Source organism: Leuresthes tenuis, unplaced genomic scaffold (genome assembly GCF_036924035.1).
Source record: "Leuresthes tenuis unplaced genomic scaffold, fLeuTen1.0.hap1 SCAF_7, whole genome shotgun sequence".
In the NCBI taxonomy this organism is placed as follows: Eukaryota; Metazoa; Chordata; class Actinopteri; order Atheriniformes; family Atherinopsidae; genus Leuresthes; species Leuresthes tenuis.
The window spans coordinates 35,761,571-35,894,507 of record NW_027325361.1 but is presented as its reverse complement, the minus strand read 5'-3'; the positions used below and the strand labels follow the sequence as shown (position 1 = coordinate 35,894,507).

The 132,937-nt window shown below is 40.9% G+C and overlaps 4 protein-coding genes across 4 annotated transcripts; 2 read left to right on the top strand and 2 right to left on the bottom strand.

Annotated features, from left to right (window-relative positions):
- Positions 1 to 18,940: 18,940 nt before the first annotated feature.
- Positions 18,941 to 20,379, top strand: mrpl55 (mitochondrial ribosomal protein L55). Its single transcript, XM_072388761.1, has 3 exons — positions 18,941 to 19,051; positions 19,398 to 19,608; positions 19,990 to 20,379. Exons 1-3 carry the CDS (start codon positions 19,005 to 19,007, stop codon positions 20,137 to 20,139), a joined length of 408 nt encoding a protein of 135 aa, XP_072244862.1. The 5' UTR covers positions 18,941 to 19,004; the 3' UTR covers positions 20,140 to 20,379.
- A 975-nt stretch (positions 20,380 to 21,354) lies between these two features.
- Positions 21,355 to 28,321, top strand: ndufa11 (NADH:ubiquinone oxidoreductase subunit A11). Its single transcript, XM_072390237.1, has 4 exons — positions 21,355 to 21,538; positions 24,588 to 24,680; positions 26,154 to 26,276; positions 28,144 to 28,321. Exons 1-4 carry the CDS (start codon positions 21,370 to 21,372, stop codon positions 28,254 to 28,256), a joined length of 498 nt encoding a protein of 165 aa, XP_072246338.1. The 5' UTR covers positions 21,355 to 21,369; the 3' UTR covers positions 28,257 to 28,321.
- Positions 28,322 to 38,156: 9,835 nt separating this feature from the next.
- On the bottom strand, positions 38,157 to 47,804 carry commd2 (COMM domain containing 2). Its single transcript, XM_072390267.1, has 6 exons — positions 47,629 to 47,804; positions 40,541 to 40,618; positions 40,125 to 40,207; positions 39,823 to 39,897; positions 39,640 to 39,738; positions 38,157 to 39,373 (listed from the first exon to the last, which is right to left on the bottom strand). The coding sequence occupies exons 1-6, from the start codon at positions 47,693 to 47,695 to the stop codon at positions 39,152 to 39,154; spliced, it is 624 nt and encodes a 207-aa protein (XP_072246368.1). The 5' UTR covers positions 47,696 to 47,804; the 3' UTR covers positions 38,157 to 39,151.
- Positions 47,805 to 65,582: 17,778 nt separating this feature from the next.
- On the bottom strand, positions 65,583 to 131,553 carry lmnb2 (lamin B2). Its single transcript, XM_072390259.1, has 13 exons — positions 131,131 to 131,553; positions 127,992 to 128,128; positions 93,409 to 93,565; positions 90,892 to 91,017; positions 90,620 to 90,718; positions 86,818 to 86,889; positions 86,614 to 86,739; positions 86,253 to 86,473; positions 73,524 to 73,761; positions 73,024 to 73,131; positions 71,942 to 72,061; positions 71,763 to 71,843; positions 65,583 to 65,929 (listed from the first exon to the last, which is right to left on the bottom strand). The coding sequence occupies exons 1-13, from the start codon at positions 131,347 to 131,349 to the stop codon at positions 65,894 to 65,896; spliced, it is 1,740 nt and encodes a 579-aa protein (XP_072246360.1). The 5' UTR covers positions 131,350 to 131,553; the 3' UTR covers positions 65,583 to 65,893.
- Positions 131,554 to 132,937: the final 1,384 nt, after the last annotated feature.

Here is a 132,937-nt window from a genome sequence, read left to right as displayed (position 1 = left end):
CACTAGCCTCTCTAAACGGGCTGTAAGACAGCTGCAGTACAGCTCAGGTCTCTTCACTAGCTTCCTGTTGCTCAGAGAATAGACTTTAAAACAACTCTAGTTGTGTACAAGTTTCTTCATGGTCTAGCGCCAAAGTACATTTCTGATATGTTAGAGCGATATAAACCAACTCGGACTCTGAGAACCTCAGGGAGGGATCATCTGTCAGGTACCAGGGACTCAGGGTCTTTTCGGATTCACAAGGGGTTTTATTTTCAACAAAGCACACAGAGCAAATCAAGGCAGGGCAATCTCCAGGCAGAGCAAAGTAATGGGCTGTGAAAACCTAAGCGCTCTCCTCAGTAACTATGGCAGAGGACAAGCTATGAAAGTTAAAACAAAGCTCTCCACGCAGGGAGGAAAACAGAAATGCTATGAACAGTTTTAAAAAAAAAACAAAGACACGCTCTCCTAACGAGACGGATTTAAACAAAGGACGTACTCGAAAAACAGAGGCACTATAAGACTTTAACTATAAACTTAAAGCTCTCCTTTAACGGAGGCGACTTTGAAAAGTTACAACGAAAAATATCTCCTTGAAAACAGAGGAACAAACAAGGCTATGAAACTTACCGTATTGAAATAAACTAAGGGTATGAATAAGAATAAATTACAAAACAAGACAGCACTGCAGGAGGATCGCTCACTGCAGGCTCGTGGAACTATGGGTTAAAGTAAGGCTGGTAATGATGCTCATGGGGAGAGGCAACATACTGGCACAAGACAAGGAAAACGCAGACTATTTGAACATGAGGGACCAAGGGGAACAGGTGGAAACACTTGGGAATCAGGGAAGACAATCAGACGCCTGACACGGGAGGAAGGGCAAGATACCTGAAACGAGAGGGGAAGGTCAGTGATTTTTCAAAGTAAAACAGGAAATGACGAGACAAGACATGAAACAGAACGTAAATCGTGACATCCCCTGCTGGTGCCCAGAGTTAGGCCTAATAACAGTCTTCCAGAAGATGTGAGACAGGCCTCAACTCTGACAACATTCAAATCCAGGCTGAAAGCAGTTCTATTTAGCTGTGCATATGACAACTGAAAGTATTTTATCTGCACTCTTCACTTTTAATTAAATTAATTAACAATTATTTTTACGTTTTATTGGTTTATTCTATTTGCCTTTTTGTGATGTTATGTAGCTGTAAAGCACTTTGAATTGCCTTGTGTACAAATTGTGCTCTACAAATAAACTTGCCTTGCAATTTCACTCTGTACTAGCAGCCTTGGTTGACTAAACCTCTCTTGAAGTGCTAGAAGAGCAGTGGAATATGGTGCTGCATCATCCATGCTCGATCTGGCTAGTTTGTGAACTCCTGGGTGTTGGAGATGTTCCAAGAGCATCTGATATTTATAATGCTCAGTATGATGAGGATGATTGTCAAGGAGGTTAGCCAGAGACATTTTCAGGAAGGCGAAGTTACTCTCCTGTCCACTCTTGAACACAGAAAGTGAGGGTTTTGGCATATCATAAGCAGAAGCGATGATCAGATCCATAGCAGATCCATTGTAAGATTGAACCTGTGGATGAACTGCTTGTGACTGCAAGGCTTGCATGGCTTGTATTGAAGGTGCAGGTACAGGATGACAAGAAAGAGAAGGGGGTATCACTTTGGCAGATACATGATGGCCAGAAAGGGTAAGGTGGGCACGCATTGAGGCATTGAGGTAGCTTGAGCGGTAGACACTGCAGGAAACGAGGGAACTGGAACAGAGGCTAAAGCTTGGCTGCCTTTCTTGATATATATATATATATATATATATTATATATTATATATACATATATTTTTTTATATATTATATTATAAAAAGAAATGGTGGCTACCTCAACATGGGACAAGGGAGTAGGAGCTCCAAGATGTTCATCTTCAGACAGATTCTGCCTGATGAAACTGGTTACAAGCTCAGCTGATTGCAGCTCATGTTCCTTTATACGGATTTGTCTGTTAATGTCAACCTGTCTTTTTTATTTTTTTTATTTTTATTTTTTCCCCTTGTCCTGTCCAGCATTATGGCAGCAGGATTGTAATCTGAATATCTTTTATGCCAAACAGATTTGCTTTGCCAAGGGAAGCTTTATGAATGTAAAGCTCCCCTTGATGTCTATCAACTGCTTATTTATTTATTTTTGTTACAATATTTAACATGTAATAGTGTCGAACTGGACCGGGGGACAGGGAAAGAGGAAGAGCAAAGAAGAAGAAAGAGAACAAAAATAGAAAGAAAAAACAAACTTTTGAGGTTGCTATAATTAAACCTTTACTAAAAAAAACTACTTGAGATTCAGAAGTGTTACCTAATTATCGACCTATGTCCTATATTCTAAAGTTCTTGAAAAAATTGTTGCAGCTAAACTTTGTGATCATTTACACAAAAAATAGTTTGAATAGTTTCAGTCAGGATTCAGAGTGCATCATAGCATAGAAACAGCACTGGTGAAAGTTACCAATGATCTCCTCTTAGCCTCTGATAGCGGACTTGTGTCTGTTCTTGTCCTGTTGGATCTCAGTGCTGCATTTGATACGGTCAATCACAGCATTCTCGTACATTCCTACTGTGAGTAAAGGAATTTAACTTTTCAGCACTTCTTGACCTAGGAATGGGGAAAAAAGTCTTTCTTCAGGATCTCAGAGCCAGTTTTCCTTCTCAGAATATCAAAAGACCTTATGTGGATAATGATCCTCAAGCCATCTGAATGTGTAGACAGAATGGTCAGCAAGATATCTATCAGTTCCCTGACTGATGAATCAGAAAAAGTTATATTTTCTGTCTTTGTCATTCTGACAAGCTGTGTTACAGAGTCCCCAATCAGAATGTTATCTATTCCATTTTTTGTGGTGTCAATTGCTTCTGTAGTCCTCACCTTTGTTGTGGCATTTGGGCTTCTCCTAATATTCTGGTTAGCCCTTGGCTGAGTTTTGGGGCCATTTCTCTTGTTTTTATTAATTTTTGTATTACATTCATCATCGCACATTGTATTTGGAATTAACAAATTGTATCTATTACGCAATGGTACTTCAGTTGGTGGAGTGAGTGCTAGAGGTTTAGGTTTCATGCTGGGTTTACCTCTGCGACGGACAACATGAGACCAGGTCCTGGCTGGGGATTACGATTTTGGTTTGGCACCAACACTGTTCCCGTAAGAGATATCAGTCGGGCCGGCTCGTTTGGGAGCTTCACCAGACATTCCAGTGTCATTTGGACACATCCAGGGAAGTGTGTCAGCCAGGTCTGCAGTGTGAGGCTCCACATCAGCTGTTATTCCGTGTAGAAAAATCTGAGTTAGTCCTTTGGCACATGAAGGCTCCACAGTCTGCACAGGAGCTATGATAGAGCCAATAAATTCCTCACTGGCACGAATTTCTTGCAGCGTATCAAACCTCTTCTCGAGCTGTGTTATCTTTACAGAGAGTCGCTCACACTCCATGCAGCTCACTGATAATGCAGGGTTAGAAGACATTGTTCTGTCCGATTCTCTTTACAAACAAGATGGCTAATACTGTTTACAAATATACACTTAAAAGAAAAAGAATAAAATAATAAAATTATCTTCAAGAGTAGTGGAAAGAAGTAGAATGATTTAAAAGCAAATAAAGCAGTAAACAGCAGGAGGAAACAGAGACGTGTCTGCACTCTTCAGAAGCAGGAAGAAAGAAAAGCATGGGTGTAAATGAAGAATCTCCCTCACACACCAGAGTAAGTCGAGGAGTTCATCAGGGTTCTGCGCTTGGACCTATTCTTTCTACTTTATAGATGCTTCCATGAGGTAACATTATTAGACAGCATGGCATAATTCCCATTGCTATGCTGATGATATTCAGCTGTACTTATCCATAAAACCAGATGAACACAATAGGTTGGTCAGACTACAAGCACGTCCTAAAGACAAAGAGACTTGGATGACTCAGAATTGTCTGCTTCTAAATTCTGAGCACTTCAGGGAGAAATTGTCTAGCTATATAATTACTCTAGGTGGTATTTCCTTGGCTTCTAGTACTACAATGAGGAACCATGGAGTTATTTTTAACCAGGATCTTCCCTTTGACTCACATATAAAATAGGTTTCTAAGATTACTAAGTAGAATCGGAGGCAGAGCCTTCAATTATCAGGCCCCTCTTTATGGAACCAGCTGCCAGTATATGTCCAGAAAGTAAAAACCCTCTCTACCTTTAAGACTAGGTTTAAAACTTTCTTTTTTGATAAAGCTTTCAGTTAGGGATGACTCAGGTGATCCTGAAACATCCCATAGTTAAGATACTATAGGCCTAGACTGCTGGGGGGCCTCTTATGTCATACCTTTTCTTACTTTGCTCTCTTTTTACCTCCGTTTAATTTCTCAAATGATATTATATAAATAGGCTACACGATGGTGTGGTGGTTAGCACTGTTGCTTCACAGCAAGAGGGTTCCAGGTTCAATTCTCAGCTGGGGGCTTTATGTGTGGCATTGCATATTCACCTCGTGTAGGCATGGGTTCTCTCTGTGTACTCAAGCTTCCCCCTACTGTCCAAAAGCATGCATGTCAGGTTAATTGGTGTCTCTAAATTGTCCCTAGGTGTGAGTGTGGTTGTTTTTGTTTGTCTCTGTGTGGCCCTGTGATGGACTGGCAAACTGTCCAGGGTGTACCCTGCCTCTCACCTAATGATGGCTGGGATAGGCTCCAGCCCCCCTGGGACCCAACAGTTGGTTTAAGTGGGAATAAATGGATGGATATTATGTACATTTGGCATTATTGTTGTCATTAACTTGTATCTCCCTGTCTCAACAGGTATCCTTTGAATGGTGTTTGTTGTCCCCTCTTTTCTGTCTTCTCAAACCCCAGCTGCTCGAGGCGGTTGGCCACCCTTCCTGAGTCTGGTTTTGCCAGAGATTTCTTCCTGTTAAAAGGGAGTCGTTCCTCCCCACAGCTGCCTCATGCATGCTCAGGACGGGAGATTGGACTGAAGAGACGTTTCGGTGCAATCTGTTGGTTTCCTTAGGAAATTGTTTTTTAATTGGCTCTGTATGAATCACATGGATTAGTTTCTAATTTAATCAATTGGATCTGATTTGATTATGATTACAATGAATATAACTCCAATAGGCTTGAATTGGACTATATTATTGACATTTGTTGTAATTTGGCTCTATATAAATAAAACTTAATTGAATTTAATTGAATTACAAGCCACCTTTTATCAAACAAAATTTCATATCTGTCTTTTGGGTGATACTGATCAAAGTTGTGTCTTTATAAGTCCAGGCAGATGTTTCACTTGTGTGTCAGTGACTGTAAGTGAGTGTAACACAGAGGGGGACATCCAGTCGCTTGAGTTTGGACTTCTTATTTGTACAAGACTTTTGGCCCCCATGTCAGCATGCAGATGATCAAAAAGCCTGTTCACAAAGTTTACAACAAGAATTACTTCTTTAAGGGTTTTGTCAAGATTGGGGGGTATTCCTTTGCAAGCCAACAGCTGGTGATGAATGAAACACAGATTCCACATGATGTCTTTGCCTCCTTGATCCTTTACACAACTTTGCTGTTTCTGCCCTTCATATTTGTGGCCCCATCACTCGTTATGCCTTTACAGTTGGCCCAGTCCAACCTGCACTTTGTCAGCACATAGTTGTTCAGTGCAGAAAATATTTGTTCACCTGTTGTTCTGGTAGGAATACTCAAGCAACATAAGTCCTCCACAAATTATTATTCCCACATGTAGGGGAGAATGAAGTAGGTTGTCACACTTTTACTTTAATTTAAATTCCAAAACAATGCTATGCTTAGTCAATCCCATACTAATATGTAATGGAAGCCTAAAGTGGTCGGAATAGAGTAACCTTATCCTGCTCAAGAGAAATTTGTTCAAAAGGTACACACTGTCAAATACAACTTGTGCATTTGTGGGGTTGGTTGTCACACACTACAGGGTTGGCTGTCCCAATTATATTTCAATGAGTAAAGATTTCAGAAAGGAGGCTTCTGACAAATATTATTTTTAATAAAATCTGTCATTTTTACAAAACATGCATGTTTTTGGACAATTGGTGTCTCTAAAATTGTCCTTAGGAGTGAGTGCGTGTGGCTGTGATGGACTGGCGACCTGTCTAGGGTGTACCACGCCTCTTGTCCGATGACTGCTGGGATAGGTTCATAAAGTGTGTAGAAAAAGGAAGATGCAATAATGTATTTTTGAGACTTCATAATTAATGTTCAAAAAGAAAAACTTTACGGGCTCTGAGATTAAAGTGGCAATGGACATATGTATGATTGGGTATGAATGGTGAATTTAAAATGATTCAGCAACAATCAAATAAAAGAGGAATTATCAAAATGATAACCAATACATAATAAACAATCTAACAGCACTCAGAACCTTGAGGAACGTCACAAAACAATACATAACATTTAACCATGACATGTCAGTTTGAACATATGACCCTGTTGAGAAATAATGATGAGTAATGATACAATTTTATAATAACCATGTGCAGAGTCATGTAGTGCAGCTCAATCTCTTCTGATACAATCCTGTCACTGCTTAATTCTCCTTCTGGCTGAACATCAGTTCAGCAGTCTGATCCGGAGCTACCTTGGAAGAAGAGGTTGCCAGCACTTCACTTCCATGAAGGGGTCTTTACCACTCCTTTTCCCTAACTAATCTTCTCTTTGGACAATTCAGGAGAGAATTCAGATTATTTTTGTTGACAGTGGTTGAAGATTGTGTGATTGTTCAACCATCATGCCAAGATGATGGCCTTCCAGAATTTCAGATGGACACCTTGTAGTGGTTATCCTGCTGATGCAGTTAATTTAACCTGTGGATGAATGTCAGCAGGAGAAAGAACCGAGCAGCATAACAATGCAACATGTCATTTTCACAGTGTTTTACATTCAGGAATTACCTTTTAAGAAGTCCAATCCCAGTATTCATTGGTTGACTAATTAAGTTCATATGAACCCCCCCCCCCCCCCCCCCCCCCCCCCCCCAAAAAAAAAAATAAAACAACAGTTTATATAAACCATGTTTTAGGACAATACCAAAATACTCACCAACCTGCTGTAAAGCACTATTAGAAATGCAATAACATCAACTTATATTGCTGTGAAACAAACTTCACAGAGACCAACACAGAGACAAAACAGAACAAAGACAAAAGAAGACAAAAGACAGAATTTTTGGTAAAACTTGAGAAGTCTTTTAGTAAACCATGATTAATTGTTGTATCATCCACCTCCCTTGACGAGACTTAGTCTCACCCGTATGTTAATTCTGCCAAACTCTTCCACTGCAATTTCTCCTCTTGTGTTGCCGTCTGCTGCAGGACAGAAATGTTTGTGGTTTGATTTTATTTTGGGAGCAGCCCAGCAACAAGAGAGCAGCCATTTACTCTCAGTGAGTAACTGAGTAACCTGTTTAGGCTAAATATTGCCCGTCCTCTCTTAAGTCAGCTCAGAGAGTTTAGACAAAACTTCAGCAAACTTAATTCTCACATGTTACTTAATAATAAATTCTCTGCAATTCTTACTAGTGGTTGTGTTTCGTGCTGCTGAGCCATCCACAGGCAGTTCAGGATCAGCATTAAGTTTTTTTGGCTCCATTTGAATCAGAAACACTTCATGTGGTACCAACAGTGTGACATCAGAGCTGCTTCCAACATCACGTGATGCAACAACATCTTTCCATACAAATTAGAATTTAAACCAAAGGTTTCTTTTATTTGTTTATTTATCTTTGAGACGAGCCTTGTGGCCTTGTGCTGCTAACTTTCCCTTTAGCAGTGCCACAGCATCATGCTTGTGTTGTCCAGACATCAGATCTTTGGTTGGAGATTGATCACTGTTACCTTGCATGAATGCTTTGACCTAAGGGCCCAGATCAGGTATACTATTCTCACTTTTCTTCTTAATATTGTTTGGTAATAATTTTCTTTGCTCTTAGTAGTTTGTGAATGTTAGCTAAATCGTTCAGGATCCTTCTTGTTTTTCCTTTGACATAAATTAGGCCTTTAATCGTGTAGTTTAAAGCTTTGTGCTTTACCTTACTTAGAGCAACCCTGCCTTCAGGATAACCTGTTTTACTTAACAACTTGGGTCATCTCCCCAATGAACCAAAACACATGATTAAAACTGTTCTCACAGAACATTTCAGTCATCCCATTCATATCCTTGTTCGTTCGACCCACATGTTATGACTGAGCACCGATCGAATTGTACCATACCATATCTTGTTTCTCAATAAATTGCCATTGAAATGAGTTGTTGCCATTTTCCAGAGATCTTTTAGCCACCTGGTGTGGAGTAGTGGGAAGAGAGGGTGTGTCAAGATTACTGTTGTAGTTCTTTGTCTATTGAGCGTTTAATGTTTGACTCACACACCACTGGAGAGGTATGAAAATGAGCAGAGTTATTGTAACCATTATTGTTACTGCTACTGCGGTACCATAGTCTAGTCTCCAAAGTTGTGTTTTTCTTACTAGTTTTATCGTCAGTGGTCCGTTCAGTCTCTGATAGAGTTTTAGTCCCCGTTATCCAGTCTTTGTCAGCGGGTGAGGTTCCTAAGTCAGTCTGAACCTCAGTCAGTGTTCTTTCGATAGGGTCTTGAGCATGAGTGCAGTGAGTCTTGTGGATCCAGTTGCTGAGTCTGGCTTCTGTCAACCATACCTTTACACAATGTGATGTAGCTTCTGGTACCTTGTATGGTCCCGTCCACAGAGGAGAGGACCAGTTAAGTTTGTTGACTTTCCTTAGGACCCAGTTTCCTACTTATCAAGTATCGTGGTTCTGTTCTCCGGTGAGTATTTCTGTAACCTGTTGAGATATACTCATCACCGTGTTATTCAGTTGTTTCACATAGTCACATAAGTTTTCATACTGTAGTAAAACAGGGGGGGAGTCTGTTGGTGCAGTTGTAAATGGATAGGGCAATTTCTCCTTGTCATGGCCTCATGTGAGACAACATGACAACATTCATGGTGGCATTTGGAGTAAATCTTAGGTTAAATAACACAATAGGGAGAGCTTCAACCTAAGTTAACTGTGTGTCTGCACAGACTTTTGCTAGGCCTTTTTTGATGGCTCTGTTTGTACTTTCCACTTGTCCTTGTGAAGTTGGGTGATAGACTGCACCAAACATCTTTTCCACTTTTCTTAGTTCTTCATGAGAGAAGTGAGTACCATTGTCTGATCTTATCACTTCTGGTACCCCAAATCTTGGAATAATTTCTCTTGTAAGCCATTTAATGACTTCTTTTCCTTTTCATTGATCTAGTCTTGTCTTGTGGGTCCTTTCTCTTTCCATGTTTGTTTCTCAGATGGAGCAGCTGCTTCTTGAGTTGATTTAGGTGTTTAACAGGGTGCCAGCTAAGGTCACAAAGTCTTTTCTTATAAATTGATTAATCTACCTTTTCCAATCAGAGCAGCTCAGACCTCTAACTATTTTAAATGTTCTAAAATTCACTCCTTTTCTCAGTTTGTTAATCTGGTTGAGTGGCACCGGATTAACTGTAAACTGTGTTTTTATTTCTCTTTCACTCATTCTATCCAATATTATACCATTTAATTCAAGTAATATTTATCTGCAGGGTTAGAAACTGCTAATCATACTGATTTATTGTTTTGCTTGTACAACTCTCTGGTCACTGTGGCTGTTTTTAAATGTGCCATAAAAATAAACCTTGACTTGACTTGTTATGACTTATACTCACTGTAGCTGTCATTAAATTTCTCTTTAAGAAAGCCATTGGCGATATTCCACTCCCGTAGCACATTTTATTGTGGTATTTCTGTTTATATCCTAATAATCTAACTCACTTTAAACCTTTCTACAAAGCACTTTGCTGCTTTGTTAAGAGGACATATTAATTGTGTCATAGATCCGCTACAGTTAAATCGTTAAATGATTTAGTTGAATAATTAAATGGTTTAATGAGATCAAATATAAATACTGATGATAAAAATATTAACTAAGAATTAATGAAAAGAAGCAGAGGAGAAGAATTTTTAAAGTTAATATTGTCACAGTTTATGTTTTGATTATTGTTATGTTTTAGGTTCTGTCAGGTTTTATGCTTGATCTTCATGTTTTCAGGTTCTTTGCTATGTTTCAGGTCATGTTTTTTCCCCTGTCACGTTAGGTTCACTCATGTCACCTGTTTTCCGTTTCACAGCTGCACCTCATCATGAATCACCTCCCCAGAGTATATAGTTTCCTGGTTTCCCCTCACTCATTGCAGAATCCTCACTAACCTTTCATGATCTTCACGAAATGCTAATTCTGCTTTTGCACCATAGATTCATTCATTCATTCATTCATTCATTCATTCATTCATTCATAGTCTTGTTAAATCATAGTCTTGTTTTGTTTTTCATAGTCTTGCTTTGTTCTTTCATAGTTAAGTATGTTTGATTATCCGGCTCAGCTGCGCCTTTTGTTTGTGCCTTAAATTTGGAATAAACCTTTTGATTTTGAAATACTGCATCTGGGTCCTACCTTCACCATGGTTCCTGACAGAAGGATTCTGCCAGCATGGACCGAGAAGTTCTCCTGGTCCGGCTCGCGGCTCTGCACAGGTGCATGGCCGAGGGGGCCGACAGTCTCGCCCAGTGGAAGGTGTCCGGAGACTTCCTGGAGGAGTTCCAGAGGGGGCTAGTTCTGTAAACTGCAAAAAGTTCTGCAAAAAGATCCCCAAACTCCAGGAGGCTTGGGATGTCACAAGAAACATTTATTGCACGGTTGCGATGGACATGTTCGGGCCGCACTCGACCTGGATCCACCAACTTTATCCCTCTCCCTTTGCCTCCCAAGTGTCTGCTCCCATTTTTCTGCCTCCATAGCCCGCTGAGGCCGCCAAGCTACAGGCAAGGATAGCCACGGCATGGCTGACTCTGCCAAGGAGTCAGAAGACTCCGCCTTCTTCCAGCCGGTCTTAACTACAAGGCCAGACAGTCAGATGTCAAACAGTTTCTTATCATCTTAAAGCAGTAAAGATTAGCCTTTTATTGTTTTAGAAAAGTCAGAAAATGGTGGTGAAGGTAGGACCCAGATTCGTCCGAGCCGGCCTTCCCGCCGGTCTCCTCCACGTCCGAGCCGGCCTTCCCGCCGGGCTGCTCCACATCCAAGCCGGCCGCTTCCACGTCCAAGACGGCCTCTTGGACCTTCACCACCGTTTCCTCTCTAAAACAAAGGCTAATCTTTACTGCTTTAAGATGATAAGAAACTGTTTGACATCTGACTGTCTGGTCTTGTGGTTAAATCCTGATATTTTCACACATGTCATGTGGTGTTAGAAAAATCACGGAGTTATACTATGAGAAAAGCTGCAAGAACAAATGTTTATGTGAAAGGGGGAGGCTTACTCCTACCTTTTGGTTCTCATAACACTGTGTAGCTAGTGAAATTGTTTTTGACTGTCTGAACTCAATGTCTCATAACCTGACTGTTTGACTGAATGTTTTCCCATAACATTGTGAGGCCAGTAAAAATAGATAATATAAATAGCAATGGTACCATTTTGTATCAGACAACTCTGAGCCAGCTTCCTGATAGGTTGTGCGGACTTGTCTCTTTCTTGCAAGAAATAAATGTTTTGTGTTAATCGTATCCAGCGACTCTGAGCCTAATTTTGTGAGAATTTTTCAGACAACTTGGTCCTCCGAGTCAGATCCCAACATCCTTTCCACCATCCAGGATCGGAGCTGAAACCGTGCACTTAACTCAAGTCCTCTCAGCTGAGTTACTGAAAGAGGCTGGCTTCCACTGGCCGGAGGAAAGGTGACGGTTATCTTATTTTTGAATCAGTGGACAGACTCGCCAGATTTCTTGGACTTACCAGTGGATTTATAAAAAGGAACCCTTTGTGTTACTATAGTTGGCGAGAAATAGTGTGATTATCAAGGCAAAAACAAATTAGGCGAAAAATTATGGATTATTCAACTAACAACTGTTAAACAAATGAGGTTAAAGTTAATTTAAGTAAGACGTTTGCAAATAATAGTGAGTTTTAAACAGTGAAGTGAGTATGGAACAGTATTATGTTCAACTGTAACCCACTCTTCCAGTGAAGTCCAGTATTAAAGTTAATACTCAGCTAATATCTGCAAGACCAGTTAATTTTAATTAATAAATGTGTAATACTTAACTAAGAGCTGTAAAAAAAAACATTGCTATTCTTTTTGCAAGTGCAGCTAAGTACCGGAAAGCAGTCTTTAAAAACTGTATAAGATCGCGATGAGGAACCCGTGATATGACAATACATGTAAGTAGAGGCATAGAAAAAACGTTGCTATTTCAAGGGCAGCTAAGTACCAAAGGAGATAGCCTTTAACCAAAGACTGTATAATGTTTCAAATTAACCCATGATAAGCAACATAAAACCAGTTAAGTAAAAGTGATGTCCATAGTCTGTGTGACTACAGGAATAAATAACTCCGCGTCGCACGTAAACTAAAGCTTTCTTGAGAAAGTTTGCGATGAGGGAACGCAATAAATTCATCTTTGTTTGTTTGCTGCAGTGTTGTTGTTATGTTTGCTATGTATGTATGAAATTGAGTTAAAGTGTGGTGAAACAGTTGCTGAAGGTGAAGCAAACCTTGCGGTCTACCTGTGCTACTTGTTTGCAAGGCCGCCTCTACGAAGGGGCAAGAGGGGGCATTGCCCACTCAAATAAATGTCTTGCCCACTCAAATAAAAATTTTTGGAAGTTGAGAAAGCACATGTTAATATAACAACAAAATGAATATATTACAAATTGACAGTTGTCAGTCAGTGGGTTGATTACCTGCTGCTGATGTCGCTGGGCCGCTTCCACTGGCAGCTCTCGTTTTTAAGTTTGTTTTTTTGCATATGAACAAAGACATATGAACAAAGCCAGCTTACTTATTTTCCACTGCAGCTCCCAGCAGCTCACAAAGATAAAGTTAATGCTGTGTGATGCATCCGTTATTCAGAGCTTTTAAGAAATGTAGTGCTGCTCCTGCCTGTACTAATAGTAGTTGCAATGATGCTGCTGCTTGTTCTTCAGAGACAGCAGCTAGCTTAACTACACCTTTACTATCAGCAAGCACTGCTTCTGTACCTCCCCCAGCAAGTGCTGCCTGCTCAGCTACCCAGTGACTTCAGTGGCAATGCACCATCTCAGCCAATACTGGGTAGCTAAAAAACAAACCAAATAAAAAGAAAGAAAATAGTTATAAAATATTCTGCTCTATATCTGTTGTGTTTTATAAATTAGTTTGAGAAGTGATTTTGAATTATTTATAAGACTACCTTTCAGTTTTGTAAATACTGACTATAGTGTGTAAAGTCTGATTCTAGATTCTAGGCCATCCAGTTAAGATAAAGGTTATGTTGTTGGTTGTTAAAAAGGAGCTTAGTTTTTATATGCTCAAGTTGGACAGGTCTGAAGGTAGAGGCCTGACAAAGTGCATTCCACTTGTCCAGGTTGGGGTTGGACACATAGCTAACAACCTTATTCCATGAAGAAAACACTGTTATTAAAAGCACCGAAAAAACAGTGCTGGAGTCTAATGTTTACGCATGACTGCCCCCTCACATATACCTGCTTAGAACCGGCCCTGCTTGTTTGTCATTTCTGATCAAGTTGTCGGTGAAACGACAAAATGTATTCTGTTTAGGTTGTTATTTTATCTTTGAACATGCAGTTTTTAACACAGTTTGGTGGGGGTTTTTTATGCCGAGAGAGCCATAGTCTTTTCCAGTTTGAGTCGTGTTCACTTGAACGATACTTTAACAGATAACACAGTCAGTCACCCAAACACTGTGTATTCCCACACATCGTGTTGATTTATTCTTATTGCTGATATAAAAGGCTGGACGCTCGGTCTGCTGGACATGAAAAATAAAACTTACTAGAAGTTTTCCACCTTATTCCTGTAAATCACGTTTTCACAGTGTAACACATTGCTGAATAAATTGAAGAGCTTTCTAGTAGCTACCATGACTTTTAACCATTAATGTCAGTTAATGTGCTTTGTCTGAAAATAATCTGCTCTAGCAGATGTAGTGTTGAAATAACTTACTGCATGTATTCCTTTCCTCAAACACACTTTCCCTGGTGACATATTTGGACATAATTGGTCTTTCTTTAAAATAAATAAAAGCAAATGTGTGTTTAAAAACATTAAAAGGGGAACAGATTATTTCAGCCAGCCTGTTTTTCTCCCTCTAAAATATCTTGGGCAAGGAGTATCCCATCATCTCAGGTTTTTGGTCATTTATTCCACTCATCATACTCAACTATTCCTGTGAATTTGAACACATTTGCTCCTTTCTTACCAAAGTTATGTGGGAGAACAGATTATTTCAGCCTTTTGATTTTTCTTCTTCATAATTACTTCAGACTCAGAGTTTAGTTGATATTATTGTAGCACCTGGAAATAAAACTTTAAAAAGTAAGTTTGTTGATTAAAAAATAACGTGTTTGCCTTAAATGTTGACAGCCACTTCTGTTAATGCTGTTTTCTGGAATGTGATGTTACTACTTCAATCAATTATGCAAATGTTTAAGGCTGTTTAAGGCTGCTTGGTGTTAAGCGTATCGGTTATCAATAGACCGAAGTGACCCAAGGAGAATCTTTTTATCCAGTGGACACTTTACAGAAATATGGACAGTGTGGAATATGCAACGCTCCTAAACTATAAAGTTAAAGCATTCTTATGCCTATATTTACAGGGCATTCATGAGGAAAAAGGGATGCAGTGTCAAGATTGAGTTGTGATACTAATGTCAAACACCCCAAACAACAGGACAGTAGGTCATGTGGAGTATTTGCATTGTAGGTACATATTTTTACACTTTGTATGTGTGTCTATTCTATGTTTTGCAACACATGTACTTTGTTATTTGTGTAAATTTAAAGCCGTTTTGTTTTAATTAAAGCTGCACATGTCAGTTTGCAGAAAGACTCCTTGCTAAAGAGCCTGTGGATTTCCCAGTTTCCAGAGAAGCAGTCACCAGCCTCAGGTTGGACATCGCTACAAATCTCCTCTTAAAAAGTGGTGAGAAATCTGACATTGTTCTACCCCATTTATATATTTTTAGGTTAGTGTAGATTGTTATCAAAATTACTGTTATTAGATATTGCTAAAAAGGACAAAAGTACTCAGCCATAACTGAGCACTATGACAACATGGACTACAATAACAAAGTATAGAAATGCGTTTAGTTTAAAACAGTATTTCTTTGTCCACCAACACATAAATACAATATTTCATTTTGTATTTTCAGAAATGTCTACATTATTTCTATTACTTAAGTTCACAATGCTACTTTTACCACTTCATTATGTTCCCATCAAAGTGATACATTCTTACAGAAGCCTCCTGAATAAATTGGGCTGGTGCTTACCAAATCCTGTTTAATAGTCAGAACCCTATACCAGAAGTGGTACACAATCACACATTCAGACAACAGTTGCCAGATTTACAGCAACCCTAACCCTAATCCTAACCCTAGTCACCGAGCTCTTCAGACAGACCCACTTTGAGTCACAAATGTTTGCACAGTAAATTTCTAAAAACATGAAAAACTAACCAGGTATGTTTTTATACTTCAATTCGATTTTAAACAGATCTCTTATTTAAGAGGGAGAAAAACAGGCTGGATGAAATAATCTGTTCGCCTTTTAATGTTTTTAAATACACGTTCCATTAATCCGTTTGAAGTTGGACTCTGAAGGTTTTCTTATTTTCCACAAGTATGGAAACGGTTCGACCAAGTCTGCTTCTGGTCAGTCTGGTAGGTGTCCTGTCTGATTTACAAGTCTTTAGCTAAAATTGGGATGTCCTTTCTTGGTGCAAATTCCTTTCTCCCCGCTTGGTATCAAAGGGTGAGTCTTTGTGTATTCAAACCCAGCTCTGGCTGGCAGACAGATGTTACAACAGTGATGAATGACAGTATGGACAGATGGCCCCCCAGAAGTCAAATATCAAGTGAATTAAATCACATCTGTAACAAAATGGGAATAATAGATATCTGGAGGTGCAAACATTGACATTAAAATATTTATACATGGAGCAATATGGACAGAACCCAACAATCCTGGATAGATTTTTGGCTAATTCAGATACTGAAGATAAAGTAGTGGATATTTCAATAGAGCCAACCATCCTGACAGACCATAAAGCTGTCATAATTAAAATTTATTTTAAACAACGCAATTTGGTATTCGCGAACATTGCAAAATGGCTCTGAAGCGCCACCTACAATGGGGTCATCTTGTCGTACGCTGACGAAACTCGGTACACGCCTATGGACACCATGGTGCCAGGTCCACAGGAAGTCGGCCATTTTGAGTGGAATATACGTTTTGGTGCCATTTTTGCCCCGTTTCCACACCTAGCATTTGAGCCAACTCCTCCTACACATTTCATGCTACTGGCTTCTAACTTGGTGTGCTTACTCTTCAGTTATGGGGGATTAAAAGTTGTGATCAGATTGTCCAAATTCTAAAAGGTGTGTCCGTGGCAGACCCTCAAACTTTGACGACTCTTTGAAGTCACTCATAACTTTTGCATACATTGTATGATCTTCACCAGACTCTGCCCTGAGTGCATACATATGCACATACTGTAACTCACCTATAGCTCCACCTGCTGGTGGTTGGAAATGTCACTGTGTTTCCACACCTCACATATGATATAAGTAGCAAAAATGCATTTTTGTTCATAACTTGGTCCAAATTTCACAAATGAGGTACCCCTGGAATCCCTGGATGTAGACGAGGTCATCGCACCCTTTAACGTCATTTTCGCCAAATTGGATTGTCCGCTATTTTGAATTTTATCAAAAACCTTCAAAAAGCATTTTAGGTCACGCAGATTGTGTGGTGATTATGACCTTTTGTTGCCGTTTAGTTTAGTTATGTTTGTACCTGGGTGCTGGCTGGTTGTCTCCTGTTGTTTTTTTCAGGCTGGGCTGGACGGCTGGGAGGAGCGCTCTCACATTCACACCTGTGCCCCATTACCAATCTGGCACCTGTTAAAGCCTGCTCCCTCCTGGCCTGCGGTGTTGGAATATTGCCTCACTACGGACGAACACGCATGACTGCTGGATACACCTGTCGGAGATCGGTACCCAGCCCAGCCTGCCACCGAGCCCACCCGCAGCCTGTATCTGAGACTCACTACACGAGTACACACGAGATCTTCGGAACACTGGAACCACTCATCTCCCGAGCCTTGCACGGAGTCACCAGGACACGGAGCCTTCTTCCACCTCACCTAATAAATACCTTTTTGACTTAACCTTCTGTCTCATGTTCACTTTTGGATCCAGTCCTCCCCAGCACCTAACAGATTGTCTGATTTCCATGGCACTTGACACAGAATCTTCAGACCAAGCGTCACAAAAGTTATCATTTGGATTTTTTAATTTCGCTTCCGTTTGCTAGTAGCAGCCAATCAAACTCAGCGCCGACACGCCAAACAGGAAGTGAGGCCGTATCTCTGCAATGCATTGATATGTCGATGCCAAACTTGGTGTATGGACTAATGATGCCTTCCTGAGCAGCCATAGCTTTGCCTGCTATGCTGCTAGGCCCCCCCATCACTGTATTAGCTATATTTAGATTACTCGTTACTGAAAAATATAATGCCATTAGTAACGCCGTTATTACCAACATTGTTTATAAGAAGTCACTTTATTTTAAAAACTGGGTGGAAAATTGTATCATACTTGTCAAAAAGCTTTTGAATTTTGATGGAAATCTTTTGACATATACTAAATTTTGATCCAAGTTTAACTTCCCTGTAACTCCAAAGGAATATGCAATGTTTTTTAATGCCTTGCCATGTGGTGTGCTGCAACCTCTCCAGGGAACGACTGCTGATACTCCTATTAGTGACCCGCTTCATCCAGCTGGGATGAAGTATATGTATATATGTATAAAGGATGAATTTTCCTAGGAAAATTTCATATTCACAAGGGACGATGGACAGACTCCAGGCCGAACATGGAACACTTCTGCCAAGAATTCTACCAATATATCAGCACAATCAAAGAACTGGAGACTGAAAAGGCAATTAAAACAAAGTTTGTTTTTGACAAACTAAACATGACTCTTAGGTAATATATATATGGATTTTTTTCCTTTATTTTATTTTTTTGCACACTATGTATACCCCTGGCATTTAGAGGTTTTGTATATAATGTAATTGTTTGAGGTTCAATAAAAAAAATTAAAAAAAATGTTAATTATTAGTGGTCACATGTAAAGTATGGCAGCGGACTCAGAGTGACAGAACTCTCGCAGGAAATCCGTCAGCCCAAGCCCCGATATCCAGAAATATTTCATAATATATTCTTCACGTTTCTTACCAAGTATAATTGGCCAGTTATTAGTGACATGAGCAGGCCAACCACCGTCTTCGTCATGCACTTTGGATGTGATAAACAACGTGTGTGTCGGATTGTTGTTTTTGGCGTGTATCTAATAAGTCAGATAGGTCTGTACCAGATAGACCTATCTGACTCACTTATTTAGTCCCGTTATGCCATCTTAAAGTCTTGGAGCATTCAAGGACATACATTGCGTGATGTGAGCAGAGTGGAAAAGTACAAGATAAGAACATGGCTTATTTAAAAAATACAAAATATGAATACATAATGTCTAAGAACAAAGCCGATTATAACAGTATTTTAAATCATCCATTTGTACCTTTTTACTGTTACAGTAAAGACACAGTTTGACCGTGAAAACCTGTCGGAACCATTTTAGAGCTTTCACTGTTTCAGGTGGACAGGAATTGGTGAACTCCACGTGTGACCTTGTGTTTCAACAGCTTCTGTTAGCGTATGTGGCTAAGTGGGTTGGTCCCTGGTGTGACAGAGCCAACCTACCCTAATCCTAACCACCTATCCCTGACCGGCTGTAACCCTAACCACCAATCAGTAGAGAGTCTTCCCACATCGACTATCGGTCAGCACCGGCCTGAGAAACGGCCAAACTTGATTCAGAATGGCGAACATATTTCTGAGGACTGTTCCTCACGGCGTGATTACACGGTAAGACCCGCAGCTTTATGTTAGGAGATTCCTTCTCCGCGAGCAGCGTTCCTGCGCCTTCCGCAGTGGTGTGTTGCTGTTGAGTATTGTGTAATTGTTGTGATGGTTTTGTGTCACATTGTTATGATTTGGCGCTAAATAAAGAAAAGTGAATCATTGAATTGAGAGTAAGATTGACACACAGAAGATACAAGTTAGCTAATTCACGATATATTTATGGCAAATGTACTAATTTTACGAAATTTTAAGTTAAAGTTTCGCTTTAACTTAAGTAATCAACAACACATTCAACAAAATTAAGTATTGTGCTCGTGTTTTATTCTTGATGGTGTGTATATTTGGGCAGGTATCTTTGGCCCTTGTCGTCCCGAACAGGTTTCCAGTCACTCAGCCAGGCTTCCCTCCTCCACTGTCAGACCGCTAAACTCAACTCCAACAGGACGTCAGTGGTCCGCTGTGGTCGGCAGAGATACGAGCGACTATACCCCATAATGCTAGTCCGTCCTGACGGCTCCACAATCAACATCAGATACAGGGAGCCCAGACGCATCCTCCTGGTTAGTACAGTAACACTGGAGTTCATGCAACTTTCTAGATTGAAGGAAGTTTTAGTATAAATCCTTGTTATAACTATTCAGTTCCTGTCAAGTGTTCCTCTTTACACGTTGGTGGAGGTGAGTACTCCATTCTGACTTTTTGCAAAGTGTCAGTTATTTCCCACGAGACAGTGTCCCTGTCCCATGTTACTGTGTGTTACTGTTTGAAATTAATGTGCAACCTAAAGCTGTCTTTCGCTCCATGCCAACCTCCTGCACAGGATATATTATATCATAATTTCCTTACTCCAAACTATAGATTGTCAACGTTCTATAACAGGAGTCAGTGTGCGTGTTTGATGTTTGTGAGCTGATGTGTGCTGGCTTTGTGTGTTTTGACAGATGCCAGTAAATCTGTCCACCCTGTCTGAAGAGGAACGTCGAGCTCGGCAGAAAAAGAGAGTAGTGAAGAAGACCAAAACACAGACAACAGACCACTATGAAAACGACTTCAGAGTGGACAACTACAGTCACTTGTGGAAGAAGAAATAACTTCTTTATAAGTAAAATATGAATGTGGCAACATGGTTAAAAATGAGGCTTTAAACATGTGTTTGTCCATATTCAGAATGTTAAATGTAATATTTCTAAAACGTGAAGTGGTGAACTGAAAGCTAAAGTAAAGGACATTTTTATTGTTTGGATGACAGACTGCCAGGTGAAACAGAGTTTTGCATTGAAGTTACTTTCCTAGAAATGTAAAGATACTATTAAACTTTAAATCGCATGTCACTACATGCATGAGTCGTGGATCTGTTTATGACGACTGTGCTGCCTCAAAGTTCTCTGGTGAAGTCATTATTCATGTGAGCTAAATATCATGCTCCCCACGAGTTGTCTTTTATAAAAGCTTCGGCAACATGAATGCAGTACTGAACTGCCTGTCGACTGCTGCTTATGGAAATGCATGTATGCTGGTTACCAAAATGAAGCATCATTTAGGCTGCATAGATCCACATTTCATATATGAGCAACAAGCAAAACAGAGACTGAAAACTGAATGACTCGTAGCCATTAGTGAGCACAGAAGAAAATCTAGTTGTTACATTTACCTTTCACAAAAGAAGGGAGAAAGTGAAGTTCTTAATAAAGACTCTTAAATATGTCCCGCGTATACATAGACCCTAAATTCTAATGTCATTATTACTATGTTTAAACTGTAGGAACAACCTCTCTTGGTCTCTTTTGGGATGGCTGAACTGGACTCTTATTAAGGATTTTCATTTAATTCAAGATGAAAACACATCTTCACTATCAGTAATAGTGACTGATCAAATTCACTTAACACGACTCCATCTGATGAACACATCCCTGAATGTGTTTTAATTCAGTTACTGCATATAAGGTCTGCCTTTTTCTTAATCTCTTAATTTATTAATTAGATTTGACCATTTTAAGCCCAACTAAACTAAATGGACCAGGCTGCCCCAAGGTTCAACACGACGTGACATATCTTCCTCGTAAATTCATCGTTATTCCCACTCACCACTAAAATGTTGCCAAGCCACAAAAACACCCCAGCCCATTGACGGTGATTTCTACCACACCTTCCTCTTTGGTACACGTTAACTTTCTACATGTTTGTCAGTTGATTTACATTTCATTCGTTCACCAATCTATAGCATATCTTTGATAACAATTGGTATAGCTGCAATATAATCTCCCTCCGGGGAGTGACTATTGAATTGAAATATTCTCACTCCAGTTCAGCAGGTGGCGGTCATGCGCCATAAACCAGTTCACAGACCGGCGAAAGCGCTACAGTTTCACGCGAGATTTTCTGTGGTGACCTTGCACACTACACCGACCGAAATGGGGTATTGGGATGTACCGGACGGTACAGATTGTGTGGAGAAAACATGGATCACCACCAAACTGGGCACGGCTTTGGGTATGTAGTATGAGCAGATTGTGAGGATTACTGCAGATAAATGCTAGGCTGTCGAGGCTAACCAACCCAACTAGCGTTGTAGCCAATGCTAGCGGATTTCCTAAAGACTAGTATTAAGTAAAGTGCGTTCAGATTTAAACATAATTAAGTACACGCTATAAGCTAACATTCATTTGCTTTAACTTTGCTGGAGGTGTTTGTTGTGTTTTCGAAGAAACGAGCATCCAGTATTTGATTATCATCTTCAGTTGCTGGCCTTAGAGATTAGCAACATGCTAACTGGTTGTGTCTCAGTTACGTCATAGTTTGTAGGCTCATATTTAACGTTATCTGACTACTCTAATTAAATTAAGTGTTTCCGAATGCACCAAAAGTCAAGAAAATATCTTGTTGTAATTATGAAGAATACAATATTTGATTTAGTATTGAATGTGATTATCATTCATAAATGTGTAAAAAAAAATTATACATAAAAGTCGAAGATTTGTTGTTACTTTTCTTTTTTTAAAGTAATGGAGAAGATTGTCTTGATGCTTGGTGACATATTTGATGAGTATTATTGACAATCCCTACAGCCCTCCCCCTCTTTTTTTTTAAAATTTGAATTAATTATTTTTAATGTTATTGATTTATTTATTTGTCTTTTGTTTATATTGACATACCAAGTCTGCTAATGGAGAGATGATCTTCTTTACCATACCATTATTGTATGTTCATATGTTGTAAATAAAAGGAAAAGGTTGGGGCTTTATTCCCCTGAATCACGCTGACTCTCTGTGATAACTTAAGAAATAAGCTTTTGAATGCTGCTTCATCAGGCTGTTGAAGTGAAGACATTCTGTAATTCAAGTATTTCTCTGGTCATGGCTGTGAGGCGACGGTGCTAACCACCACGCAGGACCACAAAAATCTTGCATAAAAATATGATAGAATATATGTTTGAATGAGATCCTTCCCCAAGTGGAGGAGTTAAAGTATCTCTGGGTCTTGTTCACGAGTGAAGGACGAATGGAGCGTGAGTTTGACGGACGGTTCGGTGCAGCGTCTGCAGTGTTGCTCTGCACCGACCCGTCGTTGTGAAGAGGGAGCTGAGCCAGAAGGCGAAGCTCTCTATTTACTGGTCAATATACGTTCCTCCCCTCACCTATGGTCACGAGTTGTGGGTAGTGACCAAAAGAATGAGATCGCGAATACAGGCGGCTGAAATGGGTTTCCTCCGCAGGGTGTCTGGGCTCTCCCTTAGAGATAGGGTGAGAAGCTCAGTCATCTGGGAGGGGCTCGGAGTAGAACCGCTGCTCCTCCGCATTGACAGGAGTCAGATGAGGTGACTCAGGCATCTGGTTAGGATGCCCCCTGGACGCCTCCCTGGTGAGGTGTTCTGGGCACGTCCCACTGGGAGGAGACCCCGGGGGAGACCCAGGACACGTTGGAGAGACTATGTCTCTCGGCTGGCCTGGGAACGCCTCGGGGTCCCCCCGGAAGAGCTGGAGGAAGTGGCCGGGGACAGGGACGTCTGGGCTTCTCTGCTCAAGCTGCTGCCCCCGCGACCCGACCCCCGGAGAAGCGGTAGATAATGGATGGGATGGAATATATGTTTGTACACAATCTTTATCTCTTTTAAATTGGTAGGACGGTAGCTTATTACATTTCTGTCTAGAGGATGTGTGATTGATGAGTTTATAGTTCAGCCTTCATCTGTGTGTTTTCTAATGTGAAGCAGCTTCTTGTCAGTTTGCAAATCTATTGTAACCAGCAGGGCCAAACTATAAAAACCCATCAATAGACTGAGATGCAAGTACTTAAATAAGATGGAAGTTTCATTGCTGCTGTGTCAGCAATCGTGAAGCATCTCATTGTAAGAACTGTGACATCCCACTGACCAGATGTTATTATCATGACAGACCCTGTTTTAGAGTGTATTTCTTAAAATTGGCTCTGCTTTCACAAGCACACATGAATTCATTCATTGGTTCACATATTTAGCCCATAAACTTCTGTGTAAAATGCTGCACTTTTACATCTTTGCAGCACAGTTACAAAATTGCAACTCGTGTTATTTTACATGAGGATGCTCCATTTATGCAAACAGTGCATTTGTCATCATGCTTGTATCATTTTAAAGAGGAAGCAAATGGTTGTAAATGTACACATGTAGCAAATGGTACATTAATAATCAGCCTGTTTAACTATTAAATCATTACAGGTCTCAAAGTTTCAAGCTGCACTTCAGATGAGTAGTCACCTGTTGGAGCTGCATCTGGTGTTCATGAAAAATTCTTTATTGAGCAGGAGGCTACTTACCACACTTGGTGCCTTTCTCCCCTAAAAAACTCTTTAGTCTTTTAGTGGCATGACATTTTTTTTTTTAACTACTGGCTGAGGTCAAACTATTATTAACAAGTAGAAATGCTGCAAGAAAACACTTCTTATTTGGTGTTTGTGTGGGTGTTAAATGACGCAGTCATGCAGCTGGCATTTACCAGTACTTTCTAGGTTGATTTTTAAGGCCACCAATGCTCCAGCTGTAGGGATGGATGGAAACCATAACATCATCCCTGAAAGAATGGGCACCGTATCCCTGCAAAACATGGGAAGGATCATATGGTCGGGTATAGTGGGAGGTATTGGAATTGGACCAAACTACCTGCAGTAGAAAACTAAAAGAAACCGTGTTAACTTAAGACATGTTCCACCATTTGATGGAAAAAGAGTCATTTATGAAACAAAACAACTGCCAAAGAAGTCACCACTTAAAGATATGCACGCCAAATTTACTCTGCTCACTGTTACAAGGACAGCTTCAGCAAGAATGAAATGTTGAAATATGCTAAACATCACTGTAGAATAATGTTTCAAAGTATAAGTCCAATTCCAATTCCAATGTGGACACCACTTCAAAAGTTCAGGTTATCTTAGCCATACCTACAGTTGCTCTGTTTCTTTGTTGACCGCTATTTTTCGTTAGTTGGCTCTAAAATAAGTATTGTGGGTTGTTTTAGTTTGTTTTGTTTTCCTTTGTTTCTACCACGTATGTTTGTGTGGGTTTCAGGCCTCGTTGGGTCAGCCTATCACATAGTGGCATTCCAGCCGGACTCTGCATTGGCAGCACTACAGAGGGCTACCAACGCCACAGTGACAATGGGTAAATATACTAACACTCTGATATTCACATTTCCATGAATGTCTGGGCCTGTTCTTCATTCCCAGGATCTGTTCCTGGTTGGGTTTTTTGAGTTCCTGTTTTTTTTTTTTTTTTTTTTTTGGTGCTTCAAAATGAGAATTTGATTTCAACAGCTGGCCAATCATATGAGATGATGGACATTTGTGAGGTTCTTCCTCCTAAGGGCAGAACACACCACCACTGAACTCTGCACCCCCAAAACCTCCAGCGGCTTGCTGTGTAACGACGCTCTGTGACACAGCACGCTGTCCTCCTGTCCTGTCTTAGCTCTTCTTCTATGGTGCCCTAGGAGGTCTCACCGTGATTCTTACCTGCTTTTATGGCAGAGATGTCTTGATTCAAACAGATTTGTAAAATGAATGAGAAGAGATTGTTGAGGTTGAGAAATAACTGGAGATGCACAAGCCTGTAGTTAAATCCCAGTTATTGAAAGAATTATTGATCTTCAGGTAAGAAACCAAGTTTAATTAGTGTCTTTCCTTATATAATTTTCTACAAACACCTGAATGTGACTGAAAGCATTTCAACAGAAATGTTTTGTCATTTTAGTAATGTAATAGTAATTATGTGTTTACAGTTGAAGTTCATGTTAAATCCCACAAAATCATAAAACTCTGCCACTTGCTGACATAAACGGGTACATACTTAGTCCTTTTGCTAGTAATATATAAACTGCAGGAATATTAGCTTAAGTTTAGTGAATGGTAATAATAAGAATATTATCATAGGACATACTGTGATTACAATTACCATTTGGAACTTAAAGTCACGACAGTCCACAGTTTGTGTGGTTTGGAGTATAGGGCCTTCTGTTGGTGCTAATAACAGCAGTTGATGAATATCATATTACGCTCTGCAGTTGTACTCAAAACCTGTGTGGTTTTGGCTTTTACAACATGTGGAGCGTCGTCCAATTGTGTTTACATTAAATAAGCTGACTGCTGAGGAGGTTTAACCTTTGGGAGATATTTTGTGAGCATAATTATTTTTTCATAGAATGGAGAACTCCACCATCACCTCAGATCATCAAGAGTTGAATCCAGATTAAACATGGGTCTGAATATGAAAAACTGCCTCATGAGCCACATTTTTTGCATTTAGATAATACTGTTTGTCCCAAATCCTGCAAATCCCCAAGATGATGGCAGATGTTCCTGCTAATTCTCATTACCATAACTATTTAGCTTAAAGCTATGAAGTCCTTGGTTGCTTTGACTTTATCTTTAACATTATTTACTGCAGTATTCTATAATGAAAGTTTTAAGCAGACATCAATGAAAACAAATCCAGACCACAAATTAATATTACTCTCCAAATTTTGGTGATGTGATGCATCACTTTGGTGTCACAGGGCCTCTTGTTAGAACTCCGTAAGTGCTGAATATAATTGTGTAAAATTATGACATTTTTAAATGGGTTGCTGTGTCTTGGCAGCCTCCATGGGAGCAATCTTTGGAATGGCAACGTGTCTCAGTGCTCAGGCTCGTGAAGTCCCAGATGACCCTCTGAATTATTTTATTGGGGGCTGTGCCTCGGGGATCTTCCTTGGAGCCAGAAGTAAGTACCAGTCCTGACTGTGTTAAACATTATGAAAGGATACAAAAAGTGGGATGGTCTAATCCCTGGATTCCGCTGTATTCCAGAACACCACAGTAATCTTTTCAAATTAAACACCCTGTACAAACTACACGACCGCATCCATATCACACATGACGTGACGACCAGAAATCACACAGTCATGGGATTGTAAGAAGATTTTATTGGACACACACACACACACACACACGTCTGTAAACAATATTTGAATAAATTAATCAAACCACACACCCTCCTTCCCAATGATGTGACTTATATCTAGATTCTTTTCAAGGTTGTGCGGATGCAAAAATCCACGGATCAGTGTTGTATTTTCATATCTGATTTTGTCCACTTGGTGTCACTCAACTTTGTATCTACATCAGATATTAAGCTCTGGAAAAAATTAAAAAGACCACAGCAAAAAAAAAATGTTTAAATCGGCATCTCTAAGATTAAGATTACTTTATTGTCATGTTAGTCAGGTGCCTCACACAAAATTATTCTCCGCATTTGACCCATCCAGGTTGGCACCTGATCATACACATACACATGCAGATGCACAAAGTCACACATGGAGAGAGATGCCATACACTGGAGCGGTGGGCAGCCCTTGGAGCATGGGCGTATGGTGCCTTGCTCAAGGGCACCTCGTCCGTGGAGGTGGACTGACAGCTGAAGGGGTGGCATTTTATTTATTTTATCAAAAATAGATTGTATCAAAATTTCAGACCGCCTACCTTCCAGTTATTGGACAACCCACTGTAACCACTGATCCACAGTACATGGATGACAGCCATTCTATTCCAGTGTCTGTTGATTTCCAACACAAGTACCCCCATTCTACTTAATGTGGTACCGATTAGGTGATCACCTGAACATAATCTTATTCAACGAGGAAAAGTATTTAAAAAAAAAAAAAACCACTGCTGTGCTCATCTTGCAATAGGTCCACCTGGACAGCAAAAACAGTAGTAGTGGGACCTCAAAAGTAACTAGAATTTAAAAAAAAACACACAACAACTATTGACTATGCCAAAAGAGTTTAAAAGAAAACATTTTGAGTGACAAAAAGAAGTGTTCAATTCTGGCTTTACTGGCAGAGGGATACAGTGAGCGCCGGGTTTCTTCCATCCTTGAAATGTCTAACACAGCTGTTCATGAGAACAAGGTCAAGCCACAGACATTGGGGACATCAAAGCGACAGACTGGCAGAGGGCAAAAAAACGACTCTCTACTGACATGAGGCATGTCAAATCATTCAAATGTCACTCAGCAACTGTAGGATGACATGAAGTGACCTACAAAAAGAATAGCAAATGGCAGCTGGGGTGAAGTTTAAAATTAATTTACAGTATTTAGTCATTACCCAGTATTTGCTTCCCTCAGATGTTGTAGCAGATAAGGTCTTGATATACTGGTATAGATCATTCTCTGCTGGGTTACAGACAGATAGATGTGTAACCCAAAGGAAAAACAGGAAGTGTCTGGTGTTGTGGCAGAAGATAAGCTTCTGCGCTCTTTTGCAAGTCATGTATTAAAATGTATCTGTCAGTGTCCACACAGCTGTGAGTGGTTCAGACAAACACAGACCACCAGCCCTCTCAGAACTTCTGTGGCTTCAATCAGACAAAATCAATCTCATCAGAGCTGCACTGATTACAGTCTAGAGAGAGAGATCTACGTTATTGTGTATGTTTAGCTTTGTGGTGTATTTTTCAGCATTCCTTTTACATATCTGTTGTATCCATGTTATCCAATACCCTAAAAAAATCCAAGTAGATAAACCTGATCAAATTATCCATTATCTCAGAATTACAATAAATGTTCTGTGTTTGTTTATCCCCAGCCCACAGTGCTATGACTGGTACGTCGGCTTGTCTGGGACTGGGAACACTGGCCTTTTTCACAAAAGTTGGCAAAATGGAGGGATGGAAAATAGCCGGGCCTCCGAAACTATAGGAGGAGGGTGACTAAGATTAAATGTATGTTGTAAAAAGACTTAATGTAATAAAGTTCAAAACAAACTCTTGTCTGTAAGCTTTATTTGATCTTGGTCTTTGAAAATAACTGTGAAGGTGGAATAAAATTTAATTGTGTATGTGACGTGATCCTGTGACATTTTTCACTTTTGTGTTTTTCTTTCTGAATTACAAAACCTTGATAGCAAATAGATACTTTACTACTTGCAATTCTAGTACATGATTGGATTTATGACCGCCGCACTTTGTTGGACATCAAAGTGTCTATGGAAAGGCTCTTTGACAGCTTGGAAAGTTACAAACTTTTCCACCCCCATTTGACCATCCTCCTTTCTCACCTGAGTATCTGAAGCTCTGATGTTCACAAGAGGAAATCGAGGAGAAGGGGCTGTAGGGTTGGAGTGCAGGTTAAACTGCGGAGATCCGATGCGGAGATGCTGTTCGTGGCATAGTGATAGCCTGCAATGTCTGCGGCTAGTATCTCTCCAGGATGTGAACGTCATCCCCTTTCGGGTGTAGCAGAGCCTCATCCATGGGGTGTATCCGAAGTTTTTGTGGATCTGGAACCTTCCGGCGGAGCTGCGACCGGCTACTCGGCACAGCTCGAGATCACACGACCACAACAGGTACAGAAAATCTGGATTTCAACGACGTCTCTTTATCCTCCTACCTAACTGGCTTTGTACAGTATGTGGACTGTGGACACGTGGAGAAAAGACATTAGATCTGTCTTATGCTAATGTTTTTTTTTTTTTTAACTGCAAGTATGTGTAAGGTGTCACTGCACATACAAGATGGCGGAAATCACCTGGACAACGTAATTTTGCTTTGAGAAAAAGTCATTTTTCATTTTCATCTTTCATTTAATTTTACGTCGTAGCCTGACTTGCACCTCCAAAAAATCCAATCCAAACTACACATCGCTTAGCCGTAAGGGCTGTGATTGGTCTGCTCAGAACGTAATTTCCGGCAGTTGCTTTTTGGGACTTAATGGCTGTGTACCGCGAAGAAGCTCGTTGACATTTGAAATTATCGAAAGTGCATTTGTTCATCCAACCTCGGCCGGTCGTACAGACCACCCCCGCAAATGTCTTCTCTGTCGCCTGCACCTTCAACATTTGCAATATAAGCATTTGTTCTTCAATGTTGATGAGCTCCAACTGCAAATACAGCTGCTCCACCTTGGTTGCCATTGTTTACTCTTGTTAACTGTGACCGGAAGAAAAAGCAAGGATTCGGTTATAACCCCTGAAACCACATAAACATACAGCCACACCTCCCTACCGGCATGGTCAATTGCAGAGCAACGTGTTCCCTCGACGCAGAACTTTGAATACTCAATGACGACGTCAACGTTATGAAGGAGTATAAACTTGGACTTACTTTCACCCCTGCCTGTCATTGGTTTTAATGTTATAATGTCATATTTTAATGTTACTTGTCAAAAAAATCTCAGTCGGTATGAAATTGCACACATATACAAAAGGCTGTTTTTATACTCCCCTTAAGTAATTAAAGGGTGAAGACACTAACTGGACCACTGTGGAGTGGAGGAGTTCATGGTGGACACTATGGGCCTCATTCTGGAACATTTACGTATTCTTATTCTAAATTTCTCTCACTTTTTTCATATGAAGGTCTCGTACGAACAGGCCACGTCAGATTCAACAAACGTTCTTCGGAAAAGTATGGAAACGACATGCGTAAACATGGTAAATGCCATCCACGTGTATTTAAGTGCACGTGGATGAAGATAGTAAATTTGCATACTCCACACACAAAAAAATACCATATAAGGCTACGCTTCCTCTCTCTTGTGCCAGAAAGTGTTGAGTCATGAGAACGGCATCAAGGTGCAAAAATTACAACTTTACGGGCTCTGAGATTGAAGTTCTGCTTTCAGAGATCCAAAAAGGAAAATCTACCATTTTTAGCAGTGTCAGCAGTGGAATTACGGGACTTGCTAAAGCGAAGAAATGGGAAGCAATTACAAGTGCTGTTAATTCCATGTCACCTATAGTTTATAGTGTCACGAAATAATGAAGAAATGGTTTGATATGAAAAGGGCTAAAAAAAAAAAAAACTTTTGCCATGTCCAGGCGCTTAAATGACTGTTCAATCACTTGAAGAGGAAGCATCCCAAACAGTATGCTGAGAGCCAAACAGAGAGAGACCCGGCGGCGGAGGCAGCAGCTAGCGTAAGACCAAAACAGACAATATTGACACAGGCATTTGACAAGTCAAGCAAGTGATAGAAAGAGGTAACAGAAGCAGTTACCTTTTATCTTGCAAAAGATATGGCACCGTTCAAGACAGTAGAAAGGGATGGGTTTGAACGTCTGTTTCAAGTAGTTGACCCACGGTATGAGCTGCCCGCTGAAAATACTTCTGCAACACTGTCTGTTTTTCACTTTTCAATTTAAGATTGTGATAAAATCGAAACCGTGATTTTATTTTTAAAAAATCGTGATATGATATTTTTGAAATATCGCCCACCCCTAGGATGAAGTCGTAATTATCCCCTAATAAACCCCCCGTAATTCGCACTATGGTTCATATGTAGCACATTATAGCGACAGGTAACCTGTTTAGCATTGGCAGGCTAGTTAACTTACATTGCTGTAAGTGCCTTTTACCAACACTCCATTTGAATGGTATAAAAATACCATTGAATTGCTCATAATACATCTCAGTTGTAGTTACAAAATATGCCTTACTCCCATGTTCACAAAAAGGCAACCATAACAACAGCTTGTGATACAATCTAGTGCTGCACCAACCCACCTACCTCGGGCATGTCTGTCTCATCACTGGCAAAGACCTGTCACAGACATTGGTGTTTACTTACCAGGGCTGAGAGAGGGAGCCCGAGAGCCAATATGTTACATGAATAATAATTGTACCAGTTCTAGTGGCGAGTGGAATAATACCACATTAGTCCGTTACATAAAGCATTAACGCCTTGATGCCAACTAAGTTGAACAAAACCCCTTTTAGAAGACGACTGGAGAATCACTAGACCAACTGTGCTACCTGTGCTACCTTCTTTATCTGGACAAAGTAAATCAAAGGTGACATCTGCTTTGATCCAGCCAGATGAGAGACAGACATCTCAAAATCATCAGACGTCTCACAGAAATCTCAAAATACCTTCCTCAGATCCACTTTCAGTTGAATTTTAAAACAGTAGTAAATGTGCTTTATATATTTGTACATTTTCTTTAAGGTTCTCAGTGAAATCACAAAAAAGAAATCATTAATTAGGAAAATGACTAACTTTGCTATGGAGCCACATTGCCCCCAAGTGGTCTGTAGTATTGGATTGTTAAATCTAAATTAATTCAATAACTAGACATTTATATAAAGTAATGCAACTGTTAACTGATGTTTCCTGCTGTTTCTTTTTGTATTCCATGATTGACACAGAAAAATAACATTGTTTGGTTCTCTCATATATTCATGTCAAAACTTTACAGATATCCATCTGAATTTGAGCATAACCATTATCTATGTTATTGTATATTATTACCTGAATGTATTTTTATTGTCATACGTTTATTTCATATCTTTAATTTTGTATCTGTCAGTTACCAGGGGACTCAGGACACAGATGCAGGGTCTTTTCGGATTCACAGAGGTGTTTATTTAACAAAGCACACAGAGCACAGCAAGGCAGGGCGATCTCCACGCAGAGCAAAGTAATGGGCTGTGGAAACCTAAGCGCTCTCCTCAGTAACTTTGGCAGAGGATAAGCGCGGTTATGAAAGTTACAAATCCTAAATCTCTCCACGCTGGGAGGAAAACAGAAATGCTATGAACACTTTAACAAAACAAAGACAGGCTCTCCTAACGCGGCGGATTTAAACAAAGGACGTACTCGAAAAACAGAGGCACTATGAAACTTTACCGATAAACTTAAAACTCTCCTTAAACAGAGGCGACAATGAAAGGTTGCAACAACAAAAAAAATCACTCCTTGAACGTATGAAGAAACAAGACTACGAAAACTTACCGGATTAATAAATAAACTATGACTAGGAAAATTACAAATAAAGATAGCTCTGCAGGAGGATTGCTCACTGCAGGCTCGTGGAACTATGGATCGAAGTAAACTATGGCTCAAGACAAAAGGCTGGTAATGTAGCTAAAACGGAGACAACATACTGGCACAAGACGAGGGAAACGCAGACTATTTGAACATGAGGGACCAAGGGGAACAGGTGGAAACACTTGGGAATCGGGGAAGACAATGAGACGCTTGACACGGGAGGAAGGGCAAGATACCTGAAACGAGAGGAGACAGTTAGTGCTTTCAAAATAAAACAGGAAATGACGAGACAAGACATGAAACAAAACGTAAACCGTGACAGTATCTTAACAAGGTGCGGTGTTTTCAGAATCCTCTGGACAAATGTGTGTTAAGACAAAAGAATGGAGAAATTGAGTTTTCTTTGTTTTATCAAACTGTGAAGAATAGAGTTAAATCTTGTACTTTCCACACCCAGGCAAACACCATAACAATTTCAGGGATATCATTGGCTGAAAGTGGAGGGTAAGCCTGTGTCATGCCCCGCCTCCGGGAATCAAACTCAGGAGCCATGTGAGAAGAAAATGGAAAGATGAGGAAGTTAGAAAGGAAGTCAGAAGCAAAGAAAGATGAAAGGATAGAGAAATGAGGAAGACGAAAAAGCTCTGAGAAAAGAATTTTAAAAAATGAAGTAATAGAAAGATACACGTTTTTTTGTTTTTCGGTTGTCCATCTAAAAAAAAATTAAGACAATTTTAGCAATACCGGTACATTTCTCTATTCGTTTGCCCCTTTCCAAATCACTAATTGTTCCCTTAATATCCAGTCCTAGTCGCATTTCTCCTGTTTGTCCCTTAAGTTTCATGTTTTTGATTACATCTTTCAATAAATAGTTCATATCTATATATTTAACAAGTCGTTGTTGAATGTTTCTTTACATAATTTCGGCCAATTTAAGCAATAACTCATGGAGTAACACTGTTGAGACTGATTAACATCAATTTAGCAGAATCGTAAAATTCTGTTAAATCATAAAACTGTCTTTTTTCTTCTTTTGAAGGTGGTGCCCACATATACGAGGTAATTAAGGTTTATTTAGATAGTGAGAACACTATTTGTCAACCCTTTACACATCAGTGTAAAGAGATTATAACCTCTAAACTCTTAAAACACAAGATAAACAAATACTGCATAGATGATCTGTAATAGGGGATGCCAAATCTGACCAGTGATGACATGTTTAGCCGCATGTCCTCATTCAATCGCTGGTTGTCTAGATGGTGTCCAGCAAACAATGTGGGCTACATAGATAATTGGCAATCTTTCTGGAGAAAACCTGGTCTGATGAGGAGAGACGGCATCCATCCCACTTTGGAAGGAGCGGCTCTCATTTAAAAAATATGGACGAATTTATTAGTCATCCAAAAACATGACAACCCAGGGTTGAGACCAGGATGCAGAGTTGTAGTCTTACACACTTCTCTGCGGCTTTCCACCTGATGCTGCCCCCCCAATCAATAAACACAAAAGGAGCAAATCCTCTTGTGCAAAAAAATTTAAAATAAAAACTTTAACTGAACAAAAACATCAAACTATTAAATGTGGTTTGCTGAATATTAGATCTCTCCCTTTGAAGTCTCTGTTAGTGAATGATTTGATCTGTGATCATCATATTGATATATTTTGTCTTACAGAAACCTGGCTGCAGCAGGAGGATCATGTTAGCATTAATGAATCAACTCCCTCTGACTATTTAAATGTTCACGTTCCTCCAACCACAGGCAGAGGAGGAGGAGTGGCAGCTATCTTCAGATCAGGGTTACTAATCAGTCCTAGACCCAAGATTAGTTTTAGCTCTTTTGAATCTCTGATTCTCAGTTTTTCCCAAAGTGGAAATCACAAAAACCTCTTGGGTTTGTTGTTGTGTATCGTCCACCTGGCCCTTATTCTGAGTTTCTGTCTGAATTCTCAGTTTTTATCCCAGTTAGTGCTGAGTACAGATAAAGTCATTGTAGTGGGTGACTTTAATATTCATGTAGATGTTGAAAATGACAGCCTAAATATTAACTTTAATTCTATATTAGACTCTATTGGATTTTCTCAAAGTGTTCACAGACCTACTCACTGCCTTAATCATACCCTTGACCTTGTGCTGACTTATGGCATTGAGAGTGAACAGTTAACAGTGTTCCCTCATAACCCTGTCTTGTCTGACCATTTTTTAATAACTTTTGAATTTACATTACTTGACTACACGGCTTCTGAGAAGAATTTTACATATAGAAGGTGTCTGTCAGAGAATGCTGTAACCAGATTTAAAGAGTTGATTTCATCATCCTTTTCTTCACTGCCATGTGCTGATATGACAGAGGACGGCTGCCTAAATTTTACTCCAGTAGAACTTGACTCTCTTGTTGACAGCACTATAGCTTCAATGCGTACAACACTGGACAATGTTGCCCCTCTGAAAAGGAAGGTAATCAGTCAGAAGAGGTTGGCTCCTTGGTATAATTCACAGCTGCGTGCGTTAAAGCAGACTGCAAGAAAGCTGGAGAGACAGTGGCGTTCCTCTAATTTAGAAGAGTCTCAATTAGTCTGGAAAGATAGTTTAATAACGTATCAGAAAGGCCTTCATAAAGCTAGAACTGCTTATTATTCATCATTGATAGAAGAGATTAAGAATAATCCCAGGTTTCTTTTCAGCACTGTTGCCAGGCTGACAAAGAGTCCGAGCTCTGTTGAGCCATGTATTCCTTTAACTCTCAGCAGTGATGATTTCATGAGATTCTTCATCAATAAAATTGTTTCTATCAGAGAGAAGATTAATGGAATCCTTCCCATTATTATCACTGATGTATCATCAAGTAGAGCAGCTTTAGAAGTATCTTTAGAACCTGAATTGTATTTAGACAGCTTCTGCCCAGTTGATCTCTCTGAGCTAACAACAGCAATAGTCTCTTCTAAACCATCAACTTGTATGTTAGACCCAATCCCAACCAGACTGTTCAAGGAGGTTTTCCCCTTAATTGACACTTCCATATTGGATTTGATCAATCGGTCTTTGTTGACAGGATATGTACCTCAGACTTTTAAGGTTGCTGTAATTAAGCATTTACTTAAAAAACCTACTCTTGATTCAGAAGTGTTGGCTAATTATCGACCTATATCCAATCTCCCTTTTTTGTCCAAAGTTCTTGAAAAAATAGTTGCAGTTCAACTTAGTGATCATTTACATAGAAATAATCTGTTTGAAGAGTTTCAGTCAGGATTCAGAGTGCATCATAGCACAGAAACGGCACTGGTGAAAGTTACCAATGATCTCCTGTTAGCCTCTGATAGCAGACTTGTTTCTGTGCTTGTCCTGTTGGATCTCAGTGCTGCATTTGATACGATCGATCACAGCATTCTGTTACAGAGACTTGAACATGTTGTTGGGATTAAAGGAACTGCATTAGGCTGGTTTAAGTCATATTTATCTGATAGATTCCAGTTTGTTCTTGTAAATGAAGAATCTTCCTCACACGTTGGAGTAAGTCATGGAGTTCCTCAGGGTTCTGTGCTTGGACCGATTCTTTTTACTTTATACATGCTTCCATTAGGTAACATTATCAGACAGCATGGCATAAATTTCCATTGTTATGCTGATGATACTCAGCTGTACTTATCTATGAAACCAGATGAAACCAACAGGTTGGTCAGACTACAAGCCTGTCTTAAAGACATAAAGACCTGGATGACTCAGAACTGTCTGCTTCTAAATTCAGACAAAACTGAAGTTGTTCTCTTTGGACCTGAGCGCTTCAGGGAGAAATTGTCTAGTTATATAGTTACTCTAGATGGTATTTCCTTGGCTTCTAGTTCTACAGTGAGGAACCTTGGAGTTATTTTTGACCAGAATTTATCATTTGACGCACATATAAAACTGGTTTCTAGGACTGCCTTCTTTCACCTTCGTAATATTGCTAAAATCAGGAACATCCTGTCTCAGGGTGATGCAGAGAAACTAGTTCATGCATTTGTTACTTCAAGATTGGACTTCTGTAATTCCTTATTATTGGGCTGTCCCACATATTCTCTGAAAAGCCTCCAGCTGATCCAAAATGCTGCAGCCAGAGTTCTGATGAGAACTAACAGGAGAGATCATGTTTCTCCAGTTTTAGCTTCTCTTCATTGGCTCCCTGTTAAATTTATAATAGAATTTAAGATTCTTCTTCTCACATATAAAGTTCTTAATGACCGAGCTCCATCATATCTTAAAGATTTAATTGTAAGATATTTTCCTAACAGAGCACTTCGCTCCCAAACTGCAGGTTTACTTGTTGTTCCCAGAGTTTCTAAAAGTAGAATGGGAGGCAGAGCCTTCCGTTATCAGGCCCCTCTCTTGTGGAATAAGCTGCCAGTAAATGTCCGGGAAGCAGACACCCTTTCCACTTTTAAGATTAGGCTTAAAACTTTCCTTTTTGATAAAGCTTATAGTTAGGGATGGCTCAGGTAATCCTGAAACATCCCATAGTTAAGCTGCTATAGGCTTAGACTGCTGGGGGACCTCATCTGTCACACCTTTCCTCACTTTGCTCTCTTTTTCCCCCTGTTTAATTTCAAAATTGATTTTATGTACATGTGACATTATTGTGGTTATTAACTTGTGTTTCCCTGTTCCAACAGATATCCTTTGAATGGTATTATGGTGTTTTTCCCCCCTCTTTTCCATCTTTTATGTCTTCTCAAACCCCAGCTGGTCGAGGCGGATGGCCACCCTTCCTGAGTCTGGTTCTGCCAGAGGTTTCTTCCTGGTTCTGGTTCTGCCAGAGGTTTCTTCCTGGTTCTGGTTCTGCCAGAGGTTTCTTCCTGGTTCTGGTTCTGCCAGAGGTTTCTTCCTGGTTCTGGTTCTGCCAGAGGTTTCTTCCTGTTAAAGGGAGTCGTTCCTTTCCACAGTCCCTCAGGCTCAGGACGGGAGATTGGACTGAAGACAAGTTTCGGTGCAATCTGTTGGTTTCCTTAGCTAGGATATTATTTTTGAATTGGCTCTATATGAATTAATTGGATTATGATTACAATGAATTGAATTCCAATTGGCTTGAATTGGACTATATTACTTAAGTGCCTTGAGATGGCAATTGTTGTAATCTGGCGCTATATAAATAAAATTGAATTGAAATTAATTGAATTGAAATATTATAGATAAGGTGTAATATAGAAATTTCTTGATTTCTTGGCATGTAACCAAGAAATCTCTCAAAGGCCTCAGTATTTTACTTGCAAGGGGAAAACAACACACAAGCTTTCTCTCTGCAGATTCACTAGAGTTCTCCAGCGAGTGGTTGCCTCCCCTTTCCTTTTATTTGGTGACACACACACACATACATACAATCTTCTACTTGCTTTCATGTGCCGAGACCTGGTATATCTCCTGAGTCGACTTATTTGGGCAGCGTAAAGATAACGATCAGAGTGGAGACAACATTCCTCTTTAAAACACAGCTCTCATTGTCTCCCCTCTTCTCCTTGGGAAGTTTTGATATGAAATGGCCTCTCTGGTCGTGACATTAATATACTGATAATAAGCAAACTTTTCAGACACCATTGTATCATAATCCAAGTTTACAATAAAGAAAAGTCCTCACATGAGCAAATACAGAAAGGTTCATCACAAGCTGTGAACAATTATAAATCAGAAAGGCTAAATTAGACAAACTCTAAACACAGATTTATTCTGGAACAGTATTCTTTCGAATGATGATCTAAGCTTGGTCCGTATCAGAATGACGGAAGAAAAAAAGTCTGGAGAAGGCGAGAATAGCTAGAAAACCAGAAGCTACAACGTCAACTGGGAAACACCTGGAGGCAGTGTAATGGCACTGGGTCTCTTGTGTTTACTGATAATGTAAAGACTAAAGTAGCACTGGAACTGGAACGTACATCCGTATACACTGACTGTCTAAGCTGATTGTACGCTGCCACACAGTACAGATGGACTATGACCCAAAACTGGAACTATAAACAAGGAATGCAACCCAGATGGTTAATTTCCAGACATCAAGCACTATTTGCCAGCAAAGCACTTTTAACAAAGAAATGGGGAAAAAACTTAACGTTTGGACATAAACACTCTCATATTAAAGCTAAGTCTGCGCTTGAAGCCTTTATTCATAAGTAGAAATGTTTTTGTGAACAGTCCATCACTGCATGACATCATATTTTCTCTTACTGTAAAATTAAATAAAATAAATTCTTCAGGACGTTCAGAGAGGCTGAAACTGCTTGTTGAACTTAATCATGATCATTGAGGATAGTTCTTATAAAAAGGCAATAATGCATTACAGCATATGGACAAAAAGGTTGAAATCCACTACAGGACGGGGGCAATTTATTCAACTCTAATGATCGTTGACCATCTGAATGTAGATCCAGCCAAGACACCAGCTCTGGGCATACACTTAACGCCCCTGACTGGGTTAGCTGGAAAGCTGAGGGAGTTAGGGAAAAGGATTGATTCTGTTCATGATGCTGGATGTTACACAACAACACAGAATACACCATTTTCTGTATTCAGTGTCAGGGCCTCTGCTCCTCTGCATGACTTTGATAAACTACAAACAGCACTTCATCTGATGCTCTCCCTTTAATGCAATCAGCAACACTGGAGAAATTTAACACAACACAACATTATTTCTATATTTTAACACATCCTGACTCAAAGGTAATAAATCAATGAACCAAAAAAAGAAAACACTCTTGCTCATTCCTGAAAGCTGCAGACACTGCTTAACAATTTCACCCACAAGAGCAGCAATGAGGCGGCTTGAAGGCAGCATGAGATATACATGACACAAAGTATTCCGAGGGAATTATTTGATATTACGTAAAATGCGCCGAGAATGACTGGTTTTCATAGCAGCCAAAGCGGTCTCCAGTGTGGAGATCAGGTATAGGAGGGTGCTGGGATCAGTCTGGAGAACCCTGCTGTTGTAGTCGGTGCTGGTGCTGCTGCTGCTGTCGCAGCTTTGCGTCAGGAGCAAACGCATGCTCACCATGGGAATGACCTGCTGTCGGACTGACCGGCTCGCCAACTGGCAGGAAAAAAATGAGCAAAGTAACAGAGAAACGCAGGTGAAAAAAATATTACAATTCCAACACTGAGGAATGAAACCTTTACAGCAGAGCGCAGCTCATCAATGTTAACCAGTCTGCTGTGTGAAACTCTCCGTGTTCCTCCAAACTCATTAGAGCCCAGATGCTGTCTAATATGAGTCTTTACAAAAACAGGTCTGACAGTAGAAAGTCAATTCAGTGGTTAATTCAAATGATCAACACACTAACATACAACCCTCCTAACCTGTACATCCAGTCTCCACTCGAGATTGTGGTATGTCGGCTGAGGGGGCAGCAGCTGGCTCAGGGTGCTGCGAATCTGAGTGTGGTGCTGCAGGTAGAGCTGCAGCAGAGGAGCAGAATGAGGCGTCCAACATAAGCACAAAGTTTATACTGTCTCCTAATGTTAGAACACGTTAAAAGTCACCTGCAACAGGGTGTGATTAAGCTCTTCCTCAAAGCCCAAAACCAACACGGAGTCCATGAAGTCCACCTCAGAGATCTACACACACACACGCACATGCGCACACACATAGGTGAACCTGTCCATCTCAGATAATAGGGATTCACTTTGAGTTCAGCTTAATTTGTTTTAGACTAAAAGTTCTGGATATTTAAAGCCTCCTTCATGCCACACGTCTCACAACATGGCACAATGTCGAGCGTGTACAGTCAAACTGGCACTGATGTATGGAATCAATGACAATTATCAGGCGGTGTTGTACTCACCTTGTGTCTGGAGCTCTCTGTCATGAGGAACATCAGCCCTTCCACTCCACACTGTACCATTTCCACAGGAAAAGACAGCTTCCCTGTAAGCAGTGATGCCCAATGAACCTACTGTCCTGCTAGGAGGCAGGTGAGTGTGTCAGAGCTTCAGGAGGGACAAAGTGTCCTTATAACTGACTCAGGTGTATACACTCGGTGTCCATTTTATTATGTCTACTGGTTGAAGCTGACTAACAGCCACACTTGCCTTTACAAAATGTTTAAGTTTGAATTGAATGAGATATGATTCAACTTTCTAATCATTGTGGGTAAATGAATATACTCTACATAGCTGCAACACAAGACTGATGTTCCCTTGTGACATTTGGAACCAGACACAGCAGTCAACTGTTTGGAAAGATGAAACAGAGTCTTACTAGCTGCGCCTTCATAGATCTTGGGACTAGTTCCTTTCCTCAGGAATTCCAGCGCTATGTGACCAAACTCTGCAACCACTGAGGGAAAAAAGAAGAAAGGAAAAAGGCCTTGTCATACTGAGCTAAGCTTTTCAGAAGAGCAGATACCACAATTTTCCTGTCCAAAATATATCTAACCTAAAACAAAGGAAAATTGAGATAGCACAAAATACATGTTTTTTTGCAGAGAAGCAAGAAGTTTATTGTTGGCTGCAGCTGAAGCAGACGCAGTCTTACCGAACCGAGACCAGCCCTGCTGTCACGTCATCACTTAAATATAATAAAACAAAGTGACCTTTGGGTGTCTCATCCTTTTCTTTCCTTCCCTGACCCCCAGGACCCCATCTTCATTTAAAAGGAAACACTACAAGCTGTCTTTGGAAAGAACACAAATAACACACTTCCACACACCACTCATGTCTTCATTTGGATTTCTTTGTTACAAGACTTATCTGAAAGAAGTCCTGTTCGCAGTTAAATGAGGATGAGATGAGCCTGGGGCTGCATGGCTCTATCTGTAGCATCAGGGTTGATTACCGTTGAGTGCTTCTGCTGATTTGAATTGGGAGGCAGGGGGTGTTTCTACACTTGTCCTTCCTGAGCATGTGGCTGTGTGCAGGGACAGCAGGTGATCATGCAGATACAGTGAGAGAGAGCGAGATAACTCCTTTATGAACTCCTGAAGATAATCTCTCTTTTTTGTTTTAAAGTGAGATGAACTTTAATTTGTGTATGAAATTTTGAAGACAAAAACACTTTTAGAGGAATTAGCTTCCTGAAAGAAGAAGAACAGAAAAAAAACTTCGAGAAATCCATCTGAACAGAAGAGTCCAGCAGAAAAGTCCAGCCAACTGAAAAACTGACTGTTTGTCAAACTGTCCTGAGGACAACAAACACAGCCAGAGAATGAAGTGAGTGAGAACATCAGAGGCAACACAACCTGTACAAGGGCTTATAAAAACTAAATAATCTGCAAACTAATTTAAGTTAAAGCTAACAGCTAACCAACAAGATTGTAAACCTTAACAACGGTTACAAAGGAGGTGGAACAACAACCATGCAGCCTCAGCAAAGCCCTGGAACCTCAGATACAGCACATACAGAAGCTGTTCCTCTCTTATACACACAGGATCTGAAAAATTAAAGTGCCTGGGAGGCATACAAACAGAAAGTGTTGAAGGAAAAAGCAGAGACACTCTTCTCTGACTCCAATAAAAATGGAGACATCAGCAACCTGATCTTCTTCACAGAGCAGCCCACTAGCATGGCACTATGCCATAAAGACGCACGACCCCTCTGTGAAGAAAGAGGGGACCTGTAATGGCTGGAAACTGAAAGTCAAAGAGGAAGAAGACACAGACTCCCCCATGACATCAGTCAACATATATAAAAACGGGACTGTCATGGTGCAGGGGAACCTCAGGCAGTTTGAGCTGGACTTTCCCCTCATAAAAGGAAAAGCCCAACTGGAGAAGTGCCCCCCCCGCCTGATGAGACCCACACCCTGCCAGACACAATCACCACCTCAATCCCCACCTGTCCCCCTGCTGACCAGCCCTCTGAGAAGAGTGAGCCCCCCTGCTCTGAACAGGCCCATCACATCATCACCAACATGAAGTTGAAGTTCAGTGAGCTGGAGAGAGAGCTGGGTACAGCTTAGAGAGCTGATCAGCCATCAGCCAAGCCAGGAGGAGACCTGGAGCCTCAGCACGAAGCTGAGCAGACTGAGAGCTGCAGTAGCACAAGGAGAGTCACGTGGCAGCGCTGAAGGACCTGAAAGAGGAGGTGAATGAGCTGAGAGAGGAGAGAGAGCTGGCCTCTCTGTCACAGAAGCTCCAGGAGAGAGACAGAGTCAACCCAGGCCTGACAAGACAGGTGAACTCACACCTAGACCACAACCAGGATCCTGGGAGCCCCACACAGAAGCACCAGGACCAAGAGGTTCCACCCACCCAGAGCCACCAGAACCGAGAGGCTCCACCCACCCAGAGCCACCAGAACCGAGAGGCTCTACCCACCCAGAGCCACCAGAACCGAGAGAGTTCACCCACCCAGCAGCTCCCCTCCAGACACCAAACCAACACCACATCCACACACCCATTGATCGACTCCACCCCTCCTCCATCCAGACTGACACAGCAACCAGACATTGTCATCCTCATCGACTCCAATGGAAAGTTCTCAAATGAAAAGAAACTGTTCCCCTACCACAAAGTGGCCAAACTCTGGTGTCCAAACAGCCAACATGCCATGGAGCTGCTATCAGAGGAGCGTCTTGGTTCTCCGAGCCACATCATCATTCACACTGGCACCAACGAGCTGAGCAGGAAAGAACATCAGAGTCACTCAGACGAATGATAGAAAAAGCCTCCAGCACCTTCCCCAACAGTAAAGTAGTTATATCAACCCTGCTACCCAGGAAAGACAATTCACAGGATTGCCCAGACACCATTCACAGGATGAACAGCAGCGACTCCAGAGACTGCGTCCTGAAGCCTTACGTCCACCTGGCCCACCACCTCACCCTGGACATCAGCTGCCTCAACGACCATGTCCATCCATTTAAAAATACCATCCCCATCTTCGCCCAGACACTGAAGAACGTTGCTCTCAACTGAGACCAGTCCACCCCCCGCAGAAGGAGCAGGTCGGCCGGCAGCCCCCCCAGACCGCCATCCAGGCCCGACCAGAGCCCCTCCCGCCCCCAGGAGCCCCACCCCAGCGCCATCACCAAGAGCCACGCCCCGGCCCACTGAGCTACGCTCGGGTGGTGAGGAGAGCAGCAGACCCCCCCCCTTACCCCTCAAACCTCCAACCCCACCCCTACACCCCCACACAGCCAGCTGAGAGACATCCAGCACATGCTCATCCTGCTCTGCTCCCACCTGATAGGTCAAGTACAGTTTTAACACTGGATGCAACATTTTGAATATTAAATCTAAATAATTTATTATCTCATGTTGGAACATCTAGGGTCTGAGGTCCTCTGCTTTTGGCCTTAAGAGCAGGACCCCAGATTTCACCACAGAGTTAGGGGATGCAGATATATTTGTTTTACAAGAAACTTGGTACAGAGGAGACATTTCCACTGGTTGTCCCGCAGGCTACAGAGAGCTGGTGTTCCCATCCACCAAACTGAAAGGAATAAGACAGGGCAGAGATCCAGGTGGAATGCTGATTTGGTACAAAGCAAACCTTGAACACTCAATCGAATTGATAAAAAAGGCAGATCTTCAATTTTGCTCAAAATAAAAAGAGAAATTGTTGCCACAGATAAAGATATATTCATGTGTGCAGTGTATCTCCCCCCATCAGAATCCCCGTATCAGAATGAAAATGTCTTTTCCAATCTTGAAAATGAGATCAGTCACTACCAGGCCCAGGGGAGCATACTGATCTGTGGAGACCTTAATGCCAGAGCAGATGTAGAACCAGACTCTATCAATCCACATGGAGACAGACATATACTTGGCCAAATCAGCATTCCTGTACCTTCATATCCCCACAGAAACTATTTTTACAAAACTATCAACAAAAGTGGGCACCAATTCCTACAGCTCTGTCGAACACTGGGTCTGTGCATAGTCAACGGCCGACTTCGAGGGGACTCCTTTGGTCTCTACACAAAGCAATAGCACAGTAGACTACAACGTAACAGACCTAGACCCCTTCTACCTGAGAGCATGTACAGTCAGCCCCCTCACACCCTTATCTGACCACAGTAAAATTACACTGTACATTAGAAAGACAGTAACCCTCACGCAGCGGAGCCCATCAAACTGAACTATACAAAATAAGCTGTACAGGATATCAACAACATATTTGACAGTGCAGCAGAGTTATTCAATCTGAAACAGTATCAACATCACAAATTAAAAAATTTTAAAAAATCAGCCAATGAAAAGTGGTTTGATACAGATTGCAAGAAAAACAATGAGAAATTTATCAAATCAAAAACACAGACAACCTGACAACTCTGAGCTTCGCATCCAATATTGGGAAACATTGAAAATATACAGAAGAACACTCAGAACTAAAAGGGTGCAGCATGTGCAACACCAACTGAATGAAACTGAAGAGTCCATTGACTCTAATGATTTCTGGAAAAAATGGCAAACAATCAGCAAACCACACAAAGAAGAATTGGCTATTCAAAATGGTGCAATTTGGAAACAACACTTTGAAAATCTGTATAGTACTATTACACTGAATTTGACCCAGAATGAGCTCCTCAACAAATTACAAACTCTAGAATCAGTCCTTAAAGACAACCAGAACCCTTTAGATTATCAAATTACTGAAAATAAGCTAAAATCCAGGCCCTACAATCAAGGAAGGCCAGTGGCCCCGATGGCATTTTAACAGCAAGAAATTCAACATTGCCATATTGAAATTATTCAACCTTGTCCTCAACATTGGACATTTCCCTGACATGTGGAGCAAAGGAATCATAACACCAATCTTTAAAAATGGAAATAAATTTGACCCAAACAATTACAGAGGCATATGTGTCAGCAGCAACCTGGGGAAGGTATTCTGCAGCATCCTAAACAGAGCTGTTCAAAATGTTCTGAGCAAGAGTCAAGTTGGATTTACACCACAACACCGAACTACTGACCACATCTGCACCCTTCACACTCTCATTAACAAACATGTTCACCAAAACAACAACAACATCTCTTGTTTTGTAGATTTCAAAAAAGCATTTGACTCAATCTGACAAAGTGGTCTGTTCCTAAAATTAATTGAAAGAGGTATCTATGACATAATTAAAACAATGTACACAAATAATAAATGTGCTGTGAAGATCAACAACATGGAAACAGATTTTTTCCTCCAAAGTAGAGGGTGAAACAGGGCTGCAGTCTCAGGGCAACACTGTTTAACATTTATATTGATAAATTGGCTAAATCACTTGAACAATCGGATATCTCTGGCCTCAATCTCTCCGACACAAATATTAAATGTCTACTTTTTGCAGATGATACTGTTAGCTCCATCTAAAGAGGCATTACAACAGCAACTAGATCGTCTGCAAACCTTCTGTGAGACCTGGGCCCTGACAGTTAATCGAAAAAGGACGAGAATTATGGTCTTCCAGAAACGACCAAGAAGTCAGGGAAACCCAAACAAGTTCTTACTGGGCTCCACTGACATTGAACACACACATAACTACACATATTTAGGACTCAAAATTAGCTCTACAGTAAATTTTAATCTGGCCGTTAATGATCTCAAAGACAAGGGAAGAACGTTTTTTTACGCCTTAAAAAAGTCTTCGATAATTGACATTCTACTCTATAATTTAACCTGTTTTACTGTATGGTAGTGAAGTATGGGGCCCTCTTACAAATCAAGACTTTGAAAAATGGGACAAACACCCAATCAAATGCATGCATACTGAGATCTGTAGGAGCATTCTCAGAGTCCAAAGAAACACCCCCAACAATGGATGTCGAGTTGAATTAGGACAATTTCCCCTTTTAATTCGAATACAAAAAAGAGCCATAAAATTCTACCAGCACCTCAAAGCCAGCGAGCCCAGCTCCTACCACTACAAAGCCCTGCAATGCCAAGAGGAGAGCAAAGAAAGGAGTTCCCTCAGCCAGCTGGTCCACCGGCTCAGCTCCAACAACACAGGGTACAGAGACAGCCCTCACACAATCCAGCCCCACCAAATTATAACTAAAGAAAAAGACAATTACATCAACTATTGGACACCTGCAACCAAAACCCAAAGCAAACTCCAATGCTATTTGGCCCTAAACAGACAATACTCTATGGCAGATTATCTGAGCTCTGTAAGCGACCCCAGACTGAGGAAAACGTTGACTATGTACAGACTCAGGAACCACAGCCCGGCCTTAGAGAGAGGCCGACACAGACAGATGTGGCTGCCCAGGGAGGAGCGGCTGTGTCAGCTCTGTCCACACAGACAGGTAGAGACAGAGCAACACTTCCTATTACACTGCGACGCATATGAAGAAATTGGAACTAAATTATTTAAAAAATGAAAGATAAACAACAAGATTTTGATACCCTTTCTGATCAGGAGAAAATTAAACATCTGCTTGGAGAAAACAGCGTCAGTGTCATAGAGGCAGCAAAATATATCAGTACATGTCACAGCCTGAGAGAGACACAACAACAAAACACAGTCTCCTAATACCACTCTGCCTGTTTGGTGTAGAACGTGCAAATATGTAATATAAAATAGTTCATGTATTTCTATCTACCTATTGTAAATAATATGTAATTGTATTAATATATAATGTAAAATTGTATCATAATTGAATTGTAGGTCTAAGTATATGTTTCAGCTTTCGGCAACAATGGTTACCGTTCATGCCAATAAAGCAAATTTGAATTTGAAAAAAAAATTGAGAGAGAGAGACAGACAGACAGACACTTTATTAATCCTGAGTGAAATTCAAAAGCTTCTGAAAGCTTCTGTGTTTATTGCTTTACCAGCAACATTTGATGTCACAACCTCTGACAGAACCTCTCATCTATAAAACTTATTCTGTACCAACTCATGATGAATGATCACATCATCATTCAATTCAACCAGAAATAAAATTGTTGAGTTTTTTTTCCTTCAACATAAATTGAAAAAAAGAATGCTTTACTGCTTCTTGTTATATTGATTAAACAATAAACTCATCAAAATAAAAACTTGAATAAAAACAATCTGACATATTCTGTCCTATTTTTAAGGCAGTATAAAGTATTAACAGATTATACAATATTTTGCTATAGTACTGATCCAGCCCTCGTTTCTTTCTATATTTCATGAAAACAAATTGTTTCAGTGATTTATTGAAACAACATAAATATAAATACAGAATATAAGGCTGAAACAGAGTTTGTACAATTCTAAGGAACTTGAAAGTCTATACTTGAGCTATCTTAGTCTCCAACACAGCCTAAAACCTCTTAGACAAGCTTTCTGTCCTTTCTTTCTGTAGGAGGTGATGTGTCCCGTGTTCCTAATCAGCTGACAGCCCCACAGAGGAGGACACTGATCCTCCCTGAGACCGCTCACTCACCGGAAGCATCGACCTTCTGCAGGAAGGAAAGGTGTTCTTTATGGTCTTCAGACAACACCAACAGCATCTTCAGCAACAACGTCCAGAACCACCAAAGTGCTCAAACAGTCAAGTTGAAACATCCATCAAACCCGGAAAGCAAGCCGAGTTGTCCTTCTTCTTTGGTACTGTACAGCGATCTCCTTCGGAATTACTGCATACCGCCCCTTGTGGACAATATTGTGAACTACCTGCCTCTTTTCTCTGGAGAGTCCTGGGGATTACAAAAATTCTTAGTGGCGATGGTCTTGGTAGTAAAATTATGATAAAATTTAAAAAAGATTATTGGGCGTTTCCCATGAAAATTAAAGAATAGATCATTGGAAAGATTAAAGTTATTTATGACGCATCTTAGTCCCACAAACAGCTCCATCCATCCATTTTCTACACCTGCTTCATCCAACGCAGGGTCCAGGGGTTGAAGTCTGTTCCAGCTTCCATTGGATGAGAGGCAGGTTGCTGGACAACCCTGGACAGGTTGCCAATTTGAAAGTGCTCCTTAAGAGAAAAACTGTAGGAGGAGGCAGGGGGACTTTTAAGAGGTCGAGGAATTCATCAACTGGAGAAGAAAAAATGGATGAAAAGCAAAATGTGCTTCAGACAATGGATGACAGTGAGTTCTTAAAATGCTACAGAATGGACTGTGCATAGATTGTATCTGTCAATAATCTTATACAGCACATTTCAGGCAATATAAGCACTTTCAAAAAAGGAAGTTTTGAGCTTGATAAGAACGAAGAGGCCATCGGTGTTTGTTGGTAATGGATTTTATTACAGATGTGCTGACTGAGATCAGAGTTTTTGTCTTTTCCAGGTCAGTGTTGCTCTGAGATTGGTCCTGAATCATTTCAAAGGTCAGACTCCTATGCCTTGGCTGTCCAATCCCTGCTGCTGAAACTGGCTATTCAGACGTGGAGCATCACTTCACAGGTGATTGTGAGGGAAGTTCAGAGATATCAGCTAGGCTCTGACTGTTTTATGCGCTCATGCACCTGATATTAGTTCAGACTACCAAGTTTTCTTGGAGTCTCTGGGTTTGGTGCTGGAAAGTGAAATTCCTGGTGACTCTGTTGTCCTACTGGGGTACTTCAAAGCTCACGTGGGCAAAGACAATGAAACCTGGAGGGGTGTGATTGGGAGGAACAGTCTGCCTGATCCGAACTAGAATGGTGTATTGTTGTTAGACTTCTGTTTGTCATGCTTCTCTGCAGCTTCCCACCTGCCTCTACCCCCCCAAAACCCATAATCACTGTCTGCTCCCTGACCACTCAAATAAAAAAATAAATCAATAAACACACACAGTAAACTGGAAACCCTATAAAAATGAAGGCAAAAAAGATTTACCTGAACACAAACGTAAAACCCATTAAATGTGGTTTGCTGAATATTAGATCTCTCCTTTCCAAGTCTCTGTTAGTGAATGACTTGATCTGTGATCATCATATTGATATATTTTGTCTTACAGAAACCTGGCTGCAGCAGGAGGATCATGTTAGCATTAATGAATCAACTCCCTCTGACTATTTAAATGTTCATGTTCCTCGAATCACAGGCAGAGGAGGAGGAGTGGCAGCTATCTTCAGATCAGGGTTACTAATCAGTCCTAGACCTAAGACTAGTTTTAGCTGTTTTGAATCTCTGATTCTCAGTTTTTCCCACCCAAAGTGGAAATCACAAAAACCTCTTCTAATTGTTGTGTATCGTACACCTGGCCCTTATTCTGAGTTTCTGTCTGAATTCTCAGTTTTTACTTTAATATTCATGCAGATGTAGAAAATGACAGCCTAAATATCAACTTTAATTCTATATTAGATACTATTAGATTTTCTCAGTGTTCACAGACCTACTCACTGTGTTAATCATACCCTTGATCTTATGCTGACTTATGATATTGAGAGTGAACAGTTAACAGTATTTCCTCATAACCCTGTCTTATCTGACCATTTTTTGATAACGTTTGAGTTTACATTACTTGACTATACAGCTTTATATAGCAGGTGTCTATTAGAGAATTCAATTAAGTTTTATTTATATAGTGCCAAATTACAACAAATGTCATCTCAAGGCACTTCAATAATTCATAATTCCAATTCAAGCCAATTGGAGTTCAATTCATTGTATTCATAATCCAATCAAATCAATTAATCAATTTCAAAATAATCCAATTAATTCATATAGAGCCAATTCAAAAACAATTTCCTAGCTAAGGAAACCAAAAGATTGCATCAAAACTTCTCTTAAGTGCAATCTCCCGTCCTGAGCATGCATGAGGCGACTGTGGAGAGAAACAACTCCCTTTTAACAGGAAGAAACCTCTGGCAGAACCAGACTCAGGAAGGGTGGCCATCCGCCTCAAGCTGGGGTTCGAGAAGACAGAAAAGAGGGGACAACAAACACCGTAACACCATTCAAAGGATACCTAATGGAACAGGGAAACACAAGTTAATGACCACAATAATGTCACATATACATAATATTCATCCATTTTCTATACCCGCTTAATCCGTCGGTCAGGTCATGGGGGGGTCGGAGCCGATCTCAGCAGTCATCAGGCAAGAGGCGTGGTACACCCCAGACAAGTCGCCAGTCCATCACAGTGCCACACAGAGACAAATGAGACAAACAACCACACACACGCTCACACTCACTCCTAAGGACAATTTTAGAGAACATGCATGTTTTTGGATGGTGGGAGGAAGCCGGAGTACCCAGAGAGAACCCACACATACACGGGGAGAACATGCGAACTCTACACAGAAAGGCCCCAACCAGGAGCTGAACCTGGAACCCTCTCGCTGTGAGGCGATGGTGCTAACCACCACACCACCGTGCAGCTTGTACATAATATCATTTGAGAAATTAAACGGGGGAAAAAGTGAGGAAAGGTGTGATGAGGGCACCCAGCTGTATAGGCCTATAGCAGCTTAACCATAGGATGTTTCAGGATCATCTGAGCCATCCCTAACAATAAGCTTTATCAAAAAGGAAAGTTTTAAGCCTAGTCTTAAAGGTGGAAAGGGTGTGTCAGAAAAATTCTCTCAAAATTAGGCTCAGAGTCGCTGGATACGATTAACACAAAACATTTATTTCTTGCAAGAAAGAGACAAGTCCACACAACCTGTCAGGAAGCTGGCTCAGAGTTGTCTCACTAACAAAATGGTACTATTGCTATTTATATTGTTTATGCTTGCTGGCCACACAATGTTATGGGAAAAGGCATTACTAGCCATTTAATGTTATGGGAAGACGAGTTCAGACAGTCAAAACATTTTTGCTTGCTACATAGTATTATGAGAACCAAAAGACAGGAGGAGGCCTCCCCACATCACAGAAACTCTTATTCTTGCAGCTTTTCTCATAGTAAAACTATATAATTTTTCGAACAGGGTGTCTGCTACCCGGACATTTACTGCCAGCTTACTCCACAAGAGAGGGGCCTGATACCTGAAGGCTCTGCCTCTCATTCTACTTTTAGAAACTCTGGGAACAACAAGTAAACCTACAGTTTGGGAGTGAAGTGCTCTGTTAGGAAAATATCTTACAATTAGATCTTTAAGATATGATGAAGCTCGGTCATTAAGAGCTTTATATGTGAGGAGAAGAATCTTAAATTCTATTCTGAATTTAACAGGGAGCCAATGAAGAGAAGCTAAAATGGGAAAAATATGATCTCTCCTGTTAGATCTCGTCAGAACTCTGGCCGTAGCATTTTGGATCAGCTGAAGGCTTTTTAGAGAATTTGTGCAACAGCCCAATAATAAAGAATTAATTCAATTCAATTAAATTTTATTTATATAGTGCCAGATTACAACAATTGTCATCTCAAGGCACTTAAGTAATATAGTCCAATTCAAGCCAATTGGAATTCAATTCATTGTAATCATAATCCAATTAATTCATATAGAGCCAATTCAAAAATTAATATCCTAGCTAAGGAAACCAACAGATTGCACCGAAACTTGTCTTCAGTCCAATCTCCCGTCCTGAGCGTGCCTGAGGCAACTGTGGAAAGGAACGACTCCCTTTTAACAGGAAGAAACCTCTGGCAGAACCAGACTCAGGAAGGGTGGCCATCCACCTCGACCAGCTGGGGTTTGAGAAGACAGAAAAGAGGGAAAAGAGGGGGGAAAAACACCATAACGCCATTCAAAGGATATCTGTTGGAACATGGAAACACAAGTTAATAACCACAATAATGTCACATGTACATAAAATCATTTGAGAAATTAAACAGGGGGAAAAAGAGAGCAAAGTGAGGAAATGTGTGACAGATGAGGTCCCCCAGCAGTCTAAGCGTATAGCAGCTTAACTATGGGATGTTTCAGGATTACCTGAGCCATCCCTAACTATAAGCTTTATCAAAAAGGAAAGTTTTAAGCCTAATCTTAAAAGTGGAAAGGGTGTCTGCTTCCCGGACATTTACTGGCAGCTTATTCCACAAGAGAGGGGCCTGATAACTGAAGGCTCTACCTCCCATTCTACTTTTAGAAACTCTGGGAACAACAAGTAAACCTGCAGTTTGGGAGCAAAGTGCTCTGTTAGGAAAATATCTTACAATGAGATCTTTAAGATATGATGGAGCTCGGTCATTAAGAACTTTATATGTGAGAAGAAGAATCTTAAATTCTATTCTGAATTTAACAGGGAGCCAATGAAGAGAAGCTAAAACTGGAGAAACATGATATCTCCTGTTAGTTCTCATAAGAACTCTGGCTGCAGCATTTTGGATCAGCTGGAGGCTTTTCAGAGAATATGTGGGACAGCCCAATAATAAAGATTACAGTAGTCCAATCTTGAAGTAACAAATGCATGAACTAGTTTCTCTGCATCACCCTGAGACAGGATGTTCCTGATTTTAGCAATATTACGAAGGTGAAAGAAGGCAGTCCTAGAAACCAGTTTTATATGTGTGTCAAATGATAAATTCTGGTCAAAAATAACTCCAAGGTTCCTCACTGTAGGACTAGAAGCCAAGGAAATACCATCTAGAGTAACTATATAACTAAACAATTTCTCCCTGAAGCGCTCAGGTCCAAAGAGAACAACTTCAGTTTTGTCTGAATTTAAAAGCAGACAGTTCTGAGTCATCCAGGTCTTTATGTCTTTAAGACAGGCTTGTAGTCTGACCAACCTATTGGTTTCATCTGGTTTCATAGATAAGTACAGCTGAATATCATCAGCATAACAATGGAAATTTATGCCATGCTGTCTGATAACGTTACCTAATGGAAGCATGTATAAAGTAAAAAGAATCGGTCCAAGCACAGAACCCTGAGGAACTCCATGACTTACTCCAATGTGTGAGGAAGATTCTTCATTTACAAGAACAAACTATCTATCAGATAAATATGACTTAAACCAGCCTAATGCAGTTCCTTTAATCCCAATAACATGTTCAAGTCTCTGTAACAGAATGCTGTGATCGATCGTATCAAATGCAGCACTGAGATCCAACAGGACAAGCACAGAAACAAGTCTGCTATCAGAGGCTAAGAGGAGATCATTGGTAACTTTCACCAGTGCTGTTTCTGTGCTATGATGCACTCTGAATCCTGACTGAAACTCTTCAAATAGATTATTTCTATGTAAATGATCACAAAGTTGAACTGCAACTATTTTTTCAAGAACTTTAGACAAAAAAGGGAGATTGGATATAGGTCGATAATTAGCCAACACCTCTGAATCAAGAGTAGGTTTTTTAAGTAAAGGTTTAATTACAGCAACCTTAAAAGTCTAAGTTACATATCCTGTCAACAAAGACCGATTGATCAAATCCAATATGGAAGTGTCAATTAAGGGGAAAACCTCCTTGAACAGTCTGGTTGGGATTGGGTCTAACATACAAGTTGATGGTTTAGAAGAGACTATTGCTGTTGTTAGCTCAGAAAGATCAACTGGGCAGAAGCTGTCTAAATACAAATCAGGTTCGAAAGATACTTCTAAAGCTGCTCTACTTGATGATACATCAGTGATAATAGTGGGAAGGATTCCATTAATCTTCTCTCTGATAGAAACAATTTTATTGATAAAGAATCTCATGAAATCATCACTGCTGAGAGTTAAAGGAATACATGGCTCAACAGAGCTCGGACTCTTTGTCAGCCTGGCAACAGTGCTGAAAAGAAACCTGGGATTATTCTTATTCTCTTCTATCAATAATGAATAATAAGCAGTTCTAGCTTTAAGAAGTGCTTTCTTATACGTTATTAAACTATCTTTCCAGACTAATTGAGACTCTTCTAAATTAGAGGAACGCCACTGTCTCTCCAGCTTTCTTGCAGTCTGCTTTAACGCACGCAGCTGTGAATTATACCAAGGAGCCAACCTCTTCTGACTGATTACCTTCTTTTTCAGAGGGGCAACATTGTCCAATGTTGTACGCATTGAAGCTATAGTGCTGTCAACAAGAGAGTCAAGTTCTACTGGAGTAAAATTTAGGTAGCCATCCTCTGTCATATCTGCACATGGCAGTGAAGAAAAGGATGATGAAATTAACTCTTTAAATTTGGTTACAGCATTCTCTGACAGACACCTTCTATATGTAAAATTCTTCTCAGAAACTGTGTAGTCAAGTAATGTAAATTCAAAAGTTATTAAAAAATGGTCAGACAAGACAGGAGTCAGCACAAGGTCAAGGGTATGATTAAGGCAGTGAGTAGGTCTGTGAACACTTTGAGAAAATCCAATAGAGTCTAATATAGAATTAAAGTTAATATTTAGGCTGTCATTTTCAACATCTACATGAATATTAAAGTCACCCACTACAATGACTTTATCTGTACTCAGCACTAACTGGGATAACAACTCTGAGAATTCAGACAGAAACTCAGAATAAGGGCCAGGTGGACAAATGCTGCTACCCGATAAGCCACCTTTTACTAATGTAGGTGTGGATTATTTTGGGTTCATAGAAGTCAAGAGAGGTTGCAGCATCGTCAAAAGATATAGTGTATTAATTACCTGTTTGACAACTCGTGCTGTGCACCTAGAGGTCTCATACGCTCATACAGACTCTAGTGCAGACAAAGAACTGCTAACAGCATTGCAGCATTGGAATCAAGCCTACATACACGATGCTCTTGCACAAAAGGGAATCCAGTAGATTTTCAGTCCACCTGCTGGAGCTAATTTTGGAGGAGTATGGGAAAGGCAAGTGAAATCGGTGAAAAAGGTCTTCAAGTCTGTCTTGTGTGGGCAGACTATAGACAACGAGTGTCTACAGACCCTATTATGTGAAGTCGAGGCCATACTTAATGACAGACCACTAACCACATCATCTGATATTCGAGCGATATTGAAGCACTCACACCAAACCATCTGCTGCTACTAAAGAAGCAGCCCTTTCTCCCCGCAAGTCTGTTTACTAAGGATGACTGCTACTCTCGTTGTAGGTGTAAGCAGACTCAGTACCTTGCAGATTTGTTTTGGAAGCGGTGGGTGCGTGAGTACCTGCCCAGTCTGCAGGAAAGCCAAAAATGGAGCAAAGTTAAGCAAAACCTAGCGCCAGGACAGATCGTGTTGATCTTAGATGACAACGCCCCCCGGAGCTCTTGGCTCCTAGGAAGAGTTGTAAAGACTATACCAGACTCTAAGGGACCGGTTCATCGAGTACTGGTTAAAACCAAATCCAGTACTTTGGTGAGGCCTGTTGATAAGCTTTGCCTCATATGTGACATGAACACTTGAGTATTATGTTAAGCCACACCTCCTATGTGTATGTGATTTGTTGAGGTATTGAAAAGGACAATTGGGCTTTGAAATCTTTGTTAAATTGTGTAAATTTTGCTATTCTATATGCATATACAATTGAAAGAATATGAATATGTGTACACATTCTCATTTTGTCATTAGTTTTGTTAACATTATTGGCTCTTTTGCACATATGTGTTTGGTAATTATAAGTTCTCCTACCTGTCACGGCCCTTTAGGTGTCTTTCAGGGCCTTGTGTGTGAGTGTGTATCTTTATCTATCCTCAGATCCTGAGCTGACTGGAGCACTGAGCTCCGATTAGTGCAACTCAGTGCACCTGGCCGGTGTTCTGTGAGGTGGTGATTAAAGTTCTGTCCCTTCCCTTTGGGGGAGGCTTGCTCTTTGACGACAGCAGCGTATTTTGGGTTCTGTTGGGATTACCCTTTGGTTTTTAAGTTTTGCACCATACATGATGGTAATTTACTGGTTCTAGAGGAAGTGCATGGTTTAAGAATAAAGGTTGATTTGTTCTAGCTTTAAAGCAGTCTTGTTGTTAGCCTGCTTGTGCCGCTATCTGTGTTAGTGGCGTTTCATATGGGCTTGTTTGTCTTGTGCTGCTCCTCAAGGTAGTTGTTGGTTTGTGTGTGTGTCACATTAGATTGTGTGTTTTCCCCTGTTAGGTTTATAGCATTTTCCCTTTGGAATCTGCTTGTTTGTGTCTGTAGTGTGGGTTGACGGCGGTTAGAGCAGTTGTTTCGGGAGCATGTCCATGGTTTCTCGTGGTGTTGCCAGATGACTGGTTGCGAAACCAATGGGTTTTGGTGCATAAGTAAATGGATGGTAAATGGACTTGTACTTGTATAGCGCTTTTCTAGTCTACCTGACCACTCAAAGCGCTTCACTACATGCCGCATTCACACCACTCACACACATTCATACAGCACGTCTTAGGATATACCCCCAATGATACACTGGGGGAGCAACGTGGGGTTCAGTGTCTTGCCCAAGGACGCTTCGACATGTATCCTGGGGAAGCCAGAGTCGAACCACCGACCTTCCGATTGGTGGGCGACTGCTCTTCCTCCTGAGCTACAGCCGCTGATCAGGAGGATCAGAATCTGAGTACCCACCGTCAGATTCCCTGAAGACTAGGGTCGAGGTACTCCAGGTTAGTATTGGTTAGGCAGTTTAGTTAAAGAGGGGAACATGCATAGCTGGTAAGGTGAGTGATTACACTTGGCACACTATGCTTGCTTTGGGATACAGCACATGCTTTGTTGGAGCGTTTAGTTTTCCTGTGGGAAATTGGTCCCCTCTGATTTAAAATTAAATTAAGCCTATTGGTAAATAAGTATGATGAGTGGAATGAAGATAAATGACTGATTCAATAATGTGACAACTAGGTAAATGGGTCGCTTGTCCAATTTAACTGTCTCTTTTCTCCACTTATATTGAATTTTGTCTTGTATGGCTGTTCTGGCTTCAATATGGCTGATATTACTGATTTTTGTGGAATCCCCAAAGTTGGCGATATTAAATGAATTCACCAAAGACCAATTATTCAGAGTAGCAGACCATAATAGTATAGGGATCAGTGTTAAAAGGTCAAGTAAAGAGGTTGTGAAATCTGAGATTGGAGCATTTTTGTGTGATGGTCTTGCTGGACCTACGGATCCTGATACTGACTGAAGAGGAGCCTCATCCTGTTCCAGAAGAGAAGTGGCCTGGTGAACCTGGTGATGGTGTCCACTAATCGCTCATTGGTTTCAGGGTCTAATGATAAGGATTTTGATATTTTCCGCAATCTGCGATTTATACCAAAATTTAATGAAAAAAGCACGGCAAGACAAGTTTATTTATAGAGCACAATTTGTACACAAGTCAATACAAAGTGCTTTCAATACAAAGTCTCATGTCTTCTGGAAGACTGTTCCAGATTCTAGGAGCATAAACCTGAAACACAGCCTCACCTTGTTTAGTCCTGACTCTGGGCACCAGCAGGAGACCCCTCCCTGAGGTTCTCAGAGTCTGAGTTGGTTTATATGCCTCTAACATGTCAGAGATGTACTTTGGCGCTAGACCATGAAGAGACTTGTACACGAGCAGAACTGTTTTGAAGTCTGAGCGACAGGAAGCCAATGCAGAGACCTGAGCACTGGACTAATATGGTCGTATTTCCTGGTTCTAGTCAGGACTCGAGCAGCAGCGTTCTGCAACTATCTTACAGCCCGTTTAGAGAGCCCAGTGAGCAGGCAGTTACAGTAGTCTAACCTGCTGGAGACAAATGCATGGATTAGTCTTTCTAAGTCTGGTTTAGACATTATTCCTTTGATTCTGGCAATGTTTTTTAGATGGTAGAAAGCTGCTGATGATATTAATTTAATGTGGCTGTTAAAGTTCAGGTCTGAGTCCAATATTACCCCTAGATTTCTAATTTGATTATTAGGTTTTAGAGAGAGAGTCTCAAGGTGACTGATAACACTTTCTCTTTGTTTCTGTGGGCCAGACAATGATTTCAGTTTTGTCTGAGTTTAGCTGGAGAAAATGGTTTTGCATCCACTCACTGATCTCTTCGATGCAGTGACACAATGTATCTACAGGCCCGTGTTCTCCTGCCGTCAATGATACATAGATCTGAGTGTCATCTGCATAGTTGTGGTAGGACACATTATAGCTGTATATTAGCTGGCCTAATGGGAGCGTGTACAGATTGAACAATATGGGTCCCAAGATAGACCCCTGGGGTCTGAGACACAGTTACCAATTTCAACAAAATATTTTCTGTCCTCGAGATAGGACTTGAACCAGTTTAAAGCACTACCAGAGATTCCTATCCAGTCTTATAATAAGATTGCATGGTCAACTGTGTCAAAGGCAGCACTCAGGTCCAGCAGAACTAAGACTGAGACTTTGCCTGCGTCTGTGTTCAAGCAGATATAATTTGTCACCTTGATCAGAGCTGTCTCAGTGCTGTGGTGGGGCCTAAAGCCTGATTGGAAAGTATCAAAAGCATTGTTAGACAGGAGAAAGTCAGAAAGCTGTTGGTATACAATTTTTTTTCTAGGACTTTGCCTAAGAATGGCAGGTTTGATATGGGCCGGTAGTTGTTCAGTACTGTAGCATCAATATTGCTCTTCTTTAGAAGAGGCTTAATGACAGCAGTTTTTAAGGCCTTTGGAAATCTTCCAGTCTGAAGTGAGATGTTAACTAGATGAGAGAGTTGTGGTAAAAAAAACTGCTCAGCACAGACTTTAGAAATCTAGTGGGCAATTCATCAAGGCAGCATGTTGATGAACTCAGACTGCAGATTATCTCTTTGACTATTTTGTCAGTGAGACACAGGCCCTTAGCGTCCTAGACAACAACAATGACGCTGTTGGAAATAACAGCTGTGGGCTCCAATGGTGGGGGCCAAGGTGGGGGGGGCTTTTGTCAGTGGAGTAGGTTGAGGAGGGAGAGGGGCTCGATGCTTCTTTGAAGATAGAATTCTTGATCTTGCCATGTTTGGTGTGAGAGGAACCATTTTAATCCCTGATTTCACCAAGCTTTCAATGATCAGGAAATATCATGGGTGACAGTGGCGAAGAGAACGATAGTGAAACGTTTCTGGAAGGTGTAGATGCAGCAGGTGGATCCCAGGCCTGTGGTGAGGGCCGTGGTGAAGGCGCTGGAGGTGCTGCTGTAGCTGCAGTGGTTGAATCCTTTTTTGGGTCCTTGGGTGGCGAGGCAGGCGCTCTTCTCTTGCTCCTCTTCTCTCTCGGCAGCAGCACAGAACTCGTCCTGGCCTATTCTGATACCTCAGAGCGTGGAAGAGATTATCTGTCAGTCGTCTCACTCCACCTCTGTTAAGGTGTGGGCCTTTTCCTTTAAACAGAAAATCTCTTTGCCAGAAAAGATTAAAGTTCTCATTGAAATGCAAATGGAAAAGACACAGTATCATTTAGCTTTAAGTGGTAAGTAGCTGTTTTTTCACCCTTTTCTTTGGAAGTAAACGTAGACTTCTTACCACTGGATTCCATTGGGAGCGTTTCATGAAGTCCCATTTCAGTTTCTAAGGCAATAATCCTTTCTTGTGGCGCACAGATTTCTTGTTGATATATCCGACAGCTATCCGACAGCTTTCACAGGGCATGTTGAAAGGATGGTTATCGCTGGCTTGTCAGATAAGTTGTAAAAAATAATGAAAATGATTTAAAAAGTCTTTGTTCACTTAAAAGAAAAATAATAAAATTACATTCAAGACTTGTGGAAAGAAGTAAAATGATTTAAAAGCAATAAGCAGTAGGAGGAAGCAGAGACACATCTGCACTCTTCAGAAGCAGATCCAGATACATTATTTTTTGTCTCTTTGAACGTGTCGTTGATGTCTGTAATTGGCCAGAGTCCGCGTGCACATTAATGTTGCAGTGCGTGCTTACTGGCAGGGCTCAGGAGGCCTATACTAGTTTAAGTCCAGAGGATAGTAAGTGGTACTCGTTAGTCAAAAGTGCAGTATTAAAAGCTTTTGAGCTTGTTCCAGAAGAATACCGCAAATGTTTTCGTACATGGCGGAAAGGTGAAAAGCAAACTTTCTTGGAATTTGTGGCTGATCTGGCAAAGCACTTTGACCGATGGTGTTCTGCGTTAGAGATAAGTGATTATGATGGTTTCCTTGAACTGACAGTTCTCGAGCAATTTAAAAACACGTTACCTGAACATATTGCTAATCACATCAGCTATCAAAAGGTGAAAACAGCTGCCAACGCTGCTTCAGATGAATATGTGCTGAGGAACAGACGTACTTTTGTCGGAAATGTGTGAGCTCATTTATGCCATATAGTTTTATTTTGTTAATGCTGTCAGGCAGCAGTCAGTGCACAAAACAATAAGGTATGTTAATTGGTTGTTCAAGTAGGATTGGAAGGCTTCTGAGTTGGATCGATACAGGTTTTTGACCATCAAATTTGTGGATTTTGTAGTTCTTTGTTTTCAGTTTGTTAACTTCCAAATAAATCTAGGTTCAAGTCCACCATCTCTCTTCAATTCAGTGGGTTTTGCAAGAATATTGGGATTGGGTTTTATGGACACGTCAAAACTAAGAAATACCTCAGTTGACTAATTGGCAAAGGCACTTGGGCCTTAGGTGAACAGTCGCTACAATCTGCATATAGTTTACAATATTATTTACTTTGATTAGTTTGCTAGTGGTACCTGTCGATACGCACTAAGTTTCCCTTTCACATTACAAAGAGACTGACCTATCCTGGTGCGTTTTCAGGTGCCTCATTAAGTTGGACGTAGTTGAGCCGGCATCATTTATCCTGATACCACACACTTTGCAAGTGGCCGTTCGCTTGTTTGCTGTCTGCGTGAACGCTTTATAACCAAATGTGACAACATATGGCACAGTTCCAGGTGAGCTTGACGTTGCCGTAGTTTTGATATCAGTAGTCATGATTCCATTCAAAAGTGATTCGAATCATTGGGAAATGCGCATCAAAACGAATTTGAATCGTGTGTTTCCATCAAAAGTACGGACCTAGGTGAAAACTACTAACTCCCGTGAGTTTTCCCCAGGTTGGCATGACAACTAGCCTGTAAACGTTTAACTGGCTTCCCTACCCGGAGTGTATCACCATGGAGAGAGGACTTGAACCTTTATTAAGAATCGGGCAAGTGGTATTGGCGCTGTCAGCCCAGTTAGTACTTGTGATTAGAGAGGCTGTCAAGGATAGCAGTTATTTGTTTCTCCTTAATTAAAGTTTAAAACGCCTTCCTCCGTCCACACAAACCTTCCATTGTCCGCCATGTTTGTTGTCTTGTGAGTGACCCGCAAACACCAGAAGCAGTTGGGGTGAAAGTGCGCTACGTCAGACTTGATGTGAACACAGCTGTTTCAATCCCTTTCGAATAAATTTCATTTATGCGAATCTGGGGATTTTAATTAAAACTATGGCATTTCCATCATAATTTTCCGATGCGATACTTCTCGATGCGCATCTAAACAGGCTGATGGAAACGCACATTGTGGCTGCACACATGCGTGATGCTATGCGCTTACCCTGCCATCAGCCTTGTCATACATCAGAATTAATTAACTAAAGATCAGAAACAATAATTTCATGAAATGAAGATCGTTTATGAGTCCCCATCTCTACCATGTACACATGACATTATTGTCATTAACTTTTGTTTCTCTTTCTCAGCAGGTATCCCAGGTCTGGTGTTATGGTGCTTGTTGTTCCCCCTTTTCTGTCCTCCCAACCCCCAGCACGTTGACGCAGATGGCCACCCTTCCTGGTTCTGATAGAGGTTTTTTATTTCCACAGTGGCTTTGTCGTTCTGAGGACAGGGCATTGGATCGAAAAGAAGTTTCGATGCAGTTTGTTGGTTTCCTGAGCTGGGCAACTTTAAAAAAAAAAAAAAAAACATATTTAATTAGCTTTATATGAATTGTATGGTGGTTGACATCACAGCCACACAGCAAGAGGGTTCCTGGTTTGAATCTCGGCTGATGCCGAGTTTGCATGTTCTCCCTGTGTATATGTGGGTTCTCTCCAGGTGCTCTGGCTTCCTCAGGTTAATGAAGAATTTGTCAGATTAATTGGATACTCTAAAATTGTCCCTAGGAACAAGTGTGAGCCTATGGTCTGTTGTCTTGTGCGTCTTTATGTGACCATGTGATGAACTGGCGACCTCTTCAGGGTGTACTCTGCCTCTCGCCCAATGACAGCTGGGATAAGCTCCAGCCCCCCTGCGAGTCTGAGATGGATTAAGTGGGTTAGAAAATGGATGGCTGGATTGGATTAATACTATATTACTATTAATTGGATTGATCGGCACTGTATCTTTGAAATGCCTTAAACGATACAAGCCCATATTCTCTCATTGGGGTCATGGTGGCTAGACAACAAAAATATGTGTATACATGTCCTTAAAAGAACAGTTCAGTCTGGTCCTTTCTTAGTTTAGCTTTATTTAAAAAAAAAAAAAAAACAGTTGATACCAAATACTTATGTGTAAAAACCTTTATTAGGTGTACAAAATGTATGTCAACAGGTACTCATGAATGAAGAACTGACACTTGGCATGTCATACCCCGCACATAAATACAAGGTCTCAGCTTTTTAAAATTTGGGAATAAATTGTTCTCAAAGGAACTGGTTATATACCGTAAAAGAACCAGTCAGATCCAAGTAATTTAACAGTTCATCCAGGATGTGAAGGATCACATGTTCCATCGTGGTTCAATCAGCAGTTGTTTCTTTCTTCTTAAACAAACTAAAAATTGATCATAGAACCTTCACTCACCAAGCAAGACTCATGAGAACACTGCAGAAATAGTGTTAAATTACTTAATTTAATCCCAAAAATGTTTTCTGCTCTTTAAGTCATCTGCTTCAAATCTCATCACCACAGATATTCTAAAATCAAAAGTGTAACAAACTGATTATATAATAGCAATGTAAAGCACAGCATACAAACAAACATATTTTCCCAATAATTCACACCAAGTGAAAGACACAAAAAAAGTACAGTAAAAAAATTGAGATTGAGATAATAAAACTTAGATTATTAGCAAAAAAAGTGTTGCTTTTCTGAGGCTCTTGAATCAGGGCCTTGTCATAGCAGAAGGGGTCGTGTGATTTTGTGTCGAGAACAAAATGTTTCTATCAGGTCTCCTAAGGCCAACATGTCGGCTAAAATCTGTTAGACAACCATATATAAGGGAAATAAAGTCTGTTACTGGTAACCAGGACCCTACCTTGAAGTCATTCCTGAGGGCAAGCATATGAAATCAGGTGGTCCACAGAACCCTGACAGTGCTATGGGGAGGCCATGTAGAGAGGACACACCAGAGTTGACTTTTCATCTAACTTCTGTGCAGTTATGGTCTGACTGTAACTAACATTTTACTTGAACTAAGTGTTCAAAAATACTTAATTGCTTCTAAACTTACTCTGAACCAACTCACCGAGAGTCACAGACCAAAAATCAACTTCACAGTCATTTAGATTGATCTAAGGTTATTTGCTCTGACCATCCATGGAATACACTGTCAGAAAGATCCATTAGACCCAAATGAGTAGTTGGGAGGTTTTTTTTTTTTTTAGTTTAGTTTAACAAATTTACACCGCAGAGCTTTGCCTAAGCCACAGAGAAAGGCAAGGGACATGAAATGAGATTGGGCTGTGTCAAATACCTTTACATCTGCATCTAGCTTTGGTCTAAAGCTTGCCTGGATTGGTAGTTGTTAGGACTGCAACTCAAGGACCTGCTGGTGGACATAAGATGTGAGTAGGACTATCAGGCTGAAGAAGTAAGTTCCCAAGCCTGGTTGGCTTAGGGAACTCCAGATTCAGCAGATATGCATCAATAAACAACAAATGTTGCAGCAGCTATGGAGGCTGAATGATTACAACTCAGAAGACAGAGGAGGGTACTCAGCTGCATTCAGGGAGGGCGGTGATACAATGATCTTGTATCTACTACTGAGTTCTTTGAAAATCTACGATAAACTTGGGACTTGTGTGCCACTCTCAAGAGATATAAGTAATTTACATGGCACAAGATAAACTAAATGATTGTGTTAGTCCAATCAAAACTGGACTTTTAAACCAAAAAGTTTAAGTAACTATTGTATTGCTATGGAGCTTTTAACCAGCAACTGGTAGTAATGAGTCACCACCACCACAAGGTGGTAGTGAAAGCTGTTTTTGACAGTCATGAAAACCAACAAAAGAGTGCTTCACCACTGACCTGCTCTGATACAAGACTGCAGCTGTCAAACATTTCTGTGTGGAACTCAAAACACACTAACCAACATGTCCCTCAGTAAACACTGTTCTAGGTTAAGCTAGCAATCCAGGAGTTCACAGTGTGTACGGACATTCAAAAACAAAGCATCTAGTGCATTTTTTTTTCTTTACCTTTTTACCAATGTATGAATCAGTTGACAAGTTAAACGATATGAATAAATCTGCTCTCACTCACATATTTTTGTGTTTATTTGGTCAACTAGACAAATGCTCAGTAATTGTGACTCAGCCCATGAAGACTACGTGTCAACTCACTTAAGAGTATTTCCAGACTGTCTCTCTGTTCTAATAAAATCTTGATTTGGTAACCGAAGCTTCATCTGTCAAAACCACAATTTACATAACTTGACATTTGTGCAAAGAATTTGGATGTAAGTGTGAAACAAAACGCCTTAAAAATGTTCTCAGTCAGCAGAATAGCAGCTTGACACACTTCAGTAAAAAAAATTAATAAATTCCACGGCAAAATCAACTTCCATGTATACTGGGACAAGGGAGAGTAGTTCACTTAACTGGTCATGCTGCATATCTGTTGCTTGACTTCACTGTATGTAAAGATACTGGTGGAGGTAGCCAAAAAAACTCCACAGTAGCAAGTTTTTGTTTTTTTTATGTGGCAAGGTTTTCTTGGTTGACAAGCCCATTACAACTCTGTATGGACCTCAGACTGGGGCGGGAGATTCCATCTTTAGGTAGTAAGACCATGGAGTGTTTTTTATTGATCAGTCTCTCACACTACTCAGCCTCTTTTAAATGTTATACCAGGGTACTGGAAAGGATGACTGACAGTCCAGGTTCACAGATCATCTATTCTTATTTTTTCATCATGGCATTTTTAATCACAATTGAATATCAAGCACTTAGGGAATTCACTAATCCAGTCTATATGGGTTTTGTGGACTTGGGAAAAGGGTTTTAACTGCATCCCAAAACATTGTATGGGACATGCTACAGGATGCCAGGGCAGATTCTGCATGCTGTTATATTTCTATGAAGTTGTGTTTCATAACATGGATGCATTAAGTCTATAAAAAAGATTAAATAAAACAAAAAATCTGATAATGACTGGTTTCCATTCCCTGCACTCATGAACACAAAAATGGACTACCAAAAAGTTCCAAATACCAAACCTCTCCAGAAATAAATATTTGCCTTTGATTTAACTCTACCACAAATCTAAGGATCTCTCTCATCTCATTTATATTTATGAAGTTATAGAGAAGAGGAAACAAATTTGTAAAGTGTGTCCCTCATATCTAAGTTAATCTGTGATGGTCTCAGCCCTGAAGTCAAACATATGAACACTGGAACTGGTTGCAACCAGCAGTGAATTTGGAGGCAAATTTTTGAATCAGGAAATCCAACATAAATGCCAAATAATGCATTATCTCAACATGCCTTTCATTACATTTGCACTACTATGGAGAACAGAGGTTCTCTGGTTTACTATATTTGTAAATTCTATATTTAATAAAGGTATTCAGAAAGGCCTTGACTTCGGTGGGAGGTAATATTGACCTGGAACAACAGATCCACAACCTTTGTGTCATTCACTGATGGTGCTACTGCTGGCAATATTTAGGGAAAACAGGGCTCCATTATTCCAAAATTCTAAAACTCTCTGTAGTAATAAAAAAAAACTAATTGAGTAATGGAAAGGATCATATCGCAGTGGCTCTCAATGAAGAAAAAAAACGACATATATGAAGATATTAAAGCCATAAACAACAGGAGGACTTCACATGATGCTGCACTCTCTGGATGGCATTTTGCCCTGTTAGAGAGAGAAAAAATTTAAAAAAAATCAAATTAATACATTTACAGGCATTTTTAACTTCATACAAAACCTTAAAGTTATTTTAAGACCATATACAATTAAGGAGAAAACTATTTGAGCACAGATAATACAGATTCAGATAATACAGAGCCATCCATAATGTTTGGGACAAAGTAACATTTCTCTAAAATTCTAAATCAAAAGGCCCAGACAACTCCATACAGTTGGTCATTCCTGGGTGTCATTTACTGGACCTCCTTCTGAACAGTCAGTGAGGCATTGTGTGTGAGTTAACCAGTGCTAAGAGCTTGAATAAAGGGAACTAGACTTCTTTTTGATTTCACCTCTCATCTCACCAACCTGACCATTGTTGGTGACACACACTAGTGACGTACACACGTGGACAAAATTGTTGGTACCCCTCAGTTAAAGAAGGAAAAACCCACAATTCTCACTGAAAGCACTTAAAACCTACAAAAGTAACAAATAAAAATTCATTGAAAATTAAATAATCAAAATCAGCCATTACTTTTGAAATGTTGATTAACAATTATTTTAAAAAAAAAACTAATGAAATAGGGCTGGACAAAAATGATGGTACCCATAACTTAATATTTTGCTGCACAACCTTTTGAGGCAATCACTGCAATTAAACGATTTCTGTATTTGTCAATAAGCGTTCTGCAGCTGTCAACAGGTATTTTGGCCCACTCCTCATGAGCAAACTACTCCAGTTGTCTCAGGTTTGGTGGGTGTCTTCTCCAAATGGCATGTTTCAGCTCCTTCCACAGATGTTCAATGGGATTCAGAATTCAGATCATGGAAGGCCACTTTAGAATAGTCCAACACTTTTCTCTCAGCCATTCTTGGGTGTTTTTGGCTGTGTGTTTTGGATCGTTGTCCTGTTGGAAGACCCATGACCTGCGACTGAGACCAAGCTTTCTGACACTAGGCAGCACATTTCTCTCCAGAATGCCTTGATAGTCGTCAGATTTCATTTGACCTTGCACACATTCAAGACACCCTGTGCCAGATGCAGCTAAGCAGCCCCAAAACATTGCTGAGCCTCCTCCATGTTTCACCGTAGGGACAGTGTTCTTTCCTTCATATGCTTGGTTTTTGAGTCTATGAACATAGAGTTGATGTGCCTTACCAAAAAGCTCCAGTTTGGTCTCATCTGTCCAAAGGACATTCTCCCAGAAGCTTTGTGGCTTGTCAACATGCATTTTTGCAAATTCCAGTCTCGCTTTTTTATGATTTTTTTTCAGCAGTGGTGTCCTCCTTGGTCGTCTCCCATGAAGTCCACTTTGGCTCAAACAACGACGAATGGTGTGATCTGACACTGATGTTCCTTGGCCTTGGAGTTCACCTTTAATTTCTTTGGAGGTTGTCCTGGGCTCTTTGGATACAATTCGAACGATCTGTCTCTTCAATCTGTCATCAATTTTCCTCTTGCGGCCACGTCCAGGGAGGTTGGCTACTGTCCCGTGGGTCTTGAACTTCTGAATAATATGAGCCACTGTTGTCACAGGAACTTCAAGCTGTTTAGAGATGGTCTTATAGCCTTCACCTTTAAGATGTTTGTCTGTAATTTTTTTTCGGATGTCCTGGGACAATTCTCTCCTCCGCTTTCTGTTGTCCATGTTCAGTGTGGTACACACCTTTTCACCAAACAGCAGAGTGACTACTTGTCTCCCTTTAAATAGGCAGACTGACTGATTATGAGTTTGAAAACACCTGTGATGTCAATTAAAGGACACACCTGAGTTAATCATGTCACTCTGGTCAAATAGTTTTCAATCTTTTATACAGGTACCATCATTTTTGTCCAGCCCTATTTCATTAGTTGTTTTTTTTAAATAATTATGTTAATCAAAATTTCAAAAGTAATGGCTGATTTTGATTATTTAATTTTCAATTAATTTTTATTTATTGTTACTTCTGTAGGTTTCAAGTGCTTTCAGTGAGAATTGTGGGTTTTTCCTTCTTTAACTGAGAGGTACCAACAATTTTGTCCACGTGTGTATGTATGTATGTATGTTATTGATCCCGAAGGAAATTCAAGACCTGCCAAGTATGAATGCATTTTCAACCACTTATATGCCGAAACTTCCCACTGACTAGTTCAGAACTGAAGAAGTCTTTTGGATGAGAGGTGAAACGTCTTCAAGAACCAAGAAGTCCAGATACCCTTATTAAATATCTGAGGATTATCATGACCTGGATGAATCTACACCAACTGCATTAGTGCTGCAGCAAGTATTCTATCGATCATTCCATCAATTACTCAAGTAATCAGATATGTTTGTTCTTTGCTAGTCCATCTTAACAAACAAACCAACTAATTAAGCAACATTAAAATGCTAACGTAAAATGTTACCTTGTGTTTGCTCTGCTCAAATCAAGTCTGCTACTAATGAAAGGGTTAGTCTCCACCTAATGTTTGTCTCTTTCTTTTTACAGTTGTTCCCAATGTGGAGAGAGTGAATTCAGCTGCATATCACCAAACGGATGAAAGGAACTGCACCTGGCATCTTACTCAAAGCGCTCTTCCTTTTTTGAGTGACCACTTCAAGAGCTTTCATGTAAAAAATGTCTTAAAGCCGCTGGTGATGTTACTGTTGCTTTTTGTCAGCAGAGCTAAGACAGTCGTCGCTGTCAACATTGCGTTCTGAAGACGGTCAGTCCTCTTAAAAGAGTCCTACTGAAAACTGTCCCTTGTATGACCTAAAATAATCCTGGAACTGGACTCCCTGTAACAGCAGTCTAACTCTTGCTCGAGATGAACATATTCTGCATATCGCCATCTGTGACCGATAGTCATAAATTTACAACTGCCGTGTCAACACATTGACAAAAAATAGGACGCAAAGGAGTCATATTCATCATAAAACGGCAGTTAAAGTAGCAATGTACTGTTTAGCACATTGTAGTAATAATAATAATACATTTTATTTGTTAGGCGCCATACAACAATCAAAATATAAAACACAATTTAAAGCAGAACAAATAGACAGATATTACAGGTCAAATGCCTGTCTAAATAAGTGGGTTTTGAGATCAGTCTTAAAAACTGAAACTAAGTCAATATTCCTGATGTCAGGAAGTTCCAGATGGTCCAGGCAGGGAGTTCCAGAGACGAGGGGCAATAACTGTGACCACTGATAAGAACATGTTTGTGTGGATTTAACAAAGACTCACAGTAACCAATCATCATGGCAGACATGTTTGGGACGTTCACCCGACACAGGCCGTTCTTATTGTTTATTTTAGTACTTTTGATCGTGACAAATGCTCAGTGATGGTACACAAGGATCACCTACAACAAAGACTTCTGGACACTGGCAAAATTCACCACTTAGTCCAGTCCTGCTGGACTGTAGCTTTCTTCTCCACGTCGACACCAACTGGAGCCACACTGACATCAGCCCGCAGGCCACAACACCACCAAGCTTGAGTAGGCGAAATGGCCGACGATCTACACACCCAAGATGGAGGTGCGGTAAGAGAGGCGGGCTACATGCTAGGCAAAAGGCTAGAGCTACAAGACCACCGCTACCTAGCCTTCTGCTCGCTAACATTCGCTCTCTCAAAAACAAGATGGATGAGCTGAGAACCAGGATAACATCTCAACGTGAGTTAAGAGTCTTGTGCTCCGATTTTTACGGAAACCTGGACTACTGCAAGCCTATCAAACTCAGCCATTAAACTACAGAGCCACTCCATGCACCGCGGAGACTGCACATCTGCTTCCAGTAAAAACAAAGGTGGCGATGTGTGTGTTTAACAACAGATGGTGTACAAGTGGCTGAAAAACACTGTTGTGTAGTGCTGATAGTGAAGTGTAGACCATTTTATCTACCGAGGGAGTTCAGTGCTGTGTTTATGCTTGCTGTTTACATTCTGCCACGGGACGACCGGACTACAGCGCTAGGACTACTACACAATAGGGGTGGGCGATATGACGATATTAAATCGTGAACGATTGCAACATGAAGACGATCCCTAACGATCTGTCAAACTGCCGAGATCGTGGGATCGTCTCGGGCACATTCTATAAATTGCAGTTCTATGCTGATGCACCGGTGCACCAGACGTATTACATCGTCGACCTGACCGGCCAATCACAGCGAATTACGGGCAGTGACGCGCTTTCTTACCCGCCTCCTTGTTTGTGTGTGTAGCAGTAGCCGCGTGGAGAGCCTTGGCTGAAAGCCAAACGGAGGAGCTGGTCGCTAAAAAAAATTCCACCTCCATTATATGGAATTGGTTTGGATTTTCCACAACTGATCAATCGCAAACAAATGTAATTTGCAAAGTTTGCACACAAACGGTTCGCATGTCGGGTGACAACACGACGAACCTGTTCAATCACTTGAAGAGGAAGCATCCCAAAACAGTATGCTGAGAGCTAAACAGAGTGGGGCCCGGCGGCACCGCAGGCGGAGGCAGCAGCTAGCGTAAGACCAAAACAGACAACATAAACATAAAGGCACTATGACAAGTCAAGCAAGTGATAGAAAGAGGTAACAGAAGCAGTTACCTGTTATTTTGCAAAAGATATGGCACCGTTCAAGATGGTAGAAAAGGAGGGGTTCGAACGTCTGCTTCAAGTAGTTGACCCGCGGTACGAGCTGCCCAGCCGAAAATACTTCTGCAACACTGTCTGTTTTTCACTTTTCAATTTAAGATTGTGATAAAATCGAAATCGTGATTTTATTTTTTTAAAAATCGTGATTTCATGTTTTTGCCATATCGCCCACCTCTACTACACAACATCATAGGAAAACACAAGACCACATACCCAAACCCAAGTGTTTGTTGTGGCTGGGGATTTCAACCTCAGAACTGTGCTAGCGAAGTACCACCAACACTTGAGTTTTCCGACGAGGGACAACAACATCCTGGACCACGTCAACGGCAACGTGAGGAACGGTTACAAAGCTGTGACCCACCCCCACTTTGGACAGTCTGACCACATTTTCGTGTTCCTCTATCCAGCTTACAAGGCCCTTCTCAAACAAGCCCCCCAGTAAGTAAAACTGTTCAAGTTTGGAATGCAGAGACTGATCTGGTGCTTCAGGACTGCTTCAATTCTACAAACTGGGATGTGTTTAAGAAAGCTGCTTTGAGAGAAGACTGTTCTGTAGATTTAGAGGAATATATATCTGTGGTTACCAGCTACATTAGCAAGTGCATTGATGACATTGTCCCTACAAGAGCTGCAAAATATATCCAAATCAAGGACTACCAGACTGACAAAAAGTTTTTAACCTCAGGCCATCAGGCTCCTGAATCATGGACCATAACCCCACTTTTGGACAATAACTATCTACCTGCAATATTTGCAATTTTTGCACATGACATTTGACTGATCTTTTGTTGCACATTTTGCACTTTATATTTTATATTCTATATATATATTTTTGTATATTCTCTTTTAGCATAGTTCTTTTGGTTGGGAAGTCGCAAAGTAAGCTTTTCATTACCCAAAAATAACCACTGTGTCTGTTATTGTGTATATGTATAAATATACATCTTGAATCTTGAAGTAAATCATTTGCATCAAAGAATTTTTGTAATCAAGTTAATTGAGGAATTGTTTCAGTCCGAATGCACATTAACCCGTTTTAAATAAGAATTTAGATTTTTTTTTCTCTCTAAGCATTACTCTAAACAATATGGATGAGAATGAAATTATTGTAAAATTGTCACAATAACTCAGATGCTTAACTGGAGTCAACATGTAGAAAGAGGCCTCATTTTATTGGGAGATAAAAATGCTTTGGACACAGATCAATCAAGCATAAAGAAAAACAAGCATAGTCACCATTTGTGCTATTTCCTCTTCGTCCCCCTCACCATTTTCTACCTCCACTTCAGTCTTTGTTACACTCCTTCTGGCCACCTCCTGCAGCACATTAAGCACACAGCACAGGTTAACTCTCAAACATGCATAACTCAAGCAAATAAAAGGGGTAAGACTAGTTATGTGTAGGAAAACTTTACCTCGCCATCAGCGTTAATCAAAGAGGTAACAATGACACTTCCTGTTCCCCAGGAAGCCTGGCTCTTCCACAGCAAGTCAGATGGTGGACTGTGGGCCACACCGGCATCTGCAGACCAAACCTGGAAACAACATTTTTTTTTTTTTTTGGTGGTCACATCCTCTGGTTGGCCTTACTGGTCTCCATAACCCGGACCCCAGCCCCTAACATAAGCAGTTCTATGCTCTGGCAGCCAGAGTCAGAGCTTTGGTGGTTGTAACAGGAAGGTCCGGTTCCAAGTTGGGCACCGTAAAACAAAAGTACCAGAGGCTGCCCTTGCTTTCAATTAATCTCCTTAGCTGACATCTAAACCTTTGTTTTCTTCACCTCTAGGACATTGGGGATATAATTGAGCCAGAAGAAATACAGCATTACTTCTGGCTGCTTCACTTTTGGGTGTCAGAAGGAGGGATGACAATTACAAATATCCTCTTCTCTCCAATAACAATGCAGCAGTCTTGTGAATTCCAGCAACAAATTAATCTAGTAAGCATGCGTTCTTTTTAGCTGGCCGTGCACTTAAAGCACCGGTCTAGCCCAGGGGTCGGCAACCTTAAGCACTCAAAGAGCCATTTAGACCTGTGTCCCACAGAAAAGAAAACACCCGGAACCACATCTAAACTGTAGATAACACTGCATAGACTGTTTTTAAACCTTTATACTATGTATAAAAACTATAGTGTGTTGGATTTATGAAATCAATGAACTGCTACAGAGAAAACTAAATTTTATGACAGATGGTGTAATCCTGGACATGAGAAGTCTCTGCACCCCAGATGTTGAACTGATGGCTGTGAATATCCGTCCATTTTGTCTACTGAGAGAGCTCACCTGTGTAACCTGCTGATTGAGCATGTATTCATCAACTAGGTTGTTGCCAAGCTACAAAAACAACATGCAAATCCATTCATGCTAGCTCTTAAGATTTCTACCACACTTTCCTCTTAGCTACACTTCAACTTTCTACATGTACAATACTAATTTATACTGCAGCAATTTAGTTTTCCTTCAGGGAATAATGAAATATTGAATTGAATGTCTCACCGTGACTGACTGCCCTGCCTTGAGAACAAACTTTGGGGAGAACTTGTAAATGACCTCCTCCTCACTGTCAACTTTTCTCTTCAATCTCCAGTTGCCCAAAGGTTGGTCCTGCAAAACACAAATCAAAGCTTAAGTAAATCTCAACTCTGAAGGAGGTATTTGCAATTTGTGGATATAAACATATGTTACCTTTAGTCATTTGTCAACACAATAAGTCTTTATTGCACTTACAGTAAGACACGTCAGTATCAGCTCACCTTCCGTTCCCCCTCACCTCGTCTCTCACACAAACAAAAACTTGTTTTTCCATCCCTGTGGGGATTTTTCAAAGATAATGTGTTCCCCAGCCCACGGAATGCTAAACATAACAATAACATAATTCTAACCTTTAACCCTAAACAAAGTCTTAACCCTCATAAATCACTTTCTATCTGTGGGGACAACCATGTCCCAACAGGACAAGACATCCCCACCTCTTGGACTGGTTAAATCTTACAAACCTGCTCAGTCTCATTGGTAAGTGCCACTGCATTTCCATCCATGTCAGTTGGTGATATGTTGACTGCTCCACTAGCTGTCGCCTCTTCCGACACCAGCAGCTGTTCTTCTCCTCTTCCCATCTCTGACACATCCTTAGCCTCCACCTCCACTCTCTTCCTCTTGGAGGAACGGGAGGAAGACGATCCGGTTATCCGGGAAACAGCCACTCGAGAAGATGGACTCGGAGACAGTTTCAGTCTAAAAGAAACATCAGTTCATCAGTAAGCAACTCATTCATATCCACCTCACCTCATCTCCGTTGCACATGAACTTCATGCCCCACACACATTAAAAGGGACATTATGGGGGGAAATTTATTTATTTTTTTTTTAAATCCACAACCGTGGTATTTCTTATTAGTTCCCCTTTGTTTGAAAGTTCATAACATGTCAATCCAATTTTCTTTTCAAAAGTACTGTTACATGATTACAGTCACTGCATTAGTTGAACAACATCTTTATTTCTTCAACACCGTGTTCACAATGAAAGCAGATTGCTGGACATAGTGAAACATTAACAGAAGTATACATAAACATGAACTAAAGATTAACAAAAAAACAGTTATCATTACTATAAACTAAACAATCTTAATATTTCTTTTAAAAAAATCCCATCCAGCTTCATTTATAAAGCACTTTAAAACTATCGCACCGGGCCGATGTGCTGTGAATAAAATAAAAGCCACAAATAGCAGACATAACAGCATACACATGACATAAAATAAGTAAAAGAGATAAAATACTATTGAAACAGTCCTACAGCACAAACATAAAAACAACATCAAATCAATTAAAACAACCAAGAAAAATTTTTCATGGTGTTAAAAGATTGTTTTTAATCTTTCAAAACCTGACAATGAAGAGGGCTGTCTGATGTGGAGCAGGAGATCATTCCACAATTTGGGTGCTGCAACAGAGAAATCACAATCCCCTCTGAGCTTACGCTTGGTTTTAGCAAGGAGCAGCTGATCAACTAACCTGAGGGAGCGAGTAGGTGAATAAGACTACAGAAGCTCAGACAGATGGGATCAGAGCAAGGTCATGAAAGCAACAAAGGACATTTTTTAAATTAATCCTAAAAAGCACTGGCAACCAGTGAATGGGCTTGAATAGGGGAAATGGGGTCATATTTTCCTCATCCAGTTAGGAGACGTGCAGCAGCATTTTGCATTAACTCCAACGTAAAGTGCATTACAGTAATCCAACCGGGTTGGATTTTAGCCAGCTGTCTTAGCTGAAGAAAAAAAAAACAACTCAATTTCACAACTTCCTTAATCTGGTTCTCAAACTTGAGAGCAGCATCCACTATGACCCCCAGTTTTGGAATGGTTGTCTTGACATCATAAGAGCTTGAAAAAGGGCAACTGGACTTCTTCTCTCATCCGAAAGGCTTCTTCTCTGAACTCTGAAGTACAGTCCATTTCCGATTTACTGGACTGGTAACGACGAGAGCAGTGTTTTAAATTTGAAATGACACTTGCAGCTTCTTCTTTTTTTTTTGCTTTGCGTTAAAGGGGAACTCTGGTATTTTTAAACCTAGTCGTCCCAGTAGAGGTGTGTGTGGAATTCCCTCCATTAGCTCTCCAATAGCTGCAAGTAGCCACATAACAGTAGCTATGTGCTAACAGAGCTATAGCACACGTTCGTTCATTAATTCTTCTTAAAGTATTGGTGAAAAAAAGAAAGATAATGCCTTATTTAGAGGCTGCATCGTCCCTGCCCCATTAACTCCGTTATATGGCTATACGCTGATCGCAAGTGTTCTAAATAGCTTTCGAAGGACGCCAACTTTCACCAAACTGTTCTCGGTGAGTAGATAAACGTATTTCATGCCAGAAATAAGGTTTAAAAATGCCAGAGTTCCCCTTTAAGACGTATTACATCACTTCCTGTTGCCTTGTGTGTGTACTGTGACATTTCTTGCTGCTCTTGAACTACTAAAAAAAATCACCTTATTTCTCCCTATAATTTACACATCTTGCATAATTAACTATCGCATACTTGTCATATTCTAATGCTCACTCTTACAGATCTTTAGTCTTTATTTATCACTTTTTAGCTGTGTGTCGGGTTCTCTAGCTTAGCATGGCTACCAGTTCTCCTCCTCTATCTCCTGCTTTCACCTGCTCCGTGTGTCAGATGTTTAGTTACTCCTCTGCCTCCTTTAGTGATAATAGTACATGTAACAAATGTAGTCTTTTTGTAGTTTGGTGCAGAGCCAACTAGCCTAGCTAGCTCTATTAGTCATCCCTTAGCAGATCCCGAGCAGCTGGGACTTCAGAGTGGTTGGGTTACTGTCACCATCAACCGGTCCACGTTTCAAATAGATTTTCCCCACTCAGCGACACACTCACTGAGGACAAAACCCTGGTAATTGGCAGCTCTATAGTCGGGCGACATAGAATCCTATTTAAAACTGCTGGCTAAGAATAAGCATAAATACAGTAAAATAGTTATTCACATCGGCGGTAATGACACCCGGTTACGCCAATCGGAGGTCACTAAAATTAATGTTGCATCGGTGTGTAATTTTGCCAAGACAATGTCGAACACCATAGTTTTCTCTGGACCCCTGCCAATTCTGACCAGTGATGACATGTTTAGTCGCATGTCCTCATTCAATCACTGGTTGTTTAGATCAGTGGTTCCCAACTGGTCTGGCTTCAGGATCCACCATCACTTCTTATAGACAAGCTGCGACCCAAGAAAATTTTTAACATCTCAAATTTCCTTAATGAAAACATGTTGCAGTTTGAACCTGACATAGAATAAAATATTAATTTGTCAATAGACACAAAATTCAAGTTTAATGAAAAACAAAAGCAAACTAAAGAGTGCGACTGTAGAGAGGAAAAATTCCCTTTAACACTCAAGGTTGTTCCCCCCTTATGTTCTCAATATAAGAAAATCCATATTTTATGTAGTCAATGTCGTACCTGCCTTTAGCCATGGTCACTCTCATATGAAAACAAACCGTAGCTTTTCTTCTATCTGTGAAATTGCAGGGTATCATCGCCGCCTACTGTTTAGAAGTGTGAATAACATGCATTCTGAGTACTTCAAAATTGAAGCATGTCCATTTTTCTAGATTTTTTTTTTTCCCCAGTCAAGAGTCTGTCAACCCATTGAAAACGGGTCCACGACCCAAAAGTGGTCCGCGACCCGCCAGTTGGGAACCACTGGTCCAGATGGTGTCCAGCAAACAATGTAGGCTACATAGATAATTGGCAATCTTTCTGGAGAAAACCTGGTCTGATGAGAAGAGACGGCATCCATCCCACTTTGGAAGGAGCGGCTCTCATTTCTAGAAATATGGACGAATTTATTAGTCATCCAAAAACATGACAACCCAGGGTTGAGACCAGGATGCAGAGTTGTAGTCTTACACACTTCTCTGCGGCTTCCCACCTGATGCTGCCCCCCCAATCAATAAACACAAATGGAGCAAATCCTCTTGTGCAAAAAAATTTAAAATAAAAACTTTAACTGAACAAAAACATCAAACTATTAAATGTGGTTTGCTGAATATTAGATCTCTCCCTTTGAAGTCTCTGTTAGTGAATGATTTGATCTGTGATCATCATATTGATATATTTTGTCTTACAGAAACCTGGCTGCAGCAGGAGGATCATGTTAGCATTAATGAATCAACTCCCTCTGACTATTTAAATGTTCATGTTCCTAGAACCACAGGCAGAGGAGGAGGAGTGGCAGCTATCTTCAGATCAGGGTTACTAATCAGTCCTAGACCCAAGATTAGTTTTAGCTCTTTTGAATCTCTGATTCTCAGTTTTTCCCACCCAAAGTGGAAATCACAAAAACCTCTTGTGTTTGTTGTTGTGTATCGTCCACCTGGTCCTTATTCTGAGTTTCTGTCTGAATTCTCAGAGTTTTTATCCCAGTTAGTGCTGAGTACAGATAAAGTCATTGTAGTGGGTGACTTTAATATTCATGTAGATGTTGAAAATGACAGCCTAAATATTAACTTTAATTCTATATTAGACTCTATTGGATTTTCTCAAAGTGTTCACAGACCTACTCACTGCCCTAATCATACCCTTGACCTTGTGCTGACTTATGGCACCATTTTTTGACAACATTTGAATTTACATTACTTGACTATACAGCTTCTGAGAAGAATTTTACATATAGAAGGTGTCTATCAGAGAATGCTGTAACCAGATTTAAAGAGTTGATTTCATCATCCTTTTCTTCACTGCCATGTGCAGATATGACAGAGGACGGCTATCTAAATTTTACTCCAGTAGAACTTGACTCTCTTGTTGACAGCACTATAGCTTCAATGCGTACAACACTGGACAATGTTGCCCCTCTGAAAAGGAAGGTAATCAGTCAGAAGAGGTTGGCTCCTTGGTATAATTCACAGCTGCGTGCGTTAAAGCAGACTGCAAGAAAGCTGGAGAGACAGTGGCGTTCCTCTAATTTAGAAGAGTCTCAATTAGTCTGGAAAGATAGTTTAATAACGTATCAGAAAGGCCTTCATTAAGCTAGAAGTGCTTATTATTCATCATTGATAGAAGAGAATAAGAATAATCCCAGGTTTCTTTTCAGCACTGTTGCCAGGCTGACAAAGAGTCCGAGCTCTGTTGAGCCATGTATTCCTTTAACTCTCAGCAGTGATGATTTCATGAGATTCTTCATCAAGAAAATTGTTTCTATCAGAGAGAAGATTAATGGAATCCTTCCCACTATTATCACTGATGTATCATCAAGTAGAGCAGCTTTAGAAGTATCTTTCGAACCTGAATTGTATTTAGACAGCTTCTGCCCAGTTGATCTTTCTGAGCTAACAACAGCAATAGTCTCTTCTAAACCATCAACTTGTATTTAGACCCAATCCCAACCAGACTGTTCAAGGAGGTTTTCCCCTTAATTGACACTTCCATATTGGATTTGATCAATCTGTCTTTGTTAAAAGGATATGTACCTCAGACTTTTAAGGCTAATGGTTTAAGTCATATTTATCTGATAGAGAACTGAAGTTGTTCTTTTTGGACCTGATCGCTTCAGGGAGAATTTGTCTAGTTATGTAGTTACTCTAGATGGTATTTCCTTGGCTTATTTTTTACCAGAATTTATCATTTGACACACATATCAAACAGGTTTCTAGGACTGCCTTCTTTCACCTTCGTAATATTTCCAAAATCAAGAACATCCTGTCTCAGGGTGCAGAGAAACTCGTCCATGCATTTGTTACTTCTAGATTATCCATCCATCCATCCATCCATCATCTGCCGCTTATCCGGGGGTCGGGTCGCGGGGGCAGCAGCTTGAGCAGAGAAACCCAGACGTCTCTGTCCCCGGCCACTTCCTCCAGCTCTTCCGGGGGGACCCCGAGGCGTTCCCAGGCCAGCCGAGAGACATAGTCTCTCCAACGTGTCCTGGGTCTCCCCCGGGGTCTCCTCCCAGTGGGACGTGCCCGGAACACCTCCCCAGGGAGGCGTCCAGGAGGCATCCTAACCAGATGCCTGAGTCACCTCATCTGACTCCTCTCAATGCGGAGGAGCAGCGGTTCTACTCCGAGCCCCTCCCGGATGACTGAGCTTCTCACCCTATCTCTAAGGGAGAGCCCACCCAGCCGACCCCAGGGACAAGCCGATCCCCAGCCAAGGGGCAGAGCCGCCTCACCAACTGCAGAGAGGGGCGGAAGACACCCGCACCAAGTCCCCAGAAACCCATGCCAGCACCGCGGCCCACTCCAACTCACCAAACCCATCCGCAAGAGTCCCCTGAACCCCGACCCCCTCTCAGGCACCACGAGGCACAGAGCGAGAACCAGCGAGCGAAGCCAGGCTTCAACAACTGCAGTGTCAGGATGCAGCAACAGAGGACCAGGAGAAGTGGAGTGGGCCAAGCACCCCTAAATAGGGGTGGGCAATATGACGATATTAAATCGTGAACTATTGCAACGTGAAGACGATCCGTAACGATCTGTCAAACTGCAGAGAGCGTGGGATCGTCTCGGGCACATTCTATAAATTGCAGTTCTATGCTGACGCACCGACACAAAGATGCACCAGACATATTACGTCAACAACCTGACCAACCAATTACAGCGAGTTACGGGCAGTGACGCGCTTTCTTACCCGCCTCCTTGTTTGTGTGTGTAGCAGTAGCCGCGTGGAGAGCCTTGGCTGAAAGCCAAATGGAGGAGCTGGTCGCTAAAAATAATTCCACCTACATTATATGGAATTGGTTTGGATTTTCCGCAACTGATCAAACGCAAACAAATGTAATTTGCAAACTTTGCACAGAAACGGTTCGCATGTCGGGTGGCAACACGACAAACCTGTTCAATCACTTGAAGAGGAAGCATCCCAGTATGCTTGTAAGGCAAACAGCGAGGGGACCGGCACCGCAGGCAGCAGCTAGCATAAGACCAAAACAGACAACATAAACACAGGCATTTGACAAAGGCACTCCGTATGACAAGTCAAGCAAGTGATAGAAAGAGGTAACAGAAGCAGTTACCTTTTATCTTGCAAAAGATATGGTACCGTTCAAGACAGTAGAAAAGGAGGGGTTCGAATGTCTACTTCAAGTAGTTGACCCGCGGTACGAGCTGCCCAGCCGAAAATACTTCTGTAACACTGTCTGTTTTTCACTTTTCAATTTAAGATTGTGATAAAATCGAAATCGTGATTTTTTTTTTTTTTTAAATCGCGATATGATATTTTTGCCATATCGCCCATCCCTACCCCTAAATGCACCACATGCAGACACACAGCATACACACATACAGTGCTGAGTAGTGATACCATTCACCTCCCCTCTTCATCACAGTACCTGTTGAAAATCACAAGTTTGAGCCTTTTTTTTAAAAAAAAAAATATTTTTTAAACAGACTCATTCTTGGACTTTACTTCAGGTCTTTTTTAAGTTTATTCCAGACCTACACAACACTGACTGAAATGCACATTCTCTTCATGGTGGCTCGAACCCTCAAGGTTCTGAAGTTAAGGTTTTCCCTGTAATCATAATTTTTTTTTTGTAATGTGCATAACGGTCGCAGCAAAGTTTGGTAGGTGTTGCCCTATACTTCCAAACAGTAACTCAAGTAAGGCAAGAGCGATATAGAATATGAAGTGCAGCATAATTTAGAAAATGTTTAGCTTTGCTGAGAACACCAATACTTCTGGATATTTTAGACTGAATGGATTTAATATGCGGTTTCCAGCTAATCTTAGGGTCGATCATCACTCCCAGAAACTTAATTTTTTTTAACTCTCTCCACTGACACATCATCTATTAGGATTTGCAAATTTGTTTAGCTTTTTGCAGTTTCCAAACAACATAAACTGAGTCTTTTCTTATCCAAGTTTAATGATAATTTATTAATATCAAACCATATCTTAAGTTGATATAACTCTAAGTTGATTTCAGCCAAAAGCTGCTGCAAATTATCACCTGTACAAAAAAATATTAGTATCATTTGCAAACAAAACAAAATTAAGTATTTTAGAAATTTTACTGATGTCGTTAATATAAAGAATAAACAGTTTTGGTCCCAATACTGTCCCCTAGGGGACACCACAAACATGTCCAAGCAATATGACTGGCAGTCACCCATTTGCACAAATCGTTGCCTGTTGCTTAGATAGTTTTTCATCCAGCAGGACTACTCCCCTGATACCATAGCGTTCCAATTTCTTGATTAATATTTCATGATTTATTGTGTCAAATGCTTTTTTGAGATCAATAAATACACCAACTGCAGATTTCTTTTTGTCTAAGGAGGTGGTGACTTCTATTAATTCAAGGACTGCTATTGCTGTGGATCTTTGTGATCTAAATCCATATAGACTTTCAGACAGTATATGTTTATTAATGAATGTATCCAATCTACCCACAAATAATTTTTCCAAAATTTTGGTAAATTGTTTAAGTAGAGAAACAGGCCTATGATTTGTGAAATGGTGTCTGTCCCCAGATTTATAAAGTGGAATGACTTTTGCAATTTTCATCTTTTCTGGAAATTTATATAAGTCAGAGGCTGAATAATTTACTCAATTACCTTCTTAATAATTGTCATGTCAATACCATCACAGTCTGACCTTTTATTTTTACATTCACTGACAATATCCATAATTTCTCTTTCTCCCACTGCAGTGAGAAACATTGAATAAGGATTTCTGCTGATTCATGTTTCATTCAGAGCTCCAGCTGTTATAGGATCGGGGAATTTTTCTGCCAGTTTAGGTTCCACACTTATAAAATATTTATTGAAATTATGAACCACATCTTTACTGTCCTCAAAATTGGCATCATTATTTGTGAAAAAAAAATGTTTCCTTAGTTTTTCTTGATAATATTATTTTATACATTCCGAATCCCTTTCATATTTTTCTTATTTCTATCTAATAATTTACTGTAGTAATTCTGTTTAGCCATTTGTAAAAGAGCAGTTAATTTATTCTTATATTTTTTTATATTTATTCTCTACCTCCAATGATCTATTCTTCATGAAATCTCTATATAGTTTCTTCTTTTTTTTTTTTTTTTAACAGGCATCTTGCAATCCCTTCGCGATCCAGAGAGAACATTTTTAATGGACAGTTTTTGTCGTATAATAATCTAAAGATATTCAGAAAATGTTCATATGCTTTTTCAATATAAATCAATATCTTCCTGCAATACTGACTCCCAATTGTGTTTCAATAGTTCATCTTTGAACCCTGCTGGGTCTAGTAATTCTGGGAAAAAGGCTCAAACTGTACATGGTATTAATGAACTCTTCAGTAGGTTTATGATTGTTTGAGTTAAGTAGATCTATATTAAAGTCACCACAGAAAAGACCTTCTGAGATGTAACTGTATATGTTTTTCCCATATATATTTAAACTCTTATACACTCAAATACATCTTTAGTCACTTTGGTCATGTTTTGTTTTACTATTTTATACTTTAGGTTTCTGTCCACATACACAGCTACTCCTCCACCAGTTTTCTCTTCTCTGTTTATATAATTGAACTCATAACCCTCCAGATCAGTCGGCCCCCTTCTCAGACCTGATCCAGGTTTCAGAGATGGCAATAATGCTAAATGGCTGTTTAAACTGGCACAGACAGTTTGATTCCGTTAAAGTTTGAATATAAACTTCTGCTGTTGAAATGTATGATTGAGAGCTTATTGTCTACTTTAACTGTCCTGTTGTATTGATCCATTGTATAGTAGCAGCAGTTATCAACGATGTCATTGAAGAAGTTATTATCTGGGTCTAGATCCTCTTCCATGTCCTGACATTTATAGTCCGTATATCTGAATGTTTTCAGTTCCAGGTTATTGGCACCAACAGTCGTAGGTGTTAGTGTTGTGTCCATAAATGAAGAAACAGTTCCTGTATCTTGTGACATGGTGACAGTGAGTTGTGTGTGATATCACCTGTGAGCCAAATGTTCCTCAAAGAGTTCAATCATATTTATCCAGCTCTGTGATGTCCCGAACAACCAGAACCTTCGCCTCCTCCAGTGTTCTGTTTAATGAAGATCTTACAGTCCGTGCTCCATGTAGACTGGATCTTCTTCTGCTTCCTCAGGAACCAGGCCTGCCTCGCAATGTCAGGTGCTTCTTGGTCAGGTGCTTGTTAATGAAGACATCTGACCCCTTTAGCAACCTGCACTGTTTTAGCAGAGCAGATTTGTGTTTATGGTTACTAAATCGCATAGCAATGGCTGGTTTGTCGTTATTACCTCTTCTCGGGAGCGGATGGCACGCTTCCACGGTGTCACAGTCCAGCTCTATCTCCTTGGACAAGAGGAAAGAGGCCACCTGTTCCTCCGTGGAGTCACTCACGCCAGGCGATGACTCACCAGCCGGACAGGGCCCTGCCACCGCGCCGACGTAAGAACGGGGCTTAATTCTCAAATCCAGTGATGATTACATCGTTCATCCTGGTATATTGTTCCAAGTCTGCCACTCGGTTCTCCAGAACAGCGATCTGTTTATCCTTTTCTTCATTGAGAAGCCGCAAAGCCTTCACCCCTTCTACCAAGTCCAAAATGGACTTCTGCTGGAGTCGGATAGTCGAGGTTTCCCCAGAAAGAAAATCCAACGATTTCCTAATTTCTTCAAAATCTTCCATGGCTGGATTCTTCTTTGGTCCCATACTGGCAACAGAAAGGAGCTTCTCAGACGAGGTAATTGGTAGGTTGATTTTTTAATTAAGGCAGTCTGTTGTTCTTTTGTATTGTGTATGTTAACACTCGCTGCTTTGATGCTTGAGATGTAGTCTTTTCTCACTGACCGACTTTGTGGACTTAATTGCATCAGCAAGAGAATGATCGTCTGTGACACAGACTATAGTGGAGGACTTTCAGCATTACCAAGTATTGATAGGAAAAGCACAATGTAAATTCCATCAGACATTGTCAAGTGTGCTGCATACGTTCTTCATCACTTTCTTTAACAGCCAAGAGAGGGGTGAGAGTTTTTCATGCTATTCCATAAGAACTATAAGGTGTCCTCCTCGAATGCCTCCATGTGAAAGTTACTAAACGAGACATCGCTGAATGTCCTCTTAAGAGTACTGTCACTGCCTAAGTGTTCAAAGTTCAAAACCACCTTCCTGGCCTTCAGTTTGCATACTATTCTATTTGCTCCGTGAACTGTGAGCACATTTGAATTTTTGATGCGATTGCATCAAACAAGACATTTGTTCTGTCTTGCAACCCAGTGAATTTGGCCAACGTTGGAAGTTATTGTCCTCCTCGCACCCATTGGAAAGCAGATCTGAGTTGGGATATTATAGTTGAGGTGAAATCTTGTGTGCCCCCACATATGAAGTCATCCAGATGGCAGACAAGTGTCCCAATTACAGCTTTGTCCTGATCTAACCAACAAAAAACAGCAGGACCAACTTTGGGCATTTTTCCTCATATTCCCTTCAGTCTCCTTGACTCTGTACCCTTGTACCAATACAACAATGCATCTGCCAGACCATAAACACACTTCTTTCATTTCCATAATGTTCCTTCATAGTCTGTTTCAGGAGGGACATATTGTACAGGTCACATGAAAGTAGAAATGCTAATTTTATATTCATGGAATGAAGTGACCATCGTCTTTGACAGATGCCACAAGTATCCGAAGGTACTCTGAAGCACAAGTGGGAGAATCTTTTTCTAAGTCTTGACACCTCAAAGCCTCTAGCCACTTTAGTGCATTTGGTATCAATTCAGTGAATGTCTCCTTCGGGGTGAACACCGCAGGTATACTTTTATCCTCATTCTGGACTTATTCAAACACAGTTTTTCTCCAACTCTGTATCTTTTTCTGGTTTGGCTTGGTCAAATGATAAATCTCCTGTCATAAATGCATTCTCGCCAAGATCCGTGGTTTGAACAGTGACAGTAGGCTCAATCTGAAGGTCCCAGCTGTGTTAAGTCAAATTAATCTGTGTTGCCTGCAACGCTGCTGGGCTCCAAGAGGACCAGCTTGAACCAGTTTTAATATTTTCCTATAGCCTTGATCACACGTCTCAGTACTTTTGCTGTGTGCAGAGCCCCACTCTCACGGGGTAGTTACTCCTTAATAGTGTACCTTGTTGCCCACTTCATATTTTTCATCTGTGTTATGGTTTATGCAGTGCTCTCCATATTCCTTCTGAGCATTCTGCCTCTTTAATGATGCAAACAAAGCAGGAAATTGGTTTTGACACACATTCACTTTTTGTGTTGTCTTCTAAAGCAGGTGGTTCATCAGTCAGCACAGGGGGCAGGTTGGAATTCTGTCCAAACACCACATTGATAAATACTGCAACCACGGCCATTGTACACGCTGTCCTTTGCTATGAGAACCCAATCCAACGCAGTGTCCCAGTCACATCCGTTACTTGCTTTCACTTTCATTGTAATTTCAGTGTGTTTGGTTGTCTTGTCCCATAAGTCCATTGCTCCAGAGGCTGTATGCAGCAGCTGTCTTCATTTATACATTAAAATTTTCTGCCATATCCATCACTTCATCATTGTTGAACTCTCCTTCATTATCACTGAACAGTCTATGAGGCAGACCATGCACACTTAGCCAGATATAAATAAAGTGTTTCACCATTTCAGAGGACTTCTTTGTAACTAGGATGCCATCGGCACAAAATCAGGTGAACTGATCAATGATATGGAGATACCATACATCTTTACCACCACAGTTACATTGTACAGACTTAACAATAGTAGCCCCACAGCTGGCTTTGGTTTAGTCCTGCAATATTTCTGAAATGTTTTGCGTGCATTAACAATTCTCTGAAGAATGATGCCGCATTCTTTATCTCTGTTGCCTAAGCAGGTAAAAATCATCTAAAGTCTGTCAGATGAGACATGACCAAACTGTTGATGGAGCTTCATCAGGATTTTGTGTTTTTCTGCCAAGTAATTTTTTTCTGACATCATTATTTCCTCTTCGTATTAACTTTGTAGTTCGTCATTACTTTGCTCCTGTTGAGTGATATCATTAGCAACCAGGACATAATCATCATCTTCAATGTTTTGCCCTTCATTGTCCATAATGACCAGAGCATGTAAAGTCAAGTTTCACAGGTTGATAAAACATCACTGCACTTTCATCTAGACACACACACATATATATACACACATGCACACACGCATAAAAAAAAAAGCTGTGACATTTTTCCCAATTCTCTCATAGTTTTCAACCAAGGCTCGCAAGTGTATGTACCTGTGCTCCTCTCCCTCCAGCAGTTTCCTGTACGCATTGATCTCCATATCTAGAGCAAGCTTCACATCCAATAGCTCCTGGTATTCACTGAGCTGAGAGTTCATTCTGTCTCTCAGTTCAGCCATCTCTTGCTCCTTTCCTTCGATGGTACGGCGGTGTTTGTCTCGCTCTGCTGACAGAATCTCTTCCAGCTCTCTGATACGGTCCTCTGAGACAGCCACCTAGAAAGCCCATCATCACAATCACTGATTAAGAAAACCAAACACCAGTACGAGGCTGGTTTGCATGGCACAGGCACTTCAAAGAGTGAGAGGTGTGGAATAGGTCAATATCTGTGTACATGTGACCAAAAAAGTAGTACCCGTTTCTGCAGGGAACTGAGCTGATATCCCAGGCTTTCTATTCTCATTCGGGACTCCTGCAGCTCCTCCCTTGCTGTAACCATGGCCTTGTCATTGATCTCTGAGGACACCTTGGCATTATCGAACTAGAGGGAGACCGAGACAGACTATATGTGAGAAACAGTGCATCATCAGACAAAGGACAGAAATGGCTCGTCTCTTACCTTGGCCTGGAAGGTTTGCTCCAGTTCCTCCTTATAAAGAGAGACTTGTTCATCATGTTGCTTCCTTAGGTCCTGGTGGAATCACAGAAACCTAATTAACCAAATCTCCCTTTGGTATGCTTTATGCGTCTCTAAAACTCAATTTCTACAGTTTATTCAGTTCTAAATTATTGTAATTTGTGACTCAAATTGTGAATTACAAGTGTATTACTGACAAGATGTACAGTTATTTGAGTCTGTTATCTTAATACTCAAAACCTTGTTTTTGTACTTCTAAAACAATACATTGGCAAGTTATCGTCAAAAGTAAAATCATCTTAACTCACATATACATTAAATCAATAAAGCCAAATTCCCAATAAAGCTGATCTCATTAACATATTTCTGTTTCTGTTGACAGACAGCAACCCGGTCTGAAATTGTGACCCATTAAGGGAATGTTAATCTGTAGTCCGTTTTCATTTTGTAGACAAGGAATTTTGAGCCCGACTCATTTTGAGCCTGCAATGGAGCCCTTTGCTAAACTATTTGCTATATCTCGGACCAATAGGCTTCCACTGGATTTATGATCATTCTCGTCTGCTCAGAGAGATATGAACTTTGAATGTACGGTAGGTACCCCAAGCAATTAAAAAAAATCCAGAAGTGCCTCAGACCACAGGCTATAAATGGGTATGGGTCAACATTTTCTCCAGGGTGTAAAGGGAACCCAGTGCAGCGCATGCACGTGCTACAGTTAACAGAGGTCTTAAAATCCTTACTTTAGCTTGTTTGATCAACTAAATGTCTGCAGTCTGTAGATGATGATAAACCATTTTACAGTTGATTGGGCACATAATGTACGACACAAAAAACACTTTATAGTAAGAAAATGAAGCAGCAATAAAGAAAGACATTGAACTTTCAATATGCACACAATTTACTTTATTCAAACCCCAGCATAGAACTAGCAGGAAAATTTTCACTAGCTTACTAAACCAATCAAAACAAATCTCAACCAGGAGGCATTCAAATTAGATATCAAAATGACAAAAATCAGAAAACAAAAAATGGCTTTTATTTAGAAAATGGAATGAACGAACGACAGCTAGCTTATTTAAACCAGCTATTTACATCTGTACAAATTAATTTATGCCAATATCAACAATTTTTGGATCTAGAAAAGTAAATGTAAGCCTGTCTTATCATCAGAAAGAAATAACACGAGCATCCTGTGTAGTCCAAATCCAGATGGCCCAGCACTTAAATACAATATTGGTGGATCTGAGTTGTGAGGCGTAAAAAGGAAGCTTTTCAAACAGGAAAATCATTGTATCTGTGAGTTTGAGGTAAAAATCTGAACGTGAAATATTAATAGTTGTGCCATTTGTAATGTGTGCATGTGTAAAATTATTCTACATGTGTTCAAATGTGTGTGTTATGTGTGCGGATTTGAACACACATTTGGAAGTACCCAAAGTTACTAACAAATTGTTGTACACATTTGTAACCACTATGTGACTTATTTTCAGGGTTTTTCCTGCATAGAGAATTTGGTGGCGACCGCCACCACCATATTCCTTAGTGCCACCAGCTCACGGCTGGTTTTCAATCGGTAATTTCACCAAGCGTTTCCCTGTCGGGATCTGTCATTTCATTCATATGTAATTGCAGTTGCACGTAACCACGAGTAGTGTCGGTGGCGCTGTATCGAAATTAGCACTGGCCAAAATGTCAAACAAAGCATCTTTTACCTCCACACCCAGAGAGACGAACAAGAGGAAGTTTTCACTGCAACAAACACGGATGATGACAGATCAACAAAAAAGGATTAGTATTGTTGCTTTGCACCCAAACAAGACCAGCTCCTTTGTAAAAGTTAATGTTACATGCTACATAAATTCATATTACCAGTATCAATTCAGTGAATGTCTCCTTCGGGGTGAACACCGCAGGTATACTTTTATCCTCATTCTGGACTTATTCAAACACAGTTTTTCTCCAACTCTGTATCTTTTTCTGGTTTGGCTTGGTCAAATGATAAATCTCCTGTCATAAATGCATTCTCGCCAAGATCCGTGGTTTGAACAGTGACAGTAGGCTCAATCTGAAGGTCCCAGCTGTGTTGCCTGCAACGCTGCTGGGCTCCAAGAGGACCAGCTTGAACCAGTTTTAATATTTTCCTATAGCCTTGATCACACGTCTCAGTACTTTTGCTGTGTGCAGAGCCCCACTCTCACGGGGTAGTTACTCCTTAATAGTGTACCTTGTTGCCCACTTCATATTTTTCATCTGTGTTATGGTTTATGCAGTGCTCTCCATATTCCTTCTGAGCATTCTGCCTCTTTAATGATGCAAACAAAGCAGGAAATTGGTTTTGACACACATTCACTTTTTGTGTTGTCTTCTAAAGCAGGTGGTTCATCAGTCAGCACAGGGGGCAGGTTGGAATTCTGTCCAAACACCACATTGATAAATACTGCAACCACGGCCATTGTACACGCTGTCCTTTGCTATGAGAACCCAATCCAACGCAGTGTCCCAAAACATAGTTGACAATATCAGTTTAGCAGGTATGGCGAAACGTAAGATCAGCAAATCAGCTAAAACGCTGTAATTCGTTTTATTGATGAGATGTGGTAAATTTGTCAGATACGAATTTGGCAATACAGCTCAGCAGATGTTGAGAGGCTATTTTCTGCACTCAAGATTGTAAGATATGATTGAGAACACCATCACAATTCATGTCTACACCACAATAATGCAAAGTTTATAGTGCAAGAACTTTTTTTTTTTTTAAAGATAAAACCACCCCTGTGCAACAGACCTAAGGAGAAGCACCTGGATGTATGCTGTAAGGTGGTCATTGATGGTCCAAACCAGGAGGTCTTTGAGTATAAAGACTGCATCAGGAGGTTCTACAGGATAAAACCCAGGAGGTTCTGCCACTGGCAGTGCCTTGTGCAGGTAAATGGTGGTTAAGCTGCCATGTAACTGAACTGAATGTTAAACAAAGCACATAAAAAATAAATGAATATGCTTTAAAATAATATTTGTCCTTTTTTTTTAAATTCATGTAATTACAACTCCTAAACTAGACTGCTAGTGAAACACTTGCTTGAGCCAGTTGAAGGCACGGTACATGTGCACCTGTGAGCCCACGATCAGGTACCACTGCCACCTCATTTTAAGCCAGGGAAAACCCTGCATTTTACTTCATGGTAGAGCTCCTCCCCTATCACTAAGGCTAAGCCCAGCCCCCCTCTAAAAGAAACTTATTTCAGCCACTTGTTTAGACGACTTCACTCTTTTGGTCACTACCCAGATCTGTGAGCATAGGTGGGAGTTGAAAAGATGATGGACGAGCAAATTAAAAGCTTCACCTTTTAGCTCAGTTCACTCTTCACCACAACAGACCGGAGCAGCGCCCTCATTGCTGCCAAAAAAGCCCTAATCCGCCTGTCCATCTCTTTCTCCAACTTTCCATCACCCGTGAACAAAATTCCGAGATACTCGCCTAGAAGCAAAAACTTCTAGGCCACCTTGTTCCAGTTGTACCCAAGACGTCGGATTTGGAGAGGCTGACTTTCACACTTAGCTATGAACTGCTCCAGTGTTTAAAACTCTTTAAAACTGTGGCAACATTGCAACCATCTCCTTCTGCTAAATTTGCATCAGAATGCATCAGGACATGCATCTTGTGCAGTGCAAAGAGTGTAAAGATCAGCAGCATTCAATATAATTTTTCTTTAGTTCATGCTGGAGCTGCCCAATAATGACAAAAATAATCCATATTTTTTTCAAATATTTAATGAAAACATACCTGTAAAGCTTGACCAAGTTTGAACTCATAGTCCAGTCTGACTCCAGAATCCACCTCCACTATTCTCTGCTCCTGTCGATGCCGAGACTCACGCATCTCCTGAACACAAGGAGAAATTCTTAATGCCACAGATATTCAAAAAGTTTGATTCAAACTTTTCAACACTGAAATGTTGCACCAAATGTTGCTTGGAAGCCGATGCACTAAAACTTTCTTTTCCTGTCAGTCTGTGCATACATATGTATTGTTGAACACGTGTATACACCTCATACCTCTTCAAACATGTTCTTCCTGAACTCCAGCTCTTCACTCAGTGACTGACAACGATTCTCCAAGTCTACACGCATCAGTGTTTCTGCCTCCAGCTGGCGCTTCGCAACAGCATGTCTGTCCTCTGCCTATACTCGAAATATATTTAAAAAAAACAACAGTTTCACGGTGAAAAAGACAACTTTCAATGAACAGTGTACATATGCGCAAGAGGACACAACTTTGCAATACAGAATGGAGCAGGGGTCCGAGTTATTCATTAAAGCAAATGCATATTGGTTCAGTTTATACTGTCCAGCATGGTTCTAGCTCAGTTATATGCGTTTTTTATGTACTCAAAAACCTGCGTTTCATTTTAAACCAACACATCATATGAATTATTTTGTACTGGCTTTCATTCGAGGTGCTTTGGCATGCATTTCTACACTTTTTGTCTTATCTGCAAAGTGAAAATGATCATCCCCTTAAATGTCACCACACACACACAAACATATATACACAATATTGCCAAAAAGTATTAACTTTACACAATGCAGTCAGACAAGTACCGTTCTCCTGGCAACCGCCAAACCCAGACTCGTCCATCAGATTGCCAGAAGCGTGATTCGTCACTCTTGATAAACGAGTCCCCACTGCTCTAGAGCCCAGTGGCGGCGTGCTTTACAGCATTGCATCTGACACTCTGGATTGCACTTGGTGATGTATGGCTTGGATGCAGCTGCTCGGCCATGGAAACCCATTCCATGAAGCTCTATATACGCACTGTTCTTGAGCTAATCAAAAGGCCACATGATGTTTGAAGGTCTGTAGCGATTGACTCTGCAGAAAGTTGCTGACCTCTGCACCTCAGCATCCACTTACCCAAATCTGTCAGTTTACGTGTCCGACCACTTGGTGGCTGAGTTGCTGTCGTTCCCAATCACTCCCACTTTGTTATAATACCACTGACAGTTGACTGAAGAATATTTAGTAGTGAGGAAATTTCACGACTGGGCTTGTTGCACAGATGGCATCCTATCACAGTACCACACTGGAATTCACTGGGCTCCTGAGAGAGACTCATTTTTTCACAAATGATTGTAGAAGCAGTCTGCATGCCTAGGGGCTTGAATTTATTTAATTATTTGAATGGGTGAGTGAATACTTTTTGCAATATAGTGTATATATCTCTCCAGCAGCCAGGTGAAGAAACAACTGTAGACTGGATAAGAACAAGACTGCAGGTCCAGATGGTGTCAGTACCAGGGTCCAGAACTGCTATGCAAGATTCTACAGCACATCTTCAACCTTAGCCTGGGTCAAGAGAAAGTTCCAGTGTTGTGGGAGACAACAGTATATATGAAAAAAAAAATGTCATCCATTTTCCATCAGTTACTACAGACCAGTTGTTCTAGCATCCCACATCATGAAAGTCCTGGTGAGACTGATATTGTGTCACCGCGAAAACTAGGGGGCATTTAAGTGATTTTTACTGTAGATTAACCAAGCCAATTAAAGTTGATTAGTCAGTTTGTTGTGACGTCATCAATAAACTAAAATGAATCACCAAAGCACTTATTTGTTCCTGTTTCTTGCTGTCACACAAGCATTTAGCTACAACAAAACCAGTCATTTTTCATTGGCTTTCCATCTGGTCTTTTTGCTCCTGAAGCACAACATTTTTGTGATGATTTATTAAGCAAGTCTTCATCGCGCATAATGTCCATTCCACTTTGTTGTCCAGTTGAGTGAAACACTGCCATGCTTTGCTTTGCTTCGTTTTGTTGCCACCATTTGCAACAAATGATTGTTGTTTCCAAATCTGTTGTTTCTGCTATAGGTGCAAACTCCAACAGAAACAACGCCGTAAACATTAGTTCCGTGTCTCATGAGTAATGAAACATAAGTCTCCTCTTGCCCCAAACAAAAATTAGTTGACAGTTAAGAAAAGGTTGTTCATTCTGCCACCCACTGAACAGACTGTGTGTGAGTAGTCAATGACAATATTTACCGGTGTGCAACTGTATTATGGTCATAACAATAATGCACCATACAAGGTCTTCCCTCTTTATGCTTGAAGTAGAGAATAGCAGCTTGAGAGATAGAAAAGTCTCACACAGAAAGTACTAATAGAGTCTCATGTTAGCAATGTCACCAGAGTAACAGACTCTGGTGAGAGTCTTCAGCTGAATGGTTTAGCTGAATGGTTTAGCTGAATGGTTTAGCCCAGTGTTTCTCAGTTCCGGTCCTCACTGCCCACTGCCCTGCATGTTTTCGATGTTTCCCTCCTCCACCACACCACACCATTCAAATGAAAGGTTCCTTATAAGGCCACTGCAGAGCTTGACGACGAGCTGATCATTTGACTGATCAGTAGTCGAACATGGGAAATCAATTCAAACATGTTAGTCAAATATTTGTGACTGCACTGCTTAAAATACCTTTTTGTCTGAATTGTCACTGTGCCTAATGAAACAAAATACATAAGCTCTTCGAGCAATAATTTTCAGTCAATTGAAAGGTAAACGTGCAGTACCTACCTTGGCCAGCTGGCTCCTGACATCAGCCAACTCTGAAGTCAGTGTAGTATTCTGACTTAGAGCAGTGGAAAGAGCTGCTTCACTCTTATTTAACTGGCCTTCCAATCCATTGCCCCTTGACAAAGCTGCAGCAAGATCGCAATCCTTTTTATTGACACTAGAACAAAGCAAAAAATGGAGGAGAAAGTTATGGAGTGAAATCAGTATCATAATAATATAACAATATAAATATAGCTGCAAGCAGCGATGGCGGGGTCTAGCAGAACAGCAGGTAAGCCTGTGGCTGCTCAGGAAGGCATCATGAGTCCATAGACCAAGTTTGGTGTTTGAAATGAACTCGTCTTCATCCGGGGATTCCAACGGTACCTCATTTGTCCAATTTGAACCAACGGCTCCAAAGCTATGAGCAAAATGCAGTTTTTCTACTTATAGCGCCCCCTCTGGGTGGAAGTGCACCAGACTTCTTGGGCTTCTTACAGACTTGGTCATGACTCTGTGTTAGAAGTTTGATGTCAAAAGATTAAATGGTTGCTGAGATATGGCCTCACGTCCTGTTTGGCGCGTCATTGCTGAATTTGATTGGCTGCTACGGGCAAACGGAAGAGAATTTAAAAATTCCACATGATAGCTCTTGTGAGCCTTGGTCTTAAAATTCTATATGTCAAGTCCCGTGGAAATCAGACAATTTGGGTGACCTGTAATGCGTTTGAGGTTTTTGACATAATTCAAAATGGCGGAAAATCCAAGATGGCGCAAATGAGGTCATAGGATTCGTTGACCTCAGATATATCCACGGATTACAACGGTACCTCATTTGTGAAATTTGGACAAACGGGTCCAAAGATATGAGCAAAAATGCATTTTTGCTAATTATAGCGCCCCCTATAAGTCAAAGATCACTAAAATTCTTAAGCCTGTTAAGGACCGAGTTATGAGTCTGTGTCATAAGTTTGATGTCAAAAGACCAACCGGTTGCTGAGATATGGCCTCACGTCCTTTTTGGCGTTGTCGCTGTTAACTTTGATTGGTTGTATTGGGTGAACAAAGTCGAAATTGAAAAATCCGCTTCGTATCCTTTGTGCGGATTCGTCCAAAGATACTGTGTGCCAATTTTCATGAGAATTGGTCAAAATTTGTGACCTGTGAAACTTTTTGAAGGTTTTCAACAAAATCCAAGATGGCGGAAAATCTAGTCAGACGGAAAATGACATCCTAGGGTCATGATCCAAGGATTCCAACGATACCTTGTTTTTGAAATTTGGATCAACGAGTCAAAAGTTATTTAGCTGAATGTGCTTCAAACTTTGACATGTTGGTGGTGCTAGGGAGTTTAGAATTTGGGCACGAAATTTGTTGAATTTGCTAATGGGATGTTCCTGAAGATATGGGCCAAATTTCACAACTTTTTACCATTGCGTTAATGGGGCTGCCATAGACTTCAATTGCAGCGGAAAGTAGAAGAATAATAAGAAAAGCTACTAAAACAATAGGGTTCTGCAGCTTCGCTGCTAGACCCCTAATAATAATATAACAATACCTAAAACAACTTTAGGTACTTACAAAAGTGTGTTCAAATACAAAAACCAAGCAATTTGAACACATGTAAAATAAAATTATTTTATACAGCACACAACACAAATGGCACACACATTAATATTTTACATACAAATTTTGACCTCATCCTCACAGATATGATTCCAAAGGTGCATACAAATTGTTAAATGCATATGCATGCATGTCCTGATGCTTAAGAATCAGATTAGATATGTGCACTAATCAGCTTGCATGTGAATTTGGACATTTGAGACTCCTTCCAGGTACTTATAACTTCTCACAATTTTTAAATACAGGCTGTGTTTAAGTGCTCGTGATTAGCTCATAAAAGGTCGACATTTACTTGCCTCGATCCTAAAAATGCTGATAGACATAAATTAATTTGTACAGATGTAAATAAATGCTTTGAATAAGCCAACAAAATGTTGTAGTTGTCATTCGTTCGTTTAATTTTTTTTTCTTTTAATTCTTAAGGACAAAGAAAATTTTTTTACCAGCATTTCAGACACAATCAAGATTTCAGAAGTGTCTGTAGCAAACAAACAAAATGTTTATCCTTTTTTCTCCCATTTTCACCTCTTATAAAACATTGTAGAACTATTTTACATGAACAAGCGATGTATAGAAATAGTGCAAATACTTTGCTGGGGGATAATCCAGTCAACTATCAACAGGTTGAGATAAGTCTACTCACAGAAGAAAAGAGAAAGAAGGAAATTCAGAGCAGGCAGCATTTTCTTTTAATAAAATTGTTTCTATCAGAGAGAAGATTAATGGAATCCTTCCCACTATTATCACTGATGTATTATCAAGTAGAGCAGCTTTAGAAGTATCTTTCGAACCTGAATTGTATTTAGACAGCTTCTGCCCAGTTGATCTCTCTGAGCTAACAACAGCAATAGTCTCTTCTAAACCATCAACTTGTATGTTAGACCCAATCCCAACCAGACTGTTCAAGGAGGTTTTCCCCTTAATTGACACTTCCATTTTGGATTTGATCAATCGGTCTTTGTTGACAGAATATGTACCTCAGACTTTTAAGGTTGCTGTAATTAAACCTTTACTTAAAAAACCTACTCTTGATTCAGAAGTGTTGGCTAATTATCGACCTATATCCAATCTCCCTTTTTTGTCCAAAGTTCTTGAAAGAATAGTTGCAGTTCAACTTTGTGATCATTTACATAGAAATAATCTGTTTGAAGAGTTTCAGTCAGGATTCAGAGTGCATCAGAGCACAGAAACAGCACTGGTGAAAGTTACCAATGATCTCCTCTTAGCCTCTGATGGCGGACTTGTTTCTGTGCTTGTCCTGTTGGATCTCAGTGCTGCATTTGATACGATCGATCACAGCATTCTGTTACAGAGACTTGAACATGTTATTGGGATTAAAGGAACTGCATTAGGCTGGTTTAAGTCATATTTATCTGATAGATTCCAGTTTGTTCTTGTAAATGAAGAATCTTCCTCACACGTTGGAGTAAGTCATGGAGTTCCTCAGGGTTCTGTGCTTGGACCGATTCTTTTTACTTTGTACATGCTTCCATTAGGTAACATTATCAGACAGCATGGCATAAATTTCCATTGTTATGCTGATGATACTCAGCTGTACTTATCTATGAAACCAGATGAAACCAGTAGGTTGGTCAGACTACAAGCCTGTCTTAAAGACATAAAGACCTGGATGACTCAGAACTGTCTGCTTTTAAATTCAGACTAAACTGAAGTTGTTCTCTTTGGACCTGAGCGCTTCAGGGAGAAATTGTCTAGTTATATAGTTACTCTACATGGTATTTCCTTGGCTTCTAATACTACAGTGAGGAACCTTGGAGTTATTTTTGACCAGAATTTATCATTTGACGCACATATAAAACTGGTTTCTAGGACTGCCTTCTTTCACCTTCGTAATATTGTTAAAATCAGGAACATCCTGTCTCAGGGTGATGCAGAGAAACTAGTCCATGCATTTGTTACTTCAAGATTGGACTACTGTAATTCTTTATTATTGGGCTGTCCCACATATTCTCTGAAAAGCCTCCAGCTGATCCAAAATGCTGCAGCCAGAGTTCTGATGAGAACTAACAGGAGAGATCATGTTTGTCCAGTTTTAGCTTCTCTTCATTGGCTCCCTGTTAAATTCAGAATAGAATTTAAGATTCTTCTTCTCACATATAAAGCTCTTAATGACCGAGCTCCATCATATCTTAAAGATTTAATTGTAAGATATTTTCCTAACAGAGCACTTCGCTCCCAAACTGCAGGTTTACTTGTTGTTCCCAGAGTTTCTAAAAGTAGAATGGGAGGCAGAGCCTTCAGTTATCAGGCCCCTCTCTTGTGGAATAAGCTGCCAGTAAATGTCCAGGAAGCAGACACCCTTTCCACTTTTAAGATTAGGCTTAAAACTTTTCTTTTCGATAAAGCTTATAGTTAGGGATGGCTCAGGTAATCCTGGAACATCCCATAGTTAAGCTGCTATAGGCTTAGACTGCTGGGGGACCTCATCTGTCACACCTTTCCTCACTTTGCTCTCTTTTTCCCCCTGTTTAATTTCACAATTGATTTTATGTACATGTGACATTATTGTGGTTATTAACCTATGTTTCCCTGTTCCAACAGGTATCCTTTGAATGGTGTTTTGGTGTTTTTCCCCCCTCTTTTCCCTCTTTTCTGTCTTCTCAAACCCCAGCTGGTCGAGGTGGATGGCCACCCTTCCTGAGTCTGGTTCTGCCAGAGGTTTCTTCCTGTTAAAAGGGAGTCGTTCCTTTCCACAGTCCCTCAGGCTCAGGACGGGAGATTGGACTGAAGACAAGTTTCGGTGCAATCTGTTGGTTTCCTTAGCTAGGATATTAATTTTTGAATTGGCTCTATATGAATTAATTGGATTATGATTACAATGAATTGAATTCCAATTGGCTTGAATTGGACTATATTACTTAAGTGCCTTGAGATGACAATTGTTGTAATCTGGCGCTATATAAATAAAATTGAATTGAATTCTTTAGATAATGGAATGAAACAAATAAAGCAAGGCGTCAAGCAGTGAGTTATATATGGGGTGTAGCCAAATTATATATAGCCGGCACACAAGGCACCAACAATATATATTTATAGCGGACACACGTAGCCTGATGTGATAAGATATAAGGATTTATCCAAAAGTTCTCACTATCTGAATAAGCCTTATTTAACCTTGTTTTGGGAAATACCTTCAATCGACGGAAAAAGGCAGAATCTTACGATTCTGGTATGTTAAATTAATAATCAATTATCAATTAATAACTAATAAATTCCAGTCTCATATAGTCGCTACTCGTGAATTCTCGTTTTGTTGGACTCACACTTACTTAAAGAACACATACAAGAAAACCGGTTGATTTTATATGTGTATATATATATGAACCATTTATCCAAGTGACATGACCAAAGACCTGAACCTTAAGACAACAGGAGAAATGCTTTGAATATGGATTATATAAGAAACACTTAGTGAATTGAAAAGAACTAAGGGGAGGGGATGGATACCGGAATCATTCAAATAGTCGAGCTTTGTTACTATTTGAATTTAAAGGCTATCAACTTGGGTTAATTTATCATTTTAACAGCAAATTCTCTCGACACCCACCGCATACCGTCTGAAATGTAAGAACAGGGCAGATCTTACGGTTAGGTCAGCTCCGAACCACAGGTCATCGCCAGCGGGTCCAACTGGATCTCTCTCAGTTCCGCGTCTGGCGGCCTTCGTTGTGGTTGACTTTCAGGGACTGGACCGGTCGCTTTCCTGTGCTGGAGCGCTTCTGGTTGCTTGAAGACGAGCGGGTGGTGTGTCGGAATTCACCGCAAATAATGACAAAATTGTCCAAAGGTCGAGTTAGTTTTGGTTGCTGACCAACTCTGATGAGGTGAACTTAAATTCACCAAAGATTGACAAAAAGGTTGACAAGCTGGACGCTGGCTCCTTTTGGTGATCACAAATAGGTGAGGAGGCTGCAGCAGCAGTTTAAAATGCTCTATAGAGAGGCGACAGGATGACTGACTAACAAAAACGCAAAACATATCTTTCTACTACATTCTTCTCTTTCTGTCTTTGTTCAGACCTTCTTCTTCCATCTCATCTTCCTTTCCTGCCATTTTCAAAGACTCTCCGTCACACTCTCATTCCATCAATCTTAAAACTCTCTGCTCTTCATCTTCTCATCACTATTCTTATTCTTTATTCTCTATTCTATTCAATATACTGACTTTTCCTCGCGGTTTCCGGAGTTTGATTTGCAGAGGCGGGGCATGACGTAGGCCTACGCTACACTTTCAGCCAATGGTATGCCTGAAACTGTTCTGACATCTGCCTGGGCGTATTTTGTAAGGCGACCTGCAAGGAGGTTTGCCTCAAAGCAATTCAACTCCTGCATTCCTCCGTCTCATAAACATTTGTTCAGAGGATTCTAAAAACACCATAACTTGTTAAGATGTAAAGATATAGCATAAACTTAGGATGTAAAGACATCCAAAACAACATAACATAACATGATGGTTATGAGTCTCAAAATTCAGATGGATATCTGTAAAGTTATGACGTATGAATAACGAACCAAACAATGTTATTTTCCTGTGTTAAACACGGAATACAATAAGAAACAGCTGATTATTGGTTAACAGTTGCATTATTCCATATAAATGTCACATGTCATATGCAAGTTGTTGATTAGTTTGGGTTTAACTATTCAGGACTACGAACCACTCAGGGGCAATGTGGCTCCATAAGCTGATTAGTCATTTTCCAAAATAATATCTTCCGTATCGTTCCACGTACGATCATGAAAAAGGTATTAAAATGCAGCTTGTGATATCACTGAGAACATGAAAGAACTTGTACAAAGATACAAAGCACATTTAATACAGTTTCAAGATTCAGCGAAAAAATTAATTCTGGGTGAGATCCTTTCGAGAGGTCCATGCTGCGACTGTCTCTGGCTTGGGTCAGAGTCAGGGCAAACTGTTACCATTATTTACTTTGAACCATATAGGGTCAGAAGGGTCCTGTTCTGGTTTCCCCCAATACTCTCCTGAAAGGGTCCGTTGTTTGTTCAGCTTAGTTAGCACTAAGCTATTAATGCATTTACCTAAATTTATGGCACAGGTCTGTGGAAAGAGGCTCTGAGAAAACTCCCCCAAAATGCTTTCGTGGGCAAAGGTTGTTGTAAATTTCTCTTCTTTGATGTAGAGATCCCCCATCTGGTATTTCCACATTGACCATCCCCACAAAAGAATGTTGCAGTCATTTAAAATCTTAAGTTTGTATTAAATTCCACACTTGAGTTCGCTACAGTGTCCATTCAGCCCATAGTTTCACAAATCTATTGATTTGTAAGTGATGGAAGAATGCGATTTTTTCCCCACAGTAGTGTCTGATGTTTACCACCTGTGCAAAGTTGCCTTGGGAAAATGATAAGAAGTCTGTTAATTGCCGTCTGTGTAAGGGAGTAATGGGTATAAATCAGGACATTTTGAGAATAACATACTCCCCAGTAAGTTTGTCTTAAGGATAGGCTCATAATTACGCACACACCATGTCTGGGTTTTCTGCTTGGTGATAAGAACATGCAACATCTTCAAGGCCACTAAGAAGAAGCAGATTCTACTTAACGAAGACCACACCCTCAGTAAGGCAGGGATTTTGGGGAATCCGGGCTTGACACGTCTCTCCAGACTTGATGCATCAAATCTGTAATTCTGATACGGACCAGGTTGACAATAAAAGGTTTCTGTGTTCGACCAAGTCTGTGTCAGAAGAGTTCTTCCTGCATCATCTACACACAGACTCCTCAATACACCACAACATCAAGTACAAGTCATGAACTATCCCGGTCTACTCTGCTATTGTGGGTGGGTGGGTCAGGTTGTAATCGGTGTTGAGGCCAGGGGTCGGACACCCGCGGCTCTGGGGCCGCATATGGCTCTTTCGTTCCTCTGCTGTGGCTTTGGGGGAAAAAAAAATAATAAAAAAATCAGCATTTCATTTGAACTTATTTTATTTTGTTAGTTTTTTTTAAATGCAATTCTAAATGAAGATCATGGTGCTCTTGTAACAATGAAATAAAACGGGTTTAATTTTTTATCGTTCAAAATATGTGTCACAACCGGTGCGACACCCGCCAGCACGTGATTTAATAAGCTTTCCGACACTCTGTAGGACTATTTTTCCGAATTCAAAATATTTTTGTTGCATACAGTAATAAAATTTTGTTTTCTCTGACGCAGTTCATTGATTTCATAAATACAACACACTATAGTTTTTAATACATAGTATAAAGTTAAAGACTATATATGAAGCATTATCTTCAGTTTAGATGTAGCTCCCAGTGTTTTCTTTTCTGTGGGAAATGGGTCCAAAAGGCTCTTTGAGTGTTTAAAGGTTGCCGACCCCTGGGCTAGTGAGAGTTTTACTACCAGCTGATATCAAAACACCAAATAGATACTTGTTGAAGTGTACATCCAAGTTTACATGAAAAGTAGTACTTCTTGATAAAAAAGGTACCAAGTGTATGGAAATTTAAAAATGTTTTCCATTTTTCTATGCATTTTTTTAAAAACCAGAAATACATGGCATTAAGTCCATTTCCCTCCATATGTTTTTCTGCTTCAGGCTAATAACAAAAAAATCTAATCACTAGGGTTGCCACAAGATCTCGCAAGATTAAACTCGACGATATTTCTTGTGGCGTTAAAAATATGTCTTCTATTTGTGATAGAAGTAATGCGCCTTTGCTAAGTCTAGCCTGCCAGAATCTAAATAAGGAGAAGGAGGGGAAGCAGCAAGCAGCCAGAATGACATCAGAAAATACCGCTATTAGTATTACCATTGAAGATGCCCCCGCCACTTTACAATCTTTTGTTTGGTAGCATTTTGGGTACCCGGCGGAAATGATCAATGGCAGTAGAGCGACGGATAAGACACAGACAATATGCATGCATTGTATGAAAATAATGCTGTACACCGCGAGCACGTATTGTGAAGAAAACACTAACAAGCCAGACAACACTGACAAATGCATTCGGACCTCAACTTCCACAATCAAGCGTCGGAGCCACAACAATAACAAGAGACATAGGTGTTTTCATTGCAGCAGATACAAAGCCATTTTCTGTGGCGACTCCTCCACACACTGGAATCGAAGTACACCATCCCATCACGCACGCATTTTACCCGCACAGTGATCCCGAACCTCTATGAAGAGTCCAAAAGCAAGGTAGTACAGATCCTGAAAGATGCCGAAACAACAGACGATTGGACATCGAGAAGCACGCAAAGCTACATCACAATTACAGCCCACACAATCAACAATGACTGGAAAATGGAAAGTGTTGTACAACAGACTCACCCAGTTTTCGAGTCCGACACACGGGCAAACATAGCTGAGGATTTACAGACAGCGGTTACTGAGTGGGAGCTTAAAAAACCCAATCACGGCATCGCTATTGTTACTGACAATTCACGTAATATGGACGTGGCCGTGCGCGAGTCGGGATTAAGTGTTTCGCGCACACTATAAATCTTGCAACCCAAGCTGGCCTCTTAGCTGCTTATAAAATTTAACACCAATGTTTCTTCAGTTTAGGGACCACAGCTGAGGAGAGGGAAGAAGGGGCAGCAGGTGGAGCTCACTGTCCCACACACGGTAGACAGGAGGCTGTGAGAGATGATGAGCCAGAAGTGAAGGAACTTTTTAGGGAACTCTTTCTCTGCTGAGCCAGAGGAGTTCAACAGTTCAAAACAGACAGAGGTAAGTTGAAAACTACAGAAAATAGGCCTCTATCCCTCTCAGTGGCCGCCCTATTTAGTGGTGGCAAGACCACTGCTCCCAATATCCTTTGCTATTTCACCTTGCCAAAGCGTGGCTTTCTGTCCTTGCTGCCGCCGTTCCAAGTGAGCGCATCTTTTCAACAGTAGGAGACATAGTCAAAGATCCCAACTGCTGCCAGAAAATGTGGACATTAAGGGTGCAACGATTAGTCGACGTTGTCGACAAAAATCGATAACATAATTAGCTGCCGACGTATTTAATTTTCGATAATTGTCGGTTACGTAATCACACATCTTTTTCACGCTGTCGAGCTGAACATCATTTTTCGTACGGAGTGAGTCATCACACTTCGTACCCATCTCTGCTTAGAGATGCATGCTGGTTATGGTAAATAAAAGTGGGAGATGTTAATGTTTCTGCATTTAGCAGACACTTTTATGCAAAGGAACTTACAAATGATTCATCATCATCATCTCAGGATGATGAGATTAACTGTATAAACAGTGAAATGGCTGCAACTGAATTATTGTCCTCTCGTCCAAAAGTGTCAAGGGTCTGGGAACATTTCACCCTCAACCCCCAGAAAAAATAGATTCCCTGCAAGTTTTGTAAAGCCGACCTCACGTATCACGAGAGCATGTCTGTCATGCATGAACATTTGAAGAGGAAGCACATTGGAGCTCTGGGAGACGAGGACTCACCACGGTAAGATATTTAGCTTGTTAGCGTAGTCTGCTAGCTATAAATAAGTGGAGTTGTCTTGGATTTTAACATTAAAGTGTAACATTAAAATTGTATTATTCAATTTAATAGTCCACGGTTACAACCATGCTGCTTTTTCACTTGTTCACTTTTTGGTATTGATTTGACTGTTGGTGCATTACAGCCAGCAATCATCTTAGCATTTTCAGTTAATGTTAAAAGTCAAGATTATATATGGCTTGAATGTATCCTTTTTTAGTTTTAGATTGTTTTAATTAGTAATTAACCAATTAGTCGATTAATCGTTTCAACAATCAATGACTAGTCGACTATCAAAGTAGTCGTTAGTTGCCTAGTGGACAGGTTACTATCATCGTTGGACGCCGGCTGACGCGTTTCATACAACACAGTTGTCCGTCAGGTGTGGAGCAGGCTGTGAGAATCCCATACATATGAAGACGTCATCAGCAGTGTTTTTGAAAATTCTTAGGGGGCGCTACAGACCCATTTTGCTCCGGCCACAAACGATATTCTTTACATACGTACGAGGTCCTCAGCGTGGATGTTTGTGCCAAGTTTCATGAAATTGAGATGATAATATGGCTATCAAACCACAAACGCCATAACAGAACCTTTGCTGCCCCGCAATGGACACACCTTTGAGAATTTTCAAAATTTGATCACAACTTTTAATCCCCCGTGGCTGAAGAGTAAGCACACCAAGTTTGAAACCATGAACAGTAAATATGTAGGAAGAGTTCGATCATATGCGAGGTGTGGAAACAGAAGGACGTTTCCATTTACCAGCAGGTGGTGCTATAGGTGAGTGCCACTATTTATATATGTATGCAGTCAGAGCAGAGTCCCCGGCAAGCCTATGACGTTTGGTGAAGATCATACAATGTATGCAAAAGTTATGAGTGAGTTCGTGTTTTGTGGCGAGTCGTCAAAGTTCGGGGGTCTGCCACGGAAACACCTTTTAGAATTTGGAAAATCTGATCACAACTTTTAATCCTCCATGGCTGAAGAGTAAGCACACCAAGTATGAAGCCAGTAGCATTAAATCTGTAGGAGTAGTTCGATCAGATGCGAGGCGTGTAAAAAGGCAAAAACGTTCAAGTCAAAATGGCCGACTTCCGGTGGCCCCCGTGCCATGATGTCAAGAGGCGTTTTTGTGTGCCTGGGCATGATGAAGGCGTTTACCGAATTTGACCAGCCTACGCAAAACTAAGCCCAATGGCAGGGGTATTTACAAAATTCGTAGGGGGCGCTAGAGAGGCATTTTCCTCCGGCCATAAACAACACTATTTACATACGTATGAGGTCGTCAGCGTGGACATGTGTGCCAAGTTTCATGACATTGCAATGATGACATCGCTTTTTATCCACAAACATAACACGATCTTCGCTGCCCCGCCACAGCCACACCCTTCAGACTTTAAAAATAAATTCTCCTAACTTTTAGTCCCCCATGGCATAAGAGTAACCTGACCAAGTTTGAAGCCGGTATCATTGAATCTCTAGTAGCAGTTCAATCATATCTGAGGTGTGGATACAAAGGGCCTTTCCAGCCACCAGCAGGTGGCGCTATAGGTGAGTGTCACTATGCATATATGTACGCAGTCAGAGCAGAGTCCCCAGCAAGCCTATGAAGTTTGGTGAAGATCGGACAATCTATGCAAAAGTTATGAGGGACTATGTGTTTTGTGGCGAGCAGTGGCAGGTCGTCCAAGTTTGAGGGTCTGCCACTGACACACCTTTTACAATTTCGAAAATCTGATCACAATTTTTAATCCCCCATGGCTGAAGAGTAAGCACACCAAGTTTGAAGACGTCAACATTAAATCTGTAGGGGGAGTTCGATCAAATGCAAGGTGTGAAAAAAAGGCAAAATGGCACCAATTTGCATGTTCAACTTAAAATGGCCGACTTCCTGTGGACTTGGCGCTATGAAGTCCAAAGGCTGTTTTGTGTGTCTTGAATCAGTAGGGGCGTGAGTTTTCACACACGCGAAAGCACCATAAATCGCGTCCAATGCACATATAATAATAATAATAATAATAATAATAACGCCAAGGAATACAATAGGGCTTCGCTGCCTTGCAGCTCGGGCCCTAATAATAGCTCCTTCAGATGCAATAGGGCCTTTGCTGTTTCAAAGCTCGGGCCCTATTTAAAGCTGCAAGCAGCCATGAACGGGCCCTCACAGGTGTGCACATAGGGGTATGCGCTGGACTCAGTCCTATGCGCACCGCACAGCCGTCCGTCAAGTGTAGAGAAGGATGTGAGAATCCCAGCCAGGCGTTAAAAAGTGATTTTTTTTTTGCCACCAGTAGGTGGTGCTATAAGCATGTATAAGTTTGTTCATATGTATGCGTTCTGAATGGAGCCCAAGTGAAGTCTATGAAGTTTGGGGAAGATCAGACAATGTATGGAGAAGTTATAAGTGACTTATTTGACCACCAGTAGGTGACACTGTAAGCATGTGTAATTTCTGGCATGTGCATGCGTTCTGGATGGAGCTCAATTGCAGCCTATGAAGTTTGGTGAAGATCGGACAATGTATGCAAAAGTTATAAGTTACTGTGTTTTGTGGCGACCGGTAGCGAGTCCTCAAAGTTTGAGGGTCTGCCACGGCCTTTTAATCCCCCATGGCAGAAGAGTAATCTGACCAAGTTTGAAGGAGTTACCATTAAATCTGTAGTTGGAGTTCGATCATATGCGAGGTGTGGAAACACAGTGACATTTCCAACCACCAGCAGGTGGCACTATAGGTGAGTGTCACTATGCGCATATGTATGCACTCAGGGAAGAGTCCCCGGCAAGCTTATTATGTTTGGTGAAGATCATACAATGTATGCAAAAGTTATGAGTGACTTTGTGTTTTGTGGCGAGCAGTGGCGAGTCGTCAAATGGCCGACTTCCTGTGGACCCGGCGCCATGATGTCATGAGGCTCTTTTGTGCATCTGGGCTTGACGAAGTCATGTACCGAATTTCTTCCAGCTACACAAAACTAAGCGCCACGTCACAGATATTTATTCATTTTCAAGGGGGCGCTATAAAGCATTATGATGCAACTCCAGTAACACAAAATGGCGCAAAAGGGAAAGCACTGAATAATGCGATCAAAGTGCACAGAATAAGAATAACACCAAGGAATATAATAGGGCTTCACTGTTTCACAGTTCGGGCCCTAATAACTCCTTCAAATAAAATAGAGCCTCCACTGTTTCACAGCTCAGGCCCTAATTAAATTCAATATTTAGGCTGTCATTTTCAACATCTACATGAATATTAAAGTCACCCACTACAATGACTTTATCTGTACTCAGCACTAACTGGGATAAAAACTGAGAATTCAGACAGAAACTCAGAATAAGGGCCAGGTGGATAATACACAACAACAAGAGGTTTTTGTGATTTCCAGTTTGGGAAAAACAGATTCAGAGATTCAAAAGAACTAAAACTAATCTTGGGTCTAGGACTGATTAGTAACCCTGATCTGAAGATAGCTGCCACTCCTCCTCCTCTGCCTGTGGTTGGAGGAACATGAACATTTAAATAGTCAGAGGGAGTTGATTCATTAATGCTAACATGATCCTCCTGCTGCAGCCAGGTTTCTGTAAGACAAAATATATCAATATGATGATCACAAATCAAATAATTCACTAACAGAGACTTCGAAAGGAGAGATCTAATATTCAGCAAACCACATTTAATAGTTTGATGTTTTTGTTCAGTTAAAGTTTTTATTTTAAATTTTTTTGCACAAGAGGATTTGCTCCTTTTGTGCTTTTTGATTGAGGGGGGGGCAGCATCAGGTGGAAAGCCGCAGAGAAGTGTGTAAGACTACAACTCTGCATCCTGGTCTCAACCCTGGGTTGTCATGTTTTTGGATGACTAATAAATTCGTCCATATTTCTAGAAATGAGAGCCGCTCCTTCCAAAGTGGGATGGATGCCGTCTCTCCTCATCAGACCAGGTTTTCTCCAGAAAGATTGCCAATTATCTATGTAGCCCATGTTGTTTGCTGGACACCATCTAGACAACCAGCGATTGAATGAGGACATGCGGCTAAACATGTCATCACTGGTCAGATTTGGCAGGGGTCCAGAGAAAACTACGGAGTCCGACATTGTTTTGGCAAAATTACACACCGATGCAACATTAATTTTAGTGACCTCCGATTGGCGTAACCGGGTGTCATTACCGCCGACGTGAATAACTATTTTACCGTATTTACGCTTATCCTTCGCCAGTAGTTTTAAATAGGATTCTTTGTCGCCCGCTCTGGCCCCTGGAATACATTTGACTAATAGCTGGTGTCGTTAATGCCACGTTTCTGAATATAGAGCTGCTAGTTACCAGGGTTTTGTCCTCAGCGGGTGTGTCGCTGAGTGGGGAAAATCTATTTGAAACGTGGACAGGTTGATGGTGAACCACGGGCTTGACTTTAGGACTATGACTCCTCTTCCTGACAGTCACCCAGCCACTCTGAAATTCTGGCTGCTCGGGATCTTCTAGGGGACGACTAATGGAGCTAGCTAGGCTAGTTGGCACCGCACTGGCAGGGGTCTGGCTCGCTATCGGGTGGTTTTCAACAGTGCAGAGCCGAGCTTCCAATTCAGATAACCTCGCCTCCCAAACTACAAAAAGAGTACATTTGTTACATGTACCATTACCACTAAAGGAGGCAGAGGAGTAATTAAACATCTGACATACGGAGCAGGTGAAAGCAGGAGAAAGCAGGAGATTGAGGAAGAGAACTAGAGAACCCAACACACCGCTATAAAGTGAAAAGTAAAGACTAAAGATCTGTAAGAGTGAGCAATAGAATATGAGAAGTATGCGATAGAGTTAACAATGGAAGAAATTTAAATTATAGGGAGAAATAAGGTGATTTTTAGTAGTTCAAGAGGAGCAAGAAATGTCACAGTACACACACAAGGCAACAGGAAGTGATGTAATACGTCTTACCGCAAAGCCCAATTATACGTACTGTATCCCTTTCCCCAAGCTGACAGGATGGTCAGTGTCAATATTTATCTGGATATACAGTTTTAACTTTTGCATACATAGTTTCTTAACATTTTGATCTTGTATTAAATTCAGCCAGCCTGTGTCTCACTTTATTCACTCCACCCTGTCCAAACTGTGTTAGTTTAGCTCAAAACTCAAAACAGAACTGCTACGAGTATGTGGTGTCCTTAGCTGTTGGAGCACCTATTTATCATTTTTATTCTTTTATCCTAAACCATTTTTTTCTGTTTCCATTTATTTATCCATGTTTCCTTATTTATTATTGAAAATAACTGCACTGATCTCCAAACAGTGGATGTGTGAAATACAATTTCGTTTTTTATGTGATGCATAAGAATGACAAATAAAACCCCTTTATTCTATTTGTTTATATATTAGCTGTCCGTGAATACATCCTCCTGTAAATATAATTATTCCGGCTCTCTCCATTCGCCTTAACAAGCAAAAAAGTAGCCTATGGTGATTAACGTGACATTTGCGTAAACTACAGCGATAGTAGCGTCCTTAGTAACCACCATAGCAACGTTCAAAACAAAAAGAAACTTTACAGGTTAATAACTAACAAACTAAAGCTTGCATACATTCCCTGAAGGAAGATTGTAAAAATAAAAAGTAAATTTTTCGCTTTCAACAATGTATTAGAATGTCAAAACTATGTTAAAATGTTTATTTTCCTCTGTGAATAAAAGGAACGTCAGCCCTGATTTCAGGCTTTGCGCAGGCGCACTGGTCACTCGTGTTGATGGATATTTGTAGGATTATGCACGAAAATCTGTGCATAACCTTTCGTACGTTTTAATACGAACTGTTTGTGAGAGCAGCCTGCCTTCCTCCTTAGACAACTGTAAAGTTTTATACCCAACTCTTGGCTTCTAACCTTGCGAAATTAATCAAAAAATGATTTGTCCCACTGAAAATTATTTATTATTTGAATAAGATCTTTGAATGAGACTAAAAAATGGATTAGTGTTTAATCTCTGTATATCTACTTTTATTCTTGACAAGAGGGGATCATAATTAATATTTGCTATTGATGAGATTTCTTTGGGTATCAGCACTCCAAAATATTTTAATGTGGTCCGGCCCCATCTCAGAAGGAATTTATCTCTGACACACAATATTGCCAAAAGTATTCACTCACCCATCCAAATAATTAAATTCAGGTGTTCCAATCACTTCCATGGCCACAGGTGTATAAATTCAAGCACCGAGTCTGGGTTTGGCACTTGCCAGGAGAACAGTACTTGTCTGACTGACCATTGACCCGGAGACCGTGAGCCAGGCCTTCTCAACTAACATCAGTTTGACCTCACAAATGCACTTCTGGAAGAATGGTCAAATATTCTCATAAACACACTTCTAAATTTTTTGGAAAGCTTGCCCATAAGAGCTGAAGCTGTGATAGCTACAAAGGTCTACATCCTATGTCATATCAAATCCTATGGATTAAGAATGGGATGTCAATTAAGTCCATATTTGTGTAAAGGCAGATGAACGAATACTTTTGGCAATAATAGTGTATGTCTTGGTGGGGTATAGTTCAGTGTAAGAATCTGTGTTTTATGGATATTAAGTTTATATCCAGCATATTCTAACAGATTTTATCATTTTTTTAACAGAGAGCAGATTGTGCTGAGGAGAAAGTCGTGGCTGCTGGGCTGCCTGCGTTGTTGTTTGCTGGGCCATTAAAGCCTTTGCTGCTAACACCGCTGCTGGGCTACCTTTGTTGCTGCTTACCAGGCCGCTAAAGCTTCTATTGCTACCTGCTAAACACTGCGGCTGGGCTGCCTCTTCTGTGATATGCAAACTGTTGTTTGCTAATTTTGGATTCGACTTTTTTCTCCACCATCTATTTTGGTAAAATTCTGCCACACTCTTTGACATGGATGGTAGAGGAGGACTCACTGTAAACCACTGGACGTTGAATAACGTGGATGTTCAATTTTCCTATCTTTAGTGGGTTGGGCTAATGCAAAATATTGAAAACAATGAGGGTGTTCTCTGAAGACACGGTTACCTTTGAAACAGGGGTGCTCTGAAAACACTCCCATTAGCACTTGGTACTTTCCTCCTGATGAGATTGTATGAAATTAACACCACAAAATAAATAAATAAATTAGACCAAACTGAATTTTGGTCGACTAACAACGTATCGACCAATTATTCGACTACGGCTTTACAGCCCTAATTGGTAGGTTCCCCTAAATCAGTGCTTCTCAATTCCGGTCCTCATGACCCACTGCCCTGCAATGTTTTCGACGTTTCCCTCCTCCACCACACCTGATTCAAATGAATTGCTCCTTATCAGGCCACTGCAGAGCTTGATGACGAGCTGATAAACAATGCACACCCTTTCAAATACATTTTATTTCAAAGTGTTTTGCACCATTGTAATTTTTATGAACGTTTAAATATCCGTTTATATTTACTTGACGCCTCAGTGAGTGTTGACTGTCGGGATGCAGGCTCTGCATCTCGAGGTGCAGTTTTTTTCCCCAGCTGGGAAAACTGGGTCAGGTGGTTATGCAGCCTATGAAGTTTGGTGAAGATCGGACAATGTATGCAAAAGTTATAAGTTACTGTGTTTTGTGGCGACCGGTAGCGAGTCCTCAAAGTTTGAGGGTCTGCCACGGCCTTTTAATCCCCCATGGCAGAAGAGTAATCTGACCAAGTTTGAAGGAGTTACCATTAAATCTGTAGTTGGAGTTCGATCATATGCGAGGTGTGGAAACACAGTGACATTTCCAACCACCAGCAGGTGGCACTATAGGTGAGTGTCACTATGCGCATATGTATGCACTCAGGGAAGAGTCCCCGGCAAGCTTATTATGTTTGGTGAAGATCATACAATGTATGCAAAAGTTATGAGTGACTTTGTGTTTTGTGGCGAGCAGTGGCGAGTCGTCAAATGGCCGACTTCCTGTGGACCCGGCGCCATGATGTCATGAGGCTCTTTTGTGCATCTGGGCTTGACGAAGTCATGTACCGAATTTCTTCCAGCTACACAAAACTAAGCGCCACGTCACAGATATTTATTCATTTTCAAGGGGGCGCTATAAAGCATTATGATGCAACTCCAGTAACACAAAATGGCGCAAAAGGGAAAGCACTGAATAATGCGATCAAAGTGCACAGAATAAGAATAACACCAAGGAATATAATAGGGCTTCACTGTTTCACAGTTCGGGCCCTAATAACTCCTTCAAATAAAATAGAGCCTCCACTGTTTCACAGCTCAGGCCCTAATTAAATTCAATATTTAGGCTGTCATATTCAACATCTACATGAATATTAAAGTCACCCACTACAATGACTTTATCTGTACTCAGCACTAACTGGGATAAAAACTGAGAATTCAGACAGAAACTCAGAATAAGGGCCAGGTGGATAATACACAACAACAAGAGGTTTTTGTGATTTCCAGTTTGGGAAAAACAGATTCAGAGATTCAAAAGAACTAAAACTAATCTTGGGTCTAGGACTGATTAGTAACCCTGATCTGAAGATAGCTGCCACTCCTCCTCCTCTGCCTGTGGTTGGAGGAACATGAACATTTAAATAGTCAGAGGGAGTTGATTCATTAATGCTAACATGATCCTCCTGCTGCAGCCAGGTTTCTGTAAGACAAAATATATCAATATGATGATCACAAATCAAATAATTCACTAACAGAGACTTCGAAAGGAGAGATCTAATATTCAGCAAACCACATTTAATAGTTTGATGTTTTTGTTCAGTTAAAGTTTTTATTTTAAATTTTTTTGCACAAGAGGATTTGCTCCTTTTGTGCTTTTTGATTGAGGGGGGGGGGGCAGCATCAGGTGGGAAGCCGCAGAGAAGTGTGTAAGACTACAAGTCTGCATCCTGGTCTCAACCCTGGGTTGTCATGTTTTTGGATGACTAATAAATTCGTCCATATTTCTAGAAATGAGAAGAGCTCCTTCCAAAGTGGGATGGATGCCGTCTCTCCTCATCAGACCAGGTTTTCTCCAGAAAGATTGCCAATTATCTATGTAGCCCACGTTGTTTGCTGGACACCATCTAGACAACCAGCGATTGAATGAGGACATGCGGCTAAACATGTCATCACTGGTCAGATTTGGCAGGGGTCCAGAGAAAACTACGGAGTCCGACATTGTTTTGGCAAAATTACACACCGATGCAACATTAATTTTAGTGACCTCCGATTGGCGTAACCGGGTGTCATTACCGCCGACGTGAATAACTATTTTACCGTATTTACGCTTATCCTTCGCCAGTAGTTTTAAATAGGATTCTTTGTCGCCCGCTCTGGCCCCTGGAATACATTTGACTAATAGCTGGTGTCGTTAATGCCACGTTTCTGAATATAGAGCTGCTAGTTACCAGGGTTTTGTCCTCAGCGGGTGTGTCGCTGAGTGGGGAAAATCTATTTGAAACGTGGACAGGTTGATGGTGAACCACGGGCTTGACTTTAGGACTATGACTCCTCTTCCTGACAGTCACCCAGCCACTCTGAAATTCTGGCTGCTCGGGATCTTCTAGGGGACGACTAATGGAGCTAGCTAGGCTAGTTGGCACCGCACTGGCAGGGGTCTGGCTCGCTATCGGGTGGTTTTCAACAGTGCAGAGCCGAGCTTCCAATTCAGATAACCTCGCCTCCCAAACTACAAAAAGAGTACATTTGTTACATGTACCATTACCACTAAAGGAGGCAGAGGAGTAATTAAACATCTGACATACGGAGCAGGTGAAAGCAGGAGAAAGCAGGAGATTGAGGAAGAGAACTAGAGAACCCAACACACCGCTATAAAGTGAAAAGTAAAGACTAAAGATCTGTAAGAGTGAGCAATAGAATATGAGAAGTATGCGATAGAGTTAACAATGGAAGAAATTTAAATTATAGGGAGAAATAAGGTGATTTTTAGTAGTTCAAGAGGAGCAAGAAATGTCACAGTGCGCATACAAGGCAACAGGAAGTGATGCAATACGTCTTACCGCAAAGCAAAGCCCAATTATACGTACTGTATCCCTTTCCCCAAGCTGACAGGATGGTCAGTGTCAATATTTATCTGGATATACAGTTTTAACTTTTGCATACATAGTTTCTTAACATTTTGATCTTGTATTAAATTCAGCCAGCCTGTGTCTCACTTTATTCACTCCACCCTGTCCAAACTGTGTTAGTTTAGCTCAAAACTCAAAACAGAACTGCTACGAGTATGTGGTGTCCTTAGCTGTTGGAGCACCTATTTATCATTTTTATTCTTTTATCCTAAACCATTTTTTTCTGTTTCCATTTATTTATCCATGTTTCCTTATTTATTATTGAAAATAACTGCACTGATCTCCAAACAGTGGATGTGTGAAATACAATTTCGTTTTTTATGTGATGCATAAGAATGACAAATAAAACCCCTTTATTTTATTTGTTTATATATTAGCTGTCCGTGAATACATCCTCCTGTAAATATAATTATTCCGGCTCTCTCCATTCGCCTTAACAAGCAAAAAAGTAGCCTATGGTGATTAACGTGACATTTGCGTAAACTACAGCGATAGTAGCGTCCTTAGTAACCACCATAGCAACGTTCAAAACAAAAAGAAACTTTACAGGTTAATAACTAACAAACTAAAGCTTGCATACATTCCCTGAAGGAAGATTGTAAAAATAAAAAGTAAATTTTTCGCTTTCAACAATGTATTAGAATGTCAAAACTATGTTAAAATGTTTATTTTCCTCTGTGAATAAAAGGAACGTCAGCCCTGATTTCAGGCTTTGCGCAGGCGCACTGGTCACTCGTGTTGATGGATATTTGTAGGATAGCCCCCAGCTACTATTGCTTCTTCTGATCCAAATCCACTGACTGGACTTTACTGCCTCATCTGACACTTCCTTCACTATTTTTCTCATACTCTGTCCACTTATACCCAACTCCCTCAACAATGAGACAACCGACTTTGCAACAAATCATCTACATCCTACTTCCACTGGACATATCCTAAGTTTCCACCTTCACTGCTCTGCTTCTGCCCCCATATACCTAAACGTTTCCCTTTCATATGCTAATGCTACCGATTCCTCCCAAGGAACAGTCAGCTCTATGAAATAGGCTCTCATTCTACTCATAGACCACAAGACTAAATCAGGCCATAGATTTGTAGAGGCAATTTCTTGGCAATTTCATCCTAAATCTACCTGCATCTCCAAATCACAAGCATCCTCTAAGTTGCCTTGCCTTCATATTATCTTCTTAACTTTGTCCCCCTTTTGAAAAAACTGAATTGCCACTCTTTTTACCTTAGACCCTCCTAAATTTACCTGCCTTCGTTTATCTTCAGTACCTGCAGCTAAGCTTCTTAATACTTGGTTATGTCACCACATATACCGGCCTTGTGACAAACTAACCTTACAACTTGACAGAATGTGTCTTAGAGTTGCAGTACCTGAACACAACAAACGTAACGGGTCTCCATTTACCCAGAGTTTTAGGTTCAAAATCAAATATTTCTTTCCTTCATACCCCACAGCTCTTTCCAACTAAGCTTTTTCTTCTATACACCTTCCCAGTTGAACCACTGTCCCTGCTTAACTTGAGCCACTGACTTTGTACCCCTTAACATTTCCTCGTGTACACAACCTGCTCAACAACTAGCTTTCTTTTCTCCTTGGGACCTGCTCTACTTGCCTAGGCCAAGCCCCAAGCCTCCCCAGCCTATTTGAACATTACCCACAATCTCTGTAAGTCTAAAAGTTGCTTCTGCCTGCTGAGCTGCCATTCTTGGATTCCATTTCCTCCCCTTGGTTGGGTTTGGAACCACCTTACTAACTACCACATATTTACTCCCAGCTAACGGGAGCTCTGTCCTAACTTTAGTATATTTAAACTCCTCTACTAAACTAGATACTAGGAGCTGGAGTATGCCTTTCCCATTCAGTGCCACAGTACTTAAGCATCTAGGAACACCAGCCACTTCCTAATGTAAAAGCTAACTAATCTTTTAATTTTTTCTGCAACAGATAATGGAATCTCATACACAGACAGTGGCCACATCAACCGAGGAAACAATCCAAACTGCAGACACCACAGCTTCAACTTTCCTGGAATCCCTGAATTATCTCTTCTATTCAGTCCCTCAGCAACATCGTTCCAAAACTGCACTGCCTGCTCTCCATCATTTCAAGTCTGCCTGGTACCACCTACCGAAACTCTTTACTGCCTTTTCCCTAATTATTGGATTTTTTTCTTCATCTATAACAAACTTTCCTCTTACTTATTGAGATACTTCTAGACTTAGTAGGTTTGATTTTCATACCAGCCAACTTTAGATTTTTATTAAGTCTCTCAAGTATTCTCTTTATTCATGGCACTGTTGTAGTCACCAATGTCATATCATCCATGTAGGCCCTAATTGGTGTAAGGCGCATGCCATCCTGACTTTTCTCTCTACCTACAATCCACTTGGAAGCTCTATTAATTAGCTCCATCGCCATTGTAAATGCAACTGAAGAAATTGTACACCCTGCCATAATGCCTATTTCTAGCCTCTGCCAATCTGTTGTGAAACCTGCTGTACTTAGGCACAGTCTAATATCCTTAAAATATGCTCTTACTAAGTGAACTACTACAGGCACTCTAAAATAATCAAATGCTTTCCAAATAAGGCTGTGTGGCACTGAGCCAAGTTAGATCCATAAATATAACATGCAAGTCTTTTTTCTCAATCTTGGCTGATGCCAAATCATGCTAGTGAGCTCTAAACACCCTGCGAAACCTGGTATTCCTGCCTTCCGCATAGTAGTATCTATTAAGCTATTCCTTTCTAAATAACTAGAAAATCTTCCCCTCTACATTGAGGAGAGATATCATACGGAACTAACTCAGGTCCGAGGACTCTTTCTCCTTTGGAATAAGAACACCTCCGGCCCTACACCATGCCCTAGGACTAAACAGTTTCTCCCAAACCATTCTTAATTGCCTCCACAAAAAGGATATCAGGTGCACTTTAATAAACCCGGTAGGGGACTCCATTTGGCCCTGGGGGCCAGCAAAGCCTTTGCACACCTGACTACCTCTTTCCACCTAAGTGGTCTAACATCCATCTTATGAGCTATCTCTCCTAATGGTGGCATGTCAGGTGGTAGGTCTACTACTCTACACTGCTCAAGATCTGAATATGTATTTCTTAGATGCTCTTCAATTTAGAGTAAAATGTATATTTGATCACTTTTATGCCAAGCCTCCAATTCTTTTAGCTCCATGTTTGATTTTAATAATCTTGTCTTTCTTTTTATGTGTACAGTATGACATAATTTCCCTTCTAATAACAGCTTTCAATGTATCCCATACAATATATGGGCCTCCCTCTCCATTGTCACTATCCAACACAGTTCTTTCAATTTCTTGTTTCATATTTGTTGTAAACTGTTATTTAGAATACCTGTATTTAGCCTCCATAATGTATTCCTTGGATTGCTATTGAGTTGTAGCGATAATACAAGAGGAGCATTATCACTGGATACACTGTCTGTGAATGAAAATAATGGGAGTAGTCACGAGCAGTTGGGTTAAAATCCCTCCAAAGATCCATCACTCCTCGTTCTTACATGAGAGACTCAAGTTTCTTATGTAGGAGGGTTAAGCTAGTTGCCCTTGAACAAGCTAGCCTGAGATTGAGATGTATGTCCCAGTCTCCTCCACAAATAATAATGCTAGTAGCTCCCATAATGAAATAAAAAATGTTTCTATAAAAGGAGATATCATTACCTGGGGCAGTGTTTCTGCTAGAAAAAAAAATTGGCACCGGTCACGTGAATGGCACGTTTTCAATTTACCGGACAAATGTTTAAAATTCGGGTGAAATATTATCTGAATTTATTGAGCTTAAATTGATAATTGATATGCAGGTTATAAAATAATGATATCAAAGCATGTCAACTAATAATCCATTGTATTGAAAATTATAGGCTGTATCAAATTAAATGAGTGCCATCAATTGGAAAATCAATATTGCACAGGCCTGCGCTCAGAGCCTACATAAAGAGCATAAAGAAACTGAAGGCCTATTCTCAGATACAACAATCTGAAAACATAAAACACATCTGGACTGGCTCATTTTATTATAACGTGGCGTGGTGGCAATTTGATATAACAATAAAAAGTCTGCTGCTTTGCAATAAAAAAAAAAAACTTTACAAACAATTTGAAAAAAAAATCTCGACACGTTCTCTTTTTATCTTTTAGTTTTTATGCATTTTCGCGTGTGTGAAATGTGCTGCAGCTGTTTTGAAATTAATTGTGTGCAGTGTCTCCGCGCAGCTTGAAATGCGCATCAGTCGTGTGACTTTGCTCTCCCCCAGGCGACGTCGCTGTGCAGTTTTGATGCAATTCTGATGCGATGCACGCTGGAGATGGGGATCACGTAGGCTATCTTGGCCAGTTCAGCCCACTTGGGGTAGATGTCGCTGGAATCTCTGATGAGAAATTTTATTTATTTATTTTTTAATAAAATTCAAATTGTGCTCTCACTCGGAGGGAATATTTTCAGATTTTACCGGTCAAAGTCCAGTAATTACCAGACAACGGAAACCCAGACTTGGGGAAGCATATACAATTAGTAATGTTATTTCAACCTGTCTATTTCCCCTGTAATTAATACTTACTTCCTTGTCATTTGTTTCTGTAAGCTGTTGAAATGGGACCTTATGGGAAATCAGGATGACTACTCCTTGCCTGTGACCAGATTTACAGGCTGAGTAGTGCACTTTGGAAAATCCCATTCTTTGAGCTTTTCATGCTCAGCAGATTTAAGATGTGTGTCTTGTAGAAACACTAGTTGTGCATTCTTTTTTCATTTTATTCAAATGTTTTCCTGCTCTTAATTAGGTTAAGAAGCCCATTTACATTAAACTAGATTATTTTAAGGTTGCTTCATATCCTAACCATGGTCTCTCAGTTTTAAGGTGGTAGAATACTAAACAATCAGAAAAATATACATCCTAAAGGCTCCCAAACATGGAGATATAAAATAAGCAGAACAAGTACATTAATATAACATCTGAAAATAAAATTTTCATACGCATATTGCATTTTACTTCCATGACTGAGGCTCCCGTAGGATGAGCTTTTTGGGGGGGTTTATTTTGATGTTAGAGCACCCTGAAAGGGATAAGCCTTTCTTTTTTAGGGTTAAGAGGGGCCACTTGAGATGGCTGTGTGACCATATCAGCCACAAGTAATTTCTGTGTCCCGATCCTATGTTACCAAGAAAGTCTTTGAACAGAAAGCTTTCCAAGAGATTCGTCTAATTAACAGCTGCATGCCTAACTGCAAAGTGAATAAGGTACAAACTAGAGTTGCACGATATCCACGTTACCCCGCGGTGCCAAATCATTACGGTTCCTACTATACTAGAAATTCTACACGACGGTACGACCGTGGATTACTATACTAACGGTGCCAGTTTCCGCTAAACAGCGGCCGCCTCGACTCTCCTCCCGGCTTCTCACACTTGCTACTCCCTTGTAAACAAACCCACACGGCAACCACTGCAACTGAACTACACAGCTGCTGAATGATTGGCTGTTTGCCTGTTTCTGGTGGCCTCCGGGATATGATAGGCTGTTTCCGCACGCTGGGTCCGCCCATCTGTTAGCTGATTGGCTGTCCGTGTGTTTCTGACGGCTAGAACAAACTCTATGTAAACAGCTCCACTTCGATAGAAATTCGCTTCAAAACTAAAGTTCTGTCTCGCCCAGACACGCGCACAGCGGTCACAAACACGAGACAACACACACTCACCATGGCAGAAGCACCGGCCTGAGCGGCGAGTCTGCCGCAGCGTGCTAGTGGCATCACTAAAAACAAACTCCAAAAGCCACATTTGGAACTATTTTGGGTTTAAATGGCTGTCCAATATGCAGGCACTGCCACCGGAGCCAAAGGAGGGAACACATCCAACCTCATCAGTTCCCGTTTATTGTATTTTGTTCTCTATGTTTTATGTTGGAGAAGAAGCATTATTGTCAAATAGATTTTTTAAAAGACAGTGGATTTGTTATCCTAAGTCGATTATTTATATTAGTATTATGTTTATCATACACATAACAACACGTAATTAGTATTTATAACTTTTATTTTATAATTTATAAAGTATTTATAACGTACAAATACATTGCAGTTCATGAAAAATAAACCGTGATACTTTGTCTGGTATAGTATCGCGGTTACTTATTTTGATATCGTGACAACTCTAGTACAAACACACTTATATGTAGCTCATCATAATGTCTCGTCCGTTTTACTCGCCGAGATCCCTTCCATGAGTTCTGCTTATCCTCCGGAGATTAACTATCAGTCCCCTTGTTGCAATGAGTCAGTCGAGTTTGAGGCTCCGCCACGTCAGCCCTGGACCACTGTCTCTTTAATGATAGGAGCTTGATCCCCGCCTCTGGACCGGTTTGGGCAGGGACGATAGTAACCTGGAAATCCGTGTCTGGCCATGTCCTCTGTTGCTTCTGCAGTGGTCTGGTATAGGCATGTCTCTTTGCAAAACTCATATAACCTTGCTGGATATGGAACTTGTTTTGTTTTCCTTTCAATGCTTTCTTGGCCTTAGAATATTCCATACATGTTATTTCATCTGAAGTCCTTAAGTTCATTCAGCTTCACAAGCTTACATCTTGTGCTCCGCCTTGATCCTGTGGAGTTGGTGGTTACCTCGGCTAGCAGTGTTTTCTGGGTTCTTTTCTTCACCATCCTCATGAAGTAGCAGTTTCTTGTTTCTTGAAGTCACTGTGTTTTTACTAATGTTCACAGACTCTCACTTTAATATCACCAAAGTTTTCAGGGTTTAAAAAGATTTAAAGCATAGGTGTCAAACTCTGGCCAGTGTAATCATATTTGGCCCGCGAGGCAATTTCAAATTAATATTAGAGCAGTATTATACGGCAGCAGCTCTTTAACATTCACCGCATTCACCGCTTATACTACAAATCCCATTACGCTCTGCTGTTGTTTTGGTGCGTAAATTAGGATAGAGGCAGATACGCCCTCTCCTCTGTGTCAGTAGCTATGCTAGCGGTCTTCTTGCACACTCCTTCGACTGAAAGCCCGTGCACCCCGCATCGCCTCTCCCTCAGACCACACTTCGACCTCAAACCATAGCTATCATTGTTACCCTACAAAAAAATGGCGAAAAGAAAGGCAGAAAATAGAACTTTGTCAGTAACTAAGGAGTACAATATTAGACGACACTATTAAACGAAACACCAGGACAAATATAAGGACCTGGACACAACTCAAAGGAGCCAGAAAGTAAAGGAGATGAAAAGAGGTTTGGTTTCACAACAGAAAATGTTCACAAAAGCCACAATACAAAGTGAGGCTGCTGTAAAGGCAAGTTATATCGTGGCAGAAGAAATCGCCAAATCAGGCCGAACCTTTAATGAGGGAGAGTTTGTAAAAAAAAGTGCATGATGAAGGTCTGTGACCAAGTGTGCCCAGAGAAAAAGCAAGCCTTTGCAAACGTAAGCCTGAGCAGAAACACAATAGCTGAGCGCACATGCGAGCTTGCCACCAATCTGCATGTCCAGTTGATGGAGAAGGGAAAAGATGTTGTTTCTTTTTCCCTTGCTGTGGATGAGAGCACTGACGCGTCTGATACTGCGTTTAAAAAACTCACTACAGCACACTGACGGTATCGGAACTGCACGGAAAGAATTGTGTGTCAGCTAGTGTAAGTTTTTTCTAAGCTTCTTCCCAAATTCAATATCTGTTGTTGTTGTTGTTGTTGTTGAGAAAGTGATCAAAACCCATCTGTGGGTGAAACCTGTTGCCTTGTAGCCTCGGTTGGGCCATCGCAAAGCAATGAGAGTATTCAGGGGCTGTGAACGGGCGGTCACTCCCCTCTCTGAAAACACTTGTTGGTTAACTCTCGGTGGGCGGTCTCAGCCTAGAGCAATTAGCCAACACATGAACGGCTGTGTCCAATTGTGCGCACAACATAAAGTAAGGGGTGGTGCCTGAAGCATCAGCCATTCTCAGGTAAAGACTAGCGTGTCTAGCTGCGCGTGTCCACCGAGTAAGGCCACTGAACAAGGCAAACCTGTCCTACTTGTCTCATCCATGTCGCTCTGGCCTCACCACCTGCTTCAAAATGTGTCTCAATCCCATTCCTGTTGTCTGTGGCTCGCACAGAAGGTTTCACACAACCAAACGCCACCGCAACCTTAACAACCTCCGCTCTCTAAAGCCCACTTCACTCTGTGACACACCCTTGTCTGTGGGGTTGTGGAATTGCCAATCAGCGGTAAACAAAGCAGATTTCATTCTGGCTTATGCCAACCACCTGTCTCTTGAAATCCTGGCTCTCACTGAAACCTGGATTAAGCCTGAAAACACAGCTACCCCGGCTGCACTTCCAACCAACCACTCATTCTCCCATACCTCTCATACATCTGGGAGAGGTGGAGGAAAGGGCATGCTCATTTCCAACAAATGGAAATACACCCAACTGCTACCTAATGCTAAATACAATACCTTTGAATACCACGCCATCTTGGTAACTGCACCGGTCAAAATCTATATGATTGTCGTATATCGCCCACCAGGACAACTCTGTGACTTTCTAAATGAACTAGACACCCTGCTCTCTTCTATCCCGAAGCATGACTATCCCATAATTGTCCTTGGTGACATAAACATCCACCTTGACAGTCCTAACTCTTCTGATTTTCTGACACTAGTGCACTCGTTTGAGCTACAACTGCTCAGCAGTCTTCCGACCCATAAAGCTGGCAAAGTGCTAGATCTCGTTTTCTCAAGAAACTGTGCCACAGAGGCCCTATCTGTCACACCTCTGCATTTCTCTGACCACTATTTCATTCAGTTCAGAGTGAGTCTCCCGAGAAGACCATCTGCTTCTACCCCTATGGTTTCCTTCCGTCGCAATCTCCGCAACCTGTCGCCCACCCGCTTCTCCTCCGTTGTTGCCTCCGCTCTTCCAACCTCCAGCCCATTCTCCTCCCTTCAGGTTAATGATGCCACGGAGTCCCTTTGCTCTACACTGAGCTTATCTTTGGATAGTCTGTGTCCTCTATCCACCAAACCCACCCGATCCTCCCAGTCTCAACCCTGGCTTAATGATACTCTCCGAGCGTTGCGCACCAATCTCAGAGCTGCCGAAAGGAAATGGCACAAGTCAAAAGATCCGGCAGATCGAGCTAAACTCCAGGCACTACTGTCATCATTCGCATCCAGTGTTACTGATGCAAAAAAGTCTTTCTACATCAGCGAGATTCATAGTACTACTGACACCCGGAAACTTTTTTCCACCTTCAAAACTCTACTTAATCCTTCGCCACCTGCTACCAATCTAACAGCAGACACCTTTGCCTCATATTTTACTGACAAAGTGGCAGCTATAAGCAAACAGTTTACCAAACCTGGTACCACAAAATCTGCATGCAGAAGTCCTACTGCAACATTTACCCCTCTCGCTCAGAGCAGTGTGTCTAAACTTCTCACATGTAGCCGTCCTACTACATGCCCGCTGGACCCCGTTCCCTCTATTCTTTTCCAGTCCATTGCTCCTACTGTAACTGCAGCAGTCACGCATGTGATTAATGCTTCACTGACATCGGGCACATTTCCTACCACATCCAAGCAAGCTCAGGTTACACCGCTGCTCAAGAAACCTTCCCTCCCTCCAACTCATGTGGAGAATTATCGGCCGGTCTCTCTCCTCCCGTTTCTGTCTCAAACCATTGAAAGGGCGTCTTTAAGCAGGTCACCGATTACCTCTCACATAACAACCTCCTTGACCCAAACCAATCTGGGTTTAAAAGTGGACACTCCACCGAAACGGCTCTGTTGGCTGTGACAGAAGCCTTAAAAGAAGCCAGAGCGACAGCTAAGTCCTCTGTACTTATCCTGCTCGACTTATCGACTGCATTTGACACTGTCAACCACAGTATCCTTTTGTCGATACTCTCTAGCATGGGCATCACAGGGAGAGCACACTCCTGGTTTGAATCATACCTCACTGGTCGGTCGTTCAAAGTATCCTGGCTTAGTCACACTTCTGCAGGGCACCACCTCGCCACAGGGGTCCCCTAAGGTTCAGTACTGGGACTTCTTCTCTTTGCCATATAATCCAACTCACTGGGACAGATCATCCGATCACATGGCTTCTCATACCAATGTTATGCTGATGATACCCAGCTTTATCTGTCATTCCCACCTGACGACCACACGGTCTCAGCACGAATCTCAGACTGTCTCTCTGACATATCAACATGGATGAAAGCCCATCACCTCCAACTTAACCTCCCAAAAACTGAACTGCTTGTCTTCCCAGCCAAACCAACCATATACCACATCATCTGCATCCAAACTGAATCCAAACTGAATCCCTATCTCTTGCTAGAAACTTGGGTGCCAAAATTGATGACCAACTAACCTTCAAAAGATCAAGTTACCTCTGTTGCTCGTTCATGCCGCTTTGCATTACTAAACATAAGAAAAATCAGACCATACCTAACCCAACATGCCACCCAACTCCTGGTGCAGGCCATGGTCATCTCCCGCCTTGACTACTGCAATGCTCTCCTAACCCGTCTCCCAGCCTGTACTATGAAACCTCTGCAGATGGTCCAGAACGCGGCGGCACGTCTGGTCTTCGATCAGCCTAAAAGAACACACGTCACCCCTCTGTTCATTGAGCTCCTCTGGCTGCCCTTAGCCGTCCATATCAAATTCAATTCACTGATTTTAGCCTACAAAGTACTTAATGGAATGGCTCCCATCTACTTGAATGCTCTTGCAAAGGCTTATGTCACAACTCGGTCCCTCCGTTCGTCCCCGGATTGCGTCTAGCAGCTCCTACACCACGCTTAAGACGATCCAAACTCTTTTCATGCGTCGTCCCACGATGGTGGAATGACCTACCGAGCACTCCCTGTCCATCTTCAAGAAACTCTTGAAAACCCAGCTCTTCAGAGAGCATCTCCTATCCTAGCACTTACCTAGCCTCTATCTTTGCACTTTATCTTTCTGCACTTCTTTTTGTGCCTGCACCCTATCTCTACTCTGTCACCTCTGACAGAATCGGACTAGTGGGTTCCTTCTATGTAGCTTATTGTTAGCCTTTTATATAGCTTGTTATATCTTCATTTGTAAGTCGCTTTGGATAAAAGAGTCTGCTAAATACATAAACATACATTAATAAACTGCACAGTTGTCAGTCTTCGTCCGCGGCGTGTACTCAAATCTGTGTGTTACGGAGGAGTATTTGGAATTTAAATCCATGCACGGCACAACCACAAGGAAATAAATCTTTTAGGTGGTTTGCAAATGTGTAACTGAAATAAACCTGCCGTGGGATAAACTTGTGGGGATTAACCACTGATGGTGCACCAGCGATGAATGGTAAAAAGAATGGACTGGTAGGCAGGATTCTAGTCTAACTGACCACTCAAAGCGCTTCTAACACTACATGCCACATTCACCCACTCACACACACTCATACAGCACGTCTTAAGTCTACACATAACTACGTGCTTTCTAACCATTCATACCCCGATGGATTCATCGGTAGGCAACATGGAGTTCTTGCCCAAGGACACTTCGACATGTAGCCCGGGGAAGCCGGAGTCGAACCACCGACCTTCTGATTGCTGGGTGACTGCTGAGCTTCCTTCTGAGCTACAGCCGCCGAAGAGAACTGTGCAGGTGAACTATCTGTTTATCACTGCATCTTACATCAGGAATCCCTGTGTGGTAAAGTGCTAAAGATGGAGGATGTTATGACCACAGTAACACAAGTTCTTAACTTCATAAGAGCCAAAGGTCTCAATCACCGCCATCAGTTTAAGTCTTTTCTGGAAGAGTGTGGTTCAAAATACACATGTGCCGTATCACACAGAGGTGAGATGGCTTAGCCGCGGAAAATTGCTGAACAGATTTTTCAAACTGCGTGAAGAAATATGTCAGTTTCTGGAAAGCAAAGAGAAGGACACAGCCGAGCTCCGGGAGCAAAAGTTTCTGTGCGAGCTGGCCTTTCTGTGTGACATCTCAAGCCACCTCGATGCGCTGAACCTGCAGCTACAGGGGCAGGGACGCATCATCACAGATATGTATGCGTCAGTGAGAGCTTTTAAAACCAAGATGTGCCTGTGGGAAAATCAGATGCTACAAGCACACTTTGGCCATTTCCCCTGCTGCCAAACCATAAAAATGTAGATCTCTACCGCCGTGTGCGCACAGTTTGCTGAAAAACTCAGTGTGCTCGGCGCTGAGTTTAGCCGGCGATTTGGCGACTTTGATGTCCAGAAACTTAGATTTTAACTGCTTAGTAATCCCTTTGCAGTCTATGTGGAAAAAGCACCAACCAACCTCCAAATGGAGCTGATTGAACTCCAGTGTGATGAAACGATGAAGTCTAAGTTTGATGCTGTTGGGGCCGCACAGTTTCCACAGTTCATCCCTGACACGATGCCTCAGCTCCGCACCCAAGTTGCTCAATTGGTCATCATGTTTGGTAGCACTTACCTATGTGAGCAACTTTTCTCCTCAATGAAGATGACGAAAACGTCTCACAGGAGACGCCTGACTGACGAACACCTTTGTTCGATAATGAAGGTTTCCACAGCCCAAACCCTGAGCCCTGACATTGATGAACTGGCATCCAAGAAAAGATGTCAGGTATCTGGCTTGGGCGCAAATAGCCACCCTTTGCTCGGATTACTGCTTTGCACACTCTTGGCATTTTCTCGATGGGCTTCAAGAGGTAGTCTTGGTTTTCCAATAGTCTTGAAGGAGTTCCCAGAGGTGTTTAGCACTTGTTGGCCCCTTTGCCTTCACTCTGCGGTCCAGCTCACCCCAAACCATCTCGATTGGGTTCAGGTCCAGTGACTGTGGAGGCCAGGTCATCTGCCGCAGCACTCCATCACTCTCCTTCTTGGTCAAACAGCCCTTACAAATAGCCTGGAGGTGTGTATGGGGTCATTGTCCTGTTGAAAAATAAATGATCGTCCAACTAAACGCAAACCGGATGGGATGGCATGTCGCTGCAGGATGCTGTGGTAGCCATGCTGGTTCAGTGTGCCTTCAATTTTAAATAAATCTCCAACAGTGTCACCAGCAAAACACCCCCACACCTCCTCCTCCATGCTTCACAGTGGGAACCAGGCATGTGGAATCCATCCGTCCACCTTTTCTGCATCTCACAAAGACACGGCGGTTGGAACCAAAGAGCTCAAATTTGGACTCATCAGACCAAAGCACAGATTTTCACTGGTCTAATGGCCATTCCTTGTGTTTCTTGGCCCAAATAAATCTCTTCTGCTTGTTGCCTCTCCTTAGCAGTGGTTTCCTAGCAGTTATTTGACCACGAAGACCTGATTCGCGCAGTCTCCTCTTAACAGTTGTTGTAGAGATGGGTCTGCTGCTAGAACTCTGTGTGGCATTCATCTGGTTTCTGATCTGAGCTGCTGTTAACTTGCGATTTCTGAGGCTGAGACTCGGATGAACTTGTCCTCAGAAGCAGAGGTGACTCTTGGTCATAGTTTCCTGGGTCAGTCCTCATGTATGCCAGTTTCGTTGTAGCGCTTGATGTTTTTTGCGACTCCACTTAGGGACACATTTAAAGTTTTTGCAATTCCACTAATTAACCCTGATAAGGCACACGTGTGAAATGAAAACCATTTCAGGTGACTACCTCTTGAAGCTCATCGAGAGAATGCCAAGAGTGTGCAAAGCAGTAATCAGAGCAAAGGGTGGCTATTTTGAAGAAAGCAGAATATAAAACATGTTTTCAGTTATTTCAACTTTTTTTTTTTAAGTACATAACTCCACAATGTGTTCATTCATAGTTTTGATGCCTTCAGTGAGAATCTACAATGTAAATAGTCATGAAAATAAAGAAAAAGCATTGAATGAGAAGGTGTGTCCAAACTTTTGGCCTGTACTGTACCTAAAACACTCCAAGCTGAAAGATAATGATGGTTATATAAGAGCAGCTGCATCCTGGTGCGATAAACTGTATGTTTTACATTCAATTTCCTTATGATCCGATTAGTCGACTAATCAAAAAAAAAGAATCAGTGATTAGTCGACTATTAAAATAATCGTTTGTGGCAGCCCTAATAAAGATATTGTTAAAACATAATAATGAAAATTGTTGTACTATTTTCATTCCATAAACCGAAATGAAAAATGGGATAACACATTTTCTGTTTCCTTTAGTGAAAAAACAGACTGCGCAGATACAACATGATCTGGAAGTCATCTCCAGTCAGTGTACACTGTGGTGGATATGAGTATGTGGTAGATGTGACTTAGTTTATCATGAGCATTAACAAACATTTGTACACATTATGAAACTGATTTCACTCCCCGGACAGTAGTTATTGGTTATCTGCAACTGGCCAATGACCCCAATTCCAAGCCCTCAACTTGTTTCCAAACACAGCAACTTGTTTGACAAGGAGATGCACAACATCATTTTACCTGCGTGTGGCTTCTTCCAACTCAGCTTGAGCCTTCCCAAGGTCAATCTGGAGCCTGGCTCTGTCTTTAGCAGTTTCATCCAAAACCCGTCGAGCATCAGCCAACTCTGCCTCGTATAGAGCCTTCAAGCCTGTCACCTAAAGGAAATGATACACAAGAGTCGAATATGTTAAATGACTGATAAAATAAGACTGTTAAAAGACATAACAGTCATTGAACCCTGCCAATCAAATGGTACTTGGTGCATCATGAGCCTGCAGCAGTGTGTGTCACACACACACAAACAAACAAACTGTTACATTTTTAAAAAGGGGACAGCCATTCCCAAGAAATAAACTGGGTTTTGTTGGGAGGAGGAGCCTTTATCCAATCAATCATCGACTATGTATACTGCAGAGTCAGACTTGAGATGAGGACAGTTAACAAAAGTTGTAGACTATCCTCTGTAGGTACGGTGCAGTGTCTGGGATGAAATGCTATAGCTCAACTTTCAAAATGTTTGATTCGTTTTAACAGAGTGTTGTCATTTGTACTGAACTTACTGTTCAAGAAACATGGACATTTCTGACATTCCTACTGATTGTCTTATTTTGCATTTCTTTTAGTTACTGGATGACATGTCTGCAGTTGTGTCATTTCAGAAAATCAACTCATGAATGTAGAAAATTGCAAAATGCTTGGGGTGTTAAAAGGTACGTCATCCCAGCCAACTGCTTCCCTTTCTAATAAAACTGATGAAAAGCAGGAAAATAGAAAAACGTATACACTACCATTCAAAAGTTTGGGGTCACTTAGAAATTTCCTTATTTTTCAAAGAAAAGTAGTTTTTTTTTTTTTTTAAATGAAGATAACATTAAATTAATCAGAAATAAACTGTATACAGTGTTAATGTGATAAATGACTATTCTAGGTGGAAACGTCTCTTTTTTTAATTAAATATCTACATAGGTGTATAGAGACCCATTTCCAGCAACTATCACTCCAGTCTTCCAATGGTGCATTGTGTTTGCTAATTGCCTTAGAAGATTAATGGATAACTAGAAAACCCAAGTGCAATTATGTTAGCACAGCTGAAAACCATTTCGCTGGTGAGAGAAGCTATAAAACTGGCTTTCCTTTGAGCTAGTTGAGTATCTGGAGCATCACATTTGTGGGTTCGAATAAAAAAAAATTTAAAAAAAAATTAAAAAAAACTCTCAAAATGGCCAGAAAAAAAGAGAACTTTCATACAAAACTCACCAGTCTATTCTTATTCTTAGAAATTAAAGCTATTCCATGCGAGAACTTGCAAAAACACTGAAAATTTCCTACAACTGTGTATACTACTCCCTTCAGAGAACAGCACAAACCCCGGTGCACAACTGAGCAAGAAGACAAGTATATTTGAGTCTCTAGTTTGAGAAATAGACGCCTCACAGGTCCTCAACTGGCAGCTTCTTTAAATGGTCCCCGCAAAACGCCAATGTCAACATCTACAGTGAAGAGGGGACTTCAGCCTTCTCGGTAGAGTGGCAAAGAAGAAGCCATATCTGAGACTGGCCAATAAAAAGAAAAGATTGATATGGGCAAAAGAACACAGACACTGGAAAGAGGAAGATTGGAAAAAAGGTTTATAGACAGACAAATCAAAGTTTGAGGTGTGTGGATCACACAGAAGAACATTTGTGAGACGCAGAACAGGTGAAGAGATGCTGGAAGAGTGTCTGACGCTGTCAGTCAAGCATGGTGGAGGTAATGCGATGGTCTGGGCCTGCTTTGGTGCTGGTAAAGTGGGAGATTTGTACAAGGTAAAAGGGTTTTGTAAATGAGGAAAGCTATCACTCCATTTTGTAACGCCATGCCATACCCTGTGGACAGCGCTTGATTGGAGCCAATTTCCTCCTACAACAGGACAATGACCCAAAGCACACCTTCAAATTATGCAAGAACTATTTAGGGACGAAGCAGGCAACTGGTATGTTGTCTGTAATGGAGTGGCCAGCGCAGTCACCAGATTTCAACGGCATTGAGCAGTTGTGGGACCAGCTTGACTGTGTGGTACGTAAGAAGTGCCCATCAAGTCAATCCAACTTGTGGGAGGTGCTTCAGGAAGCGTGGGGTGAAATTTCTACAGATCTTACAAATTAACAGCTTGAATGCCAAAGGTCTGCAAAGCTGTAATTGCTGCAAATGGAGCATTCTTTGATGAAAGCAATGTTTGAAGAACAAAATTAATATCTCAAATAAAAAATTATTTCTAACCTTGTCAATATCTTGACTATATTTTCTATTGATTTTGCAACTCATTTGATAAATAAAAGTGTGAGTTTTCATTGAAAACACAAAATTGTCTGGGTGACCCCAAACTTTTGAAAGGTATAATATATATATATATATATATATATATATATTCAACCCTGAGCCGAAGACACCAACTTTGATATAGTCAGTGGAATACATCCCTTTAAAAGAGTTTAAAGAAAGATGCTTAGGTCAGCATGTGTGCTTTACAGAAAGATACTGGAAAACGTATCATCATCCATGTAAGGAAAACATCAAATATAGACTGAACGAACTATGTCATTGTCCTGCCTAAATAGTTTGTCCCCAAATGTCAATATTTCCCAAATGAACAACATCTGAACCAATAGAAGAACGATCAAAAAGCATTAGAACATTCCACTTAACTTGGAGGGCTTCTTCGTTGACTAAATAACGTTAACTGAAAACGACACAAGGCACCTTTACATTTCACTCCACAGCAGACGTGCCTAAGGACGTGAATTATTCCCGGACACGCTCTGCAGTTACACATCAATAACATCAAAACAGACAAAAGCATGTCTGGAATCAGGCAAAGTTTCAGCTTTACCTTGCTTAAACGTGCTCTAAAAACTCAATGTTTCTTCAGTCAAATGAGAACTCATAAAATGAAGTATCTTATCGTTTGGCGCGCTGGACCACCCGTCTAAGCACCTTCGGTTCCGTTCCGTTCCGTTTTAATTAAGAACAAATCCAGTATTCATTCGTCATTGAAAACAGAATGCAATGACAAAGCGTGTTTATAGACCGAGTTTAAAGTATGAATGAATGAATGAGTGAGTGAGTGAGTAAAAATAGCGAACGAGTACAAATATCTTAACAGTTTTATTATACTAACCTCTCTCGTAGTCACCTCCTCCTTCTCAGACACTTTGACCATCAATCGGTCGTTCTCCAATTCCAATGCCCGGACACGGTCAATATATACGGCCAGTCTGTCGTTTAGGTGCTGTAAGTCCTGTTTCTCTTGTAAACGAGATATACGGGTCGGTGAGAGAGGGGTAGAGGCCGCTGGCCGTCCAGCTTCTCGGCTTGGAGTAACACTAGCAGTTGCCATAACTATTCGGTCAACAATCCTGAGTTTACTTCACCACTAAATTACCTGCTGTCTGCTTTTTTAAAGTCGGATCCGGAACAGTTTACCTACTTCACAAACGCAAGAATGTCAATCAATGAATTGTAGGACCGCACAATTCAAGAGTGAGACTTAACACAGTGATGTGATTCCAAGATGGCTGACACCACAGTTAAGACCGCGCCAAAAGCAGAGAACGCTTCCTGTCTCGCAGTGCTTGATGGGCACGAGGTTGAAATGGAATATTGTTGCCTTCCAGTTCCCTCGGAAACAAAAAAGATCCAGACAGATTTCGAATATTTATTTATTATTATTATTTTTTTAATCAGAACTTTATTGACGGTTATGGAAATACATACAACTTAGAGAGCAGAAGTTGAAACGTAAATATCCAATTTACAGGGAAGTAGATTTAGAAATTAAATGCAAAATAAAAAAGGCAAGCAACATAACTATTACCTAGAGGTCTACTTTATGTAGATTAAAGTGATTTATTAATTTGGTTATTTTGGTTGATTTATTCTTTTTTTAAGTGTTTCAATGGTGTTCCAGTATGTTTTCAGATATGTTATTTTGAAGTTATAAAAGGAGGGTTTGGTCTTTTGCCAAAGCATTTTGTGTAGATAATATTTTGCTATAATGATGATTAAATTAATTATGCATTACAAGGCTGTTACATTCGGATTAGTGACTATAAGAAGTATTTCAAATTTGCTCAGAAAGATGGTTCATCATGTTTTTCGTCTCCATGGTATCCCCATGGACATAGTCTCTGATCGGGGACCCCAGTTTTCTTCCCAGGTTTGGCGAGCGTTCTGTGGAGCATTGGGGGCGAGGGTTAGTCTATCGTCTGGGTACCATCCTCAGTCGAACGGCCAGACAGAACGGGCCAACCAGGACCTGGAGGCCGCTTTAAGATGTGTGTGTGCACGTAACCCGTCCTACTGGAGTGTTCAGCTACCGTGGGTGGAGTATGCTCTTAACAGTCTCTCCACATCTGCTACTGGTATGTCGCCATTCATGGTAATGTATGGTTTTCAACCCCCTTTGTTCCCTTCCCAGGAGGATGATGTGTCCGTCCCTTCTATTCAGAAACACTTGCGACGAGTTCGCAGAGTGTGGCGGGAGGCTCGGGCTGCTTTAGTTAGGTCCACTGCCTGGAACCAACTGTTGGCGGACCGTCGGCGTTCGCCCGCTCCTAATTATCAGCCTGGGCAGATGGTGTGGTTATCCACCAGGGACCTGCCTTTGCAGGTAGATTCCCGTAAGCTGGCTCCTCGTTTCATTGGTCCTTTTCCAGTGGTCAGAATCATTAATCCCTCGGCTGTACCCCTTAAGCTCCCAGACTCCCTTAAGGTACACCCCACGTTTCATGTATCCCTCTTAAAGCCAGTCACCTCTTGTGCACTTGGTCCTCCAGCTGAACCTCCTCCTCCCCCCCTGGTCGTGGATGGCCATCCTGCTTACTGAATGTCAGACGTCGTGGCAGGGGTTTCCAGTTTTTGGTTGACTGGGAGGGTTATGGGCCGGAGGAGCGTTCTTGGGTTCAACGTCGATTTATTCTGGACCA

Coding starts and splice junctions, on each gene's coding strand:
- mrpl55 (XM_072388761.1), top strand. CDS start 19,005: ATGGCGAACATATTTCTGAGGACTGTTCCTCACGGCGTGATTACACG. Junction 19,052..19,397: donor CCTCACGGCGTGATTACACG/GTAAGACCCGCA, acceptor ATATTTGGGCAG/GTATCTTTGGCCCTTGTCGT. Junction 19,609..19,989: donor AGCCCAGACGCATCCTCCTG/GTTAGTACAGTA, acceptor GTGTTTTGACAG/ATGCCAGTAAATCTGTCCAC.
- ndufa11 (XM_072390237.1), top strand. CDS start 21,370: ATGCGCCATAAACCAGTTCACAGACCGGCGAAAGCGCTACAGTTTCAC. Junction 24,681..26,153: donor CAACGCCACAGTGACAATGG/GTAAATATACTA, acceptor GTGTCTTGGCAG/CCTCCATGGGAGCAATCTTT. Junction 26,277..28,143: donor GATCTTCCTTGGAGCCAGAA/GTAAGTACCAGT, acceptor GTTTATCCCCAG/CCCACAGTGCTATGACTGGT.
- commd2 (XM_072390267.1), bottom strand. CDS start 47,695: ATGCTGTTGGTGTTGTCTGAAGACCATAAAGAACACCTTTCCTTCCTG. Junction 39,898..40,124: donor CAGAGAGCTCCAGACACAAG/GTGAGTACAACA, acceptor GTGTGTGTGTAG/ATCTCTGAGGTGGACTTCAT. Junction 39,739..39,822: donor TTAATCACACCCTGTTGCAG/GTGACTTTTAAC, acceptor CCTCTGCTGCAG/CTCTACCTGCAGCACCACAC.
- lmnb2 (XM_072390259.1), bottom strand. CDS start 131,349: ATGGCAACTGCTAGTGTTACTCCAAGCCGAGAAGCTGGACGGCCAGCG. Junction 90,719..90,891: donor GGAAGAACATGTTTGAAGAG/GTATGAGGTGTA, acceptor CCTTGTGTTCAG/GAGATGCGTGAGTCTCGGCA. Junction 73,132..73,523: donor TTACCAATGAGACTGAGCAG/GTTTGTAAGATT, acceptor TGTGTTTTGCAG/GACCAACCTTTGGGCAACTG.